The 144,179-nt window shown below is 38.3% G+C and overlaps 5 protein-coding genes across 9 annotated transcripts in view; 3 read left to right on the top strand and 2 right to left on the bottom strand.

Annotated features, from left to right (window-relative positions):
- The window catches only part of PYROXD1 (pyridine nucleotide-disulphide oxidoreductase domain 1), a 23,424-nt gene extending 17,397 nt beyond the window's left edge, over positions 1-6,027 (top strand). For all 3 annotated transcript variants that reach the window (XM_082636073.1, XM_082636075.1, XM_082636074.1), the window contains 5 exons: positions 926-1,061; positions 1,943-2,055; positions 2,696-2,818; positions 4,551-4,688; positions 5,635-6,027. In XM_082636073.1, coding sequence (XP_082492199.1) covers positions 926-1,061; positions 1,943-2,055; positions 2,696-2,818; positions 4,551-4,688; positions 5,635-5,883 — 759 coding nt within the window. In that variant the 3' untranslated portion in view covers positions 5,884-6,027. The remainder of the gene's footprint in view (positions 1-925; positions 1,062-1,942; positions 2,056-2,695; positions 2,819-4,550; positions 4,689-5,634) is intronic.
- A 565-nt stretch (positions 6,028-6,592) lies between these two features.
- On the bottom strand, positions 6,593-41,321 carry RECQL (RecQ like helicase). The gene is made up of 15 exons (XM_082636072.1): positions 41,254-41,321; positions 38,878-38,925; positions 30,758-30,955; positions 29,673-29,852; positions 26,059-26,165; positions 22,570-22,768; positions 16,465-16,631; positions 15,630-15,711; positions 14,421-14,569; positions 14,211-14,328; positions 13,306-13,444; positions 9,467-9,558; positions 7,941-8,160; positions 7,482-7,611; positions 6,593-6,887 (listed from the first exon to the last, which is right to left on the bottom strand). Exons 2-15 carry the CDS (start codon positions 38,891-38,893, stop codon positions 6,735-6,737), a joined length of 1,950 nt encoding a protein of 649 aa, XP_082492198.1. The 5' UTR covers positions 38,894-38,925; positions 41,254-41,321; the 3' UTR covers positions 6,593-6,734.
- Positions 41,322-41,487: 166 nt separating this feature from the next.
- On the top strand, positions 41,488-51,661 carry GOLT1B (golgi transport 1B). Its single transcript, XM_082636076.1, has 5 exons — positions 41,488-41,636; positions 46,705-46,796; positions 48,193-48,371; positions 49,184-49,265; positions 51,468-51,661. The coding sequence occupies exons 1-5, from the start codon at positions 41,612-41,614 to the stop codon at positions 51,504-51,506; spliced, it is 417 nt and encodes a 138-aa protein (XP_082492202.1). The 5' UTR covers positions 41,488-41,611; the 3' UTR covers positions 51,507-51,661.
- An 8,530-nt stretch (positions 51,662-60,191) lies between these two features.
- On the top strand, positions 60,192-68,868 carry SPX (spexin hormone). Its single transcript, XM_082634931.1, has 6 exons — positions 60,192-60,342; positions 60,757-60,837; positions 61,066-61,123; positions 61,617-61,679; positions 62,923-63,006; positions 65,725-68,868. Exons 1-6 carry the CDS (start codon positions 60,337-60,339, stop codon positions 65,781-65,783), a joined length of 351 nt encoding a protein of 116 aa, XP_082491057.1. The 5' UTR covers positions 60,192-60,336; the 3' UTR covers positions 65,784-68,868.
- Positions 68,869-69,097: 229 nt separating this feature from the next.
- Positions 69,098-121,770, bottom strand: GYS2 (glycogen synthase 2). 3 transcript variants are annotated; one of them, XM_082636490.1, is made up of 16 exons: positions 121,333-121,769; positions 110,437-110,618; positions 105,971-106,162; positions 103,349-103,531; positions 98,040-98,184; positions 93,708-93,825; positions 93,405-93,525; positions 90,032-90,138; positions 88,931-88,990; positions 87,415-87,493; positions 86,528-86,641; positions 78,816-78,942; positions 75,624-75,719; positions 74,574-74,737; positions 73,192-73,272; positions 69,100-70,836 (listed from the first exon to the last, which is right to left on the bottom strand). In XM_082636490.1, the coding sequence occupies exons 1-16, from the start codon at positions 121,448-121,450 to the stop codon at positions 70,615-70,617; spliced, it is 2,109 nt and encodes a 702-aa protein (XP_082492616.1). In that variant the 5' UTR covers positions 121,451-121,769; the 3' UTR covers positions 69,100-70,614. The 3 variants fall into 3 exon arrangements, with proteins under 3 accessions (XP_082492618.1, XP_082492616.1, XP_082492617.1); XM_082636492.1 differs by lacking the exon at positions 103,349-103,531 and having other exon boundaries at positions 69,098-70,836; positions 121,333-121,770; XM_082636491.1 differs by lacking the exon at positions 75,624-75,719.
- Positions 121,771-144,179: the final 22,409 nt, after the last annotated feature.

Raw genomic sequence — 144,179 nt, 5'->3', positions numbered from 1 at the left:
GGTTATAAGCATATAGTCAAAGAATTGCTAGGTCACTTTCCTTAAAATCCACGGTTCTAGGAAAGGGCTTCAGTGCCACTTGGCCCCATTGAACTCTCCAGAGACAGAGATCTCCATACAGAGACTTTAGTGAATACACCTGTCCTATTTTAAATTAATCTTTTCTCAAAGGTCACTTTAGATGTAGTATAATATTTTAAAGGTTATTAGATAGATTCTAAATAAAATACACATTTAATATCCTAATTGCATAAGCAGATGACTTGCTTTTACTCATTTTATTTACTAGATATTTTAGTTTTTTTATAGTTGTTAAAAGGCTATGATATTTAAATATTGCAAGAAACATGCAGTCCTTATTACTGTGTATGATACCTTTTCAGCCTTCAGTAGGTTGGAAGGGGGCTGGCTTCATAGTGTATCTAATTTTTGTGATGGAAATTACACAAAATAATTTATTCCTGCACCTTCAGGTCCTAAGATTAATGGTATTCTTAACTTGGGAACTTCAGTTTAGTTCAGTGAACATTTATTGAGTATCTCCTACCTAACTGGCATTTTACTAAGATTCTGGAATATAGCAATCTGGGATATATCAACTTTTTTTTTTAGTCTGTAACAGTTGTAATTTAAAAGAAATATACGTGTAATTATCAGGGAGGCTCACAGTAAAAAGTATGCCCTTGGCGCTACCTGCCAATTCAACTACTAGATATCTTTAAGTACTGACTGAGTTTCTGCTTATTTCTTTCCAACAGAAATTGAGAGGCATGCTTGTGGGCATTCAGTGTGTTTTCTTTTATACTATAAGAATTATTTTTTCTATATGTTTTTATAAGTGTATTATACATTTTTTCTTCATCATCAGTAACCCAGATCATTCTTTCTAGAAGTATTATAGTGACCAGTGCTTCTTTTATTTTAGTTTTCTCATAAAATTCACATTGAAACTACGTGTGAAGTAAAGAAAATCTATCTTCAGGAAGAATTTAGAATTTCTAAGAAAAAGTCCTTGACTTTTCCAAGAGACCATCATAATCAGTTAGTTATAGCTGACAAAGGTAAGTGATGAAATAAGAAAAAATTAAACACTTTTAACTTAATCTTGCTTTATTATTATATTTAGAAAACAGCTTCATATTTCCATATCAAACTTAAATGTGAAAAGTAAAAATAAAACCATAATTTAATAACATAAATCATTTTGTTTTCACTACCTACTCTTTACATTTTCTAATAAATTAAATTGTAGAAAGCGTAACATCTTACGTAGGGCTCATTATGTTTTGACCATCATAACGTGGTGAGTTAATCAGAAGAATCAAGACAAAACATAAAAACTAAAAAAAATCTGATACTCGCAAAGGTGAAGTGACATCCTCAAAATCAAACAGAATGAAATCTATAAATTTGAGGCACAGATCTCTTAAAATTCCTATTCTACACTCCTGTGAGAACTACTCAGAAATACACTCACCCAAACCTACTGTATGGGATATCCCACTGCTCTGAATTCTTTGAATTTTTTCATAGGAAAAGAGAGTGTTAGAGTTTGAATGTGAATAATAAGGGAAAACATTGAAAAGTGAGTAACCTAGTTGGACTAAACTCTCAATGCAGTATAATCTATTAATAAAGATTTTTAAAGAAATAATTTATAAAGTATTATCAATTTAAATTTACTTTGTTAGAATTTCTATGTCTAAATTTGAAGGAAAAATGTTTAGAATGCCTGCCATGGTTTTGCGATTATACCCAAAATAAGAAGATGGCACTGATGACATTAAAAATTGTTTGAGCAGATGTACCTATAAATATTAAGAGGTGTTGTTTTAAAGTCATCTCCTGCCTTTTTCTTTCTTTCTTTCTTCTAGTCGTATTCACATAATGTTATAGACGGTGGTGATTACACTTGAGAATAATTTTTTTTGTTTGTTTTAAGAGATATGGCCTGTATATGTGGAATTGACCAATGAAAAGATATATGGCTGCGATTTCATTGTCAGTGCTACAGGAGTTACACCAAATACAGAACCTTTTCTCTGTGGCAACAATGTAAGGTGAAAATTTTTGTCCCACTGTGAACATTTTTAAAGTATTATTTATGAAGATCTCTAATTCTCAAGCATGAATAATTGTTCATTGTTTTGGCACAGAACTGTAATTTAAGATGACTGAAAACTGTTTAGTTTATATTCATGTCTTGATTTGCAGTATTTTTTTTACTGCTTCAAGTCCTTAAGCAGTTAACATCCCAGCCTAAGTGTCATTATTAAGGGGACATAATGCACAATTTATCTAAATGTTGGTAAGAAACTGATACCTCCTATGAATTCTTAAAAGTGATTCTTTTAGAGAAGCCAGCTTGTATTTTTTGCTTTTTAGCATCTGAAGTTTACAAAAACTAAGGAATATTTTTGTAACTATGGGTGGGGTCATCATATGGTTATTGGCAATTTTTGATGTTCTAAGAATTTTAAGAATTTGAAGTTCTAAGAATTTTATGGGTTCATCTTAGTAGGAATTTGAGTGCCTGGAAATTCAGCTTAGTTGTCTAAACTTTGCAGTTTAGCCAACTTTTCTCATTAAAGATCAGCATATCAACGTGTAGAATTTGACTTGTTCTTTTACTTTAGAATGAAAAAGTCACGTTTCCTTTTTCTTACCCCATATGCTTATGAGGAACATTGTTTAGTTTGATGTAGGAGAAGACGGTGGCCTGAAGGTGGATGATCACATGCACACGTCCCTTCCTGACATCTATGCTGCAGGTGACATCTGCACGGCCTCCTGGCAGCCCAGCCCAGTCTGGCAGCAGGTAAGCTGGCATAGGTCACAGGTTTTTTATCAGAGATTCCATCTGAAAATAAAGGAACTGCTACCAGCATATCCAGCCTTCTGGTTTTCCAACTTTTCTACTTTAAGTGGGAAGCTATCATAGAGTTTTTTTGTCACAAAAACAACAAACAAAAAGAACACTAGAATTTTTCCCTTTTGGTAAGTTATTATATAGTGATGGAATAGACTGGGATGTCTTTTAATTTAAAAAGAATTATGATTGTTACTTTGTTTTTCATGCTCAGACGCTTATCAGCGGTGTCCAGTGGAACTTTCTGTGATGACAGAAATGCTCTCTATTTCAGCAGTGTCCAGTCAGGTAGCCACTAGCGATGTGTGTACTAAGCATTTGAAATGTGGCTAATGTGACTGAGGAACTGAATTTTAATTTTACTTTTAATTAAATAGTCATGTGGCTAGTGACTATGATTTGGGACAGCACAGCTTTGGATTAAAAAGTAGCAAACTGAGATTATAAACCATACATTCTGTTTCTCATGATCTTATTCCCGTGGGAATTATTACTGAAAGAATGTTCCCATAGTAAGCAGAATTCCTTAGCCTAACAACCCCTTCTAACTGGATCTAGACTTCCTCCTGCCCCGATAGTGTCGCCTGCCTTGTAATGGTGGAGCAGAAGTACTGGAGGAAGATACCAGTGGCCAGAGGTGGGGTTGTTTTAGTAGGAGTAGAGACAGAGGTAGATGTTAACAGATGAAAGAACCAGTCAACGCTTATCTTGGTGAAAGACCAGCTCCATAGGTAGGGATATTTATTTAGATTAACTGTGGAGTGTGAAGTCGTGGAAGAACCAGACGTATTCTAAGAAGCAGCTTTATTATTTAGTATGTTTTAACATACATCAGAGATAGCATCAACAAGAGAGTGATTTCAGCCATAATTCTAAAATGCTTCAAACTAGCTTGTTTTTTAGTTTTCTCTACAATGACATCCAATGTTGTTTTTATGGCATATCTGTCCCAAACTCAATTCGGAATTGGAGTTCATAGGATTTTTTTTTTTTTTTAACATCTCAGCCCTCTAAGGGTTGAATCTAGGGAATATGTATATTATTAGATCCTTCATGTGCCTCATACTCTGATACAGGAAAGTCCAAAAATAAACAGGGGTTTCTTACTTTGAGTGAATCTAATAAAACATCATCTCTTAATTTGCAGAAGCAGTAAGTACACTAATTAATTTGTTTTATATACTCCGAGACACAAACTAAAGGGACTCGGAGGCTAGAATACATTAGGTAACAGTGCAGCAGTGTAATATTGCAGGCCACTTCTGTCGGCTATTCTCTAGTTGTCACTGCTCCCTTACCGTAGGCTGCCTCTTACTTTGTCAGACCCTACTTTGTTTAGAGAGGAGACTGAATTTTTTTAAAAAATCTATCACTTCTACCAGAAATACTTAAAGCTCATATCCATGATTATGGTTATTATTTTTTGCACACAAAAAGACATTAGTTACCACACATGAGGTATAAGAATGATCAAACACCAGAATCAGTTGGTTAGTGTGGATTGCTGACTGCTTCTGTGGCAAAGATGCTTCAATCAATTACCTAACTAGCTAGATCTGACTGTTGTCAAGGACTGTCAAGCACTGAACCCCTTTAAGGAATTTTACTAGGTTAAGGTGATAACATTTTTCAAATAATGATAATAAAAAGTTAAATTGCATAACCATTTTTTTAATTTCAGATGAGGCTGTGGACCCAGGCTAGACAGATGGGATGGTATGCAGCAAAGTGCATGGCTGCAGATAGTGTAGGCGAGTCTACTGACATGGATTTCAGCTTTGAACTTTTCGCTCATGTAACAAAATTTTTTAACTACAAGGTAAGATAGATAAGCATGCGGTACGCGGCCCTCTCACTGTTGTGGCCTCTCCCGTTGCGGAGCACAGGCTCCGGACGCGCAGGCTCAGCGGCCATGGCTCACGGGCCCAGCCGCTTCGCGGCATGTGGGATCCTCCTGGACCGGGGCACGAACCCGTGTCCCCTGCATCAGCAGGTGGACTCTCAACCACTGTGCCACCAGGGAAGCCCCTGCTTGTTCGTTTTATAACTAATTATGGTCATCTGATTTTCTCACATGAATAAACTTATATGGCTTTAATCACTTTACAAAAAATGACAAATTTCCTCATTTCTTGCAAATCTATACCTGGTTATTATTGCTGGGCTTAATCACTAATCATCTGATAATCATTACCTACCTTCTCGGGGGGTTGGGGGAGGGATCTCTTCCAGATTTGTTCCCTGTTGGTGCATTTCTGAGCTTTAGTTGCAATTCACATCTCCTTTGTGAAGAGAACTAACAACTGTTCATACTCAAGAGTGAGCAGGTACTTTCCCCTACATATTATCTTATTTAATCCTCTTTACATCACTCTGAGGCAGGATTTTTCCTCCTAATTTACCGATAAGGAGAAACACATACAAATATATACATATGGTTCAGGGAGACTAAACAATGTGCCCATGAAAGATCAAATTCAGCTTCTTACTAAATCTTTAAATTGTGACTCAAGGCTAATGTAGTCTACATCCTACATATTTGTATATTCGCTAGGTATTTTTAATGTTCATACAGGTTGTATGGTAGTGTCATCTGTAGAGTAAATGCATGCCATGCAAGTGTTTTCTTTGGGCTCCTCTGAATGGCACTTTTAGCTGTAAATTTTCGTGACTAGATTTGCCATTCTAGGCAAACACAAAATAACTGCATATTGTGTTTCTTTTTCATACTCACTAAAATAACTGTTTTGTCTTTCTCTCTATAGGTTGTATTGCTGGGAAAATACAATGCACAGGGCTTAGGTTTAGATCATGAATTAATACTGAGGTGTACCAAAGGACAAGAGTACATCAAAGCTGTCCTGCAGAATGGGCGAATGATGGGAGCGGTCTTAATCGGTGAAACTGATTTAGAAGAAACATTTGAAAACTTAATTTTAAACCAGATGAATCTTTCAGCATATGGAGAAGATCTACTAGATCCAAATATTGATATAGAAGATTATTTTGACTAAAAAGGGCATTTCAAGGGCTACATCGAGTTCCAAATAAGACAAAAAAGTCACATGCCAATAAAGTAAATTGACTGCACTGATTTAAAGATGACCATCTGAAGTTAAAAATACAGAAATACGAAGATTTTAAAGATAAATAAAATTCTAAAGATGAAATCAGTTCAAATCATTTATTTATAGATATATTTTTTTCCTAACACAAAACTGACCACTTAAGTCTTAAGTATTCATTTCTGTGTTTTTAAACTTAGACACATTCATTTGTGATTTAGATTTGGAGCAAATTTAACTATGTTGTTATCTACTTAGTCAACAGTGTGGTCTGGTTAATATACCAGAACCATTCTCTGTGAAATGTCAAAGTAGGGCTGTGGTTTCAAGAAGCTTACAGTTTTATTTTACTTAAATAGAGGTGTAGCATACTTGCTAATATTATTTGTATGGATACCTTATTCCTTTTTTATTTAGTAAAATATTCAGTATAATAACATTGTTATCAAAAGACAGTTGTGTCAAAAGAAAAAATACAACTAGTTATGGCAAGGCATAAGGAGCTTAAGATAGTTATATGAACTTATTCTCTTAAGTATTTTACATTTAAAGGGTTTTACATTAAAATGATTTATTTTTCCCTTGTTTCATACTGTAAATTTATACAATTCATGATCTCAAAATTTCAAAAGGTCTCAAATTCTCAAGTCTTCAATACTTAAGAAATAATTTCTGAAAATATAGCTCCATATGAATAAAATATTAATGAAATTGTCTTAAAATTAAACTTTTACTTAACTACAAAACTAATGGTGTATACATGCATAAACTTTTTCTTAGAAAATTTAGAAGCACTCATCTCATGCATTATCAATTTTTCTTTTCTTAGCCCCTGTAATCTTACAATCAGGTTGCTGAAGCATGTTCACCGAATTCTTCTGGAAGTTACTTGGAGATTTTTCTTCCCTTTTTTTATCAGCTCCTTCAGAATGACAACTTTGAGGTGATTCAGCCTATAAAACAACAGCAAGACAAACACTGGTAAAAATTCAGCTATTCCATTTTCTCAGGAGATTAATAATCTCAATCGTCCTGCTATATCACCTCTTTAATTAAGTGTCCAGTGGTCTTGTTTTTTATCTTCAAATTTCTTCCAGTATGCGCCCCATCTTAAATAGAAGGGGCTGTGCTGTCAAGACCGTAAAGAACACCTGACATGTCCTTAGACACACTGGTGCCTGGTGTGCTTTTGCGGGCTTGAGAGCAGTTAGTTTGTGACAGTGCTTTTCAACCTCTGCTGCGCAGGCAGACTTCTCAGCCAATAGTGACCACAAGCAAGGGCAGGGTGCCTCATAACATCAGACATTAAATGGAGTCTTCACATCCCAAAAGGTTGGAAACCCCTAGTCTATATTCTTCTACTCAATACCTCTACAGAACACAAAAGTAGGTTTTCTCTCTTCTATACCCAGATTCCAGGAAGAAAACTGACTTAATCTCTTCTTATGCTCCACTGGACCCAGGAGAGAACTAACTAGTTAAAGAAACGCATCCCATAAGCTTTAATGTCTTTTTCAAATATATAAAAATTAAAAATTAACAGCTACCCTGAAACAGCTCTGCATGGGCTTCTTTACTTGCATGGTAATAACATGTTCCTCATTGTTCAGAAGATTAGCTTTAGGTCCTATTTTCAGATATGAGATGGTAGCATAAGCTGTAAAACTGTAGTCTTCTCTGCAGAAGATAAAGGCCAACAATCAGGTTTTGACAAATCGCAGACAACAAACTGAAATTTATAAAAAAAAATAAGTGCAATAATTCTAAGTAACACTGATATGAAATATAAAACTTTTAGTATAAAAATGCAGTTTATCTTTGTAGAAAGTATTTTAGTTTTGTGCTTTTTTGACATACAGTAATCAAAGTTTGAATTTGTTTACTAGGTAAATTTTGCATAGTGTTTAAAAGTTCTTATGAAACAACCACAAAACCATTCTGCTGCAGTTATAAAAATGAGAATCATAAAGACAACATGAAAGGGCAAGAAATGGGTTTGTATATACTTGAGATACTGCCGTATAAGAAAGTGCGCAATAATTTTCTCCAGGTCTTCACGAGGAAGTGCAGGAGGAGCAACACCTGCTACTCTCAATTTCGCTGCACCCTTTCCCATCCAAGAGTCGATCAGTTTCAGTGGAGTGAGCTTTTCTTTCAGTTCCTCTGCCTGCTCCAGGATCTTGATTAGGTCCCTGCAGTACGCTGTTACATTTTTTCTTTCAAATGCTGTAATGACAGAGGCATGGTTACAGGTGAATGGGATTTCAAAATTAGGGCAAGGATAGGCTGTCCTAAGTGGTTAGACTGGTTTAAAAAGTAAGTCTTCACCCAGTGTGAGCCACCCTAAACACTGATTTGTTTCTATGTTCTGAACTAAGACTACTGCTCAAGTCTCTTATCACTAGATTAAGCTATAGTCTCTGTAAGACACTGTGAGATTTAAGTGATGTAAAGAAAATAATCTGGTTATCAGAAGGCCTTTGGGTATGCTCTAGGAACCAAAGAGTGTCAGCCAAACATGATTATGACAAATACTTAGCGGTGATCACAGGCCAGTCAGTCTGTTCTTCATGTTACCTGATGCGTGCTCATTAAGCAATATTCTGACAACCGGTATGGCTTCCTAGGGACTCTAATTTCATGACAAGAATGTCGTGGACAGTTATTCCCAATTACTGATACTAACACTCCGATGTATGTATCAGGCTTTTGTTAATTTGGGCAGTATAAAATAATCTAATAAACACAGTTTTCTCTAGCTGCAAAGTTAAAATTGTGACCTTCATCGACCCAGGCATCAGAACTCAAAGAGGAATGGGTTAGTCCAGCTCTTCCAATAATACACATACACACAGGATTTTAAAAAGTGAAAAGATAGCACCAACACACTGCTAAATTAGTGTCTTATGAGTGAGTGGTTAGCCATTATCTGGATCAAAAATGATATGCTATAGTCTCTATTTTGCACTATATTTCTCTTTCCAATCAGTAACTATAAAGCATTAGAGATTATCACAAGAGGTTAGCGTTCTCTTACTTAAAATAGTATTTCTATTCAGAAGGTTTTTAAACTTTTCCCTTCATTTCTTAAAAATTTAACATGTCAGGTTTCCCTGGTGGCGCAGTGGTTGAGAGTCCGCCTGCCGATGCAGGGGACACGGGTTCGTGCCCCAGTCCGGGAAGATCCCACATGCCGCAGAGCGGCTGGGCCCGTGAGCCATGGCTGCTGAGCCTGCACGTCCGGAGCCTGTGCTCCGCAATGGGAGAGGCCACAACAGTGAGAGGCCCGTGTACCGCAAAAAAAAAAAAAAAAAAATTTAACATGTCCTCAGTGTAGCAACATAAAATAAATGCATACACATGTGGCTTTTAATTTTGCCTCTGTTTCAAACCTTTGTGTTGTCACTCTTGAATCTGGGGAATTCTATTCACACCTTGCTTATTCTTTTAAATCCATTTTGGGTGTCTAATATTGCCCTCATGTATTCCTACATATAAATATTAGCCTATAAGGATTTAAAAAACAACTCACAAATCTCTTTACAGCAATTATCACACATTTTGTTGCATGTTTCTGGGCTCCATACTTCATCAAAATGTTGAGCTATCAACACACGGCGACAGCTGCAAACACATCAGAAATACAAATTATCAAATAATTAACAGAGTTTTAAGAATCCCTATTTTAAAATACAGTTATATACTGTATTAATTTCCTATTGCTGCCATAACATTACCACAAACTTGGTGGCTTAAAACAACACAAATTTATTATCTTACATTTTGTAGGTTAGAAGGCTGACATGTGTCTCACTGGATTAAAATCAAGGTGTCAGCAGGGTTGGATTTCTCCTGGAGGCTCTTGGGGAGAATCTGTTTCCTTGCCCTTTCCAGACTCTGAAGACTGCCTGCATTCCTGGGCTCATGGCCCCCTTTCCTCTATCTTCAAAGCCAACAACAGTGGGTTAAGTCTTCACATCACTCTGACATCTTATGCCTCCTTCCACATTTAAGAACCCTTGTGATTATAGTGGGTCCACCCAAATAATTCAGGATTACCTCCCTATTTTAAGATCAGCTGACTGCAACCTTAATTCCCTCTTGCCATGTAAAGTAGCACACTCACAGGTTCCAGGGCTTCAGATGTGGACATCTTTGCATGACCATTATTCTGCCCACCATGTATAATAATTTTCTCCATATGTTGTTAATAGACATTGCTTTCAAAAAATTGTCTGAGATGCAGTATTTCACAACTACAGGCATACTTGTTTTACTGCAGTTGCTTTACTGTGCTCTGCAGATACTGTGTTTTTTACAAATTGAAGGTTTGTGGCAACCCTGCATTGAGCAAGTCCATTGGCACCATTTTTCTAACAGCATTTGCTTCATGCCTCTGTGTCACAATTTCATAATACTCGCAATGTTTCAAACTTTTCCAATATTATTCTATTGTTATGGTGAGCTGTGATCAGTAGTCTGAATTACTACTACAATTTGCTGAAGGCACAGATGATGGTTGGCATTTATTAGTAATAATTTTTAAATTAAGGTATGTACCTTATTTTTATAGACATAATCCTATTGCACACTTAACAGATTATAGTATAGTGTAAAAATAACACATATGCACTGGGAAACCAAAAGATTCATGTCACTTGCTTTACTGCAATATTCAGTTTATTGCAGTGGTCTCAAACTGAAACTGCAATATCTCCAAGGTATGCCTGTATTAAGAGACTCTTCCTGATAGCAGTTTCTTATATTTTACAGTATCAGTTTGAGTCTAAACCCCAAAATATGCTTCATGGGGGCTACTGGATATTGGATATTTTAAGGAAGTTTTCGTTTTCTCATTTTTTAAACTAGATTATTGTGGCATCCATAGGAAAGAAATGCCATTTTCTATCATGGTCTAATTGTTGCTTATTTCAAAAATTTTGAGTCATTTTTATATGATAGGCTTATATGATAGGCAATAAGACTACAAAGATGACTGAGACTAAAAATAGTAATTGTGGGGGAGAGGAGTACAAATGCAGGATTGTTAAAATGCATTTGAAATTAAGAGACCAGCAACTTAAAACAATCATGTATATATAGAGAGAAATTGCCACATATAAACCTCATGGTAACCACAAACCAAAAATCTATTATAGATAAACACACAATAAAGAAAAAGGAATTCAAACATAATACTAAAGATAGTCATCAAATCACAAGAGAGCAAAAGAAGGAACAAAAAAGACCTACAAAACCACCCCAAAACAATTAGCAAAATGGCAGTAAGTACATACCTATCAATAATTCCATTAACTGTAAATGGACTAAATGTTCCAATCAAAAGACACAGAGTGGCTGAATGGATACAAAATCAAGACCTGCATATATATGCTACCCACAAGAGATTCACCCCAGCTCTAAAGATACCCATAGAATGAAAGGGGATGGAAAAAGGTATTCCATGCAAATGGAAATCAAAAGAAAGTGGGGGTGACAATACTCATATAAGACAAAACAGACTTTAAAAGGAAGACTGGGGGCTTCCCTGGTGGCACAGTGGTTGAGAGTCCACCTATCGATGCAGGAGACAGGGTTTGTGCCCCAGTCCGGGAAGATCCCACATGCTGCGGAGTGGCTGGGCCCATGAGCCATGGCTGCTGAGCCTGCGCGTCCACAGCCTGTGCTCCACAATGAGAGAGGCCACAACAGTGAGGCCCGGGTACCGCAAAATAAAAAAATAAAAAAATAAAAATAAAATAAATAAATGGAAGACTGTTACAAGACTCAAGAAGAACATTACATAATGATCAAGGAGTCAATCCAAGAAGATATAACAATTGTTAATATATATACACCCAACGTAGGACCACCTAAATACATAAAGCAAATATTAACAGACAAAAAGGGAGAAACTGACAGTGACACAGTAATAGTAAGGGACTGTAATACCCCACTTACATCAATGGACAGATGATCCAGACAGAAAATCAATAAGGAAACACTGGCCTTAAATGACACATTAGATCAGATTGATTCAATAGATATATATAGAGAGAACATTCTATCCAAAAGCAGCAGAATACATATTCTTTTCAAGTGCACATGGAACATTCTCCAGGATAGATCACATGCTAGGCCACAAAACAAGCCTTGGTAAATTTAAGAAAAGTAAATAATCTCAATCATCTTTTCCAACCACAACACTATGAGACTAGAAATCAACTACAAGAAAAAAACTGCAAAAAACAAAACATGCAGGGGCTAAACAATATGCTACTAAACAACCAATGAATCACTGAAGAATCAAAGAAGAAATGCAAAAATACCTGGAGACAAATGAAAACTAAAACACAATGATTCATAATCTATGGAATGGAGCAAAAGCTTTCTAAGAGGGAAATTTATAGTGATATAATCTTACCTCAGGAAACAAGAAAAATCTCAGATAAACAGCCTAACCTTACACTTAAAGGAACTAGAAAAAGAAAGACAAACAAAACCCAAAGATAGTAAAAGGAAAGAAATCATAAAGATCAGAGCAGAAATAAATGAATTAGAGACTAAGAAAACAATGGAAAAGATCAATGAAACTACGAGCTGGTTCTTTGAAAAGATAAACAGAATTGATAAACTTTTAGCCAGACTCATCAAGAAAAAAAGAGCCCAAATCAGTAAAATCAGAAATGAAAAAGAAGTTACAACCAATACTACAGAAATACAAAAGATCAAAGAGACTACTATGAACAACTATTTGCCAATGGACAACCTAGATGAAATGGACAAATTCCTAGACATGTACAATCTCCCAAGACTGAAGGAGGAAGAAATAAAAAATATGGACAGACCAATTACCAGTAATGAAATTGAATCAGTAATTTAAAAACTCCCAAGAAACAAAAGACCAGGACTAGATGGCTTCAGAGGTGAATTCTACCAAACATTTAGAAAAAAGTTAACAGCTATCCTTCCCAAACAGAGAATGACTTCTTTTTTTTAGACTTAAGATACTTTTTTACTTTTATACAACTTTTAAAGGTTACTTTCCATTTACAGTTATTACAAAATATTAGCTATATTCCCCGTGTTGCAGTACCTCCCACACCCCAACCCCTATACTGCTCCTCCCCGACTCTCCCCACTGGTAACCACTACTTTGTTCTCTATATCTGAGAATATATTTTCTTAGATTCAGGCATCCTGCAGGTTCATGTACTGCTTCCCATCCTTCAGACATCTGCTTTTACTGGTTTGCACTTGATGTTTCACTAATGTATTTACTCACTTGAGTAAGGACTCAAAGTAATGTCATGTGCTTTCATACTGTGCTTGTCTTTAATTGACAAAAGTGACAAAAAGGTGTGTGCTTACTTGCTTATGTTTTGGCAGTATGACACCATCTCATAGAGCTTCTGTTGTCCCACATTCTCCATCACCACCATTGAACTTATCCTGAATATATCTCCAAAGCCATAATACAAAATACAGTCTGCTTTCATGTCATCTCGACCTGCAGTGGGAAGAATCTTGAGATTGCATAATTACTTTAAAAAGTCAAACATGCAAAAATAATATATAAAATTTGCTGGCAATATTTCGTAGTCTAAATATATATCTAGAAATTTCAGACAGAGCTGTGAAAGTTAATTTTTAACAGCTGCCCTCAAATTAAAAAAAAAATGACTAAAGAGATCTATCAATAATCAGCCTTACTAGCTTAAAAATGTGTCCATAAGTAATCCAGTTATTTAAATTATAGACTTGAAACCACTAATTAAAAACTCAGGAGGCAAAGATGGACATTTTAGCAAATATGAGAAGAAATAATTCATGACACTCCAATAGAACATAAATAAAATTTCTCCATAAGCAAATATAAAACTATAAAAAAGATTTCATTGTTTGTTATAAAAATACTAGCCAACAAAGAAGATTAAAAATACAGTATTATTAAACATCATTTATAGTGTTTTTAAAGTTCTTTAAAAATTATTTCTAGGGAACTTCCCTGGTGGTCCAGTGGTTAAGAATCCGCCTTCCAACGCAGGGGATGTGGGTTCAATCCCTGGTCAGGTAACTAAGATCCCATATGCTGTGGGGCAACTAAGCCCACGAGCTGCAACTACTGAGCCCGCACACTCTGGAGCCCACGTGCCACAACTAGAGAGAAGCCTGCGCACCACGAAAGAGCCCACACACTGCAACTAAGACCTGACACAGCCAAATAAATAAATAAACATTAAAAAAAATTATTTCTGGATGTGAGTTACACATACCTGCACGTCCACTCTCTTGGTAATAATTTTCCATGGATTTACTCATTGAATGATGAATAACAAACCTCACATCTGGTTTATCAATTCCCATACCAAATGCAACTGTTGCCACTACTACCTAAAATGTGTTAACATTTTATATATTAATTAAGTCAAGTTAAAATATATTCAAAGGTGAATTAGGCTTCTATTGAAGATCTGTTACTTAACCTGAATTTCATTAGCTGACCATCTTCTATGAACCTTGGTCTTATCTTCTGGTTCCATATTGGCATGGTATGCCCCCGCAGGAATCCCCAATTTCTGTAAACTAACTGTAACTTGCTCAGAGTCTTTCTGAGAAAAGCAATATATTATTCCTGTAGTAAAAGAAATGGTTAGATATATATAGTACATTCCTAGAAAATTTTTAACTCACACACTGAAGAGGCTGATAATTACAATGCATGGGGGAAAATAAGAATTATGAAAAATTCCAAGGCCCTGAACACATACTGATTTTTCAGTGTAATTCAAGGTCTGATCACCAACTTGCTCCAGAGCAGTAACAAGCCTGGAGCCACCAGTTTGGGTTCCCATTATCTCAGTTCTCTCTCCAACTTTATCTCCCACTACATAGTCTTTCTCAAACTGATGCCCCGCAGCTCCACAAGATGTTAACAAGCATGCTATGAGAAAAGAGTTTCATGTGCAAATAAGTTTGGGAAGGTTAACAAAGTTAGACAAACACGTGTGTCTCTTTGTTTGCAGGGCTGGTCAGAATTTCTAAGGTGCTGATACACCCTGGGACTCTGCAGGAGGAACAAACAGCTGCAGCCTTTCTTAAACTTATTTGACCCTGGAACTCCTTTTACCCATGGCCCCTATTAATATCTCCTGAAAATCTACAGAATAGTTTTAAACTGCTACTTTTACACCAACTCTTTGCTTTAGTAACACTTGTCTCTACATTAATCCTGGAACACATGTTATACACACTCTGAACTCCATCTATACTTAGCTCATTCAGTATGTACTGTTTATTTCTTCAATGTGTCCTTTACTATAAGGAACTATAGTTTCCATCCCTTTAGAAAGTCACTGCTTAACCTTCAATCTTATACACAGTGGATACTTACTAAATATGTGCTGTTGATAATTAACATTATGTCATTAGGTCCACTCTTTAATGCAATTAAGTGTAAATAAGCAAAAACAAATCAGTTTTATGACTCTAATAATCTGTGTAATTAGCAAATGCCACAGCTGATTTCTAAGATAACCAAGCAAATTAATTTTATCGTGATATTTTCAAGTATCTTCTGCCAAGCATTAATATTTCTAGTGCTAATCTTCTTCTCAGTGTATTAGTATAAATAACATGTGCTACTTTTGGAAAGTTCTCTCTCAGTCTTCAAACTTGGTTTGTGTCTATATTACCTGATTGCCCTTTGTATCTTCCATTAATGAGCTTTACAATATCCTCAATAAAATCTTCAGTGTTTGAGGGCTTCTGCCGAACCTAAAAAAAAAAGTTAACTTATTAAAAAGTAAATTAATGAGTACCATTCATGCAGTCGTTTACTTACAACTTTCAAGGCGCCACTCTTTCTTGGGCATGGTGTTTTTTTCTATTACTCTTTCACTCGCCCATCTGACCCTATCACCTCCCAGACGCTTCTTGATCCTTATTTTTGAATTTACCAGAGATGAGGAGGCACAGAAGCAGTGAATAACTTGTAAAGACAGAGACTTTTTAAATTTTCTGATGCTACTTTTGTAAAAATATAAACCATGGCAGAAACAACTAGTCAGTAAGAGCTCAGAAAAATATTAAGTCTATCCTTAAAAGGATTAGAAAGTAAAAACAGCTGTGAGGTTATTTACCTTTCAAGATTGTAATATCAAATAAAATCTAAATAGGGAGTATTAGCAAATCTTTAATGGTATATTAATTTTTGCATTATTTCGTAGTTAATTTCTATAGAGATGTCATTAGGGTCCTTAGTATCAATACATGCTTTCTCTCCATTCTTGCATAAGAAAGCATGTACGCAAGTTTAATGAGGCAGTGTTTTCTACTTAACCGAGCAAAGAATTAAATAGCACAGGAGATATACAAAGAAAGCATTCTTTAATAAGTCTGCTTATACTCACTTGATTTTTTTAAAACTTTTAAACATAATTAACTGTGACTTATGTAAACAAACATAATGAAAAAGTAACCTTTCTTCTGAAATCCTTCACAAAATAAATTGACATAAAAGTTACATACCTCATAATAGAGATTTGGCCGATTAAAAGAAGCTGTAAAAGTAAAACACTTTTCAACACACAGTATTTTCTGAGCATCCTTCAAAACATGGCTGGTCGCAGTTGCAGTCAGCCCAATTAGCGATGCATTGGGGAACTGCCGCTTCAAAATACCAAGGGCCTTATAATCTGGAAAAAAAAAAAATACAAAGTAGCCCTCTTCCTATACTTTAAGGAGTAAATTACATCTTCTAACATTCTGCAGATCATCAAGATGACTGCAATTTTACTTACACAGCCACCTATATCTAAGCTGTGGTTGCTGCCTAGCCTTGGTGATAGACAGGTTTTACTCTACTTTTAGCTGGTTCTTCAGAAACACTTCTTGGCCATAGGTGTCCTCAACAGGGAATACCACAACATTTCCAATCAGCTGAGCACGGGTCTATACCTGCTGAACAGTGGATTCGAGAGGCAGAGTGGGAGGAGCCATAGTGTTTGAATCTATGGCAACTGACGAGAGATAAAAAGACCATCAGTCAAAACCCTTCTACCACAGGTATCATCCAAGAGTGTCAAACTCAGAACAGGAAACGCTTGGTGAGGGCATTGGTTTTTATATAACTCACTTCAGGAAAGCCGTTCTGGGCTCATATTTATCAGACACATCTAAGTCACTAGATAAGTCGTCTATGAGTACACCCTTAAGTACTTAAACTACTTGGAGAAAAGTGAAAAAGAACTGTGGGAGAAATGGCTCAATGTTAGCATTGGGGCTAGATCACAGGGTGCTGTGCTAGATGGACCTACTGTCAACCCCAGTCGGCTGGGAACTCTATTCTATTTCCTGGATGGTTCCAAGTTACAGCTGGACCAGAAGAGGAACCTGTGTAAGGCCTGGGAGGCAGGAGGGAAGCAGCTGCTACACTCTCTGAAGGGCCTTCCCGGCAGATAGGATGGTGGACAAATGCCCAGCCAGTGCCAGCCTGTCCCAGTTCTTCCCCATTCCTCCTTCAGCTCTTCTTCCCAGCTGTAGGCTTCGCTGATCAACACTGGCCCCCTAGGTGCCTGGCAGCAGACCCACGGAGGTGACAGCTACTCAGAGGAAACTAACCAGAGACCTCGCCTGAGCTCCCCCTATGTGGCCCCTCTGGCAATGGCCATGCCAGTTGCAGATTTCCCTACAAGCTCTGGTTGGTCCTCCCACACCAGTGCTCCAGGACTAGCCAGTGACTTTTCTCTGATCCTCCAACTCCCCCTCCAGACCTTCCCTTCCCCAGCTCCTCCCACAACTGTGCAAGGTCTGCTTCCTAAAATAAATCTCTTATCCCTTAACATTCATAAGAGCTCGGCTTCCCTACCCAAACCCTGACTGATACTGTTACTCCAAAGAGTATAAAAAGGCAGGTTCAAGTAAGACTATGCACTGAACAGTTGGTTGATTCTAAGGAGCTAGAACTTTGTCCTATAGGAAATGAGGAGTCATGTGATTTTTCAAGCAGATAAAGGACACAGTCTATGTTTCAGGAATCGTCTTTTGGTGGAAGTGTGAAGGACGGGCTGGAGTAAAGCAGAAGGCTGAAGAAAGGGAGACGAGTTAAAAGGTGGCAATGACAGACTGGAAAACAAAAAATAGTGAATATGAAATAAGGCATGACACTGAGGATAAATCAGAAAGAAAAGACTGAAATACATGAACTGGAACCCCATAGGTCCTAGTGACTATTGAGATATGGTGGGGGGGGGGAAGAGTCCAAGATTCATCCATTCATCACCTGGCATATGTTGAACACTTTTAACTATGTGCCAACACCTAGAGACCTAGGCACCAGAGATAAAGTGAGAACAAGGCAAAGATGCTATGCAAACGGAACTACAATTCAAGCAAAGAAATCAGACAATGCAAGGAGTAAACCAATAAGTATCTGATTATCAGGGCATGGTAAGTGGTCATCATGATAACCTTATTGTAGCTGAAGTATAACATGTGAGGGGAAATTGGGCAGAGACAAACGGGGGACAGATCACATATGGTCTTAGGGACCCCAGTTAAGAATATAGATTTTATTCTAAGTACAAAGAGAATCTGCTGGGTAGTTTAGGGAGGGAAGTAACATGATGTGATTTGGTTGCTGGGTGGAGGATGAACTGTAAAAGGGTAAGACTGGAACAGAGACCAGCTAGGGAGCTAGTATAGTAGACTGGTGGAAAGGAGCCCAGCTGGACTTAAGAAATAGCAGTACAGACAAAGAGAAGTGGACAAGCTTGAGATTCAACTTAGAGGTGGAGGTGACAGGACTTGGTGCTGGACCGGATCTGCAGAGGTAGGATAAGTCAAGGACAATGTGCCACCATGAAGTTATTCATTCTCAGCTCCAACTCCACCCTTCTAGACTCTGCTTTGTGGTGTTGGAGTGGGGAATCTCTGCTTTGCCAGCTGGCCCTAGAAGCACAAAGTGCAAGGCTGGGGGAGGAAGAAGAGTGCTGCTCCTTCCAGTTTGGCTCCTGTGTGTTTGCTGGTGTCCTTGAGAATGTCGCCCCAGCAAGGTTTATCCACCGCTTAGCAGCAGCTGAATACACTTGGCAGTTTTCTAAGCTTTGGAGAACTGACTTCATCACAGGTCCACCCTATCTCTGCCTCCACAGACACCAGCACCAGGGAGCTGGGCCTCCCATAGGTCTAAGCGTCAGCTCCACAAGGCCCCTCCTCTAGGTTTCTAAATCTCATCAATCCCAAGCTTTTCTTCCTGTTCCCCCAGCCCTAGGGATGGTAGTTGCTTCTTCTAGCTTTTACCTCCATGATACGTTAGAGTTTTCTTTTTCTTTTTTCAGTTAGCTGCTTATAATCACTTTTTACTTAGTTAACAATTCTTTACATAATGTAATGTAAATTCTGTGTTCAAATAACTGGTATGGCTTTTGTCTTCTGACTAGACCCTGACTAAACAGATCTGCTAAAACTTTGGCTTGAGTAAATGTGTGAGTGGTTATTAAGTGATTTTCTAAGATAGGGAAGACTGAAGGGGAAATTGCTTGGGAGAACAGGGAGGAAGAGGGAAAGACATGGAGAAGGGGAGCAAATCAAAAGTTTTTGATCAAGAAAAAAAAAAAGGTTTTTGATCTCACACAGGAACAGGGCAAATAGTGATTCCCAGTTACAAGATAGAAGGAAAAAGAACAGGCCTTTGGGAGGCATTTAGTTGTAGTCACGCTAGTTGAGATACACATGAAGAAAGAGAAATTTTACAATGTCTTGAGACAAGTGAAAGTGGAAATACAACATACCAAAACTTACAAGAAGCAGCAAGAGCAGTTCTAAGAGGGAAGTTCATAGCAAAAAACATCTACATTAAGAAACAAGAAAGATCTCAAGTAAACAACCTAGCTTTACACCTCAAGGAATTAAAATAGGAAGAACAAACTAGGCCCAAAGTTAGCAGAAGGAAGAAAATAACAAAGATCAGAGTGGAAATAAAAGAAATAGAGACTAAAAAGACAACAGAAAAGATCAATGAAACTAAGAGCTGTTTTTCTGAAAAGATAAACAAAATAGACCAACTTGTTAGCCATACTCAACAAGAAAAAAGAGAGGACTCATATAAATAAAATCAGAAATGAAAAAGGAGACATAACAACTGATACTATGAAAATACAATTATAAGACACTATTGTAAACAATTATGTAGCAACAAATTCGAAAACTCAGAAGAAACAGATAAATTCCTACTAAAACCTATCAAAACTAAATAATTAAGAAACAGAAAATCTGAACAGACAAACCACTAGTAAGGAGATTGAATCAGTAATCAAAAACTTCCCAACAAACAAAAGTCCATGACCAGATGGCTACACTGGTGAATTCTACCAAAAATTTAAAGAAGATTTAATACTAGTCTTTCTCAAACTCTTATAAAACATAGAAGAGAAGGGAACACTTCCAAACTCATTCTACAAGGCTAGCATTATCCTGATACCAAAACCAAGAAAGAACACTACAAGAAAAGTTATGGGCCAATATCCATGACAAACACAGATACAAAAATCCTCAACAAAATATTAACAAACTAAATTCAGCAATACACTAAAAGGATCATACACCATGATGAAGTGAGATTTATTCCAGGATTGCAAGGATGGTTCAATATCTGCAAATCAATCAATGTGATATATACCACAGTAACAAAATGAAAGCTAAAAATCACATGATCATCTCAGTAGATGCAGAAAAAGCAAAATTCAACATGCATTCATGATAAAAAACTGTCAACAAAGTAGGTTTAGAGGGAACAAATCTCACCATAATAAAGGCCATATGTGAGAAGCCCACAGCTAACATCATACTCAATGGTGAAAAGCTGAAAACTATTCCTCTAAGATCACAAACAAGACAAGGATGCCTCCTCTCACTTTTATTCAACATAGATTGGAAGTCCTAGTCAATAATTAGGTAAGAAAACAAAATAGAAGGCATCCAAATCAGAATGAAAGAAGTAAAACTCACTATTTGCAGATGACATAATATTATACATAGAAAACCCTAAAGACTCTACCAAGAACCTGTAGAACTTATAAACAAATTCAGCGAAGTTGCAGGATACAAAATCAAAATACAAAAATCAGTTGTGTTTCTATACACTAATAACAACTATCAGAAAGAGAAATTAAACTAGATCAAAAAAGAATAAAATCCCCAGGAATAAATTTAACCAAGAAGGTGAAATACCTATACACTGAAAACTAAAAGGCACTGATGAATGAAACTGAAGAAGACACAAACAAATGGAAAGATGTTCTGCGCTCATAAACTGGGAAAATTAATATTGTTAAAATGTCCAAACTACCCAGCACAATCTACAGATTCAGTGCAATTCCTATCAAAAGTCCAATGGCATTTTTCACAGAAATAGGAAAAACCACCCTAAAGTTTGTATGGACCACAAAGACCCCAAATAGCCAAAGCAATCCTGAGAAAGAACAAAGCCGGAGGTATTACGCTTCCTGATTTCAAACTATATTACAAAGCTACAGCAATAAAAGTATAAGAACATACAAATAAAAGCAATAGCTAAAGTAACAGGACAGAATAGAGAGCCCAGCAATAAACCCACACATATACAGTCAATGAAGTTACTACAAAGGAGCCAAGAACATATAATGGAGAAATGATAGTTTCTTCAATAAATGGTGTTGGGAACACTGGGCAGCCACATGCAAAAGAATAAAACTGGACCCTTATCTTACACCACATACAAAAGTCAACTCAAGATGAATTAAAGACTCGAACGTAATATCTGGAACCATAAAACTCCTAGATGAAAACATATGAGGTAAGCTCCTTGACATCAGTCTTGGCAATGATTTTTTGAATCTGAGGCCAAAAGCAATAGCAACAAAAGCAAAAAAAAACTCACACACAAAAAAACAAGTGGGGTTGCCTCAAATTAAAAAGCTTCTGTATAGCAAAGGAAACCATTAACATAATGAAAGGCAACCTATGGAATGGGAGAAAAGATTTGCACATCATACCTGATAAGAGGTTAGTTAATATACAAAATATATAAAGAACTCATACAACTCAACAGCAAAAAAACCCAAACAATTTACTTAATTTTCAGATTTTCTTGCATAGAACATGTCTGAGTAATCTGATTCAGGCTATGACTGTAGGATTCTGTTGGAGAAGCAAAGAATAAGGTTACTAAAATATACCATAGAACTATAACACTGAGTAGTTAGTTGGGTGTAGATCCTGAAGTGGGTGCTAAAGACACCCAGAATGATGACTAAAAGAGACAAATTTGAAGCAGATGCAAATTCCTCAACAGATGTGAAGGAGAATCTGGAGGTCAGTAAACCTTTATGGCTAAAGATAGCAAGGTATAATATTTGCTAATAAGCACACATTTCAAAAGATAAAGGCAATTAGACTAATAAATACTACCATGGGGGTGAGGGGTAAAGAGATCAAAGATTCTGCCTCTTGACTCCCCTTATATTAAGGCAAGAAAAAATGAGTAATAACGACCTAAGAAGATAATTTTAATGGAAGCAGGGATTTCCATCATGTAAAGCTGAGTAAGAAAAGAGTCCCTAGCATCAAGGGGTTTTCTAGATACAACATACATACCAGGTCTGAAATCATGTCCCCATTGACTACAGCAATGAACTTCGTCCACAGCAATTCGGGTAAATCTCCTTGCTTCATAGGCTTTTTCTAGTCTTGACATAAACATTTTGCTTTTTGCAATTTTCTCTGGAGTCACGTAAATTAGCTTTAGATTGGAGTTTTTATTTACCATTTCAGCATGAACCCATTTCACATGCTCCTATTGAAAGGAAACACAGACACAATGATAGTAGAGCTAAGCTAGCAGACTGCAATACTCAGTGGTAAATGAAGACATTCATTACTCAGAAGCAACAGCCTTGGGGCTGTTTTAGCAACAGATGTTTACTTCATTAAAATCAAAGTAACGTCCCAGTACTAAACTTCATGGCAGCTGTGCAAACAGCATTTCAGTTACTTACTTACATCCAGGCTGCTGATAAAAGAATAATCTCATTTGACAAAAAAGAGAACAAAAAAATGAATGTGAAGACACTCCAATAAGCATTTAATCCATAAAGGCATAATTCTAAATTTTTCACAATAAATGCCAAAATGTAAGCTCAACGCAATAGGTATGGTGATAAAGGTGGGTTTTATTAATTTTTAACATTATATTTGAAATCATTTCATGCATGTGTGAACTAGCTATTTTAATGATGTTATCAAATCTACTCATAATCTATTTAGGTTTTATGAAGTATCTTATTCATTAAATTTTTATAATATGAAATACATATATATTATATATATCAGGGGTCCCCAACCCCCAGGCCACAGAACACTGCCTGTCCGTGGCCTGTTAGGAACCGGGCTGCACAGCAGGAGATGAGCAGCAAGTGAGCAAAGCTTCATCTGTATTTACAGCCACTCCCCATCGCTCACATCACTGCCTGAGCTCACCTCCTGTCAGCACTATGGTGAGCTGTATAATTAGTTCATTATATATTACAGTGTAATAATAATAGAAATAAAGTGCACAATAAATGTAATGCACTTGAGTCATCCTGAAACCACCACCACCCCCAACCCCCGTCTGTGGAAAAACTGTCTTCCACAAAACTGGTCCCTGGTACCAAAAAGGTCAGGGACCGCTGACATATGTAATAAGAATAAATCTTAAGAACTAACAGCTATTAGGTTCGTAATGTTGTTGTTATTTTCTATAATATTTAGAACACTGGATGTTGTATTTTTTCCTTCTAACCTAACTAGGACCAAAAGAAGTGGTGAATGCGATAGAAAGTCAAAATACTTTCAATCATCCCAGAAAAGCAGTTTGTTAACTTGAGATATTCCTAGTTTTGTTAAGAAATGGCCAAAGTGTATTAAATATTTCAGCTGGTCCTAAATGTCCCAGAAATCTTAGAGGAGCAAACATAAGGCTATTTCCTCAGCAACTCTTCAAGCAGTAGTGACATGGCCTGAACTTGTAATTATCACAACTTTCTAACTACAGTAGACCCTGGAACAACTCAAATTTGAATTGCATGGGTCCATTTATATGCAGATTTTTTTCAATAGTAAATACTACAGTACTACGTGATCTGCAGTTGGTTGAATCCCTGAAATGAGGAGAGCTGACTACAAGTCACCCACAGATTTCTGACTGTGTGTATGGTTAGGGGCCCCCAACCCTCACGTTGTTTAAAGGTCAACTGTACTTTCCATTATTATTACTCTCTTTTTCAGTTTTAAAGAAGTGCAATATGAGAAGGCAGTGTTCTCCACAGATTCATTTTGGTGAATGAGAAAGCAGTTTTAATGACACAAGAGTTTAAATAAAACAAAACTATATGGGAAAGACTAGGAGAACCAGGGCTTCCTGAAGACATAGCTGACTTTAGGGCTGGGAGGAAATATACAAAATGAGCACAGAGTATCTTATAAAAGAAAGCAAAGACTCAAAAGCTATGAGCTAGATTTAGGAGCCACCTTAGATAAGACTCTCACTACTCAAAGATAGGACTATTTCACCATAAAAAAAGAATAATAACTATGGATCAAAAGACATCAAACATGTTAAAAATCCATAAGTTTACAATGATACTTAAAAAAAAAAAAAGAACTTATTGACCACCTTCGGAGAATGCTGGAAAACCAACTCTTTCTGAAAATTGGTAAAGAAAGGGAAAGAACTTTCAATCTGCAAAGAGTTAATAAGGAAAAAGTTATTTTTTACAGAAAAAGTCTAGCTAATATAAGAAAAAGTGAGAATTAGAAATCACCACCTTGTAACCCCCTAATTAAATAATGCTCTAAGGTAGGCAATAATCATCGGTGGCTGCTAAAAACCATTAGATGAAAAGGTGACAGAGAACTTAATAATTATAGAGCAGGCAGACATAAGCTGAACCCACTGATCAAGCTAATGTCACAAAAACATAACTGGGTATTATATACCTCCTGAGTGATACCAGGGGAAAGTATATTCTTGCCAAAAAAAAAGAAAAGAAAAGAAAGCCCAAATACAGTCAAGCTTTTAGATCTAACTAAAAGGAACAAGTGAAACAACATCACAAGAATACAATCAGGAAGAGACAAAATATAGGAAAGTATAGGACAAAAAAACAAACAAAAAAAACCAACCTAAACAATAATTTGCACGGGAAACAAACAAGAAATAAGGGAAACCTATGGATATATCAACCAATACAACATAATGCATGAACCTTATCTGGACCATGATTAAAAAAAATAACAACAACATTTGATGAGACAGAAATCTAAATCTTTTTATTTGATGGTTTTAAGGAACTAATACTAAATTCTTTAGATGTGATAATGGCATTGTAGTTACCTTTTTAAAATGTTAGAGATACACACTGAAGAAGAAGCTACAACTGAAATGACATGATGTCTGGGACTTGTCTCAAATAAATAAACCAAGGGTGGGCAGGAAGGGAAATTGGGGGTATATAGATGAAAAATATTGGTCATATGCTGATAACTGTTAAAGGTACTTAACGATACATGGCAGTTTTTATACTATTCTCTCTACTTTTGTATATTTTTAAAATTTTCAATAATATGCTTTTTAAAAAACAAACATCTTGGAAATGCTTTATTCTACAGATAAAGGTAAGAGAGTCCATTCCCAAACAGAAGAAATTCCACAGGGGTTGGGTACCTTGTTACTAATTCATTTTTTGTATTTAATTATATTGCATAATAAGAAATTCTTGCTCACTATTTTAGAATGGACACTATAAAACAGTCAGCAAATATTTCCTGTAAAGTGCCAGAGAGAAAATATTAGGTGTTGTGGTCCATATCACAGCTACTCAACTCTGCCGTTACAGTGTGAAAACAGTCACAGACTACACATAACAGAACCAGCATGATTCTGTTCCATCAGAACATTATTTACGGCCACTGAAATTTGAATTTCATGTAACTTTCACACTTCACAAAATACTATTCTTCTTTTGATTTTTTTTAACCATTTAAAAATATAAAAACTAATCTTACTTCACGGACCACACAAAATAGGCAGTCACAGACGCATACCTTAGAACTAGAAGCATTTAACATGGTAGCTGAAATTCCTAATTGTTTCAAAACCATTAACTGGTCTTCCATAAGGGAGATCAATGGGCAAATCACGAGTGTAAAACCTAAAAGAGAAAGAAATCTACTTTAAATTTTACATCACCACCAGAATGAGTTTACCTTCTTTACTGTAACTTGCGGCCCTGCCCATCAATTCGGACTGATTTTCAATGCAGCCTTAGCAATATACCACCTATTTCTTACCCTCATTAATAAAGGAGGTAGACACGAATAAACAATAAGCCAAATAAGCAGATATAAGATAAACAGAAATCTCTCACCCTATCAGTCTTATAAAAATATAGATAGATGTTATCATTTGGATTTACTATCATTTTTAACATTCAGTATTGGTAATCTAAGTAAAATGACATATAAATCAAGTCAAATACTATCCAGTTAGCTTTCCAAAGAAAACATAGCAACTTGTATCACCTAGAATGATAGTTACATGAGTATCCATTCACTTACTGCACCAGATTAATTTAGTCAGATCAGAAATCAGTGAACGGTTTATTGACTGACTCAAGTTCTCGTAATACATCCCCTTTCTCTGAGAACTGAAATTGTTTGCAGCAGCTACAAAAGCTATTCTACATTGTTAAAATCCTACGTTCTTATGTCTCTGTAGTTTGTTCCTTAAAAGAACCTAGGGCAGAGAGCAGACCAGTTTAAAAAATATACTCAAGATTAAGACCTTAATCAAGGATCTTACCCTCTCAATTAGTCCTCTCTCCTGTATTTTCACTTTCTCTCTCATTACTGGCACCTTCTCATTACTATTTTATCATCTTATCTTATCTTACCTTATTTTTTGGCCACCCTATATGGCAGGTAGGATCTTAGTTCCCCAACCGCGGATCAAACCCGAGCCCCCTGCAGTGGAAGTGCGGAGTCTTAACCACTGGACCACCAGGGAAGTCCCTCATTACGTTTAAACATGGTCAAGTCTCTCTCAAATTTGAAGAAACCCTGAACACCTAATTCAGGGCCCCCTGTCTTTTTCCCTGCATAGCAATTCTTTCCCAGGAGTGTCCCCTTCACTGGTTCCACTTCCTCACTCGTACTCACTCCCAAACAATTGCTCTTTGGTTTCCACCCAACCATTTTACTGAAGCTGCTCTAGCCAAGGTCATATTTGAGTCCCTTGTCACTGAGTCCACTGAACTTCCATGTCCTTATTTTATTTGATCTTTTGCCAACAGTCATCACTATTAACTACTCCCTGCTTGAAATACTCCCTTCTCCAGGCTTCTGATAACACCATACTCTCCCGACTACCCTCCTACACTTTGCTACTCTGTCTTAGCCTTCTCTGCAAGGCCCTCTTTCTCTGTTTACCCCTAAACTCTTGGTGTTCTGCTTTCTGTTCTGGGCGCTCTTCTTTTCTCACGCTGCTCTGGATGATATAACTCGCTTCAATAGCCATCTGCATACTAACAGCCTCCAACCCAGCAACCTCAGATCTCTCGGACCCAAGCTTTCCACTCAAACATCCTCCTACTCAGAGGACAATACTACCTGGATATCTTGCAGGCATCATAAATTCAACAGGCCCCAAATTAAATTCATCACCTTCCCTCTCCATTCCCAAATAAGTTCCTTCTCCAAGGTACCCTGGTTCAGTGAACAACTTCACCATCTGTCCCAGCCTCAAATCTGGGCAGCTAGACTATCTCTTCTCCTAGTCCTGTATCCAATGAATACCAAGTCCTACTGAACCTACCTCCTAAATATTTCTGGAATTCCTCCATCTGCTGGAATTATCCTTCTAAACCACAAATCTGACAGGTCTCTTACCTGTTTAGGACCCTTCAATAGCTTTCCACTTATCTAAGGAAAAGTTTTTAAAATATCTTTAAAGACTCTTTCCACATGTCTTGCCCTTCACTGCCTGCCACACTAAAATGATTCCAGGTTACTGAATACCCCACACCATGCATGTTCTCTCACTTATAGGCACACACACACACACACACAAAAACACACTATGGAATATTACTCAGCCATAAAAAAAGAATGAAATAATGCCATTTGCAGGAACATGGATGGACCTAGAGATTATCATACTAAGTGAAGTTAGCCAGACAGAGAAAGACAAATATCATATATCATTTATATGTGGAATCTTAAAAAAAAAAAAGATACAAATGAACTTATTTACAAAACAGAAACAGACCCACAGACACAGAAAACAAACTTATAGTTACCAAAGGGGAAAGGGTAAGGGAGGGATAAATTAGGAGTTTGGGATTAACATATATATACACACTACTATATATAAAACAGATAACCAACAAGGACCTGCTGTAGAGCACAGGAAACTCTACTGAATATTTTGTAATAACCTATAAGGGAAAGGAATCTGAAAAAATATATATACATATATATGTATAATTGAATCACTTTGCTGTACACCTGAAACACAACACTGTAAATCAACTATACTTCAATGAAAAAAAAATTAAATAATAAAAAAAAAATGCCACTTCCTCAGGCCTTCCCTAACAGCCCCTGGACCAGATCTTTGCACTGACTTAATTCCCTATTAAAACCTTTATCACAAAACCCTTAATGCAATTGCTTGCAATTAAGCTGTATTCTCTAGACCAGGGGTCAACAAACTAAGGGCCGGTTGCTTGTTTTTGTAAATAAGGTTTTCCTGGAACACAGCCACAGCCATCCCTTTACCTATCGTCTGTGGCTGCTTTCCTGCTACACTGGCGGCTGAGCAGTCGGCACAGACCTCACGGACCGCAGAGCCTCTCCCATTTACTGACTGGCTCTTCGAGGAGAAGTCTGCTGACCCTGCTCTATACCCCTGGTAGTCCCCAAACAGCAGCAGCAGTGTAATCTGAGAGCCTGTCAGAAATGCAAGCTCTTGGGTCTCACACTAAATTAGAATCTGCATGTTGATCAGATTACCAGCCGATTTTTATGCACATTAAAGTTTGAGAAAGCACTGCTGGCCACTGAGCTCTGTGAAAACGAGGACCACGTACATTTGCTGACTCCAGTATCTCCAGGGCCTAACACCACAGCAGACACTCCACAAAGACCTGGGGCTCGACTCCAGGCCTACTGACTCCTTTTCTAGTGCTTTTTCTCCTACAACATGTTTTTATTTTATTTTATTTTATTTTTTGGTGGTATGTGGGCCTCTCACTGTTGTGGCCTCTCCCATTGCAGAGCACAGGCTCCGGATGCGCAGGCTCAGCGGCCATGGCTCATGGGCCCAGCTGCTCCACGGCATGTGGGATCTTCCCGGGCCGGGGCATGAACCCGTGTCCCCTGCATCGGCAGGCGGACTCTCAACCACTGCGCCACCAGGGAAGCCCCAACATGTTTTTTAGTGATGTTTCAGGAACCAGATAAAAGAATGAATTACTCTCAGTCTTTAACATTCCCTCTCTAGGTGACTCCTTTAAATGTCTATTAGTGGAGAGATAAATCAAACAAAAATGCACTTGATTTTGGCAAATATAGGGCTAGACATTTTTTTTTAAAGACTTAAAGATATATTCAGAGAAATGATGTTTCTTCACGTTAAATTAATGTTGATTAATACCCACCATCTGAACATAACGCTGGTAACTGGTAGCATAAGCTCTTTCCCCCACCTGTAGGCATAACGAGAAATACCTCCTTTCCAGACATTGTTACATTAATCGTTTCCAGCTGAAGTGACCTGAACTTCTGCAGTTTAAAGACATTTTTCAGAACATCTTTAACTTTACCAGACCATGGAAAATCTAGAAAGTGAAAAACAAACCAGATAGATTAGAACTATTCAGGATTATGAATGAGACACAAATGTGAATGGTCGTTTTTATAATAGAGAAGAATCAGGTCAATATATAAGACTTTTAATACTATGAACAATTTAACTTTTATAATAATAATTTTGAGATCTGTTTAATTCACGATGGTAAGCAAAATCATATTTAATGATATATCATAAGAAAAAGCACATCAGAAAAAAAATGACAACATTTGCCGGTGATAAATAACTTGCAGAGGAGAAAGGTGCTCAGTCAGGTATTTGAAAAACAGTCTGCATGTCCATCAGGAAATTCATAGCATCATAGAAAACTCAACTATCATGAACAAAGTTAACGATTACCTGAAATTTTTGGTGTAAATATCTTGTATAAAAATGAACACTGGAAAAAAAGGCCCACAAAAGCAATTAAATTCTTTCGAGAGTTATAGTATTCCACAATTAATGATAAACAAGATGCTTGGCAAGATCCTGAATCAAGAAAGGTTTGTTCACCAGGGCAGGAGAATGCTGCCTTAACGAGTTAACTACCCTTTAACGAGTTTGAATTTTTTTCTCAACTGTTTAATTTTTTCTAGTTAAAACCTAAAAAACTGAGTTAAATAAATATCTTATTCTTCCAAGCACCGATTAATGTTGCTGAAACCATATTTGGACAAAATAATACATTCTGAATAATAAAGGCTTCATTTAAAAAGAACATGGGTAAAGAATGTCTGTCTCCAAGTTCCCCTGCCACTTAAGGAATGGCTAGTTTCAACTCTTAAGCTACTAGAAAGCACTGACCCAGGCACAATGATTTAATTCCAGTTCATAGAACTGAGAAGAGACAAAACGGGCAAAGATAAAAAGAAAAACAACAAAAAAAGAGCAAACCTTCTTTATTCCAAGAGGCAGGTGAAGAATCACATTCGCTGCTCTCCCCAGCATCAGAATCCTCTAAACACTGCTTTATTCTCTTTGTTAGGACATTTTTTTTCTGAATAAGCTCCTGTTGCCTTTCCAGAAGTTCTTGAATTTGAATGTCTACTGCATGTAGCTCACTGGTTATAGAATCCAGTTCCTCACTTAGAGCTACGAGGGAGGAAAAAAGATATAATGACCAGACAGAGTTAATCACAACTTTAGGTTCCCTTATTATTGATTTTTGGGTATTCCTCACCATCAAAATTATATACTTATCGTAGTATAGGAGAGTAGTTAAGAGCATGTGTTTTGGAGCCACACAGACCCGAGTTAAATCTTAGGTCTTCCTCTTACTGGCTGAGTGACCTCAGGCTAAGTACCTTATACTTAACTGAGCCTCAATTTCCCTATCTGTAAAATAGGGATAATATTAACACCTAGCTTTCATAGAACTGCTATAACAAATTAAATGAGATAGTATATTGAAAGTTCTTAACACAGTACCTGGCACACAGTTAAGCATTTAATCAATAATAATTTTTTTATTATGTTGTAGGGCAGTGGTAAAACCATCTCCTAAGTCATTTCAGTAAAGTGACCAGACTCTGATGCAAGAGCAAGTTATTTAAAAGTCATACCCTAACTACTTAGCTATCATTTTACAAAAACATTCATATTTGGGTTCATACTGTGACATGGTAAGGAGTCGGTGACTATAAACACAATGATGTCACAGTAAAGAGAGAAATCAAGCATGCTACTGGAACTGGCATTACAAGGCCAGCATGCTAACTTATAAAGAAGCCTTAACATATGACTCTAATCAGGCCAAACATTAAAGTCAAAGTGAGATTTCTTTTGACATCACATCAGTGGAAGCTAGAAAAATTTTATAGATTGGTGTTTTCTAAAACATCTGCCTGCATTAATCAGTGTCCAGTTTTTGTTTTATTTTTTGTTTGTTTGTTTGTTTTCTTGGCCATGCTGCATGGCTCATGGGATCTTAGTTCCCTGACTAGGGATTGAACCCTGGCCCTCGGCAGTGAAAGCACAGAGTCCTAACCACCGGACCGCCAGGGAATTCCCAATCAGTGTCCAGTCTTAATGCCTTTTCATGAGATGAAATCTTACAGTTATGATTTAAAATAGGATGCTCCGGTGGCTTTGTATTGTACCAACTGCCTGCATGATTCTTGGTTAGGGCTGGCCACCAGGGAAGTCTGTAGAAATGAAACAGCAGCCAGGTTTACAGTCAGGAGGCTGGCATAAGGTCAGGTGTTGCTGCAGCTCACTCCCGTTGTCGCTGATCCGCTGGCTCACCTTGCTGACAGGGGGCAGAAGCAGAGGCAGGTTTACCCACAGTTTTTGCAGCTTCTTTGAATCCTTGGCTGGGTTCACATGCAACTTTCTGCGGCAAGTGCACCAGCTCTTCCGCAGGGCACCAGCGTCCTGGAGGTCAGAGCCTTGGGGACAGTGACACACCACATGAGTCCCAATGACACACAGGTTCTACTTGGTCCTAGTGTGTTTCAGCTCTTCCTTATCCTCCCACATGCCACATCCATCCTCCTGACCCTGCTGCTGGCTCTTGTGACTTCCAGACCAGCAACGCACTTCTTCACCAGGTCCCATGATCATGTAGAGACTAATCCCTGGCATAAATCCCTTATAACACTCATAATGATTCAGCTTCTCTGATGGAACCCTGACCAATGCCAAATGTTGTCCCAGAGGAACAGAACCTTAATGCGTTCTCTGAATCGCTTCTGGGCCACGTGGAATTGAGTCTCTGATCTGATTAGATTTAAGGGCATTAATGACCCCTCTTTGCAGTGGTAGAAGCGATAATGGTATTGCACAGCATGCAGTAGACGAAGTTAAATTATCATCTATAGACACCAGAAATTAAGTATCTAGAGAAGGCAATGCTCTGGGTGACCAAGTGTTTGCTGTCACAGAACATTTTTGTAAGAATAATGAGGTTGGTTGGTTGCTTCCCAGTATGCTGGAGCACTTGATGAGAGAGATGCAGGGTGTCCATAAAGGGACCTCAAAGTTTCTATGACTGTCCTAAACAAAACCCTTATCTCCTGGAGCTACAGTGCTGAGATTACTGAAGACTAACAAGTTTAAATTCTGCAGGTGGCTGAATTATGATACAAACTGAATTCCCAACCTCGCAGGGACTCTTCTGTTAAAGTTAGGACATTGATTTGGAAGGAGTAAGACCCTGAAATCGGGATGGGAACATATGGGCAGATTCCAACGAAGCAGGGGACCTTGAGCCACTAATTCTGCCAAGTCTTTTTTGCCCCCCCTCCCCTTTCTGAAACAGCCTCCTCCTGCCTGTTACGGTCTTTCCTAAGGTAGATGCCCTGCAAGAGCACGCTAATCACTCGAAGGATCTGCCCCCACCACCTTCCAGTGCTACAAGACCCACGAAGCCCCAGAGGATGAGGTATAAAAATGTGAACTGTGAGAAAACATGAAACACACCAAAAGAGTTGCATTTGCCAATATCTATCACCAGAAACTAGAGAGTATACGTGGGAATAGGTCCTAAGGCTACTAAATCAAGGTGGACAGCATATAATATTGAATGAAGCCAAATTTACTGGTGTGGACTCAATAAGAAATTCTGGATTTAGGGACTTCCCTGTTGGCGCAGTGGTTAAGAATCCACCTGCCAATGCAGGGGACACGGGTTCGAGACCTGGTCCGGGAAGATCCCACAGGCCACAGAGCAACTAAGCCCGTGCTACACAACTACTGAGCCTGCGCTCTAGAGCCCACGAGCCACAACTACTGAGCCCGTGTGCCACAATTACTGAAGCCCGCACGCCTAGAGCTAGAAGCCACTGCAACGAGAAGCCCGCACACCACAATGAAGAGTAGACCCTGCTCGCCGCAACTAGAGAAAGCCCGGGCAGCAACGAAGACCCAACGCAGCCAAAAATAAATAAATAAATTTATTAAAAAAAAAAAAAAAAAAAAAAAAAGACAGGACATAGTCCAACAACAAAATTAAAAAAAAAAAAAGAAAGAAATTCTAGATTTAGTGTGCTAAATATAGTGGCCAGGAGTGGCTCTAATAATTTACTTAGCTAGTCCCAAAGATGAATATCAGAAAGTTGGGGTGGAATGACACAGGTGTAGGTGCCAATGAAGTGGAAAGGCTAGGACTTCCTGGGTATGCTCTAAAGGAGGGAAACCTGAGGCTTAGGGAGATGCGAGTGCTAGAGTGGATTATCAGGTGGGTTGATCGTCCACTCTCCCGTGGTCCGGCCCCCCAGGAGGACCCAGAGGATCCTCCCTTCACCAAGTCTGAAAGAAATGCATTCATGAGGGGAGCCCCAGCATCCGGGAAGAGGGCTGGAGTGGCTGTTCTCTGTAAGCCAGGAATGACCATGGGAAGTACTGCCTTTGAACTAGACTACCTGAATCAACGAGAATGATGGATTCTAAGACATGGGGGCTAAATGCTGGCAATTCAGTTCACGACCAGAGGAAAGGTAGATGCGGCTGCCATACCGGGCAATAGAGTAGAACAGTCTGACTCACAGAGATCTTCGGCAGTAGCTAGCTGATCATGATGTCTGAAATGGAAATAGATGACTTGATCTGTACAGGCAGAATACAAAGGCCTGATTCTGGGAAACACAAGCCTGATTTGAATCACCACAATGGAGTCATAGTCCTTCAACCAGTTCCCAGAAATGGCCAGTTTATAGACCTAGAGTCCCTTGTATAAAGTGGAAGTTGGGGCCCTTTGAAAAAGGACTCTCCTACACAGCTAAAAATTTATGTGCTAAATCTTTCCACTATCCTTCTCCAGAGAAACTTATCAAGGTAATTGTGTATTGGGAAAAGGAAAATAACTTCTCAGAAATTACCAGACATCAACTCTAAACTGATAATTCCTGGAGAACTAAAATGCCATGGTGATCCACCAGTCAGAGTAGGGACTGGACTTAAGCAAAGCCGATGATCAATGCAGTTTTGCTTGGGTGCATCATACAGGGGGTTAGGAGGTCCTCCAACCTACTCTGTGGTTACTCCCCCAGTTCCAGCAGGCATAATTAGAACAGATATATTCAGCACCTGGCTGAGTTCACACACAGGTGTCCTGACCCAAGAGTAAGGACTATTAAGGTAGGAAAGACCAAGTGGAAGGCAGATAAGTGTGCTTACCTATCAGAACAGTGAGTAGTGCTCTTCCCACTGCCAGGATCCACGAGTGAAACGTTTGCTTCCCATCCCTGAAACTTTGGACTCTGCTGGTCTAGAGGTCTGTTAGCAAGGAAGAACTCGTCTACCAGGAGAAAAAGCAACGGTTCCATTTAACTGGAGTTGACTACCACTTGGCCAGTTTGCGTTCCTCATGACAGGAAATCAACAGGCAAAGAAGGGGGTTACTGGACTGGCTGGGGTGAGTGATCCTGACTGTTAAAGGGAATTGGATTGCTATGACACTGCAGAGAAGTGTGTCTGGAATAGAGGGGATCCTCTAGGCTGTCTTTTGGTATTCCCATGTCCTCTGATTAGAGTTAATGGAAAACTACAAAAACTCATTACAAGCAAACTGCTAAGGCAAATCCCACCAGGCAAGGCCCCGTGACCAGGTGAGGTGCTTGCTGAGAACAAAAGGATATGGAATGAGAAGTTGAAAAGGCAGTTATAAAATCATAGCTATGACCACATGATCAGGTGAGAACCAAGAACTGTAATAGCTATAAGCATTTCTCCCTTATTTTGATATTCCTATATAAGCCAAATTTGGGTTTTTCTTGTTGGTGGTTGGTTGGTTGGTTGGTCGGTTGATGGATGGATGGATGGGTTGATTGATGTTCCTGCTCCCATTCACCTAAATTCTAAAATAAAAAGTGTTAATAGTCGCTAACCTCGTATCTCAGGATTTAAGTTAGAAGATTATCAAGAAGGATGTGATTCAGCAAGAAGAGGAATGAGCATCACCCAAAGATGAATACAAAGAATTCCTGTCCTCTTTGGAGGAGAGGATCAGTGTATATTTGGTTGGACCAGGGACAGCTGTATCATGTTGGGGAGCCAGAGATTTAGAAGGTGGAAGTGAAGCTGTCACCATATTTTCCGTATTTAAGAAGGTCAGTGCAAGGTCAGGCCTGGTGACCTCACTGGCGTTGGGGCAGCAACTGGGTCCATGATTCCAGCTGCTGCTAGATATCCTTAGGGAAACAGCAGGGCCTGCAGCTCCTCTAGATCCTGTCGGTTCTCCTCCCTTGGCTTCTCTGAACACGCAGCCAGGTCATATGCAACTCCACGGGGAAGGACGTGAGCATTTTGACAGGTCCTGCATCACCTACACTGGAGGCTTTGAGGCAATAAGGGACTGATCTAGGTTCCGGTAAGATCCATCTTCGTGGGGGGCAGTTCGTTTGGGCATTCCCCACTGCATATGTATCTTCTCTTCCTAACTGCTGGCTCCGCCAGCTTTGGGTCCAGCTCCAGACACGCAGGCAACAGACAGAAAGAAAGAGCTTAACCACTTCCCATATTCACACCAAGCAGAATCCCTACAGTTAGTCCCTTACATCTCTCATAGTGGCTCTGCTTCCTGATCAAATCCTACATAACAGAGATGTTAATGTCAAACTATGCTACAAAGTCAGTATCGTCGTACCTTAGATAAAGTCCTGATTGACTAAGAGTATAAGAAAATAGAGCTAGTTGTAATAAATCAGGGTCTTTTCATGTTTTTGTTCAAAATTATATCACCTCTATTGCCAGCATGGACAACACATGACTTGTATTATTGGAGATGAGATTGAAAAGTGAAAGATTTCAATAATCCGTAACAAAGAGGGCTTATTACTATAATATATCTCAAGAGCACATAGTATTGAGCAGGGATCACACTCCAGAGTTCCTAAGCTTGCAGCTGATGCAAGGGAGGTACCAGTCTTCAGAAACAGCACATTTTCTAGCAATATCCCATACTGAAATGAACAACAAAAGGAAAGTGATTTGCCACAAGGGAAGCCATCAAATCCAAATCAATGAACGGTCTGAAGGCAACTTCAGAGGCATTTCACATATAGTTCGACATGTGGGTAGAACAATAGAAGAGGTGGGTTATTTGAAAGGGGCACAATATTGTAAAGGCAATGATTCAAAATAATCATCTCCTCTTAAATAAAATTTATCTATGTCATTACTCAGTTATTTTAAAATCATAGCCTACTGAGAAAGCTTAAAGTCTTGTTAAGTAGAATAACTCACTTATGCATTCCAAAAATAACTATACCGAACTGAGGCAAGGTTCCGTAACATCTCTGAAACCCTCACCTTTGTCTCTTAGTAAAGAACATTTGGATTAGCATTTAATATAACTTAAATTGTTACCATTTATTATTAACCCTTAAGCTGTGAGAATGAGTCATGAGACAAAGCCAAAATCTGTCACTATTTTTTTTCATATTTATATTTAAATAAATTGTAAAGTTTTTAGTGGTGGATGGGAGGATGCCATACTTAGGAAAACCATTTCTTTAAAGTTTGAAAAGAACCTAATCTTGTTACCCCGCTGTTAGTGCTAGTATGTAGCAAAGGCCATATTCACTATATCCTACAAAGGACAGGAAAATACCATAGAATAAGTTCCTCACTCCTGCCATCCACTTCTTTACTGAATAGGCAGCAAGACCTCACTATTAAGCACAATAGAATCTAGTCAAGTTTATAAAAACAAGCAATGGATGGAAATATACCAAAATACCAAGAGTAGCTGCCTGGAAAAGGTCAAATGGAAGTTTTTCTTTTATACTTTAAAAACGTTTCAAATAGCTCCACTTACAGGAACTTATCTTAAGGAAATAATCAGAGACGCACACAAAGTTTTTGATTCAAAGATGTTCAATGCAACCTTTTTTACAATTTAAAAATGGAGACAGACTAAAAGTTCAACACCAACACTAAAAGTGTTAATTGTTTAATGTCACTTCAAAACAATAAAATACAGAACAGTATTAAAAATAGAATATTTACAACATAGAATTTACTTAACAATGTCTATACTCTATATCTACATTATGTTTTTAAAAATCAAATTATCAAACATTATGTATAAAACGTTAAAAAATTTTGTTGAAAAACAATACATCTAAATGTTACAGTATTTAACCTGACTAGTGAGATTATAAATGATTTATATTGTCTACTTGATAATTTCTTAAGTTCCCAGAATGCTATCAAGAAACATATCATTCCTTGGAACTCTTATGTATTGTTTTTTGGGAACGTAAACTGGTATAGCCACGATGTAAAACAGTACGGTAGTTCCTCAAAGAATTAAACACAGAAATACCATGTTAACCAGCAATTCCACTTGTAGGTATATACCCCCCAAAACTGGAAGCAGGGGCTCAAATGGATATTTGTACACAATGTTTGTAGCAGCATTATTCACAAAAGCCAAAAAGTGAAATAACCCAATGTCCACTGACAGACAAATGGATAAAGAGAAGGTGGTATATACATACAATGGACTATGATGCAGCCTTAAAAAGATACATGTTACAAAACAGATGAACCTCAAAGACATGCTTAAGTGAAATAAGCCAGACACAAAAGGACAAATATTGTATGATTCCACTTAAATGAGGTACCTAGAATGGTCAAATTCACAGAGACAGAAAGCAGAATAGTGTTACCAGGGGCTGCAGGGAAGGGAGGACTGGGTTTAACTGGTACCGAGTTTCAGTTTGGAGTGATGAAAAAGTTCTGGAGATGGATAATGGTGATGACTGCACAACAGTGCAAATGCACGTAATGCCATGCACGTAATGCCACTGAACTGTATGCTTACAAGCAGTTAAAATGGTAAATTTCATTAAGTACATTTTCCCACAATGAAAAGAAAATCTGAAAAAACATCACTTCTATAATCAGAATTTTTAAAACAAGTATTTCTAAAATTTATTTTTATTAATTTCTATTAAAACTTTTTTAGAGCAGTTTAAGGTTCACAGCAAAATTGAGGGGAAGGTACAGAGAAAAACATGCAATTAGAAAGAGAAGAGAATGAACTACAAAATGTAATCATCTCCACTAACCTGAGACGGATGCCATTCTGAAGTTGAATTGGAGAGTCAAATTTCTTTCTAAAAGTGAAAGAAAAATCAGAGCAACAACTTTTTAAAAACAGTACTGCTGATAATGCTCAGTGATAATCTGTCATTACTAAGCACAAAAAATGTTAGAAAGTAAACTATATACTGCAGTGACCTTTCAATAAGGACTACATGCTTTTTCCCACTCTACTTTTTTATGGAAAACTCTCTAGATTTCAGAGAAGTGTCCAAAGTCACATAAACATATAATAACAAGTATGACGTCAAGAACACTGAACAAATATCTGCCAGACACAAAGCGATGTCACAAAAAAAGAGCAAAGCTTTGAGGTTAAACAGCTTTACCACTAAATTACTGTGTGATCTTAGCAAAGCTAAACAACTTGTTCGTCTCAGCCCCTTTCCCTGTCTCTAAAATTGGGATGGTGGAAGCTATTTTACAAATAACAAGTTGGATAGATTCAAATATCCCAGATGAAGCAAAACCCATCAACGTATATTCAAATTAATCATTTAACATTTTACTGAATATTTGCTTTAAAGGGTTACAATTTAGACTCAATCTTAAAAGAGGAATTGGTATTCTACAGAGGGGTGAGATTGCAGAGGGAGAGAACATGAGAAGGTCAGAAGTGGAAAAAAAGCCTGGTTTGTATTAAGGAACTCAAAATATTTCTGAATGATTAAAACTTAAGAGTACACACAAGCAAGTGGAAGGAGGTGAGGTTGGAGGGTAGGAACTTTATTTAGATTGTCCATCATCTCCAGGAACACCTCCCCCAACTCTGATATGGAAAACCAATAGTTTCCAAAACTAACTTAGAATGTTCTCCAAAGCTTCAGCATCACCCTACCGTTACTCAAACTGCTGACCTTATGCCGTTCCTCATGTAGAATTCTGTAGTCACCACTAGGCTGGGAAAATAAGTAGGGTCTTCTTTACCTTGCTAAGAAGTTTGGAAGGGCCACACCACTAAAAGATACTGAAGGTGGGGAGTAAACCAAGGACTTCTAATTCTTTATCGATATGAATATGTCTTCACCATTTTGTGCAAATATAATTCTCCTTCTCTAGACTGTAAGGTTCTCCAAGGGGGCAGGGATTGAGTCCCTTCACATCTGTATCCACATAGCCTAGCACAGTGCCTTGCATATAGTGCAGGCTCAGGTTTGCTGAGATTGAAAGCAGAGGGTTTTTCTATACTTATGAAAGGATGTAATCTACAACCATTTTGCCCCACTATTTTAAACGACTCCTTTGATTATACTGTTAAAAAACTGCTCATAAACTCCTTCCCCAAAGGATGTGATTTAATAGCAAAAGCTATCTGAACATAAAATACGTTCAAAAATTAATGAGCTATCTATAGCATGTGTGTCAGAAGTATACCTAGGCACTGTTAAAATCCAAAACAAACGGAGACCAGTCTTGAAAATTTTCTGGGCAGACAAAACCAGCACAGACATACAAACAAAGCTTAATTTAGCTTATTTTGAAAGACTAACTTGACCTGGGGCATTTTTTGTTTCTGCCTCTGGAAATCAGAAGCAAAACTCCAACTGTTTCCCAAGGTTGCTATGAGGTAACCACTAATCAATTCCCTATCCTTTAAGAAAATGTTAATATTATAACCAATCAGTGTGAAGAATAAACAGTCCTTACTAAACAAGCTGCTTTATAACAATATAGCCCTGAGCCTAATTCCATGTTTCGATTTGAGTGCTCCCGGTTGGCAAACTGTCTTTTTGGTGTGTACACAATGAACTTTTCACTAATTACTACTTCCATGATTCAGTGGTTTTACTTGCTATATCTGAACTTTTGCAAGCATCCTCAGGAAATATTTTACAGGGTCTCAGGCAGTCATGAATGCTTGACACCAAGTACCAAAGGCTAAATCACGCACACACATCCTCCAACTCCTCGCCCCCTGCGTTTAGACGCAACAGCAATTTAATAATACCCTCCCTTACGCTTAGGCGTTCCCAGTGGCGTTTCCCAATAAACAGTGGTTGCAAATAAACAGGCTGTGGTACCCAAGCCTCCTGCACGGAAAAGGCTGGTGATAAAAAAAAAGACCGGTCGGCAGTGGAACGTGCCCCTAAAGGACCGAGTTCCATTAGAGCTGAGCGATGATAGAGAGTTCCATTAGAAGGGCGAGGGCCCCTGTTTCTCCCCCGCCAATGTATTGGTGGAAGGAAGTGAGCCGGCCTCCTCATCAGCCAGGAAAAGGAATATTAGCTCTTTCAAAGCGGTAACGGGAGTTACCCCAGAACGTCTCCCCAGGGGGTTAAGGAACATCCTCCCCTCCTCAGTCTCCGACCCCAAAACGCCCCTGCCTCAGGTCCGCTACTCACCGCTTTCAGACGCGCTCCAACGAAAACTTCCCGCCACCAGGCTTTCCTTTCTTTCCAGCCAGGGGCATCCACCCTTCCGGGTCGGTCCTTTCAACCAATTGCAAGTAATACCCTTCTCTTATTGGTCAAGGGGTGTGGCCACCATTTGCGTCATTGAACAAAGCCACAGGTGATTGGTTGATGTTGGGATCAGGCTTAGCCAATGGAAAACGGCTTTGAATTGTGGTGGGGGCGGCTGCGTGTTTCCGGAAGACGTGGCGGCTTTCCCCTGGGCTGTTTCCCGGCTTCGTTCTCTCGACTTTGCTTCACACCCTGGCCGCCCCGAGGTGCTATCGACGCCGCCCTCACCCCTGCAGCCATGATCTCCTTAACGGACACCCAGAGTAAGTACCTGCTCCGAGGCCCCGCCTCGAGCCCCGGACACCCTTTCCTTGGGCTGGGTCTCGTCCGCCCGCCCCTCCGCCCGCCCGGGTCAATGAATGAAGCTCCGGAATGGGGGCGGCGGCCTGCTAGACACAGCTAGGGCTGTGGGCGTCTGGAGGGCTGCCTGGAGGAACCGAGGGCTGGACTCGCGGTGGCGGACCTGGCCTGGGGGGAGAGTCGGTGGGGTCTGGGGAGACGCCCTAGCTGGGGAGGGGGAGCTTTCGCCTGGCGTCTGTCTCGCACCGGGGTAGCGCAGCTCTCACTCCCAGGGAGATGGGCGCTTTGTTCCCGCGGGTGGCCACGACAGAAAGTTTGATGCGCTGTGCCCGCGGCCCACTCTTGGGGACATTTCTGCACGTGACATGCTTGGGGTCCTCTACAAGTTACTGCTGGTTATTTGGGAGGCCGAGTTTTAAATGTCACCTATGATAGGCTGTTTTTGAAAATGTGCTTACGCTTAAATATTTTGAGTATTTACCTTTTGCCACTACTGGAAGCAACCTTTTAAAAGTTCCTTGAAACAACTTCACTTTTCTACCGGCTACTGTCTCCCCAATAGTAAACTCTGTGTTTAGTTAAACGATTTCTTTCGTTAATATTGTATATTGTGCTTTGGTGGCATGTTTTATTATTTTAGCATCTTTCTGCCTGCCACAGAGTTCTCCAGGTTTATCTTATCTCTAAGATTAACATTGCTGTCTGTTTTCTTTTGCTATCAATATAAAATTTCCACTTTTCTATCCCTTTTTGTCAATCTTAATAATTTTGTATTTACATTTCTGCCAACGCTTCCTATCTTTTGATGGTCGTGATAGACTTTTTATCTCACTTTGTTTTATCTGCCACGCCTTTGTTTTTCTTATTCTAAATAACTTACTTGAATTTTAAAGATTTTAAGAACTAAACAGCCTGTTGAAATAAAAATAGAACTTCTTTTTAAAATGCCCTGTTTTAAAGTAGAGTCGTAAGGTTTGGATTCAAGTCATGGCTAACTTGAACTTCACCGAGCTGCTAATAACTCCTGCATACACTGCCACCCCAATCAGGCTCCCTCCCTTCCTCAAATTGGACTGGGTCTGCACCTTGGATGCCCATTTTGGTCTGCCTGTTTTGATCAGAGAAAATATAAGTATAGTCCTTTTTTGTTTGGGGTTTTTGTTTGTTTTTTGTGGGATGTTTTGGTTTACTGTTATAATAAAAGTAGCCATTGTATATAATTGTATAAAAGCATCTTATTTCAGTTTACCGTGGGCTTTTATATAAATAGTTATCCTTAATTCTTATAAGAGCCCTGTAGAGCAAAGACGAGTATGTCTCTTTTATAAATTAAAGGAGGCTCAAAAGAAATTCAGTGTATAATCATGAGGAAAGTGACAGAAACAAGACTTGATCCCAAATCTGCTGGCTCAAAAACCTTTGTTCTTTTCACGGTACCCTACTAGCATCTAAGAAGATTTGCTGTAAAGCTTATTTGAAATCTATCTTAGAATGATGAAATTGTTCCATAGCAAAAAGAGTTTCAACAGTTGATATTTATCCTTTAGAATTGTGCATTGATTTTTTTTTTGAGAGACTGTGTAGAATATTCAGAGCCTATTTTCTTTATGATGCAGTGTTCTGTTGCTCTCAATTGAAACCTAGAATTCAGCAGAATTGTGTACATAAATTGCTAGGATTTATTTCTAATACTGCTAATTACTCAGAGGAAGTACTTAATCTCTACACAGTTTTCCTATCTAACTTTCCTATCTTAGTCTGTGATTATTACATAAGTAAATATATGAACTACTTATCCTGTGTGTAGAGATTCTTTTCTACTGAAGTCTTATAGGGACAAGTGCCTGATTTACATCCTTCCAAAAACCAGAACAAGGGGGTTGGGTTAGAATGTGGGCAGAATAGGAAGCATTCTCCTCACTTCATTAAATTGATGAGGAGGATGAAATGATACTCTTTGCTGCTCATTTGCCAAGTGTTTTAGATAAGACAGTGGATCAGAACGCATAATGATTAGTGAACCAAAAGCTCTTTGGATTTCAAATGGTGTTTGTGTGTGTGTTTAACTGTAGGAATCAGCCATCATTCAAGTGACTTGCCAAAATTATTCTGGGATCCTGATTCTGGAAGAGAAGTACCAGACCAAGTACTGATCATAGTAAATAGCAATTCATAATTGTTTTAAGGAATTCTATAGTAGCACCCCCTACCTCACCCCACCTCCCCAAAAAACCCACAAGATTTATTGAGGGGTCTGGAGTGGGGCAGTTCCTATGCTGCCTCTAAATCTTTACTTCATTATGTCACATTGCCTGAAATTCCACCATGGTGTTCAATTGAGTTCTTTATTGTGACATTTTTACTTTTTGAAAGGAATGGGCATAGTAAGAAAGACAATGCTGCCTTAAAATGTCTTAAATAAGATATCAAAATGCTAACAGTGATTGTCATTGGATTAAGAATATCTCTCCTTATCAAATTTCTACAATAAGCTTTTGATTTTAGATACATTTGTTTTATTAGACTGATTTTATCAGATTGTGCTTTAAAAACACGCACGTGTGTGTGTGCGCACGCGCGAGCGGGAATGAAGGTTCTGGTGGTTTGAGAGCAGCTCCAAGTAGGACTTTAATAACCAGAGGGCTTGTGAATACATAGGCATAGGCAAGAATGGAATTCTGGAGGGGAGAAAATAACACAGCGAGGTCAGTTTGAGACTTTTGACCCACTCAGATCAGGGACTATTGGGCAATAACATGCTAGTGTCCGTTTTGGCAAAAATGTTACAGGCAACCCTCTCTTTCTGTACGACACTGGATAAAGTAGTGGGAATGTTTTGGTTTCCCCTGTTATAGTTGTAAGATGTGGAGCCTGAAGACTGGATTTGAATTCTAACCAGACTCCACACCACACCCCCGTCCCTCCCTGCACCTGTCCCCCTCCACACGCACATTTGCTGATTCTGTGATCAAGGGTGAATTATTAATCTGAGTCTTCAGTTGCCCACATGAAACATGGGGCTGGTGCTACTTTTTAATCCCCCAGTTTTGCTAAAGGAATTATGACATATTTTTATAAACATCTCATTAAATGTAAAACCATGTAGACATTGTCCTTTTTCACTGCAGTCAATTTCATACTGACATCTCCTTAGTTATGTTAGTAGCAAGCTAATTATATTAAACCTAAAGATGCTTCTCCCAGAAGTTCAGCCTACTCCAGTGCCCTTGAATTTCATTTAATCAAACATATTTAACCTGGCAAAAAAAAAATCTCTAGAATAATGTAATGATGCCTACCTTGCAGTAGTATGGGGGGGATTAAGTTCTGTAAGATACGTAAAGCACCTCGTAATGGGCAATTCATGGTAAATTCTCAATACATAGTAGGCATATTGCCATATAGTTTCCTTTCTGATGAACAAACGTCTGAAAATGTGTACATAATCATTAGGACAATTTGTGAAAACATAGAAATGAGTTGTATTTAAATAACTCAGCTGCCAGTGACTAAGTCCTAACTACTAAATAGTTATTTAATGGAATTGTCCTTGCTCTTTTGTCCATATTTTCCTGTAGGAAATGATGTCTGACACCTAAACAGTTATTTGGTTAAATTCTCCTAAAGCATTTAAGCATGAAGGTATGAGCCTCCAATTTTCATGAGAATTTGTGTCCGTGGAATACACTTACCAGTGTATTTATGGACAGGTACCCGAATTCTTTTAGACTAACTTTTGGAGAACAAGGCAGCTGGAATGGGAGGCAGGAGTTAACTGTATATTGAGGTGAAGGATGTCAAAAAAGCCATAGGATATAAATTTTCAACTCATCATAACATTTTACGTGGCTTAAATTTTTAAGTAGCTGTGACTTAGATTTTAGCTCTCTGGAGCCGAGGCAAAAAAGTTAAGTAACAGATCAGAAATCACTATTGTGTATTTAAAATTGTGTTTCCCAAAATATGGCAGTTTCGGTCTGATTTATTATTTTATGCAGATAGTGCTGCTAGGTAAAATAAGGATTGGTGACTGTTTCCTGAAATCAAAACTGAAATGATCAAGGAACTAATTTCATGGATTGTGCTTTGTAACGTTAACAGAATAGTACAACTGTAACCTTAGAAAGTTAAGACTCTTCAGACATAAAGATAAGTCTAGGGAGTGTAAAGGCAATAAAATATTAGTTTTGTATAAAGAGTAACCATAGACGTAAAAGCTTATACTTTGTCCATCACTCTATACTCAGTACCTAGAACAGTTGCTGGCATTTAGGAGTTGATCAACAATTCTTTGTTTTTGAATGAAAAAGTAAAAACCCAGAATATTAATATTAGGTAAAACAGTGTTCTTTGAAATGTTGGAGAGGTGATTTTAGGACTCTTAGACTAAATATGTGAATGGATGCATAGTTGAGAGAGACTCGTAGAAGATAAATCCATAATAAGCCGTCAAGAAGTTAAAAGTCTGAAAATTAACTTTGGAGGAGATGGCTTCTCGACTCAAAATCTCTCCTGTTGTCATTGTGAGAAGCAGTCTGTGCTGACCTCCCATAGCATTTCCAGTGGGTTAAGGAAGGAATTCATTTTCAGAAGGGAAAGAAGGAACTGCAGATATTGTGCATACCAATACTAGTCATGGAATATGAAAGGAGAAAAGGAGACAAAAGTGAACCCACATACTTATGTCTGATGCCAGAAGGGCTCTTGGGACGGAAAAAATAATATAACCAAAGGTTTAGATTCCTGATTTGTCTTTCTCTATTATGGGTATGTTTGTGAGAAATGCTCTCTCTCATATAAGGATTAGAAATTCCCATTCATATTTTAAATTTTGCGAGTAATTTTCTGTTGTTAATTTAATTTGTTCTGGATCTTAACGAATGTCAGTCATTATGTCAGCCTGCAGTGTTGGGGTCCTATTTCCTTATATCAGTCAAAAGAAAAACTGAAAATTTCTTCTTGCTTAGTTTATGAGGATCTTAATGTAACTTTACTTTTGCTCTACCCTTAACCATATAACTTATATTGCAGAAATTGGAATGGGATTAACAGGATTTGGAGTGTTTTTCCTGTTCTTTGGAATGATTCTCTTTTTTGACAAAGCACTACTGGCTATTGGAAATGTGAGTTTTTCAATATATATTTTAACTAAATTCATAAGGAAGTTTTAACTACTAATGAATTATTGCCTGCTATGAAATTGGGGGGAAATAATTCACTGTTATTCATATGAAGACTCCTGTTACATTCTCTGATTTCATCAGGGGTGGAACCTGACAGCTTTCTGTTTAAATAAAAGATAAATGCTTAATGAAGTTTTCTAATTCCATAACTGCTCTGTTAAGTGTTTGATATGTGATTTACAATAGATAAATCAAGACTGCCTCAAATAGTTCAAAATAGATGACTTGATAGCCCCATGTCTTGGTAAATTTGTTAATGTTTTGACTTTACACATCTGAGATTTAACATTTGCTTAAATAGCATAAAATGAGCAGATTTTTAAAAACCACTTAAACCTTTAAAAAATATATCTATATTAATAATTGACCTAAGAAAAGTGTGTATATTGTTTATTTGGAATGTGTACTCTGTTGTCCATGTGTGAAGGCTGTGCAAGAGTTCTAGAAATAAATAATAACCCTTCTAAGAGGGCAATAAAGTCACTGAATAACGATAAAATATTTTTGAAGTGTATGTTAACATTGGGCTTTTAATTGGACATTGGAAAATATAAAGGGTAACAATTGTTCAAAATTAATGTTTTAATAAACAGTAATATAAACAGCATTGGTATCTCAGAATGTGAAGCTTAACCATTAGGCTTAATAAATATTTTTGTGAAATATTTTTCACTGAAGAATGGTTATGAAGAAAGGCAAGTATTTGGGAATAAAACCTTGGAAAACGCAGGCATTTAGTCAATCACCATCTCTTGTCCATTGTCTGAAAACATACAAACTATAAGTATATTTGAGAATGCATGGCTGTATTTCATTTCTGCTGCTCCCAGATTTCCGGAATTAATAAAACTAGGATCTTCTTGCTGGCTTTGCCTGGTTTCTTCTACTACCAACTGGGCCATGTCAGGTTTTCTCCCATCCATAGGAACTCCTATCACCCCTGATCAAGTTTTCAGAACCAGGAGTACCTTCGGTTGACATATTTACAGACACCTTCGCTCTCTTGACTTGCCGCTCATCTGTTTGACTAAGCCATCGCCATCTAGCTAAAGCCGGGGAAACCACTGCAGATGCAGATGCCGCTGGGTGACACCTAATCTTTCTTTGTTTCTCTTTTCTTCATCTAATCAAGATAGAAGAGGACTGAACACAGTGGGATACAACTGCAGCTTTAACGTGGTTCTGCCTCTTGGTGTGCATTGTAGTTTTCTCTGGCCAGTTGCTCACATTAAAAGCCACATGTCTTTTTTATCATATTTAGCTTTGACCTTACCCCTGCAAACATATGCAGTGCATTTAACTGCTTTTTCTGTGTTACGTTTTCCTCCTCTTCTAGGTTTTATTTGTGGCTGGCTTGGCTTTTGTAATTGGTTTAGAAAGAACATTCAGATTCTTCTTCCAAAAACATAAAATGAAAGCTACAGGATTTTTCCTGGGTGGTGTATTTGTAGTCCTGATTGGTTGGCCTTTGATAGGCATGATCTTCGAAATTTATGGATTCTTTCTCTTGTTCAGGTAAGGCAACCATTTTATTTTATTGTTTCTCTTTCAGTAAACCATAATGTCAAATAATTATTACAGAAACCCAGATGTGTTTATCAGATGCAGATGATTGTTATTTTATAAAGTATTTTCAATGCAATAAAATTTATTTTGTTGGCATTTTACGGCACTCTGTTTATGTTTGGTATCTTCATCAACCAGACAGTGATAGATAGATAGACAGATAGATAGATAGATAGACAGATAGGTAGATCGATAGATAGATAGATCCAGCATTTTAATATGTAGACCTGATGCTGTACAGTTCCTGTCACTTGATGACACTTTCTTTAGTGCATGTAGATATTAGAAAATTTTGGACCAAATACATTATGGGAGGTTTTGATCAGTTAATATTTTACAAATGCCACTTACCCAGTAAATAATAGTATGCAATGTGAGAAAATACTTTCAAGTAAGTTGGTTTATTTATTCAAGAAAGGTGTATCATTTGTCTTCTATCTGCCAAGCACCATATTGCCCACAGGAAACAAACATTATTAAGTGCCAAATCTGCTTTAGAGAATCTCTCATTTCTAATATGGGAAATAGACTGTAAAGATACCAGTAGGATGTAATAATAATGCCATTATAGATGTTTATGCAGACTGTTATGAGCACAACTAAGGAAGGGATCAAATCCAGGGAGAGGTAAGAAATAACTGAATTTGAAGTCTCTTAAAACATTCAAAACTTTAACAGGATCCTTTCTTTTTACATGGCTAACTGTTCATTTTGGTAATAGAGAATGTGTTCATTCTAAGAACTTTTTTCGCCTCTCCCAGGGGCTTCTTTCCTGTGGTTGTTGGATTTATTAGAAGAGTGCCAGTCCTTGGATCACTCTTGAATTTACCTGGAATTAGATCAGTAAGTAATCATATATTTAACAATATGTTTTTTAAACCATTAAAATAAATGCTCTCTGGGGGGAGGGACGGCTTGGGAGTTTGGGGTTAGCAGATGCAAACTATTATATATAGAATGAGGAAACAACAATGTCCTACGGTACAGCACAGGGAATTATATTCAATATCCTGTGATAAACCATAATGGAAAAGAATGTAAAAAAGAATGTGTATGTGTGTGTGTGTGTGTGTATACACACACACACACACACACACACGTATAACTGAATCACTTTGCTATATAGCAGAAATTAATACAACATTGTAAATCAACTATACTTCAATAATTTTTAAAAGTTTTTTAAATAAAATAAAAATTTTAAAGATAAATAAATGCTCTCTGATGCTCTTTGAAGAAATTTGAGGAATTGATACACGATTGATAAGTTTTTTATTATGATATAAATAGTTGCATCGCATAGATCGTGGTTACCATGAATACCAGAGAAAATAATCATTGCTAAACCTATAGAACCTGAAATGTGGTTTCACTGTATCCATTTTTAATGTTGTTCTCTCTTTTTTCATGTAACTTGGATTGATATGCTCTGCTGCCTTTCTCTTTGAGAGTTCAAGGCACTTTTCAATTAACTTTTATATGATCTCTAATTTTAGAAGCGATAATATAAAAGGACACCATTATTTCTTACAAATATTTTCTCTCTTAGACTGTATCACCACATGGAGTGCTTTAAGACAATTAAATAAAGCACTGTGATACTGGGAGTCAGATGACAAAATTCCGTTCCTAGCTCTGTCCACAGTTAGAACAGTCTTGTCAAATCTGTTCCTCCAGGGCAGGCAGTCAGCTTCTTAAAGTTGTTTGCAGACTTTTGTAGATGCTTCTAGAGAGGTAGTTCATAGCATTTATTGAATTCTCAAAGAGCTAAAGGATGGCTTACCCACTAAAATAGGTACCACTATAAGCCTAATCTCATTTCCATCCTCAAATCAGAACCTTGCAGCCCAGATAACCTAGACAGTTTTTGAAGTTACCTTTGGAGAGACAATGTTGTGCTTTCTCTTCATCTAAATTTACCGTAAAATTCTAATGAATCCATGAGTGCTTTGAGAGCAGCTTTTAGTTTCAGTGTGCCAATCACCTATTTGCGATAATATAAAATGCTAGAACCTAGGCTTATAGGGGTATATCCTGATTTCATTTGCATTAATCCCCAAACTCATACAGTAGTCAATGTTGTTTATACTTAGAATGTCTTTTGAATGTACTAAAACTTCTAGTTATAGAGCTGTAATCATTAATCATGTCCTTAATTTAAGGATTCTTCAGTATTTGCATAAATGGACATCCAATACTATAAATTGTGTTTCCTATTATTATTACTTCATTATAATAAATGCTTAAGTAAAAATGTGAATAATGAAAGAAAGGGTTAGATGACTGCTAGATTTTGATAGTGTTATATAGTCACTTGGGTTATGTAACTTTTAATATCTTCACTAATTACTTTGTTTCAACATCTGTTTGCATCACCATCTGGAATGCTGAAGAAAGCCCAATTGCTTTATATTTGGGGTGGAGTAACCAAAGTAAATAACCACTTACATTAATGTGTGTTAAAACTTATGTTCCGTAATTATCGATTTATGCTTGCATCATTAAGTCTCTTTTTAATGTCATTGCCACTTTCAGTCTGAAGTCCAGAATACACATTTAAAGTATTTTTAGTCAGTAGCTATTGTTAATTATTGAACTTAATGGAGCTAAATCTGTTTGTTCAAAGACTACATAGGCCCAGAAGAGATCCACAATAATGGTCAGTTGAAATACCTTATTGGGTTCATTAATGCATGAATGGCTGACATTTCAGCTTTTTATTTTTTTACTTTTTTTTGTTGAGCTAGCAGCATTAACTTCATCTTATCCAATTTTTTTTATTCATTGCATTGTGTTTCTTGTATTGCACCCTTAAAGTCATATGTGTAACATGTCATGCAGAAACAACTTATAGAAAAAAAATTTTTTAATATACATTTATATGTCAGAAGATGGTGGTGAGTAGTACTGGATTAATCGTTGTCAGTCATACCTTAACTTTCCACAAATCTTATAAAGCTGGGTTTTTTAATCAACATTTAAAGTGTTGATGTAATATTTTATAGTGCTCTAGGCTTTCATTTAATTATGTTTTTCTTCTTGCAGTTTGTAGATAAAGTCGGAGAAAGCAACAATATGGTATAACAACAAGTGACTTGAAGACTCATTTAAAATATTGTATTATTTATAAAATCCTTTGAAGAATATTCAGCACAAAATTAAATTACATGAAATAGCTTGTAATGTTCCTTACAGAAGTTTAAAACGTATAGCCTACAGAGTAGCAACAGCAGTTAACAAAGAAGCAGTGAAAACAGACTTCTCACCAAGTCATCTAAGAAGTCAGCAAGCAAACCGAAGGAGATGACATCTATGTTACAATGCATATTGAAACTCTTGAAGGGGATTTTTTACCGTTTTTCCACAATGTGTGAAACACAGCCATCGTTAGAGAACTGTAGTGCCTGTTTCTTTTCTTTTTATTTTGAAGATGCAAGCACACCCATAGGCATTTGCTTTTTAGAACTGTAATGTCCTCTGCAACAGCGAAAATATTTCCAGTTGCACTGTGTCTCTGAAAGTGATGCATGAGTTAGATTGGATTATGTCATCGTGATATATAAAAACCAGGAAAACTCAGTGTCGATGTATGAATCACTTTTTTCTCCCTTTTTTTTTTTTTTGGTAAACGTATGGTTAAAATAAAACTTTTGTCGTTCTTCTGAATCTTAATATTTTAAAGCCAGATGAAAATCTGAACTAGATATTCTTTGTTGGAATATGCAAAGGTCATTCTTTACTAGCTTGTAGTTTCTAAGTTATAGCTGACTCAGCACTTTTTCTTTCAGGAACACATTCTGGAAGTCCTCATACTTCTTGGGACTCTCACGTGAGCATCTGTATCTTTCATGACATGTAAGCATTTAACAAAAAAAGCATTCTTGGTGATGAAGGAGTCTGTTACCTAGCTCATTTCATTGAACAGTTTGTTATTTAAGATACTACATGATGCAACCCAAATGGATATTTCCATGTTGTGATCCAGTTTTTCTTTTTCTTTTATTTTTAAAATTTTAGTGGTGATTTATTATTTTGCTTTTCATAAAATAACTACTGGTAATATTTACTTTAAGATGTACCGTGTTAAAAGGTTAAACTTAAAGGGCTATTTACATAAGCCAAGTTTTCCCTTATTTTCAGCTTTTTCATAACATAAAAATCAATATGCATAATGTGTGTTTCGTATGATCACTCTTGATTTGAGTTCATGGAGAGAATATCTGAGTTCACATACTAAATTATTTTACTGTAATTAAACTGGCTATAGTTCTGAAAAACATGACACTACAAAAATGATGTGTTGTCTTCTCTACTGTTGCTGCTTGACAGGCAGTAGGAAACAGTAGTTGTTTCTTCATTAGTAGTTTTCCAAGGTGGCACCCTTTTGGTAGATGTAGGAAGACATTTCAAGAGTCATAGTACTATTTGTTTTACCACTAATGATTATATTATTTACTCTTTTTTTTAACAGTTGCAAAGCTTTTTAATGTATAAAATCATAATTGAAATTTGTGATTTTTATTGACAAATGTGTCTACAAAGTATATTACAGCCTATGTTATTTTTAGTTAAATCTCTTGATGCACAGAGAGGTTCCAACCTTGCTCATCTAAAGAAGGAAGGACTTGGTAGATAGTCTAATGGTTCAGCCTTGTGGATTACTGTCTTTTTGGTACTGGCATTTGACTTATAATCTGTGAAAACAGATGATATTGACAAAATGAGACTCCTACCTCAATAGTTCATGGAATAATAAGAAACCTAGTGTTGTGTCTAATGTTCTTCAAAAAAGTAATATCCTCACTTGGAGAGTGTCAAATATATACATATTTTGGGGATTGACTTATACAAGTTGCCCTGTAGGACTCTGTTATACATATTTTTGACTGACCCATATTATTTACAGTGGCTAGGTAATTCTACCTTTTTAAAGCAAGAACAGTATCTGTTAATGTATGGAACATCTGTATTATTTAGCTCCTTTGTAGACATGAATTTCTATCAAAATGTTCTTTGCACTGTAACAGAAATCTCTTTTTCAGCAATCTTATTTCAGAAAGCATTATTAGAAATGTGTAAAGGATATGATAATCTCCCAGTCCTTAGTAAGAGTGAGAGGCTTGGAGCAGTTTTCAGTTTTAAATGAGTCCACAGTTTATCTCAAATGTGAGTTTGGGACTGCTTGGCAGCATTGTATGTTTCTTATTCAGAACCATTGATGAGGCTCTATTTTTAAACATACTTGTCTTCTGACAGAAAGGACTGTACATCATATTGTTTGTTCCTTTCCAAAATTAGTCTTCTGTCTTTGTGACAAAAAAACATACTCTGATTATTGCTATAAAGATGGAGGAGAAGGTCTAATACTACTTGGCCTTAAGTGTTTCTGGCATTGTTCAAATGTATTTTCTGTAAACAGAAACCTATTTGGAATGTTTTCCTTTTCCCCTTATAAATTGTAATTCCTGGAATACTGCTGCTTTTAAAAGTCTCACAGATTATATGATCTAACAATTGAATATTGTAAATACACTTGTCTTACTTCTCAATAAAAGGGTACTTTTCTATTAACTGGTGGTTGTCTCAACTTGGGCTGCTATAACAAAATTCCATAGACTGGCTTACACAACAGATGTTTACTTCTCATGGTTCTGCATCCTGGGAAGTCCAAAATGAAGGTGCTGGCAGATTCAGTTTCTGGAGAGGGCCCTCTTCCTGGCTTGCAGACAGCTGCCTTCTCACTGTTTCCTCACATGGCAGAGAGAAAGAGAAGGAACAAGTTCTCATCTCTCTCCTAATAAGGACACTAATCCCTTAATGAGGAGCCCCATCTTGATAACCTCATCTAAACCTAATTGCCTCCCAAAGTCCCACCCCCGAATACCATGATGTTGGGGGTTAGGGTTTCAACATGTGAATTTGGAGGGAACACATTCAATCCATAACAATGGTCAGATGTATTTTTATTAAGAAATTCTAAAACTTTAGCATTGCACAATAACCCACCTCGTGTTTTGTTTTCTTTTAACATCTTTATTGGAGTATAATTGCTTTACAATGGTGTGTTAGTTTCTGCTTTATAACAGAGTGAATCAGCTATACATATACATATATCCCCATATCTCCTCCCTCTTGCATCTGCCTCCCACCCTCCCTATCCCACCCCTCTAGGTGATCACAAAGCACCAAGCTGATCTCCCTGTGCCATGCGGCTGGTTCCCACTAGTTATCTATTTTACATTTGGTAGTGTATATATGTCCATGCTACTCTCTCACTTCGCCCCAGCTTACCCTTCGCCCTCCCCATGTCCTCAAGTCCATTCTCTACGTCTGCATCTTTATTCCTGTCTTGCCCCTAGGTTCTTCAGAACCTTTTTTTTTTTTTTAGATTCCATATATATGTGTTAGCATACGGTATTTGTTTTTATCTTTCTGACTTACTTCACTCTGTTTGACAGCCTCTAAGTCCATCCATCTCACTACAGATGACTCAGTTTCGTTGCTTTGTATGGCTGAGTAATATTCCGTTGTATATATGTGCCACATCTTTATCCATTCATCTGTCGATGGACACTTAGGTTGCTTCCATGTCCTGGCTATTGTAAATAGAGCTGCAATGAACATTGTGGTACGTGACTCTTTGAATTATGGTTTTCTCAGGGTATATGCCCAGTAGTGGGATTGCTGGGTCATAACCTCCTGTTTTTAAATTAGCCTTATATGCAGTTTTCTTTTTTATATAATGGTCACATCTTCCATATCCAAACTGTTTAAATGTAATCATAAATAGAAATAGACTTCAGGTAAAAAAGTGAGCAGTGAATTTAGAAATTAGTGGAGAAATGCTTAATTTTTTTTCTCTACATGGAAGGAATATATAATACTTAAGTATTTGTGACTTAAATAAAATCACTTAACGTCTGCAATGTTTTGATCTTATACTTTAGTAAGGCCGAAAACCACTGGCCAAATCTACCAATTAAGGTACTCAATAAGTATTTGTTGAATCCAGTCATTAAACTGCAAGTCTTGACTATTGTCTGGTGAATCTGTTATTACAGTATCCAGCACATCTTTCTAACAAAGGTTCCAACTTCTGCTCTTCTGCTACTTGTATCCATATAGGAGGTTGGGCATAGAAATGGCATCCCCAAATCCTTCATCGACTGATACTTTTTCATGGTCTTACCTTTACCAGCTCTAAGACCTATCAAAAGGTCACCTCTGTTTGACTGACTAGGCCAAAACAGCTGGCCCTTCCTTGTCCTCTCCTAGAACCTGCCAATTGTTTTGTGGTATTTACATGTTTTGCGAAAAGACATTCTTGAAGTTCAAAGCCTTAAGTAAAGGACGGTAAAGACACTGGCCAATGAGTGGGGAGTTTTATTTTGGATAGCAGGCCTTCTCAGTGTCCCTAAATCTCCTCCTAAAACCGGTAGCCCTTTGGGGAAATTACTTCTTCCACCCCTTTGTGAGACAGCTGGCCTATGGGGCCGACTAGCCTTCAGAGAATAAAGCCAAAGTAGGACTTGAACCCAATGACCTCATCATCCTGTACCAAAACCCTCTATTCTGTTATCAGAGAGTAATTTGGATACTTGAGTATCTCAATAGCCATATTGTCCAGGTAATCTTACCCAAGGTAGGAGCTGTTTGAGAAAGACAAATATCATGTGATAGCACTTATGTGTGATTTCTAAAAAACTGATACAAACAAACTTAAAACAGAAATAGACTCACAGACATTGAAAACAAACTTACTGGTAACCGTAAGCAGAAGGGGGGGTAGGTAAATTAGGAATTTTGGATTAACATATACACAGTACTATGTATAAAATAGATAAACAACAAAGACCTACTGTATAGCACAGGGAATTATAGTCAATATCTTGAAATAACATGTAATGGAAAAGAATCTGAAAAAAAGTTTTATATATATATAACTGAAATACTTTGCTGTGTACCTGAAACTAACACAACATTGTTAATCAACTATACTTTGATTTAAAAATGTATAAATAAAGTTTTTAAATTTTTTTTAAAAAGATAGCTGTTTTCTGTGTGAACACAATAATCACTGACCTTGTAAGAATGCAGTTTAAACTGTGACAGTATTTTTTAAATGGGGCTTGGGCACGCTCCAGTCAACTAGAAGAATTCAGATAACATCAGTGATGCAGGCAAAATGACCTCCATTAAATATGCCTTTTAAAAAGGTTTTGGATCCAATTTATACAGTACCCACTGCCAGGTCATCATATCAGCAGAATAAAATGTACTGGTTTTATGCAACAACTTTTTTTCTCAAATAAGTAACTTTTCTTAGCCCATCTCTAGGTTTAGACCTGTAAAAATCTTAAAATATTGTGAATTTAACAAAAACATTGGATTGGGAGTCAATGCCCTTTTAGAACAAACACATTCTGGCATGTTACTTTTGATAAGACTACAATATTGATAATATGTCAAAGCCATTCTGCTCACTTGTGCATATTATGCTGAAAATGGCAGCTTTGACGTAAAACATCTGTTTGTGAATTCATTAGCGAAACTGTTATAGACAAACCACGTTAATTATATTTTCCTTAAGATTGTAAATGCAAATCACAGTTTGATGGGCAGTTTATTTTCCTGTCCCTCTTTCTAAAACCTTTGTGTGTTTTTGGTATGGAGAGGGGGAAAAGACATTTTAGTTGTTTGTTAGGGTAACCTAATAACTGGGTTTCACTTATGAATTCTTTTAAAATATAAACGCATAATCTTTCTTCTGTTGCTTTTTTTTGGAAGTTGTTACAATCCTTTGAAATTAAATTCTAAAATCCTAAAACCTAATATTTAAGGGAATAATTGAGTTTCTTTAGATATGGTGATAACCTTTTAGTCCTTAGTTTTTATCTTCCTCCTCTTCTAAAACAGTGGAAAACACTACATTCATGGTTCTGACTCCTTCTTGCTATACTTATTCTTTAAAAGGGGTAAATATTCCTCAAGTTTCTACCTACAAACTACTTTCTATATTTCATTCTCATTTACTAACCAGATCTCAGTTTTCTTGGGGGCACATGATCGTCAATTCCAAACATCAAATGCCCAAACCCCAGTCTCTCTTAGACAAGTATTTACTGGTAGATAGCACCACCCCTCAAACTTCAGTCCCAAACTAGACTCATCTAGTCCCTCTCCGTTATCCCTGATGTTTCTATTGTTAACCATTCTCCCAGCCATGTAGACTCTAAGCGTTAGTTTTTTTTTTTATCACTTTTTATATCCTGTAAGCTTTACTGCTCAAAATGTCCAAGGATTAGTAGACTAGCATCCATTAGCATCACTTGGGAGTTTATTACAAATGCAGACTCTCAGGTCCCACCCCAGCTATAATGAATCAGAATGTGCATTTTAACAAGATTCCCAGGCGATTCAAAAGCGCATTAATACCTGAGGACCACTGCTCTAACATTCCGAAGAAAGTGACCATCTCTCTCATCCATGGTACTTTAGCCTATGGCGGCCACTCTGGTCCTTGTTCACTGTCTGCCTGTGTATAGAACTGTTTCAACTGGATGTTGACAAATGTGGGTCCTTTTCTTCTTGCCTTCCACAAACTCCCTTTTTTGCAGTTCTCTTCCACATCATCAATTTCTCCTTCTCTGCTGATCATCCCCATCAGCATACATGTTCTGCAAATGGTCATCAAAAGAAACCAACAGACCTGGTTGATTTAAGCAAAAGAGGACTTTATTAAGAGGACAGTGCAGTTAGTATCACTATTCCTCTAGCACTGGATGCTGATGTCTGTCACTAGCATTGTAGCCAGTATTGCCCCCACAAACTCAAGCATCCTACAACCAGTGCTGCACCAGAAAGTATTTCTCCTACTCCCCACTTTCTTCCCTCCCCAGCTCCAGAGGAGTGGGTACATCTGATTGGTGAAGCCTGCCTCATGCCCACACTCTACCTGATAGGGAGGCTGGTAAAGAGTGTCTAGCATTTTCAGCTTCTACAATACAAGGAAGATGCTGCCTCCCACCAAGAATCATAATTTATAGTTTAGGGAATGTCCGAAGTTCCCTAAAATTGAAAGGATTCAGATTTGCTGAGAGGCTAAAAAAAAAAAAAAAAAAAAATAGCTCACTTCCACCACACTCGCATATCTTTTTTAAAAGTTCATTTTCCTTTCCCCCTTTTGGTGAAATTTCTAAAAGTTGTCCACACTTGTCCTTATTTCCTCATATCCTATTCAACCCACCCCAGTCTAGCTTCTGTCCTCAAAAGCCATCATATTCTCAAATCCAGCAGACACTTCTTAGCTCACATCAGTTTAACCTTTCAGTGTTATTGGATAGTCTCCCAGCTCCCATGGTCTCATTCTCCTGGAATTTTTCTTTCCCACTGCTTCAGTTCAGCTTCCTTTGCTGACTTTCCCTCTGCTCAATCTCCGTAGGTTTGTTCTCAGAGCTCTATCTCTTCCTCTCTTTAACTCCATTCACTCCCTAAGTATTTTTTCAATCCCAATTTTTTCCTGCCTTAAAATTCTCAAGATTCTTAAATCTGATAATTCCTGCCTTTAGAGAAAAAAAAAATCTATAGGCTGCTGACCTGTTTGCTGAGCTCTAGAGTTTTGCATCTGCAACTGCCTACTTCACATTTCTCCTTGGATGTCTAATATACATTTTAATTTTAATATGTCCAAAGACAACTCTTTATTTCCCTCTCTTAACTGCTTCTTTATGAAGTCTCTCCAATTTCAATAAAGAGTTTCATCATGCACCCAGTGATTAAACCAAAAATCTAAGAGTCATCCTTGATTTATTTTTCTTAAACTCTCATATACGGTTTATCCACAAGTCCATGTTTTCTGCCTCCCAAATTCATTACAGCTCTCCATTCCTTGCAAGGACTCCCCTAATCGAAGCCATCATCATCTTTTGCTTATAACCAAGTTGCCATTTCTTACTCTCCAACCTCAATTTACAGTGTCCTCCGCTGACACCCACACAGCTTTGGCTCCATTGGTCTCCTTCCTGTTCTTCAAAGAAGCCAAGCTCCTTGCCATCCCAAGATTTTGTATTTTTCTTCTGTCTGAGAATGTCAGCAATACTGATTCCCACCCCAGTTTATCCCACCTTATCTTTCCAGACCCCCTTTTATTCTTACCTTCCCTAAAGTAGCCCACCACTTACCTTATCACATCGTTTTGCTTACTTTTCCTTTATAAAGCATTTTAAAATTCTGTAATTACCTTATTTACCGGTTTGGAGTGTTTCCCCCCCCCTGACTAGAAGATAAGCATGATCAAAGCAGAGACTTGTCTTTTTAATACGTGGCTGTGTCCCTTGAACTAAAAGGAAGGATGTCTGTTACATAGTAGGCATTCCATAAATACTTGTTAAATAATTGAATGGATAATTAAGTGAATGACTGATGTCCAAATCCATTGAGATTCCCTAACCTTTTCATTTCTACCCAAAGGATTCATCTTTACTCACCGGTGTTAGCTTGATAGCTAGTTAGTTACCCAAGACAAGTTTTCTTACTTTGTTCATTTACTTTTGATTCTGCCTGGGGTTATTAATCATTTTCAATAATAATAATAATAATAATACTGCCTTGGGAAGCTAATAGGAAAATCAAAGGCCATGATGCTGGTACTTTCAGAATATCTCCTGGCTGATGTGGACACTAAATGATATTCACCCATCAATCATTCCTCTACTTCCTGCAACTGAATCTCCCTGGAGGAGTCATCAGATCCTCTCAATCTTGAAGACTGACAGGAAGTCCCTGTGGACACTAGCTCTATGCAAAATCAGGAGGGATCCTTGACACTAAGATTTAAAAGCCCCACCTTCAGAACAAAATTAGAAAACTCAGAGGTTAAGTTATAGTTATTGCAGCTACTGGAAAGGTGTAGAACATGAAGGTAAGTAAAGGTTTTATATACTTGAGATTTTTTAGCTATTTTATTAAAAAGCTGTATAGCTTTTTACCTCTTTTATGTTTAATAAGTGTTTCAGAGGCTAAAGGATAGTTAAACGTTATGCCTTTAAAATATCAGAATCATTTAATTTTACAAAGAAAAAGTTTCACTAATTCACCCAAATCCTCATTTGGGTTCAAGAATAAAAATAATATATTTCTAATTAATTTTTTTAGAAAAAGAACTCTTTGTGGATTAACTAGACGATAAACTGGGGAACCCCCTTCTGCCCACACTCTGAGCGCTAAAACAGAACATAGCAAAAAGTAAGGGATTTGTAGTTGTCCGGGCGCCAGGGAAGGAAGCAGAAGATCCTATAGAGGCACAGAAACGACTTTCTTTGATCTTTTCATACAGGGATTCAAAAGTCTGGTGGTAACAACCTTGACTCTTTTCCTGGTGTTTTCTTTCATGGGAAATTCCAACAGTGCTCCGCAGGTAATCAAACGCAAAAATTGGGACTCCGTGCGCTGTGTGCCTGCCTGCCTGCCTGCCTGCCTTCCTCCCTCTCTCTTTCTTTCTCTCTCTTTCTTCCCTTCTTTTCCTAATATATTCTCCCTCCTTCCATCCCTTTCTTTCTTTCCCTCCCCTCCCTTCTTTTTTTTCCTAATAGTGGGCTGGGCAGCAACGCCTTACTAACTGCTTTCCTCTTCTCCCGGGTTATAGAGACTCTTTGAGAGAAGGAACTGGACTCCTCAAGCTATGCTCTACCTGAAGGGTGCACGTACGTTCCAAATACTTTGCTCTTCCGACAGCAATAGAGGGAGATCCGTAGGGGTGCGTGAATCGGTGGGATAGATGTAGAGCTGTGGGGAGAGAATCCTATCGAGTTTGTTCCCATAAATAATCGAGGTCGTCCTGGTCTCAGTTAATCAAGGAGAAAGGTCGGGAGGCGGGGGGAGGATTATCAGAAATCCTCCACCCTAAACCGGAGGGTTGCTGGCTCTTGCCCAAAGGGAGACTGGGATTTCCGGGGACACACCGCCCCGCCCTGGCTGGTGAGCGAGATCGCCGCCCCCTCCGAAGCGCACTCGGGGGCCCTGGGGCGGGGGGCGTGCGGGCTTCACCCGTGGTCTCCTCCCTCATCCGCGCCGGCGCCCCAACCCCGGCAGTCCCGCGCGCACCGGACCGGGGGCACCCGGCCCCACCCGCTCCCGGCCCCGGAACCCCGATCGATCGGGCCGGGAGGGCGCTGAGCCCGTGTCTCGCCTTGGCAGAGGGACGCCGCTTCATCTCCGACCAGAGCCGGAGGAAGGACCTCGCCGACCGGCCGCCGACCGGTGAGTGCGCGGGGGTGAGGGGGCCGCGGGCTACAGAGGACCGCGCAGGACCGGAGGGGCGCGCTCCGCCTCCGAGAAGGCTGGCCCGTGGGCCTTCCTGGGGGAGAGCCGGCCCCGCCCGGCCCCGCTGGCAGCGGCGGAGCTGGGGATCGCAACGCCCCGCCAGGATGGAGATGGGCGTCGGGGGCCGGGGTTCCGCTCCAGGGCGTCAGGATGGATATGAGAGCTGTGCGCCTGCCCCGCCCGAGAAATGGGCCTCCCGTTTAGGGCATGATCTTTACAAGATTTCTCTTAAACGCTGTTGTTGTTGCCAATGTTGGTATCATCATCATCATCATTATTAAAATAGTGATTTGCCTAAAAACTTCAAACAGCTCTATTATATTACTAAAAAGAACTATCAAAAGGTTCAAAACCAGACATAGTGAAGAAGTGGGGGCCTTTAAGGATGGAGCCAGAGACTATGTTTCGTGATAAACCTTTCCATGCCATTGGATTAAAAAATAACAATACCATTCATTTTGATAAACGTTCAAGATTGTTAAGAATACCAAGTAGACTCATTGTGATAAATACCAAACACTGTGTTGAGCACATAGGTGCTTATCAAATTTTTGTTTACCTTCTTCAAGCCTGCAGTGTAATTAGCCTTTTTTTTACTGTAGGAGGGTAAGTTCTGTTTTCCCACTTCAGCAGCTCCCAAATTAAAAATCATGGTTTGTGTTAAATCAGGACGGTTTGTCTTCTGTCAACTTAGATTTGAAATAGTTTTCAATATTTTGCAGATTCTCCTTCAGTCAAATAATTGACTTACATGTGGCCAAGAATGTAGATTATTTTCTCAAACTGCTTTGGAAGGAACAAGAGAGAAGATAGTCCAGGCTCCAGGCAGGGTCCCATCTAAACCTTTCAGCCCAGACATCCCATTTTAAGCTCTGAGGGGGAAATTTCTCATGGGTTCTTTATCTTAATCCTCCTTGCTTTCATGAAATTCTCTGTAGTATATAGTTTAAATTTTCTTCCATTCCCTGTAATACACAACATAACCAGTTGTAAGCAATGTCTAAGGGAAGTGTGAAATGTTTCAACTTGTAAAAATCATTCTGTGTAAGGGGCTCTTTGCTGAGGGTTCACAGAGGTATTTCACAGAGATTTTCTAGTATTATAGCATACTGGAATAGGATTTATCTATATGAATATTTAAATGCTAATAGAATCTGTATTTATTTTTTCGTTTCTCCAGAAAGACGAAGCCCAAATCCCCAACTACTAACTCTTCCAGAGGCAGCAGCTGTGCTATTGGCTTCCTTGCAGAAACTGCAAGAAGGTATAATTATAATGACCTCTTTTAACTACAGGACAGGGAAGCTTTGAGTGCTTTGGGCATTCTGTGTTGAGTACAACAAAGTTGCTTTTATTTATTCAGATTTTTTAAAATCTGAATGGTTTGCCCACACCACCAGAAATTCACAGAGATGTTTATTATTTTAATACTAGCATGCTGCTCATTAAAGTGTTTCCCAAGAATGTAAAAACATTTCTTTGATGAGACTGGGGGATTTCATGTTAATTCCATAATCCGTAGCCTATTGGAGCTTTTATTTCTGTTAGAGCTCCAGAAAGTCCAACTTCATTATTTTATATTTGAAAAAACTGAGGCCAAAAGAGGTTTAAATAATCGCAAATCCAGTTACTCGCTATTAAAGTTTGAACCAAATGAAAAAGCTGAAAATCACTCATTTTTTACTTACAAACACAGCAGTTTCTTATGGTTCACCCTAAGAGATTGGGCTAGTTCTGATTCTAAGCCTGTGTGATTTGCACTATACTATATAGCTTCTTCCATACCAGGATTAGGTGTGTTCTTCAAATAGAGGCTCTCTGTCCATGTAGCATTAAAACCACTAATTGCATTAAGGCATCTTGTTGCACATTAGCCAGGGCTTTGGAGTATAACAGGACTGGGTTCAAATCTTGGCCTTGTTGCTTTACTAGCTGGGTGACCCTGAGCCTTAGTGTCATTACGGGTAAAATGGAATAATGACATCAATGGGCAGGTTGCTCTAAGAGCCAAATGAAACAAAGTACATACTTTCTATTAGCATTAACAATAGAGATCATCAAAGCATATTCAACAGATCTAGATTTTTCCCTCTCAAAAATTGTAATGATGCCATATTTATGACATAATTTAAGTGTTAAAATGCATTTAACAAAATACAGTGAGTAGTCTGGTGGTCAAAGCATAGGCTGCTGGCCTTGGGCTCTGACACTTGTGCTAGTGGAGAAAGCCTGTGTGCTCCCTGCCTGTTATTGGACAGGCCCCATCAGGGAGGGGAAGAGAGCAGGGGGCTCTTTCTGGCTTCTAGCTTATGGCTTTGTTGTGAAAAAAACAAAAACAAACAAACAAAAAAACCTATGAGAAGCAAATGGAAGAGAGTGGCATAAAGAGGTCTTTTGAAATCAGAGAAAGTCCATGGCTGACTTGGTTGAGTGAAGGGGATTAGAATACTGAATTCAGCAAATCTGCATATATGCCTGCTAGGTGCCAGGCACTGTGGCAGGTGGAGAAGAAAATGGATTAAACAAAAGCAAGAATGAGAGTGGCCTTTGCAGTGAAAAGGCAGGGTGAATAGTCAGCAGGACAGTAGACTGTGAGAGTCATGGCCATACTGTAGCTATGACTACAACTACTGTTACTACTCCCTCTAGCTAATAATTATTGAGGGTTTTACTATAATGCAGTGGGTCAGGCACTGTTCCAAGCACTAGATACGGATTAATACATTTATTAATTCATTAATCCATAACAAATGAACTACTTCCTAGGATTACCCACTGTCATTATCCACGCTTTACAGATGAGGAAATAGAAGCACAGAAAGGTTGAGTAGCTTGCCCACTATCACATTGCAGGTACATACTAGTACTGGGATAAAGAACAGGGGGTAACTTATTCTTTATCTGGGAATCAATCAGATGGTTCATGGATTTTTACCAGAAAGAGGACATGATGAAGGAAGATGAAACTGGTTATTGCTTATAGGGTAACCATAAGAGCAGTTACAGTAGCTACAATATGGGAACATCTACTGTGTGTCAGATATTAGTGCTAATCTTTATAGCTCAGAAAACTGACCCTTCCTGAGCTGTATATACTTTCCTAAGGTCCACATAGAGTGGAAGTGATATGGGGAGTTAAACTCAGGGCTAAAATAAAAATAGAAAAATTAAAAATAGAAAAATAAAAAATTTTTTAAAAAGTAGAGTAGCTGATTATCTGCAGTATTTTGAAGTTTGCTACCAATTCAGGTTAAACTGTAACTCAGATATTCCAACCATATTGTAACTAACTAGGGGAAAGTGGTTTTCTCTAGAGATGACCTTACATAAAATGAGGAGCGGAATTTTGCCTCTGGCAGCTTCCTCTCCCTTCCCCATCCTCAGTTTCAGCCCTTCAACCCATTTTCAGTCCCAGGAATCTGCTGTCATCTCAGTCCGCTGTCCCCACCCCAGAGGTGATTCCTCCTGCTGTGAAGTTGTGCAATCCTGCCCAGCTAACAAGTGTCCCTTCTTTCTGTCTTACTTCCACCCCAGACGTCTAGTTCAACTTGTAAGAGAATATGTGCAAATGTGTTCCTCTGTCATCTTTCACAGCTAAAATGCATTTTAACAGGAAATACAGAAACAATACCTTGATGCAAGTGAATGGTTCTACTGGGGGTTATTTTAGACATGAGGCATATTTAGAGCAAGACATGTGGCCTTTTCAGATTTCTACCAAACACACCATGTAATAATTAAATTCACTGTAGAGATTCACATGTCAGATGTGAATTCCTCAATGCATACCAAGCTGAGGGGGAAATTTTTGAAACAAAATCAATCAAAATCCAATTTGGGGGTAGTTTCCATAGCAGAGTGCCTGAGTTGACATAATGTAGGGGGGCAAATGTTTATCTCCTGAGGTTCTCTTCAACTTATATTTTCTTCTTATAAAACACAGGGTACATGTTCATGTTATGTATTTTTTTTATCCTTACAGCTGGAGAAGAAAACTTTGATCAAACCAGATTCCTAGAAGACAGTCTGCTAAACTGGTGAAAATATACCAGATTCCATTCAATTATAGTTCTATTCTTGTTGAAAACATGAACCATGTGAAGAAAGCCTGTGGACCCTTTTTATGTTCATTTGTAATCTTAGGAACATGTGCAGCCAGTTTTATTCTTTCAGAAGCTAAAGTGATGTTGAGTTCTTAGTGAGAACATCGTTGCTTTCTTCCATTGCTTCAGGTCCTGTTTAGATCGCCTTGTGTCTTACTCTTGAATTTTTTAGCCCATTTATAATTATTAGGTTGAAGACTCTTTAGAGTGTTCTTTCGTTTTGTGACAACAAATACCCATCTTGCTCTAATCATTCTTAGTTGCTTTTTTTCATTCTGTTACCCACTTGCACTGTCTTATCACTCAGCAGAGAATCTCCTCTCCTTTTCCCCCTTTTCTCACCTCCAAGGAGGGTGAGGCAGGGAAGCATGGCAAGATGGGAAAGAGTAGAGTGTGATTCTTTCAGTATCCAGGAGAGGTAAGTTGTCAGGAAGGGAAGAGGGAAGGGATGACTGGGAAGAAGCCCTGTGATCAGACACTGCAGTGTGGTTGCTGACAGAGGGGACCCTTGGTGAGACTGGAGCCAGTGGAAGGTTCTACAGCTGGAAGCTCCCCCTTGTGCTCTCTGGGCATCTCCCCAAATTCAGTTTAGAAACAAGGATCTAAAAGTTACTGGGAAATAAGCAGATGGAAACACATGCTGCTCTTGTACAAAAGAAACAAACCAGTTTTTTAGAGGTAACCCATTTTCCATGGCTACACAGACTCAAACACTACTTACTCTAATTGACTAGACCTCTAGGCTTTATTTGACATAAAAACATAACATAAAGGCACCCTGATACAAAATGCATGGTAATATGCCTAATTTATTCATTTTTTTAACTCAACTAAGGTTCAGTACTATCTGAAAAATAAAATACACACATACCTACAGCAAGCATATAGTATATTTACTTGGAATTACAATACAACCATCATGTTCATTATTTTTGACTTAGTTACTTGAGAGTTGTTATTGATAAATGTCACAAGTAGAAAGTATTGTGCATTCTTATTGTCATCAGTATATAGCTATTAGTCAGTAGCTAAAGAATATCATTATGTGAATGTCTCTGTAACTTGGAATTACAATTTTACTGTGTTAAGTAATCAAAACCCTGCTTATAAGATTTGTCTGTATCTCATTTCATAATTGAATAATGAAACTGTATTCAAGTTAATGTAACATTGATATCTGCCCCAAAAATAATATGCTAGCAATAAAAAAAATCTATGTGGCATTATAATAGGTGCCTGTCATTAATTATTGTTTGATTTTAAAGTGGAATTTCTAGACAGTGTATATGTCCAGTTTATTGAGAATTATGTACTCACCTGACATAGACTTGTACATATGGACTACTTAAATACTATGTCTAGTCCCAGAATACATTTAAGGTCTATCTTACAAAGTAATTCTTCCACAACTAGAACACTAAAACAGTTTGTAAAAGCTATCTAAATGACCAACAACTGTTATAATATCAGCTACAATATTACAATACTTGAATTTCCTGAACATTGTTCTGCCGTACAGATGTGCACATTAACCCAGTAGTTGCATATGCCTGGTTTGCTATAACTTTCTATCTCTCCGGGGGTGTCTTTGCAATTCACTTTATTTCTATCTTGTTCAAAACTGAAATGAATAATGATCAGTGCTCAAAACTTTTCACATTGTATGGCTTGTCTTTTAAAATTGGAAAATATCTGCCTCCTGTGCATTTCCATGTACTAGAATACCCCACCTCCAGATAGGACTTGCAGCCACTTTCACCCCGTTCCAGTTGCTCTTCCACTCTTTGCCTCTATAGCCTTCTTCCCCTGTGGCTATGTGGCCTCCAGGGTGGGCTCTCAATTACTCTCTGTTCCCCTGATTTCCCCAGTGGGTGACTCCTCTCCCCCACCATAATGATCCTAAGCAAGGAGAGAAGGTGAGAGGTTAAAATCAGCCTCCAACTAGCATTTCTTCTTTACCTGCTGATGAGAAATAGAAGTCTATATCCTACCAACCCTGAGTTACATTATTTTACCTTGGCCTCAGGAGAAAGAGGAGTTGGGAATGTAACCTGTTGGTCTCCTCCTACTGGACTATATAAATCCCTTAAGGAAATGTTCACGTCTAATTTGATTTTAGCCTTACAACCACAATGTGAAGTGGGCAGTTGTGTCTCCCACATTACTTCATAGAAATTTAGGATCATCCTAGGAAGTCGCTTTCAATCTCCTCAAGTACACTTAACCACTCCCTCTTCTGAGACCGCCTTGTGTCCTGGAAAGCTACTGGTATAGCACTTGTAATATTTTACATTCCCATCTGTATATGTAAAGCCAGCTCTGTTCATTCTAGCCCTTACCATGGAAGGAAGGGTGGTACAATGCATAAAAAAAGTCTTGCTGTCAGCTGGTCAGGCACACACAATTTTCCATAGTTCCTGTCCTCCAGTTTATGGATACATACATTCTTTATTTATTATTTATTATTTTTTCTTTTTTCATACATACTTTAAGAGCATCAATTTTTTTGTAGCTATGTTTCTCCCAATAAAACCATTCATTTATGCAACTACTGTGTATAAGGTGCTGTGCTAGACACACAGTCACCTAACAATCCTATTGGTTGTTCCTCACCAAGCTTTGTCAATATTGGGGAAACAGCAACTAGACACCAGGCTTAGTCTTGGGGAAAGGACAACTAAGTGACTGGAGCAAGGGGTTGGAGTCAGGTGGCAGCAGCTGTCTGAATAGAGGACCAAGTGCAGGGTAGAAACTGATGCTTACACATGCCACTCGAAGGCAGGTGTTTGCAAATCAGTCATTTCCATGTGTCCTATACCATTTGTACTCATTTCTAATCAAAAAACTATTCTTTCGTTTAAAAAAAAAAACAGGAATTTTAAAGTTTTTTATTAAGAAGTTATAGCTTCTGTATAGCTCATGCTTTCAGTAGCCGTGGATCAACCAGTTACCAATCAAGAGTATCACTTGAATACACACTACACCACTTTATTAGGGATATATTTTCATGGTTATTGCAAAAGTGAAACCCATTTTTTTTTTTCCTTTTTTTTTGCAGTACGCGGGCCTCTCACTGTCGTGGCCTCTCCCGTTGCAGAGCACAGGCTCCGGATGCGCAGGCTCAGCGGCCATGGCTCACGGGCCCAGCCGCACCGCGGCATGTGGGATCTTCCTGGACCGGGGCACGAACCCGCATCCCCTGCATCGGCAGGCGGACTCTCAACCACTGCACCACCAGGGAAGCCCAAAGTGAAACCCATTTTATCATGAGATCTTTCTGGCACTTCAACAAATAAGTATTTGGATTGTAATACAAATCTGTTTCATATTTTTTTCTGATCTCCTCTGCAGAGCTTGGAGAGTTGGGTTAATTGGTATCCACTGGGCAGTTTTGAAGGATTGGGCTTTAGGTAATTTATTTTCCTTCCTTACAAACCTCTAAATTAGGGACGTTTGCAACGATCTTCCATTTTGACCTGAGTTGTTGCTTGTATCTGCCATTCTTCTACTCCCCCCTAACAACGGGGTGATAGAGCTGGAGTGCAGTTTTCCACTGGTCTTGCACCATCTGACACACTGTCATTGTTTTTCTTCCCTTATTGCCATCAACAACCCAGCACTGAGAAGACCTAAATTTTTTTAGAGCCCCTACAGACCTGGGCCAACCAATATGCCAACCAAGGTGTTCACTGTGATCTAACTGTAACAACATTCAGTCGTGAAAAAAATGATCCATGAGTGAATGTGGGGTTTGGGTTTTGTTTTTTGTTTTGTTTTGTTTTTTGCTGATTTACGTTTAACTACATTTAAAGCATTAATATGTTTAACTACAATCATTCAACAATGTCTCAGAGACATTGTCCTTGTTATAATTAAGTAGACTCTCTATTTTCTTCTTGCTACTTTTTTTTAAAAGATAGTTTTAAATGTTATCCTTCATAAGGCACTATTTTATAGTAGGTGTTTTTGCACATATTATCTTATTTAAATGTCTAAAAGAATTTTAAACATTATCAACGCAGTTAAATCTTTAAATATTGATATATTTATTCATATGGATTTAACAATTTATCACCTATGGAAGATTGACCAAGTTTTCAAAAAGGCTTTCGTTTTAAACAATAGAAAAAAACTGTTACAGTCAGATGGTACAGTACAGATGGTAACATCTCCCGATCATTAACTTGAGAAGTGACCTTGTACATATGCATTAATATGTATCAACATCTGGATTTAGGATAGCTACTGTCCTATGGATTTTGATTGTCTGCAAAGCTAGGTATAAATTCATGGTTCTGCCTCATGTGAAAAATAAAAATAATCACTAAAGACCAAATTACTTGAAATATAAAGGTAGAACACATTCATAGCTAAGATCGGGATCCTTTGTGGGGGAAATGGCAGATTGGTTTAGCAGGTATAGAAGCTGTATAAACACTAAACCAAGGATTACGGTGATGATAACTAAAAAATCAGCGTTAGGAAATGAAAATTCTTATTGCTTAAAATAACCATTTTAAAAACACCTCCAGTCTTCCTCCTTTAATTAACACTCTTCCTAGAGCCTGAACTGATGGGGGCAAAAGGAGTTGGATTTTATTATAAATTACAAAATTGCCATTCACTTAATCTCCTCCACTTTTTAGGCAGAGAATAAATCCCATTGTTATACTGAGAAGAAGAGAATGAAACATGTGGCATTTTCATTTCTTTCAATAATCATTCTTACTATGTTCTCACTGAATTAGCCTGTTCGACCAGAGTGGAATTCAGTTCTTGTATTCGCCATGCAGCTTCTTCTTCCCCCGAGGAACGTGATTCAGAGACAGTGGTGACTTGATATTTAACCGATCCCTTTCAGCCTCCTCTTCCTCATCGTATCTTTCATCCTCATTCTCATCCTCCACATCGCTGCTCTGAGGACTAGAGACCTGAGATCCTGAAGGAGAAGGTGGTACTGAGGAAGGCCTGGGATATTTAAACCCTTCTGTCTGCCAAAGACAAAAATAAGACACAAAACATTAGAATGGCTTTTTGATTTTTCAGTGATGTACACACTTGGCATGTGCATTTAATAAAAAACACAGTTGGATTTTTTTGGTCTGTTCAGGGGCTATTAACTTTGATTTATCTTGATTCTGGTCCAACCAAGCTCAAGAGAGACTCCTTAAATAAATAGTTTTCTTTTATCAAGCACTGAAATGTGCCAGGGGCTATATACATGTGATCTTATTTAATCTCTGACCAGTTTGTTCTTTCCGCCGACAGAAGAAAATTGAGGGTCCAAGAGGCCAGTGATTTGCCCAAGGTCAAACGGCATGTAAGTGGTAGAGTAAAGAGTGGTTCCAGGGTTGTGATCATCCCAGAGCCTTTAATATCAACTGCCATGATACACTGTTGAGATTATCAGTTTCTATGTCATCCTTTAGATTTGCTCAATCAAATTCCAGAACATGAGCAGCCTGGATATTCCATGGACAATACCCACTAGAAAGATTCCTGGAAGTCAGGCCACTTCACTGACCTTAAAATTCCACCAGTTCCTTTTATTTCGGTTAATGAGCAAACATCACTAGGTTTTAATCAATTGCCCTTCTACCTAAGATGCTCTGAGATAACTCATTTGATAAACACATACTAAGCACCACTTATGGGGCAGGAGGAAACAAAGATGATCCCTGCTCTCTAGGAGTGTAGATGCTTCATCACTCAGGAAGACAAATGTATAAAATTGTTACAGCACTTATCACTCTGAATTTCAACTATTTTTAGACATTATTATGTCATACATGTACGCTCATTTCAAGGCTCAGATACTTTACCTGAAAGCAATACCAAAAAAAAAAAAAAAAAAAAAGAGCTGAATCCTACACTTAGGGAGCATAGGAGCTCAATACTTATTTTTTGAATTAGTAGAATAAATGAATGAATATAGCTGAATTATCATCAAGGGCAATGACCACCTCTAAATAAGCTAAGCAAGTCACTCTGTTAGAATCATGGACATGGGAAGTGGAATTTGTATACTGAGGGATTTACAAAACTCTTTCACTTTCTTTATGAGCAAATTTTCCCTTGGGTTAATTTTCTAGATCTGGTCCCCAGACACCAAATAGAGGTGGAATATAAGGTATTAGGCAAAATTGTTTATAGTGAAAGTGACTCCTGATTGGAAAATTACGTCTGCTTTTGAAGGATCTATAAATACTTGATGAAGGTCTCTAGTATTTGGAAATCCTTGAATTTGATGACTCTTGTAATTGCTCACATTCCTTGTGGAGACCATAGAAGCTTATCTGTGAGGATTTACATGAGATGTTGGGTCCTGTGGGGTGTGGAACTACTAAGCTAAAATGGATCTCAGAGTCAATGATGTGGGTTTCATCTTTTACACCTAAGTTTTCACCTGGTGGGTAGGGAACAGAGAGGTTTAGCTCTTGGACCGCTGTGTAGACTGCTGTAAGGACTAATTCCACTCAAGAGAAATGCCTGATACTGCCCTACTTCAAGCTGTGTTTCCTTCTAAGTGAATGTGATGACAAGTAATCTGCTCTAGCCTCAAGAATATAAATGTCGGGCTTCCCTGGTGGCGCAGTGGTTGAGAGTCCGCCTGCCAATGCAGGGGACATGGGTTCGTGCCCCGGTCTGGGAAGATCCCACATGCCGCGGAGCGGCTGGGCCCGTGAGCCATGGCCGCTGAGCCTGCGCGTCCGGAACCTGTGCTCTGCAACGGGAGAGGCCACAGCAGTGAGAGGCCCGCGTACCGCAAAAAAAAAAAAAAGTGGCTCTTCACCTCCCAACAACACACCCTTGTTTAAAAAAAAAAAAAAAAAAAAAAAGAATATAAATATCTAAGGGAATATTAGAGGAAGACTCCCTGGTGGTCACTGCTGAATTTCCATGCATAAATGCTCATCTAGTCCAATTTCTCCTGTGGCGCTGGAATTCACTATTACTGTTGCCAAGTTGTCACCCCACATTTAAACATCTCCTTGGATAGCAAATTCGCTTCCAATGAGAGCAGGCCAGTTTATTTTTTGACAATCCTCAAAAGAATGGATGTCTAAGAGAGGTTTCAGGCACTAAGGCAAGGAGGGTTTTCATATGAAAGTGCTTCTCCAGTGACATGAATTAGCTGACTGCTCAGCCTGTGTATAAGCTAACTCTGAACTGAGGGCTTAGAGTTGGTCTGATTTGTCAGTTTCTCTATTTGCTTTGTAGCAACACTATGAAAAAGTACAATAGTTTGTGAATTTAGCTACTTCCAAATAAAAGGTAATGTTAGGACTTACCATATGTAAGACATTTAGCTTTCAAAACAAATAAACAATACATAAAATATTTACCATGGGTGGCGATGTGGTTTCCGTGTGGAATTTATCTGGAAAAGCTCTGCTTAATGTCAGGTGCCTGGCATGCTGGTAATACTATGATAGAAAACCAATCCATGGGTTAAAAAAGATGTATATTTATATATTTATATCTTAATAACCAAGTTGTTATATAAAATCTTATTTTCCTACTTATAAATATATATTTTTTTTAAGTGGCAGATTTTATTCATCCTAAATTTAAGAATCAGGAAAAATATGACAGTTTATAGCTTTATCATTTTTCAGGGAATAAGTAAAGAAATACTATCAAAAATTGGAGGAGAAGGACATACTGGCTTTACTGAACTCTGAACTGAGCACTAAGGCAACTGAAAACACTGGTTTTACTCTATAGAGAAGCAGTATGGCACAGAGAAAAAGATGGGGCCTGAATAATCAGACACACTGGCTTTAAATCTTGCTTCCGACCTTACATAAGAAACATAGCTTCTAAGGGGCTTATCATCCTGCTTTCATTATAAAATGAAGACAGCAAAATTAATCTTTCTGGGTGGAAATGAGCGTGACTACGGCATTAGTGTGTGTAGACACTCAGCTGATGGCCGTATCTGTCATTTGTCAGCCAGAGTTGAGCAGTATCTAAGCAGATACATTATGTGAAGGCAAAGTCAACTTAGTTTTTATTAAATCATCCACTGCTGGGCTTCCCTGGTGGCGCAGTGGTTGAGAGTCCGCCTGCCGATGCAGGGGACGTGGGTTCGTGCCCCGGTCCGGGAGGATCCCACATGCCGCGGAGCAGCTAGGCCCGTGAGCCATGGCCACTGAGCCTGCGCGTCCAGAGCCTGTGCTCCGCAATGGGAGAGGCCACAACAGTGAGAGGCACGCGTACAACAACAACAACAACAAAAAAATCATCCACTGCTAAGATATATGAAAGTCTGAGTATTTATAAACTAATAGCAGATTGAAAGGAGGTATTTCCTGTACCTGTCATTTTGAGAAACAAGATTATTTCCACTCCCCACTGTAGTTGAGGAATGTGATCATATTCTCTCTTAGAGTGAAACAAAATAGGGACTTTTCTCTTGATTTCCTCATCATGAAACCTGTAAAGCATCAAGTTAAGCCCTGGTGATAGAATAATTAGTAAGATCATGGCTAGATGCTGCTGGACTGGCTGTTCTGGTCTCAAACTAAATATGAAAAATTGGGGTTGGGACTTTGCGAATTCATATCAAGCTCAAAGGCACTCATATTAAGTACGTGAAAACATCACTGAGATCTTAACAATGATGATACAGACTTGACCTTGCAGATTACAACTCGAATCAATTCTTTTGTCGTCCAGTGGGATTTTTAAAGGGATCCTCTGTGTGTACCATAAACTTGCTTACTCTGCCTAAGTATCTCCAATCCAGAAGGTCTGAAAGCCTCTCGGTTCGGTTCCTCTGAATAATCCTCTGGCGGCGTGACTGTTTGCAAAATCCATAGAGAAACTGAGTCAGCTGATTGCAAGAATCATCCAGTGAGCGGAATCGCCTGTCAACGATGTAAATACCTGAGGGGCACAAAAGCCAGAGCACAAGTCAAGATAAGGCTAACCTTAAAGCACTTCTACTTTTCCTTAGGGTCTATCACGAACTGCCCCTGGCTCTCCTACTGCCTCTGCTTTATCTTTTCCCTTCTGAGACTGTATTTCTCCTGTGATTTCCTTCTAATGGCTCACAATTATCACCAACACACAGCCAACAAAACAGATCTTGCTAAAGAAAATCTGGCAGTACAGGGATACCTCGGATCAGTGATCGTCCTTGGGGCTGCTCACTAACCAGAATCTCCAGGGTGTGACCTGGGTCTCAGTGCTTTTTAGGTTCCCCAGTGTCCCCACCGTGCAGCCACGGGTGAGGACCAGAGCTGTCAACCAAGGAAAGACAACAGTGACAATGCAATTCTAAAAGACCAGAGAATCGGCAATGTCCAGGCAGAGCATGAAGCCCATTCTAACTTTTCTTGCTGCTAGGCTGCATGGACATATAGATGGTGATACCATCTGCCATCTTAGATGTGAATTTTGATAACTTGGCATGGAACTTATAAAATAATTATGCTGATCAATACATGTACTCTAAAGCCATGGTTATTGTGACTGGCACTTCTAGGTAATAGAGGACCAAATCAGTTCAGAAAAATAAAAAGGTGAAAAGGCAATGTTTGTCCAAGTTTAGCACTCCTTTTTTAGTTTGTCTTTTGAGCAATATGTTCAATATTAATATCATTCTAATCTTTTCTATGGACCATATAATGAAATCTACTTTTAATTAAACAAGAAGTATAAAAAGTTTAATTATCAAGATAGCATTAGAGTCGGGCTCTGTAAAGACCCCGTGCTTTGTTTGGTTAGAGGTCCCTTCTCCCCCAGTTGGGTTCATGATGAAAAGCCTCACCATAGGCAGTGGGATCAGCCACATGCTCCTGCATGAAACAGCCAAAGCCAGAGAGGTTGGTGGTCACACTGGGGATACCCATCACAGTGCATTCGGCTGCCAGGGGAAATAGACAAAGGCTTGGCTTCAAACAAGCAACAATATTCTCTTACACATGCAGAGGAGGAAAAGCCCCAGTCCACCTAGTAACAGCAACATTTATTTTATGCCAGGCACAGTACTAAGCTCCTTACATGCATGAACTAATTTAATCTTCTCAACTACCCTATGAAGTGAGGTTACCATTATCCCCATCTTACAGACGAAGACATTGAGGCACAGAGAGGTTAAATAGCTCCCTTAACTTCACCAAGCCAGGCAATGTGGTAGAGCTGGGATTTGACGCCAGGTGCCCAGCTCCAGAGCCCTTGCTCAGAACTCCTACCCTACACTGCCTCTCTCATTCCAGCTGGCTTTGTTTTTTGCTCTGTTCTAAGCTTGTGTCACTAAGTATTTGGCAAGTTTACAGGGTAAGTAAATATGTTTTGGAAAGAATCAGCTCCTCCAACATATTCACCTCTCTTGCCACCAACCCCTTCCACTTTCTCGGGTGCTCAGCAAACCCATGGTTTCTTTCAATCCTCTACCACCTTTTAGTCAAAATCCTGTTTTTAGACAATATCAGATGTGTCTTAAGACATGTTAACACACTGAAGGATGTTTGAATTGTTAACATGAAATTTATATTTTATTATGGAATTTCTCTTGGTTGGCTAGTGGGGATGGGTGGATAAAAAGAGATTTCCTCATGACCCATGTACTCCTGTTCTGCAAGTATTTCCTCTTGGTTTAGCTCTAGAGAACAGTGGTTTCCGAATTTGGGGGAAGACGGTAGAGGAGAGGAAGGTGGGATGGGGATTATTGACCCATTTGAGAATCAGATGAAAACTCTGGAACTCCTCCCTAGAAAAATTTTGCCCACAATTCTATGGAACTTCACAGATCCTTATTTCTAGTAAATACTCATTGACACCCATATAATAAAATGCCAGGGACCCTTGTAAACTCAGTATATGTTCACTGAGTGAATTTAATGAAGTCAGCGTTTATCTTCACTGGATTTTCTCAAAACACAAAACACAGATTATAACACTTTCTGGAGTGAGAGTTAGTACAGCATAAAACAATTATGTAAAAAAAGTTAGAGAGGTATCTAATATGCTAATGCTAAATGTATACCACCAGAGGTTTTGCTGTTTCTATAAATAAGGAGGGACCAACTTCTTTTGGTTAATTTATTATTTATTTATTTATTTATTTATTTTGGCCACACCATGCGGCTTGTGGGATTTTAGTTCCCCAACCAGGGATCAAACCCAGGCCTTCAGCAGTGAGAGCATGGAGCCCTAACCACTGGACCACCAGGGAATTCCCCTTTGGTTAATTTAAAACAGAGAATGACTCATTCACTATAGGGTACATATTTCTCACTTTTTTTTTCCGTCTACTTATTTTTCACAACACACTTGCTGACCTTTATCTTAACACACTAAATATATTTCCTCTATCATTTCATGTTAACTTTAACTTTGTCCTATAAAATGATATTCTGGCAGAAGGGCTGCTGTAAGTTAGATAACATTCTCTTTACCCAATATAAATGACTTCCCACATTCCCTTGGTCACTCATGCTTTGGTTTTGTACTTCTTTGCTCTCAATATTTCCAATCGTAAATTATGTTACTTCCTAGAAATAATAGGAATAAGAGCCTATAACAAAGTTTTAAGTTCATCAGGTGAATTGTTTTAGTGTATCTCAAAAGATAGATACTCTATTATAAGCAATTTAAGATAACTATGCGGGCATTTCACAGGTAAGAAGACACTGCCTTCACAAAAGTGGAATTTGTGCCGAGAACAATTTTTAGAACTACAAGAGAAGTAGCTGGAGGAGTTAGATCAATAACTTTTCTCTGTCATGTTTCAAGAATGGATAATTCTTTTTCAATCTTCCCCCAAAAGTTCTAATGGTTTTACAGCTGCTGGCAAATTATTCTTGGTGGAGCCTAGAACAGTAGAAAAGGACCTATGTCAAAAGATGAAGAGCCTTCATGTCACTCCTATTGTAAAGATTATAGTACCCAATTTATACAGAATTTTAAATTCTATGCTAAAATTCTTGGATCAAAATGTAAAGATTAGAAAAAAATCTTCTTCATAATTCAGACTATGACCTATCTAACCCTGACTGCCACTGCCCTTTACTTGGCCTATAATGACATTGAGATGCAGAAGGAAAAATGTATTCATTATAAATAAATATGTTTTCTGAGCCTTTTCTTTTACAATTATAAATGGAATTACATCTATACTAGGAGGAAAATTGCTGTTTACCAAGAAGACAGAAAAGCCATCATTGTCTTCTTTGCATTGGCATATATTTAAAGTACTTGTTTCTTTTCTAATTAGGCATTTCAGTACAAATACAAATTGATGGCTCTTGATGCTAATGGCAACCATGCTAGTAGGGACCAGAAAAGAAAAATAGATAGTGGATCTGAGAATCCACCATCCGAACAGAAAGGGGGGCAGGTGGAGGGTCTGAATTGAACTATGTCATTGGGCATAATACCTACTAATGAACCAGCATTCTACGTTAAAAGTACCTCGTTTTTGAAAGACAAGGGTGTGAAGATGACTTCTCACTGTACATCTCTTTATACTATTTGTGTCTAACACCATATGAATGTGTTATCTAATTAAAAGATACATATATCCTTTCAGTTAAAAAAAATTCTGAAATAAATTTTAGAACAATTTTAGAAACAAAAATTGTTTCTCATATTAACCTCCTTGCAGTTAATTTCTCCTTCATATTAATGGGTAGGACTGGTGAAGATATAATATTTATAAAATATTCTTTTTCTTTGGAATGCAATGAGGCAACAATTCAGATACCCCCTAAAATATGCCCAACCACAATTTCCTATACTTACATAAAAGATTATGTATTATGCCCTTACTCTTAGGTCAGGAGCTACAAAACATAAAATGGACCCCTGGGATAGATCCAACCATTTTTACTAAGGTTTTGGTTTTGTAGTTTTAAATGACATATCATTTAGAAATGACATATCAAATAATACATACATATGCATAAAATAATATACTAATAAAATCTAAAACACTTCACAATCTATACATGTCACATACCTGGAGTATAACCCCAGGGTTCATAGTATGATGGAAATACTCCAAGATGACAACCTCGGACAAACTCTTCATAATCCATGGGTAACAAGGGGCTGGTGGAGGATAGGAACTCTGGGTGCAAAATCAACTGAAAAAGAAAAATTCCAATGAGAAAAAAGAGAAAAGAAAGAAGAAATTAAAGCAAAAAATCTCCTACAGTTTTATTATTTCAATATTTCAATACTACAGGATCCTTGTGTTCTAGATTCTGGGGAAAGAAAGAGAGAGATAAGAAAAAAGAAAAAGGGAAATGTCTGGGTGTTTTTTCTCCTCTCTCCATTCTCTGTAAGTATCTATTCTGAGTACTAACTTTCCCTCAGGTTCCCAGGCCTAGATTAGAGGATAGGGAGTTATTGTATCCATTTTTCTTCTCATGCTAAACTCCTCCAACCCAGACTTTACTGACAATAAAGATTTTACTTGGTTCTCTGACTGCTGGCCCTTGTCTTGTTTCTCAATTTATTCCCACCTTGAGCAGGAAAATGGGAAGCTACCCTTATATGCCCCAGGCATAAGTTAGGCAAGTGAAATGGAACTAAGGGCTAATTGCAAGCTACCAATGTGATGTCACTGAACTGGAGATGGGAAGAGCAGCAGTACCTCCTTATAGAATATTTCCACCATGTGAGTACAATAGTCATAAATAACCTCAAGAGCATAGGTAATAGGAAAATGCAGTAAACAACTAGGATGCAATGAGTTTTGAGCATTACCTTTCTTTTTAGCATAATTGATTTTTTTAAGTTTATGTAATTTAATTTTACACAATGGTTTTGTTTAAAACTGGCCTACAACATTTCTGAAAATTCAGCAATTAGCTCTCTTGTACTGGTGTGAGTTCTTTCTTGGACTGCACAGCCTGTAATTTTCTGCAAAGGCGGAGACCAGACACAGCCAGCTATACTTGTAAAGTTGTGAATAGAATAGCTACTTAACTGGTCACCTACATGAATGAGTTCTATTTTTCCTATTTATTAAAATGATTAATTATAAATTATAATATAATTATAATGTATAAATTATATTATTATCCCAGTACTTTAAAATCTGATTTAAAAAATTTATTAGAAATTATTTTTAATAACTTACTTAGCTATGGGGGAGGCTGACAGGTAACAGAAAACTGGTTTGGTGAGAACTTTCATCAAATGGGGAAATAGTAGAATTATATATATGTTTATGTATAAATTATATATATTTTAAATTATATTAAAATTTAATTTTATATGAATTATATATATAATTATATATAAATACATGTATCTATGTATATATATATAAAATTTGAAAAAATCCCCAATTTACAGAAAAGTTGCAAGTACAATGTGAAGAGAATTAATATTTTTTCAAGAACCATTTGTGTATAAATTGCTGACTGGATGTCCATCATCCACAAATACTTAACATGTATTTTCTACAAACAAGAACATTCTCCCTTAAAAAACTAAAAATTGAGTTATTATATAATCATGCAATTCCACTCCTGGGCATATATCTGGAGAAAACTCTCATTTGAAAAGATAATTTGAAAAGCACCCCAATGTTCATAGCAGCACTATTTACAATAGACAAGACATGGAAACAACCTAAATGTTCATCAACAGGTGAATGGATAAAGAAGATATATATATATATATATACCATATATATATTAATATTTATGTACATACACACTCACATATAATGGAATATTACTCAGCCATAAAAAAAGAATGAAATAATGCCATTTGCAGCAACATGAATGGACCTAGAGATTATCATATTAAGTGAAGTAAGTCAGATAAAGACAAACATGATATCACTTATGTGTGGAATCTAAAAAAATGATACAAATGACCTTATTTACAAAATAGAAATAGACTCATAGACATAGAAAGCAAATTTATGGTTACCAAAGGGGACAGTGGTGGGGGGAAGAAAGATAAATTAGGAGTTTGGGATTAATATATACACACTACTATATAGAAAATAGATAAACAACAAGGACCTACTGTATAGCACAGGGAACTAGACTCAATATCTTGTAATAACCTATAATGGAAAAGAATCCAAAAAGAATATATGTGTATATATATATATATATATATATATATATATAAATGAATCACTTTGCTATACAGATGAAACTAACACAACATTGTAAATTAACTATACTTCAATTAAAAAAAGAACATTCTCTTACATAACCACACTATAAGCATCAAAATCAGAAAATTAACATTGATACATCACTACCATCTAATCCTTAAATCCCATTCAACTTTCTCCAGTGGTTCAAACCAAACAACCCAGTTCGCAGTCACATGTCACATTTAGTTGTCACTTCTCTCTAGTCTCCTTTAGTTTGGAAGAGTTTGAGGACTTTCTTGAGCTTTCATGACCTTAACACTTTTGAAGACTACAGTCTAGTTATTTTGAAATTTGATCTTCAGTTTGGGCTTGTCCTATGCTTCCTCATGGTTAGAGTAAGTTATGCATCTTTGGTAGGTATAGCACCGAGGTGATACTCTGTTCTTCTCACTGCATTTCATCAGGTGGCAAGGGATTTACACTTTATTCATTACTTCTGATGTTTACTTTGATCTCTTGATTAAAGTCATGTCTTTTTGGCTTCTCCACTGTAAAATCTTCTTCTGTTTCTCCTTTGTTATTAGTAAGTATTTGGGGGAGAGTTATTTTGAAACTATATAAATATCCCATTCCTCAGTAAACGTATACTTGTATTGGATTCATGGTTCCTTGTGTTATTCAATGTATGCTAATTCATTGCTATCTTTATTTATTTTGATACTTAAATTGTACCTGATTTGGCCAGTGGGAGCCCCTTCAAACTGGTTTCTGTAAACTTTTGACAGATCTCCATCATTCTTTGAGCATTTCTTTGATTTTTTGACACAAGAAGAAGTTCTAGGCTCATCTTTTACTTTTCCTGCCACAGCCCTAGAAGTAACAGTTTCTTCAATGAGTCCTGGTTCCTTTTAGTGTAGAATGATATAAAGACCTGGGTGTTAGATGTGCTCATTGTTATTGGGGTGTTACAGGCCCTCTCAGCAGTCAGAGAGACACAATATACAACACACACACACACACACACACACACACACATCTATACATATTGGGTCAATCCCTGATATGATCTGAATGTTGTGTCCCCTCCAAAGTTCATATACTGAAATCATAAACCCCCAAAGACGGATGGTATTTGGAGGTGGGGCCTTCAAGAGGTACTTAGGTCATGAGGATGGAGCCCTCATGAATGGGATTAGTGCTCTTATGAAAGAGGCTCCAGGAAATTCCCTGGCCCCTTCAACCATGTGAGGACATAGTAAGAAGCTGCCATCTATGAACCAGGAAGAGGGCCCTCACCAGAGCATGACCAGGCTGGCAACTTGATCTTGGACTTCCCAGCCCCTAGAACTGTGAGAAATAAATGTCTGTTGTTTAGAAGACACCCAGTCTGTGGTATTTTGCTACAGCAGCCTGAACAGACTCAGACAATCCCCCTCTACTTAACTAGTCTCTCCACGGCCCCTCTCTCACTCCATTCTGGCTCTGACACCAGCTGTGAGTGTCTCTCCCCACTGCATGGACCTTCCCCACCTTGCTTGGGTTCTGACTCCTTTCTATGGACTACCCCAGCATGATCCCCTTACAGTGTAGACGCCTACCTTGTGCTGACCCACCTAATGGATTTAGAACTGAACTGTTTGGGAAGGAGAAAGAGAAAGAGGGAGAGGAAAAAGAAACTTTTTTTTTTAACAACAACAACAAAAGTATTAGACAACAAGAGTTGTCTAATACCTTATATATTATAAGTCACTTTCACGCATATTACCTGATTTAATCTTAGCAACATTGTGTGATGGGGACTGTAGACATTCTCATTGTCCTAATTTTAGAAATAAGGAAGCTAAGACTTTAGAAGCATTGGTTATATCTCAGCAGATCCATAAATAGCAGACATGTTAAACTCAAGAAGGAATAAAATGGTAAAAATGTCCAAAACCAGTACCTACAAGTGATGGTTTATTCAATCACAAGAATCACAGATTGGCAAAGCAAAAATGGATAAAATACTTTCCTCCACAAAACATAATTTTAATTCCTATTACATATAAAATATTGCACTAGGAAAAGAGACCAAAGACAGAGACAGTTGACTGAGTCTGGGCAACCATCAAGTCAGAAGCCCATTGTAGTCTGTTGGTAAATATCAGCAAAGGGGGATTTAAAAGGCATTGTGCCTACTTTGGCATTTCCAAACTTAGGAAAATTTGTACTCTCCAAAGCCCATTTTGGAATATGAAAACATCATGGCTCATTCGTTTTGCTCCCAGCCAAAGAGAATGACAGCACGACTAAAATAAGAAAACAGCTGCCCTGGGTCCTAGAACAGCCAATGGCAGAAGCTCAGGGCAGAGGAAAGGATGCCAGAGGTCAGCCCAAGGTTACAGGGAGGATTAAATGAGATCCTGTATGCAAAGTCCCCCAGCAGAGCACCTGGTTCACAGCAGTACCTGCATCAGTGGGGATAAAACAAATAAACAAAAACTTGTCGGACTGTATTTATCCTGGGAGGGAAGTAAGGTCCCAGGAAGTTAGTTTACTTTCACAGCATGGCAGCACAGGGTCCAGACCTGAAATCTGCCTTCTAGACTTTTCTCACTATACCTTGCAACTGAGGCAGGATGGATGATAAATTCAAGTTTAAACCTGAATCAAATGGTCACATTCATATAAAAAACTGGTCAATCCAGTCAGAGAGTTAAGAACCACTCTATAGCCATCTATAAATATGCAGATGATCAAATAGGTACTTATATTAACACAGGTCCTGGGTTACTGTCAAGCTTTTAAAGGATGCTATTAATAAAATGAAATACCTAATTGTGAATCGACCAAAGTCTATCTCAGTGCTTTTGAGTGTATATTGTTAGAAAGGTGCTATTCTTTTATTTCTTTTGTGTGTGTTTGCTTCATGATATTAATCATTGAATATCTGAAAATGCTCATGAGTTTAACTGCATAAACACAATTTGTATGAGACCAACTTTTTTCTCCATTCACTCTACATAAGTCATGGACTTTTTTATATTTCTGTGCCTTTTCATCTACTTCTTTGGCCTGGTGAGCCCGCCCCTCTGTTATTTGCTGATGAACTTGTGCTCATCTATCAAGATGTAGCTAACATATCATCTCTTTTATAAAACATTTTATCAAATCCTGCAGGTAAAAATCAATCCTCTGTCTTCTACTCTAATCAAACTCTGTTCACACTTCTAAAAATATATGGAGTATGCTGTGCCAGGGACTGGACTAGTACTAATAAAAGCTAACATCTATTATGCATTTACTCTGTGCCAAGGACTGTGTTAAACATGGTACCTATGGTTTATTTAATCCTCCCAACAATTCTATGAGTGGGACTATATGTTCACCACTTTACAAAGGAGAAGGCTGAGGTATAAGTAGATTAAGTAAACTTACACATTGAATAAGTGGCAGAGATTTAAAACCAGGCAGTGTGAGTACAGTCGTAAAGGATTTCACTTACCTTTATAGATGTGTGTGGCAGCCCTGAACTTGCCACTCGGATTCCCTTCAAGAGATCCTGGCCTGGGGATCTTGACTGACAGCCCTAAGTGCCTCACCTGTGCATCCATCACAGTGGCTGCTCCTAGCCTGTAAGACCAGCAGGGATGGATACTAGCGCCAACCCATTTCTGCCCACTGGGTGATTCCTTTAATGGGCAACTTTTGCTTGGGGAATCCCTATCCCTATTAATGGAAATCCCTGTTAAAACCATTGCATTGAATTGTTCATAGAGTAAGGCACCCATCTGCCTGCCAACCTGAAACTTCTGGTAGGTAGAAAGGACACATGAAGATGAAACACAAAGAAAAGGTTGTTCAATAAAGGAAAATGTATGTAAGAACACTAAGATACTTAAAATAAGTCAACAGTAAACCAAAACACACACACACACAAATAAGAATCTTTAGTATTAAGAAAGGAAGCACTGTGGGGACTTCCCTGGCGGTCCAGTGGTTAAGACTTCACCTTCCAGTGGAGGCGGTGCGGGTTCAAATCCTGGTTGGGGAGCTACGATCCCACATGCCTCATGGCCAAAAGACCAAAACAAAAAAACAGAAGCGATATTGTAACAAATTCAATAAAGACTTTAAAAATGACCCACAGCGGGACTTCCCTGGTGGCGCAGTGGTGGAGAGTCCGCCAGCGGATGCAGGGTACACGGGTTCGTGCCCTGGTCCGGGAAGATCCCACATGCCGCGGAGCCGCTGGGCCCGTGAGCCATGGCCGCTGAGCCTGAGTGTCCATAGCCTGTGCTCCGCAACGGGAGAGGCCACAACGTTGAGAGGCCCACGTACCGCAAAAAAAAAAAAAAAAAAAAAAAAAAATGAACCTCTTTCTCACTCTCAGTGTCCACTGGTCACTGAAGTATGGTCCATTCTGCAGGCAACCATTTCTCCCATCATTCCATTCTCTCCAGAACTTCTGATAAGGCCTTTGGAAGAGGCCCTCAAGCATCCCTCACCTGTACTGTTGCAGTAGGTTCTTAATTTGTCTCCACTATATCCACTCATACCTACATTAACGAGTGAGTGCAGGATGAGAAATACATTTAAGAATAGACTACTTTTTCCCAAGAAACTTTGCAGAGAAGAGTAGAAAAACATTTAGAAACATCAAGAGGAGACAGGGTTAAGGCAAAGTTTGATTTTTTCATGTGGAAAAATTTAAGAAATATTTGTAGACAGCAAGGGAAGGAGCTAGTAAGCCTACAGTATGAAGAAGGGTAAAGAGGGCACATTTCCTCAGAATGTGGGAGGAAATAAGATCCCAGAAAAACCCTTAGAATCTGAAGGAAAAGAAGTAAGAATGGGTCAAAATCTATACTCGAGGCCAGTATGAAGGGACTCATATGATCTGCTAAAGGTGAAAGAAAGAAGTGACAGTGAGACCTTTCCCTTTGAAAAGATTGGTAAAAGCTTGCAACAACTTGATCTTGAATGCTGTTGAATGGAAGTGAGTAAGGATAAGCAATTATCTGTTGCCACGTTCACCCTTGTCTCCCATGCCTAGCACCATGCCTGGAACATGACACTCTCTCAGTAAACATCACAGAGATTAAGCTCCACGGTGGCAGAAACCAAGTCTTATTCATGTACCTAACCCTGTCCCTCGTCATCATAGAAACCCAAGAGTCAAAAGAATGAATTGGCCAGTAGAAAATTACATAAAACCATCATTAGCCATATTCTCTGAAACTGGAAGCTCGTCATAACTCTGCTTTTAAGTTGAACTTTATCAAGAAGAAACAAAGACAGTTCATGTTAATCTCAGAAATTCATTAATTAAAGCAATTCTTAGACTATATATGTTTCATTAAAAATGAGGCCATTTCCTGATGCTTACTGACAGTATTGTACAATGAAAATGAAAGCTAAATTACAACTCAGAGCCATAAATAGTCTTCAGTTTTTAAGAATGATACCAAAATAGTCATTCTTTAATTGTTCAAGACAGGAAACAAAATAATATTTACAATATTTCTGATAGACGTCACAACCAAAAAAGGATGCTTCTAATAAATTCTCAAAAATCTATTCTGTATGATTTTGAAGTGCCCCACGTAAACAATTAGTTGTACCTTGACTCTGTCTGTACGGCTGTTGAAAAGCCCGATCCTTCTAATGGTGCTGAGGATGGGATCGGTGGAGTCATCAATCATGTTATGAGTCGTCACGGGGGGCAAAGATTGCCGCTGAAGGAACAGAGAGAAGGAAATGTCAGTTTGTGAAAAGAATTAACAAGTGTGACTAATTTCAACAATAAGTCATTGGCGACATGATATCCAACCTTTATGCCTTCTGGTCTGAGATGCCACTAAAGTCTTTCATGCCACTAAGAGGAGGAAAACAGGGTAAAGAAATTTCTTCCCATACTGTGAACACACGGTACTTGTGTTTTTCACCTGCAGCCACTCTATGAAAAGCCTAGACTTCTTGAGCTCTCCTGGGACTTATTTGGAGTAAGTGTCCTGGAAGCTTGACTCCAGATGAGCTACTCTGCTTGTTCCCACTAGGGGGCTGTCCTCTGATGCCTCGCTGTTATTGACAAGATTCCCGTACAAGCCTAACACACTTATCTTTCCTTTTTTATAATAGTTCCACTCGACTGAGAAACATTCACCTTTTCTCTATAGTGACTCCGAATTCTATGTTTTTTGAAAACTTTAGGAGGTATTTCTGGTGTCATTGCAATATACATCATTTTTCAATTGGACATATTTGTTCCAAATGAATTTTTTAAATAGATACAAAGACAAGTTCCACGAGATTTTTTTTAAAAGAGCACTGAAAATACACTGAAGAAAGAGAACTTACAAAGGCGTCATTTAGGTAAATACCTAAGAATGACTTTTCTAGCTCTCAGGTTTAAAAATTTCCCAAATCAGCCCACTCCAATGCATTAAGATATTGATGTAAATGGACTTTAACAACTATGGGATGTGATGGGCACTTTTTCCTTTATTACCTGAGTTGAAAAGATGGCTCTTTTCATAATTGTCAGATCGTCTCGATCCAAAATATTGTTCATGTCAGGAATTTCTCCTCTGTGGGGAAAACAGTTTTAATAATAAAAACAAAAACAGCTGGCTCTAGTTGACTGCTTCCTATGTGTTAGACACCGTTTCAAGCAATTTAAAAATAAATGTAAAGCAAACAAAGGTTCCTGATGAAGCTCACAAATTCCTAAAGTTTGAGGAAGTTTGATAAAAGAACACCTTTGCTAGCATAAAAGAAAATTGAAATTAATTTTTAAAGCATTCATGTTGATGATCAGGAGGACATTCTCATTGTATTTTGCCCACCCCTAAGTACTGTGTTCTACAGTGGGCATAACTTGTCCACCTATAAGTTGATATTTTTACCAGTAACAAGAAATGATGCACACCTGCCACCATGCATCAGGAGACAACACAGCTTTCTCTTCATATTGTAACAAAATCCATATATTTTGTACATATTATTATTTTATAATACATTTTAATTTGATTTTTATTTAGATTTTATTTTACTTATACATTTTATATATTTTATTATTTATTTAAATACTATATATTACTTATTAAGTAAATGTGTTAGTTAACATTAATATGTTAATTAATAAATATATGTTAATCTAATATATAAGTGAATATATATTTAATATACATGAAGTCAATATATATTTTGACTTAAAATCTCGTGAAGGACTTCCCTGGTGGCTCTGTGTTTAAGAATCCGCCTGCAAATGCAGGGCACACGGGTTCGAGCCCTGGCCTGGGAAGATCCACATACCGCGGAGCAACTAAGCTCATGTGCCACGACTACTGAAGCGCACGCGCCTAGAGCCTGTGCTCCGCAACAAGAGAAGCCACCGCAACGAGAAGCCCATGCACCACAAAGAAGAGTAGTCCCCACTCACTGCAGCTAGAGAAAGGCCTGGCTCAGGAACGAAGACCCAATGCAGCCAAACAGAAATAAATAAATTATTTTAAAAAACCCTCGGGGCTTCCCTGGTGGCGCAGTGGTTGAGAGTCCACCTGCCAATGCAGGGGACAAGGGTTCATGCCCCGGTCCGGGAAGATCCCACATGCTGTGGAGCGGCTGGGTCCATGAGCCATGGCCGCTGAGCCCGCGCGTCCGGAGCCTGTGCTTCGCAACAGGAGAGGCCACAACAGTGAGAGGCCCGAGTACCGCAAAAACAAACAAACAAACAAAAACCCTCATGAAATCTCCCTCAGCTTCAGACTGACATATTCACCCTTAATCAGATTTCCATTGAACTAAAACCTATCTGTATATATACATAAGTTCTCATTTGTGCAAACTGTTTACAAATATTTGTCAGATGAAGGATTAAACAAAATCTGCGCACATGATGTAAAACATCTTCAAAGGCTATTAATTCCTTTATAGTTGGAACAAAATAAATACAATGTCTAAATGGTTAAGTCTGAATAGTGAAGCCCTAAACGTTTGAAGTGTTCAGCGTTCCAAGTCCCTACCTTAATAATGCATCATACAGTTTCTTTCCAAACTTTTCCTTCACAGAATGTGCAGTGTCCCTGTAGGAGCAGAAAGGTTCACAACTTAAACAACGTCACCATGTTAAGTCTTCCTTTGTCATGACAGTGCTGCTGTTCTGTCAGTGTGGTCTTTGAAATTACAGGTCTCTCTTGTATCACCTCCTCTGTTCTTTTCCTATTTGCCAGTTTAGCCTGAGTTAAAACCTCCAGAGCTGAGGCAGCTGAACACCCTGACCAGTGCAGACAATGTAACATTTGTTTGCTTGATGATAATCAGGAGAGGGTGGGGGGGAGGGAAGGGGAGTGGATGGAGGTATCGATGTAATATCGGGAATACGCTGATAATTGTTGAATCTGGGCTGTGGGCAGGTAGGGGAGCATTATACTAATCTCATTCCTTTGGCATATGTTTTAACATTTCCATAATAAAATTTTGTTTTAAATTCAACCCATCTTGGGGCTTCCCTGGTGGCGCAGTGGTTGAGAGTCCGCCTGCCAATGCAGGACACACGGGTTCGAGCCCTAGTCTGGGAAGATCCCACATGCCGCGGAGCAGCTGGCCCCGTGAGCCACAATTACTAAGCCCGCACGTCTGGAGCCTGTGCTCCGCAACAAGAGAGGCCGTGATAGTGAGAGGCCCGCGCACCGCGATGAGGAGTGGCCCCCGCTTGCCATAACTAGAGGAAGCCCTCGCACAGAAACGAAGACCCAACACAGCCATAAATAAAGAAATTAAAAAAAATTAAAAAAAAAAAAAAGAGTGAGGCCCCGGAGGTAAGTTTCCAACAGAAGCCTTAAAAAAAAAAAAAAAAAAAAAAATTCAACCCATCTTTAAAAATAGCTATAGAGGGCTTATCCTTCCATGGTAGCTCATTCCAATGTTTCTATATTAACACAGTTTTATAGGCATGACATAATTTAACATTTAGTAGCCCAATGAGAAGAGAACCAAGTAGTATGTGTGCTATAATAATCTTAATGAAAAAAAAAAACAGGTTAAGGAAACAGATCAGAAATCATGCACTTAAAAAAATCCCTTTAGGTCTATTGCTTGAGAACATGTACAAGATGTGAGGTTACCATAGCTGTTTTCGCACTGCCTGGCCTTTCAGGGTTTCCACATTGAAATTATTTGTCTTGGCAGGCATAATGAAAAACACCACCACGGTGACGTCACTTTTATGCACCTAATGAAGGAGTAGAAAACACAACAGAGTCAACTATCAAAGATAAAATAAACCATGTGACAGATGGACCTTAAACCGTGAAAAATAGTGCTTTGAATATCTTGAGATAACAAGAATACTTATTTATGATTAACAAAAAAAATTACACCCACTGTCTTGAGCCTTTTTCAGAAGTTTTAATTTAAATATGGCATTCAATCAAGATTTGTCAATTAACAATTTAAAGATCCACACATAGAATATTTTCATGACATCGATCATCTAAAATATAGAGCAATTGCTATTGATATCACTGTGCTTTTCTGTGGTTAAAAAAATAACATAAATGTGAGCTAATATTCTTTAAAATTTCAGGTTGGAAAGTTAATGAGAATTTCGTTTGGGTTTATTCTATTTCGTATAGCTAATTTATATGGATTTGCACAAATAGATTATTTACATTTTTCTGTTAAATGTCTTGATTCTCATGATGTTGCATTTTGGGTTTTTTAGCCCTAAAGTAAGGGAACGAGCATGTGCCCAGAACTTTTGGTGTGGCAGGCACTGTGTTGGGTGCTTTAAATGCATAACTTAACCCAAGCCTGGTAATAACTGCACAATAGCTATCACTATCCTCATTAATTTCAAAGAGAGGCACAAGAGTTTCAAAATTTTGTCTGAGCTCCTATCAGAGGTTATTGGCAAAACTGGGAGTCAACTGGTGTTTTTTTGACTCTACATTCTGCTTACTTTTCCTATTCCAATAAATACCATTGACCTGGAATTTCTCAGAAGGAAATGACATGCCAAACAGCTGTGGGAATGAAAGCATAAACTTAAAACTGTGAACAGATGAATGCTTTTGTATTCTGAAATGACTCACTCCTAAATGTGAGACACTTTACCATCTAATCTGTGATCTCTGCCCTCTAGGACCTGATATTCTATTTGAACATTTACAGGAGCCATAGAATAGGAAACTCACCCCACAAGTAGCCAATGTGCCATTAAAGAATAAATGTACTATATGGAAAGAGAATGCCTTCTTTTAATTTCTCCAAAGACTAATTGTCTTCGATGTCTAGAAAAAGAGAAACTGGCTTTTTCTTGACATCTAAGAATAAAGTGAATAATTAATAAAGGTATGGATAAATTGATTAATAATGTCTCTAAACACAATACATATGTGATAGAGTTGTGAGTCCATCTGTAAAGCTTGTTGAATAGATACGTATCAAGAAATACTGTGGGGCCTCCCTGGTGGCGCAGTGGTTGAGAGTCCGCCTGCCGATGCAGGGGATACGGGTTCGTGCCCCGGTCTGGGAGGATCCCATATGCCGCGGAGCGGCTGGGCCCGTGAGCCATGGCCGCTGAGCCTGCGCATCCGGAGCCTGTGCTCCGCAACGGGAGAGGCCACAACAGTGAGAGGCCCGCGTACGAAAAAAAAAAAAAAAAAAAAAAAAAAGAAATACTGTGAAATAAGGTTACTGCAGTTTATTCTTGAATAATCTTTCTGACCTTCAATCTTATTTTACAGGCTTGCGTTTTTATTAATGTGGTTTTAGTAAATCTTTTAGCATACTTGGTACAATGTCTGCTCTAAGGCAAGGCTAAATCTATGTCCAAGAAATAAAAACTGAACTGGAGAGCAGTATGGAGCTCAGGAAAGTTTAGATTGTCTCAGTATCTCAATAAGATTGGACTTCTACACTAGTCTCCCCTATTTTCCTGTTACTTATTCTATATTTTTATGTGATGGGATTCGAATATAAGCCAATAACTTTCATCAGTAGCTATGACACGGTACTTCTATTTGCACAGGTTTTATTGCTGGATTAGTTTGGAACCTATAAAGCCCCACCCTCCTGAGCAAAAAATGATTCCACCTTGTTGGGATGGGAATCTCCTTTCTCTCCTTCATGTTTTTTTATGATGGGACCTCTCCTAGTTTCACAGTTCAAGACTTTCAATCTCAAGGAAGAGGTATGGCAAGTCAGTTGGGATAGGAATAGATTTTGTGAGTGTCTTGCCCGCTCTACAGAGGAAAACTGCTTGGCTGTCAGCCGTGTTGCACATGTTCTTCTGAAGACATGCTCTGGTTGGGGAGGATGGCAATGGCCAGAGCTGCCTGTGATTGGATGTCTAATACCAAGAAGTTTAATACCAAGGTCCAATATTAGCCTATTGATGCCATACACCCAAGCCATATCTTCCATTATAGTTTTTATTGGTTTTAAAAAAGGTGAGGTTTTGTTCTCTTTGTTCTCTGTTTGCTTGATTTCTCTATATTTATCTTTCAGTTGTTTACAAATTCTTTGGGGACAGGTGGGAAAAGGGATGCTATATGGTCGTCTTAAAAAGAGCACATATAGGGGCTTCCCTGGTGGTGCAGTGGTTGAGAGTCTGCCTGCCAATGCAGGGGACACGGGTTCGTGCCCCGGTCCGGGAAGATCCCACATGCCGCGGAGCAGCTGGGCCCGTGAGCCATGGCCTCTGAGCCTGCGCGTCTGGAGCCTGTGCTCTGCAATGGGAGAGGCCACAGCAGTGAGAAGCCCACGTACGGCAAAAAAACAAACAAAACAAAAAAAAAATTAGCACATATATTACCTATAATAGAAGAGAATGTAAAAAAAGAATATATATATTTATATATGTGTATAACTGAATCACTTTGCTGTATACCTGAAACATTGTAATCAACTATATTTCAATAAAAATTGAAAAAGTTGGGCTTCCCTGGTGGCGCAGTGGTTGAGAGTCCGCCTGCCGATGCAGGGGACACGGGTTCGTGCCCCGGTCCGGGGGGATCCCACGTGCCGCGGAGCGGCTGGGCCTGTGAGCCATGGCCGCTGAGCCTGCGCGTCCGCAACCTGTGCTCCGCAACGGGAGAGGCCACAACAGTGAGAGGCCCGTGTAATGCAAAAAATAAAAAAATAAAAAAAAAAATTGAAAAAGTTAAAATTAACATAAAAATATTCTTTTAGAAGCATTTCCAATAAAATTTTGCTCCTATGATTCTTGAAAAAAAATAGCACATATGTGATAAGCTTGTGGCTCTCTTTAAAAAATACCTGATATCATAGACAAATACACAAGTGAACAGTGTGGCAATCCTAATATGTTAATTGAAAGACCAAAGTCACTTTTAGAATAAGGCTGTCATTTTAAGTCTTCAAAATCGTATATTCTTTTGAAATCTATTTAAGAAGCCAGAAAGTTCTTTACTTCCCACAGAAGAAAGTCCTCCTATAAAAAAAATACTGTACGGCATTCTAGATCATTCTTACCCTCAGCAGGAAATTTAGCCTGGATAAGGATTCTAGGAAGATGTCAGCTCCTTTGTTTGAAAACTCATACCTCCCAGAAATGAAGAGGAACAACGTTTTTTCAAGATCAAAGTCCAGATGACTAAAACAAAACAAAACAGGTTCCAATGAAATAAAGCAACAGCAACAAAATGTACACATGAGTTCTGTTAAAGTACAAAGGAGACTAGGAAAGATAAACATTTACTTTAGTAACCCTGTTTTCTCTATACCCCAGATCCCTAACATCACACTCTAATTTTATTTCAGTGAAGAAAAGCATACCCATAGAAGTGACCTCGAACAAAATCTTGGATCCTGGCCTTGTACATGGCATGGAGATTTTGAAACTCATGCACTGCTGAAAATTTCTTCACATTCAAGCCATTTGGAGTAATTACATCTGGAAAAGCAAAGTAAAATCATCACGAAAAAGCTCTTTTGAGAGAGGGTAGCATTGTAAAAAAACAAAACAAAACAGTAGTTTTAAATCTATCAAGTTAGGTGTCTATTAACATTTCTAGTCACTGACTATCATAGAATTGAAAATTCATAAAAGTTTATAATAAATTGCCGACATAGAAAATCAGGACTATCTGACTGAAATAACATTGAATGATGGGTATTATGAAATACACGAATAGCAAAAATAGTCATTGTTAGAGTTTTCATTTATTGATCACTTGCTGTGTACCAGGCACTGCTCTAAACACCTTGCAAGTAACTCATCTAATCCCTGCAACAACCAATAAAGCCAGGGTGACTATCTGCATTTTCAGAGGCAGAAACTGAGGCACAGAGTTGTCCATAGAATCTGTTCCAGAGCACACATGTCAGGAGGACCAGTAGCGTCCGTGCGGTCTGCTTCCACCTGTTGTAGCTTTAACTGTGCTGTGCACTAAACTACCTCTTGTCATTTTATTTTGGTCAAATGTGTGGGAAGTGTTCTGTCCATATGGAACATTGGAAAAGTAGCCCTTTAGGTCTAATACATAACTGAGTCTTCCTACCTAGAAGATTTTGTTGCTTGGGCAGGGAGACATTTTTGGTTTTCCAGAATATTGGTCTGTGATAAGAAAGAGAGACACTGCTCAGAGTATATGGTGGAAATCACCTACTGAGTTGAATTCATGGGTTATTGTATTTAGTAGCAGTAAAAACAAAAGGAATAAAAAAATTAGCACATAGCGATGAAGATTTTTGCAGTGGAGATTTGAGCTAGAAGTATAAGTATGCTATCACTTTGAAGAATATTTTACAGTTAACAAGTTATTCCCTTGAAATGCTTCCACAAAATCAACCCAGGCTTCTTGGTCATTTGTTGTGAAAAAAAAAATTTTAAAGAACTGCTGTTCTTATGATTTTTTACTAAGTAATTGGACATTTGCTACTGATCAGGATAGCGGACAAACTCCTCTTACAATGTATCTCTTTCTATAGCATTTATCTCAGGTTTACTTTGAGCCAGACTTTATGGTAGACCCTATTAATTTAATTTTCATTAAACCGTATGAAGTAAGTTCTTTTCACTGTCCCCATTTTGCAGATGAAGAAACTGGCCTGCGGAGAGGTCAATTAAGTACAGAGTAACAGAAGTAGGATTTAAAGCCAAGGCAGCCTAGCTCCAGTGTCTACATCCTTATTCTCTATGTCAGGCAGCTGTACTGTTCACAAAGATGGAGAAGGCAAGACTGTATATGAATCCCACATTATTATGACTTTAATTCCTCTGGAATTTTCTCACTGCTTCACAAACAATTAAAAACAAAAGATGTGTCTTGACAAATATTGTGTGATATCACTTATATGTGGAATGTAAAATATGACATAAATGAACTCATCCACGAAAGAGAAACAGACTCACAGAAATAGAGAACAGAATTGTGGCTGCCAAGGGAGTGGAGGGTGGGGGAAGGACGGGTTGGGAGTTTGGGATTAGCAGACACAAACTATTATATATAGAATGAATAAACAACAAGGTCCTACTGTACAGCACAGGGAACTATATTCAATATCTTATAATACACCACAATGGAAAAGACTGTGAAAAAGAAGATATATATATATATATATATATATATATATATATATATATATATATATATATATATATGAATAACTTTGCCATACAGCAGAAACGAACAATAATACTTCAAGAAAATAAGTTTAAAAAAAAGATGTGTCTTGAAATTAATTGTCTCAGTTTATTAGCCTAAAGAATTAGGTCAATGAGGTCTTTTAACATCTGTATTTCTAGTGCAGAATAACCTCCCACATAGAGGCCTACATGCAGTGGTATCCAGCACTCCAGGAAAAAGAGAGAGAGAGAGAGAGAAAGATGTTTTATTAGTAGTATTTGCCCATCTCCATGGCGTAAATACTCCCACCATGACTGATTTCAAGCTAATAATGTGAATTCAGAATTGGAAAGAGATACAAAGTAACACCGTTACATACTATTTCCGACGTACAAATGCAGTAGACATGAACGAGAGTATTGATCACGGTAAAATGTAGTAAAATAATTAGGAATTGATGTCTTTTGAGTACTAATTTTGTTTTTAGTATAACATTTAATTGTAAGTTTACATAACTTAATTTTTTTCTTTTATTTAGTTTTTTATACAGCAGGTTCTTGTTAGTCATCCATTTTATCCACATCAGTGGATACATGTCAATCCCAATCTCCCAATTCATCCCATCACCACCACCACCCCCCTGCCACTTGCCCCCCTTGGTGTCCATACATTTGTTCTCTACATCTGTGCCTCTATTTCTGCCCTGCAAACCTGTTCATCTGTACCATTTTTCTAGGTTCCACATATATGCGTTAATATATGATATTTGTTTTTCTCTTTCTGACTTACTTCATTCTGCATGACACTCTTTGGATCCATCCACATATCTACAAATGACCTAACTTCATTCCTTTTTATGGCTGAGTAATATTCCATTATATATATGTACCACATCTCCTTTATCCATTCGTCTGTTGATGGGCATTTAGGTAGCTTCCATGACCTGGTTATTGTAAATAGTGCTACAGTGAACATTGGGGTGTATGTGTCTTTTTTGTGTGTGTGTGGTACGCGGGCCTCTCATTGCTGTGGCATCTCCCGTTGCGGAGCACAGGCTCCGGAAGCGCAGGCCCAGCTGCCATGGCTCACGGGCCCAGCCACTCCGCGGCATGTGGGATCTTCCCAGACCGGGGCACGAACCCATGTCCCCTGCGTCGGCAGGTGGACTCTCAACCACTGCGCCACCAGGGAAGCCCAGAAATTTGATATTCTTAATTACATATAGCTAATCCAGCTCCTTGGATCCTCTCTTTTTTTCTCTAGGTAGTAAAGCACCTGAGTTAAAAAAAGATTTTGTAAATGAAAAACATTGTAGAAACTGAAGAACAACTGCATTGTGGAAACCAGAACTACTCTAGTCTAAAATCTCTTGCTTGGACTCACAGATGTAGAGAACAAATTAGTGGTTACCAATGGGGAGGTGGGAGGGCAATATAGGGGTGGGGGATTGGGAGGTACAAACTCTTGGGTGTAAGAGAGGCTCAAGGATGTGTTATACAATAAGAGGAATATAGCTAATATTTTGTAATAACTGTAAGTGGAAAGTAACCTTAAAAAATTGTATAAATTTTTTAAAAAATATTAAAAGAATAAAAATAAATAAAATATCTTGTCTCTAATTGTACTTCACTGTAGTTTAACTTCCTTTGCATCTCATGCAACATAATGGGAAAATGGATACTGCTAACAGCTTCCAAGGGGACATTTCTGTTATACAAGAGTGCATTCAAACAGACTCATCTGTTTAGACTCCTTCTTATGAGAGCATTCTGATTGGTCCAGCTTATGTCAGATGTCTACCTCTGAACGAATCAGCTGTGGTCAGGTGACAGTGTCATGTCTTATGAACATGCCTCTTGGCCTAGCAACCTCTGGATGGGTCTGGGGATAGTTCCCAGAAAAACTTACAAGAAAATCTTGGGAGAAGTAAAACAACAGGTTTCTACTAAACAGGACCAATGAGGTGATGTTCTAAGATGCAGGACTAGGGTAGTATCGCTCACATTTCTGATATTTTCTGGACTTTCCTTTTCTTAAAATAGAAAAATCAACTCAGCTTGCTTACACACAGGAAGTCATTATGACAACCCGGTTCAGAACTAGGGCATTTTAAGCATAGACTATTCGACAAGCACAGATTGTACACTACTATGTTCCAGATATAGCTTAGTGTTCAACAAAGCTACTGAAAATGAGAATTAAAATATGTGTAAAGGGGCTTCCCTGGTGGCGCAGTGGTTGAGAGTCCGCCTGCCGATGCAGGGGATACGGGTTCGTGCCCCAGTCCGGGAAAATCCCACATGCCGCGGAGCGGCTGGACCCGTGAGCCATGGCCGCTGGGTCTGCACGTCCGGAGCCTGTGCTCCACAACGGGAGAGGCCACAACAGTGAGAGGCCCGCCTACCGCAAAAAAAAAAAAAATGTGTAAAGATTTGAGTGGTAATAGTGAATGCAATTTTTCCTCTTATTATTATTTTACACATTTTTGTTTCAAACAAAATTCTCATAGATCGGTCACAAACTCAGGGATAATAATTACCAGGCTTTCTCTTCAGCATGTGTTCTGCCTCTATTGCTGTTATTTCAGAAACAGTGGTGAATACATGAGCACAATGGACTGAGGCACGCTCCATGCAATACCGGTGATAAATCTGCCTTTCCCCAGCCTCTTTGTCTATGTTAAACTGTGAACACAAAACAAAACACACACACATACACATTTGCTTACACCGATCTTTCTACACGAGCAAAACAAAATCACATATTTCTCATATTGTTTTTCCTCAAGGCTGTGTGAAATTTTATGATCACAAAAGAAATAATGATAAATTTCTATTAAACCCATTACTAAAGCACATAGCTACTTACGCTTACAAAAAGTGCTATTTACTTCATTTGTGCTTCTAAACTACCATTTAACCCCCTATGTAAATGATATTTCCCCTTTGCTATAATCATAGAGAATTCTTGATTTTTTTGGCATTTTAATTATCCTTTTACTTATTTTATAAATGTTGAGCTAATTCCTTTCCCCAAGGTCTTTATCATATTTTTTCCATAAGCAATGAAACAAAGCTGACATTAAACTTGATACTGAAAGTAAGGATAAGTATTATCCTTCCTATTCACTAAAGGAAACCTGACAAAGAGAAAAGACAAATGCTTTTCCATGCTATATAACTCCCAACACCGTGAAACTTCAAGGAGTGTACAGTTACTTTAATTAGATGGTGTGTTAGATTGTGTAATCATCCATTATTCTGGGTATCTTAACTTTAAAAAAAAAAAAAGCCAAATCCCCAACAGTTACTTAACACAGTTAGCAACCGTTGTGGGCTTTTGCCATTTTGCTTAGTTACTGAATGTTATGTCTCTATAGCTGCATATGAAACTAGCAGTATCTGCATATGAAACTAGCAGTGCCTAAGACAAAAAAGTATATAAAGTTTCTGGCATTGTATTAGTAGGGTGTTTTTTGTAATAAAGATTATTAGAAGCTCAAGTCTATGTATCAGACACTTCTAAGAGCAATATCATATTTAATCCTCATAAACCAGAGACACATTTTTTGTCTTCATCTTACAGAGGGGAAAATGGAAACTTTTAGGGGTTAAGAAACTGGCCCAAGGTCACTTTCTTATTAAGTATCTTAGCAGAGCCTTAAATTGATCCCAAATCAGTCTGACTCCACACCTGGGCTCCTGCCTGCTTTTATATCAAGTAGATTCCAGCTCAATCAACATGGCAATCCCAATAACGACTGCACCATATAGAGGAATGTACTAAAAGAGACACATTAGATGATTCTAGAGATTACAACAGGGACATTCCTAGGGCATTCTTTCTTGACTGTAATATTTGCAACCATCTCTCTGAAAATGTCTGAATCAAGGCTCTATATGGCATGCTTAGATCAGCTCTATATGGCTGGTCTCATTCATTCAACCAAATCTCTCATTCAGACTACATTTGGTTTAGTAATTTACATACTTTTGTTGCTTTCAAAGAGCTTATGAATGAGAAAGCAGGTAAAAATTGGGCAGAAATGAATAAGTGTCTGAGTAAGGTACAGGATCAGAGAGGGTCTGATTCATCCTGGCTGAGGAGAGAGAAAAGTATCTCATATTTATGCAAGTGTTCATATTGTCAATATCACCTCTAGAATGTACGATTTTCAAGGGCAAGGAACATGACTTATTAATCTTTGTATTTCTAAGTTGATTAGATAAATAAAATGACATTTGGACTGAGGCATGAAAGTTTAATTTGGGGAAAGGTTATTTTGGACTGAAAAATTTAGTTGCCCCAAAGAACAAACATATAAAGTCAAACTGTATGTGCAGAAAATAGCAGGACATCTGATATGACTATAGCATTGGGTGTAGAATGTAGGACACATAATAGAGAGACATCCTGGTAATAGGACCAGATCCCAGAAGTCCCTGAAGACAAGGCTAGAAATTCAGCCTTTGTCCTGGATACAATGGCAAGCACTGAAAGGGCTCAGTTAGAGGTATGGTAAAGACATAGTCTATGTTTGAGAAAAATAACTCTGGAATGAAATGTTTCCTAGTTCATTAAGTTTGGGGAAAATTAAATGAGTTAACACATATCAAATGTTTAGAAAAGTGTCTGGCATATGGAAAGGGCTCAATAATTTCAGCTACTGTTATTATTTAGTAGTAGTGTTGTTATGGTAGAGAATAGTGATTTCACATAGGGGTAGCACTTAACATTTGAATACTATTTAGAGGTGAGAAGATAGGATTCCTAAATGAGGAAACCAAGTATGCAAAAATACAGGGAGAGGATAGCAGAGGCCTTGTGATCCCCTATAATTGAAGTTGACCAGCTCAAAACTTGGTCAGAGGAAAGAGTTAAAATCCACCAAACAGGGTTTCCCTGGTGGTGCAGTGGTTGAGAGTCCGCCTGCCGATGCAGGGGACATGGGTTTGTGCCCCGGTCCGGGAGGATCCCACATGCCGCGGAGCGGCTGGGCCCGTGAGCCATGGCTGCTGAGCCTGCGCGTCCAGACCCTGTGCTCCGCAACGGGAGAGGCCACAGCAGTGAGAGGCCCGCGAACCCAGAAAAAAAAAAAAAATCCACCAAACAATTGTCTATGGCTTTCTTCGCCATTTTCTAATCCAAAACAGCCCTGTCCTCACATTCCCATCTATGAAATCCCATTGCTATCAAGAAAAGAGAGGCCTAAACATAAGAAAACTAACGTCCATCCCCCTTTTATTTAAAGCATTAGGTATCTAGTCATTATCATTGAGGAGACGATTGACCAATGGCAGGACCGATAAGAATGAATTTTGAAATATCTTCGTGGAGAGTCTCAGAAAATTCATACGCTGGCTGAAAATAGTTGCAATGCTATTTTAACTAATGCATGTAAGCCAAAACATAAACAAACATCAAGGTCCTTATGAATCGGCTATTAACCAAAAATGTTTTCAGTTAATATCTTTGAGTAAAATAGTTCTAATCTTTCTGCTTTTATCAAAGTTAAATGCTTTCATCCTTGTTCTCATTTTCCCCCGATGTCTACTTGCCTGAGTCCGAGCTCACTGAAACTGACTGTGGATCCTGTACCAAAGACTAATTTATGACTCATTTCTTACATTGAACTTTTAAAAACTTTTCATACATATAATTTGGTGTTTTGCTGTTTCACTGAATTTCTAAACCTACTGTGAGCATTGGAAGGTCTGCTGTAGAAATTGATATGGGGACCTTTCCTGTGAATAATGATTATGAGTTTTTAACTTAAAACCTAGTTCTTAATTACTTGTTATTTATTTACTAGTCACTGCTGAGCAGGACTTCTTACTAGAGAGGTGGGCTGGGGTCTGACTAAGCTTCCATATTTCAACAAGTGAGGGGTTTAAGCTAGGGAGATATATAATCATATTTGAAGATAGTGTGATATAAACACTGACCTTTTACTGAACAGATACAGTTATAATATATAACTATATATTATAATGGTTTTGTTCCTTAAAAAAGATGAATAAAATCTGATGAATATTATTGGTTGTTTTTATTAATTGTTTATACAATGCTCTTAAGTATTCTGCTGTGAAATATTTGATATGCCTCTGTAATATTTTCTCTTTCACAAAAATCAAAGTCCGCTCTTCTCCAGAAAACATGGTGGTTGAGTTTATCACAGATCATGGTTTGCCCTTATTAGTCTACCATTAGGAAATGTCCCTGATCTCCTGAATTTTTGAATTCCTTGGTGACTTTATTTTAAATATACATCTAATGTTTACAATTTGACCTTCAGGTTCAGCTGGCCTTTTTATAGGCAAGCTCTCCTTAGGACCATTCATTGCTTTGCAAAGGTTAAAGTTTGTCTGAAAGAACTTTCCTGAGCTCAAAATATCTCTGAGATGATAGTATACTTTTCTGCTCTCATTATCTGAGTAGTATTATTCATATGTTACAAACACACACAAACATACACACACTCACACAAGCATGCATTCTGTTTCATAGAATTCTAGAACTTTTTTAAACTGGGGGAGTCTTTAGAAATCAACTTTCCAACTTCCTAATGTTCCTGATAGCAGAACAGAACCATAAAATACTAAATTGACTTAATTGGCAACATAGATACCAAATCTGCAAAACTCCTGACTTTATGGTACTCAAATGCTTGATCACTATTACTGACAGGATGATGTGAGAAACATACTTTTATTAATCTGATTGAACTGATGGAAAATAGAAGAAAGAAGTCAAAACTGAATGACTTTGGGTCATAGAATAAGGCAGTCTTCTAAGATAAGCAAACCCAACTGTTTAGTCACCAAGGATCCACATCCCTGTTTTTTCTTTTCTTCAGAGATATATTTCTTACTCGTAGATCTTTTCATTCATCTTTTTTTCATTATCTTGTACTAATTTCATCTTAATACTCTCTGCATTTATTTTGTTTCATTTATTCTTTTATTTTCTTTTTTAAATTTTTTAAAAATTAATTTATTTTTGGCTGTGTTGGGTGTTTGTTGCTGCGCACAGGCTTTCTCTAGTTGCGGCAAGCGGGGGCTACTCTTCGTTGCGGTGTGCGGGCTTCTCATTGTGGTGGCTTCTCTTGTTGTGGAGCACGGGCTCTAGGCCAGCGGGCTTCAGTAGTTGTAGCATGCAGGCTCAGTAGTTGTGGCTCATGGGCTCTAGAGCACAGGCTCAGTAGTTGCGGTGCATGGGCTTAGTTGCTCCGCGGCATGTGGGATCTTCCCAGACCAGGGCTCGAACCCGTGTCCCCTGCATTGGCAGGCGGATTCTTAACCACGGCGCTACCAAGGAAGCCCCACATCCCTGTCTTTGATAACTGTTTTACTAGACCCCCACAAAGCTCCACCTATAACTCACTGCAGAGTCACAGCAGAAATCTGACCTTTGCTCACTTGAAGGGTGGAGGAAGTAAGGCTCATAGAACAAGTTGATGGCTAGATTCCCTGCCATGCACCTGCCACTCAGATCTGTGTGCAGATCCAGGGTCCTCACAGCATTTTCCAAGCTTCAGAGTAGACAGCAGCCTGACCTCACATCCTCAGTGTCTGACTCCCACAAGATCTCTTTGGATCTTGGGTCTATTGCTCCAAAGTGGACAGCCATCTGGCCTCTCCCTGCTACACTCTACTGCACTCTGAACAAAGTTAAACTATATGAGCTCTCAGTCACCTCAGGGGAGGCTTTGTCATGAATATTGATTGGTTAAAAGGGCATTTCTGCCATCTGGATGACAGATGAAAGACGAAGGTCAATATATCCCATCCTTCAGCTTCAAGGATCGGAAAGAAAGGTGGTGAGGGAAGAAGGTGAAGGACTAATTACCTTATCAAGATGGTTGTAGAAATCGATGTTTGCTGCACAGAGATACCTCCCAAGCAGTGTGGCGTGAGTGGTAAAGACTGTAGCAATCGGAAGTTTCCGAGCTCGAGAAAGAATCAGTCCAGTCCCAGCCTGCCATTCATGGAATTGGACAATGATGTGTTTCCCATCGGCATGATCTGTCACCTACACCAGAAAAGAAGCTTTTAGAAAAGTTGGTGGTGTAGTTTGATCTTGCTCATGGCCCATAGCATAAGGAAAGTTATCATGCCTGTAAATTTTAGCACAATTTAAAGGGATCTAAAGATAAAGCAGGCAGATTTAGCAAATATAACGGTTTTATAGAATTTAGCTGCATGTTCATAAAGCCCATATATGTTTATGGCATAATCCTCTCTTTCAATATGGATCAAATTTATTTTTGTATCCACAGAGGGGACTCCTGAATAAATGCACAGTAGGCACTCAATTAATATTCATTAAATGGATGAATGAATAATAACAATATTATCCTTGAAGATTCACTGGGCTGCTGAATTAGTTGGGACCACCCACTTACAAGCTTCTATTTAATAAACAATAAATGACTTCATGTTTTAAGTCAGTCTCATTTGGACTTTCTGTTCCTTGAAGCCAAAAACATTTTAAATGATATACTATTATTTTAAGAATTTGGAACTAGGGAAAGAGATTAATAACTTGCTTAGAATCAAATAGAAATTTAATAACACACTGAGGATCCAGGTCTAATTCCAGGTCTAATTCTAACACTAGTCAGGGCACCAGTTTCTTAACCTAAAAGTTACTTTGTTTCACTAAAAATATAGCTACCATATGATCCAGCAATCCCACTCCTGGGCATATATCCAGAGAAAACCATAATTCGAAAAGATACATGCACCCCAATGTTCATTGCAGCACTATTTACAGTAGCCAGGACATGGAAGCAACCTAAACGTCCATCGACAGAGGAATGGATAAAGAAGATGTGGTATACATATACAATGGAATATTACTCAGCTATAAAAAAAGAATGAAATATTTCCATTTGCAGCAACATGGATGGACCTAGAGAATATCATACTAAGTGAAGTAAGTCAAAGAGAGAAAGACAAATATTATATGATATCACTTATATGTGGAATCTGAAAAATAATACAAATGAATTTATTTACAAAACAGAAACAGACCCACAGACATAGAAAACAAACTTATGGTTACCAAAGGGTTGGAAGGAGGGATAAATTAGGAATATGGAATTAACAGATACACACTACCATATATAAAATAGATAAACAACAAGGATTTACTGTGTAGCACAGGGAACTATATTAGTATCTTATAATAACCTTTAATGGAAAAATATATATATATATAACTCAATCAATTTGCTGTATACCTGAAACTAATGCAATATTTAAATCAACTGCACTTCAATAAAAAATGTTACTTTGTTTCACCCTTACAAAAAATTAATATTTACATTCCACTCCCCTTAATGACTGTTTCCCTAGTGGGGGAGTAGCATTGATAATGAAAAACACCAGTGTTCAAGGAGGCTTCCCAGAGAATTGGGAAGTCTGGAGAGTTAACCTAAGGCAGCGGTTCTCATACCTAGGATGCATCAGAATCACCTGGAAGGCTTGACATGCACTCACGTGTGGGTGCTCTTGGAGGCTGGCCTCAGCCCTGGGGCAGTTGGCAGAGGAAGAGTTGGTTTCAGCAACTGATGTTAAACAAGCCTGCATCTATCTGTCATTAGGCCAGATCCTGTCAGCAGCCTCACTCTTCTTCTCCTACGGTGTCACCAAGACAAAGCAATAGGACCACCCCTTCACTTTCCCTTCACCTCAAAGCAGCCCTTTATGGCTGTTGGACTGACTTCATCAGAAAGATGTTATACTGGTCAAGGGGACACACTCCCAACATACAGTTCTGTGATTTGTCCTTAGACCACAGTCCCACTTTGCTAGGGATGCTCTTCATTCTCCGATTTTTAAGTGAGGCATAATCATCTTGAGGTAATGAAAGGAATATGAAGAAATCCTACTGCCATGCTTTCAGGAATTGAGTACAGGCTTGGCTCATTTAACAAGGACTGATTTCCAATGCTCTTGGTTTTTTTTTACATCTATGGACTATTTCACTGCTGTGGACTCCTTAGCAACTGCTGAGACCATTTCAGCCTTTAGCAAATGATTAAAAGATCTAAGAGCCACTGAAGTCACACAAGCACTCACACATAAACAAAATCAAAGATTTCAGGCCATTTTCTACTCCCATGATGCTAGAACTCAACTACATAGTGCATGATGTATACTGTTTTTTCTTGCATATATGTTGAATATTATCTACGTAACAGGGAATATAATTGGGTGTTTTATCCACATCATTCTAGTTGAACCTGACATGAGGTAAGTATTAATAAGCATTATTATCACCCTGTTCCAAAAGCTGGTATTTAGCTACGGGAAGGCTGAATGTTTTCTCAGATTCCTTTGAAATGTTTTAGGACAATTAATAACGGCATCATCTCAAAATTGGCTTAAAGTTTAGAGGATCATGGCTGGGCACAGAGAGCGACTGTGCTTCTCCTCTGTTGTACGACTCTACAGTAAACAGTACCTCTTTCAAGAACCAGGCAGTTAGTGATCCAAATATCAGCATTTTATTGGCTTCCTGGTCGTGATAAGGGATACCAACATTGCATGCTTCCCAGAGGTCACCTTTCCACTTGTCCAGGTTCCAAGCTGAATAGCCTATGTCAAAGAGCACCACATAAGGACTCCCTTCTATGAGCCATCTTCCAAAGTGCACCTGCCATAAAAGAACACACAGCCATGGAGTAATACTAGGCAAGGGAGAACAATGTATTTGGGTTTAGAAGCTAAAAACTGTATTTAGAACTCAAAAGCAGATCACATAAGCCATATAGGAAACCATAATGAAAACACAGAGCATCTGATGTTTGAGCCCGAAGAGGGAATGGGCTGGCACCCATTCATCTAGAATCTCCAAGCTCCTGCTCTTCATTAAATTTGGTTATTTTAAAATGAAGTATTTAGATCATGTCATCTCTGTTCTTCTGTCCCTCATTATCCTCCTGTGACCTTAAGCCCATGGTTTTAGGATTTAATATTATGGTCTATGTTTTTATGATAGAGTCATAAGGTGAACTGCTCTGTATCTTTAACAACCTGGAGTTGGATATGTCTACCATGTCACTTATTTTCCTTTATGCAACAGAACTTACAATATTTCCTGCCAGAAAAAAAGTTGTTTCTCTAGACAACAGTTGGGTATGTCTACCATGTCACTTATTTTCCTTTATGCAACAGGACTTACAATATTTCCTGCCAGAAAAAAAGTTGTTTCTCTAGACAAATGTGTATAGTTTCCCTTATTCCTCCTATCAAAGAAAATGTGACACCAAGTGTTTCCCAATATGGTTGCTGCCAGAGGTCGCAACTAAATGTATTACCCAAGATGCATTTTCTCTTTAATCTAGCAGCTCAAGACCTAATTCTATTACATTCATCAAATTGATTCTTTTATTCCTAAATGTTTTACCTTGTGCAAGTTTTAATGCAGTAGCTATTTCAAATTTTTTCCAATTGTAATTATTTAGTCACTTGTACATCCAAGTTTTAACTTCCCCTTTGGTCTCTATTTTTCTATAGTAATTTACTCATGCTCTTTATTTTATGTTTATTCTCCTGTTACATGCAAGGCAGTTCCATAAATCACTTCAAACCCTTTTTGAAGTTGACAGAAGCTAAGAGCTTCTCTCATTGGGTATCCAGACCTCTCTAGTAAACTGAATGTGTCTACACTGCTTACATTGACATTATGACTCCACCCAAGGCTGAATTTTACAGAGCGTGAAAGCCCGTTTGATCACCATTCCCTTGCTTGGGACTCAGGAATGTATGGTGATGTCTCTTTCCCATCCATGCCTCAGTCAACATTGAAAGACCCTTATTATGTGTCAGTCGCTTCCACTGTAATTCAGTATTTATCACTCTTTCAGATTGAGTTTTCCTGAGCCCCAAACAACCTTTCAATAGTTTTCCCTTTGGGACACTCATTGATTTATGTATTCAGTTAACAAATAGCTACTGGCTGCCTAATATGTGACATATGATACAGTGAGCTAAGACACAGTGAAGTGCTGAACAGAGAATGTAAGCTAGCTTGTCTTGACTTGCAGTGCACTCTCAGCCCTGACATGGAAACATACTTACATCAGAAATCCATTTAGAATCTTGAAACTAGTCAGTTCCACCATGGCTTTCACCTCCCTCTTCTTTTGCAAGTGCTTCAAATGCGAACCCCTTCTAACATCTCACTCATTTCATCCCAACAGTACAACATGCAACCTTCCCTACTCTCCTAATTCTCGATGTTACTCACACAGTGATATGCTTCCATGGTGCCCTCTGGGACCTCAAGTTCCCCTTTAAACTAAATATTCTGCACCTTAAACCTTGTATATATCTCCTAGACATCACCACTCACATGGACATCTCAGGAAGAACTTCTCATTTTTTCACCCCCAGAATCTATATTCCTGGGGTGAGTAGGAAGGAAAGTTAGGATTTTTTAAATTACACTGAAACTTTTAAAACCTTATTCTTTATTCGTATATAAAGACATCTCTGAAATTTTCATTATGCAAAATGTTACTTTCCTTGTCCTACAAATCTCTTGGTTACTTTTCTACCTTATTCTGGGCAACTTTAAAATCCAGGATTGTATGCTACACACTTACATCATAGCTATTTGATGTTACTGACTTCAAAGAACTTCATGACAATCTTATCCTTTTCAAAATCCAAGCTGTTCCTCCTCTGAAATGTTCAACCTTAGCATTGTATCCCTGGACCACAACGACCATACTTCCACTTCTCTCACTATATTTCTCCCAGTGTATGCCTCCCTTCAAGACCTCCAGTTTCTGGAACCTCCCATTTTCTCCTACATCATCCCCATCTTTCTCCTTTCATCCTTCCTTTCCTATCCATTTCAGACCTAACAATTCATCAACTCAACAATTAATTCAGTCAATCATACAGTTACCTCTAAGACTTGTGCCACCTTGCCCCGTTGCACAAATGCTGAAATTAAACAACACCAAATCTCCAACTATTTTACTTCCTTCACTTTCACTCTAGCTGATGGAGAAAGTCACAGTCGTGTATATTTGTGCCATTAAAAAATCACAACTGGGCTTCCCTGGGGGAGCAGTGGTTGAGAGTCCACCTGCCAATGCAGGGGACACGGGTTTATGCCCCGGTCCGGGAAGATCCCACATGCCATGGAGCAGCTGGGCCTGTGAGCCATGGCCGCTGAGCCTGCGCATCCGGAGCCTGTGCTCCACAACGGGAGAGGCCACAACAGTGAGAGGCCCGCGTACCGCAAAAAAAAAAAAAAGAAAAGAAAAGAAAAAGAAAATGATTAATCTTTATACTCTGAAGAGAGTATTTGCCTGTATAGCTAAAAAAAAAAAAAAAAAAAAGGTCACGACTGAACCTTTAAAATGTCTAGAAATTCTTTTCCCTATTCCTTGAACACTTTCTGAATGTTTTTTGTCATATTCTCTTATTTTAACACTTGCCTCCTGACTCTCAGAAGATGACCTTTAGCTCTTAAGATCATCAGAAACACTGAGTGAGACCATCCCGAATTCTTCATCAGCTTATCTCTGTTTGCATTCATCCTTTGTTTCCAGTTTGAGTGAGAGAGTGAAGAGCGATCCTTTTAGTAGCGCTTTGGATCTCGTTTCCTCTCCTGTCCTCAGTGATCTTACTCTCTTCAATCATCCATTCCTTCTGAACTTTCAGCTTCTCTCTGCCCCCCTAGATATTTCCTTTTGTCATATAAATGTGCTCACTCATATTTAAGAAAATACCAACTCTCAAAACCATGTCACTCTGAAACAACTTAATTATCTTTCCTCTTCATAGAAAAATCTCATAGCCACACTTCTGTATCCTTTATCTCATCACTCATTCACTCCTCAAGCTACTGCAATCTGATTTAACTCTCCTTTTTCCCCTGAAGCTGTAGTTAGCAAGCTGACCACAAATGGCCTGAATATAGCTAAACCAAGCTGACCCCGATTCAATCCTTTGTTGATTCAGTCCCTCCTCTATACTTGAAACTCTCTCCTTCCTTGTCTTGACATCTCTATTCCTGTTGTGATGGCAACAAATTACTGCCTTCCTAGTAGCTTAAAACAACGCAAATCTGTAATCTGACAGATTTGGGAGCAAGTCCTTTGAAACGGGTCTCATGGGTTAAAACCGACATGTCAGCAGAGTTGCATTCCACTTGCAGTCCCTAGGGGAGAATCTGTTCTCTAGCCTTTCCCAGCTTCTAGAGGCCACCTGCATTCCTTGACTTGTGGCCCCTTCCTTCCTCCATCTCAAAGCTCTCATCACTCCAATTTCTGCTTCCATTGTCATATCTCATCTCTGATTCTAATTCTACTGCCTCCTTCTTATAAGGACCCTTGTAATTACATTGGACCCACCCAGATAATCCAGGATAATCTTCTCATCTCAAGAACCTTAACATAGTCACAAATACAAAGTCCTTCTGCTTTATAAGGTAACATATTCACAGGTTCTGAGGATTAACACTTGGACATCCTTGGTTCTAATCACCAGCTGAACTTCTGCTTTTGCAGTCTCTGACTTCTTTTTGTGTAGATATTCTAACATGTTCACATTGCCCAAGATTTGGCTCAAAACCTTTGCTCTTAGTCTATAATCTTCCACTGAATAATGTTATCAACACACATAATGTCAACTACAGTTTAGACACAAATCACTTTTCCCCAAACATCTCTATTCTATACCCTCTGCTGAGTTCCAAACCTAGTATACTTCTAGATGGATATATTATGGTTTTCACAAAGTGCCTCAAATGTAACCTATTTAAAATCAAGTTCATCATCTTTCTCTAAACCAACTCTTTTCCCCTAAGAAGATGAGTGGCCTTTTCTTGTGAGTTCGTGTAAATGGTGGCATTTTCCCACAACAGTTTACTAAGGCTTGCTTAATGAAGTGTCAGACAGTATCCTTTACCTGGCAGCCGTGTTTGTTCATTACGTCCACTGCTCTTCTCACAGCATCATTTACAGGTTCACATTGTTCCACCTGAGTCTTCATATTATGCTCAAAATATGGACCAAGCAGAAAGTAATTGTCTCCCCATTCATCTGCTGTTGTTTTGGCCTTTGTCTGAATCACAGTATAGATGCCACCAACTGTTAAAAAGAAAAGGTCCCATTATCATTCAGGTTAGTAGTTCATTTTAAGTGATGAAGGAATGGACACGAGTCTTCATTGTTTTCTATGTTACTTAAGCCAACATTTTTTTATTGAGGTATAGTTGATATACAATATTGGGTTTGTACTCATTTTTAAGTTAGGATTTGGGATCCATCAAGCGCAAGGGTTTATTTAACTTTCCAAAAGAAATTTTTTTTTTTTTTTTTTTGCATTACGTGGGCCTCTCACTGCTGGGGACTCTCCCGTTGCGGAGCACAGGCTCCGGATGCGCAAGCTCAGCGGCCATGGCTCATGGGCCTGGCCGCTCCACATCATGCCCCAGACTGGGGCACGAACCCATGTCCCCTGCATCGGCAGGCGGACTCTAAACCACTGCGCCACCAGGGAAGCCCTAAAAGAAAAATTTTAAGGGACATTATCAAAAAGTTACTATTTTGTTCAATTTCATGCTGGGTGCTTGTCAGAAAGCAGCAGGTTGGCAGCAGCAGAGAAGTACAAATATTTCAAAGAAACCTGAAAAGACAATTGGAATAAAGCAGTACTTGGCTTAAACCTCTATCCACATGGAAGTGTCAAAAGTGAAACAAACAGCTATTGTCATGACACATGCCCTCAGCAGCAGTAATCACCTTTTACCCCTTCTCCAACAGTGGTCCAAGTAACAGCCACTGCTCAAATTATAAGTCTCCCAGGATAAAGAGCCTCTTCCCTTCAAGCAAGTACCTTTTGACAAGGAGAAGCTGATGGATTTTGAGGGGAGATGCTTGGCCCATTCCTCATGTCAAACCCAATGACACAAATCCAAGTTTTCATATGGTATTTCATTTTGCCTCTCTGGCATTGCTGCTACCACTATTAAAACACAAAGCCAAAAAATATGTATACTCTTGGAAAACATGCATACTGTTATACCCAGCATGTTTACATCTGGAAAACTGTCCTGGGGGAAAAATAAGAAGATGTGTGTATAAGGATATTTATTAAAGAATTATGGTGGTGAAAAATTGTAACCAACTTAAATTGAACTAGTTAACTCATGTAACCTAAGGCTTAGTTAGCTCACCTGTTCAAGGGGGCTAAAACAGTACATCAGTTGGGGAGGAAGGGCAGGTTGGAGCAGCAGTATTAAAAATTAGGCCTAGGGCTTCCCTGGTGGTGCAGTGGTTGAGAGTCTGCCTGCCGATACAGGAGACACGGGTTCGTGCCCCAGTCTGGGTGGATCCCACATGCCGCGGAGTGGCTGGGCCCGTGAACCATGGCCGCTGAGCCTGTGCTCCGCAGCGGGAGAGGCAAAAAAATTAGGCCTCATTGAAAAGATGATATTTGGAGTAAGTACTTAAAAGGGTAAGGAAATCAGGCAAGTGGATATCATGGGGAAGAAATTTTTAGGCAGAGAGAACAGTCAGAGCCAAGGCTCTATTTTGGGAGCAGAGGGTACAAACAGAGAGTCCTAGGTTTTCAAAAGGAGGGGTTCAGTAAACAGGTAGGAGGAACAGAGAGGACCAGGGGGAAAAAGACCTTCAGTAAACTGGACAAGATATTTCCTGTGCCAGCTCAAAGCAATCACCTCGTATGAGAATATGAAAACAATGTGAATCAATTTCTTGAGCGATACTTTGTCCATGAACCACAGGCAAAGGAACGACTCAAGAAATCCTGTATAAAATTCCCAAGCCAGTACAGATTCTGGCACCAATCATCAACCCCACTTCCAAGAATAATTTTGTTACTTATATATTAAGAAGAAAAAGTCTTATTTTTCATCATGGTTTTTCATAAGGTATTTCAGTTCTTCAGGATGTAGGGTTTGATAGCTACTGCATCTCTTAAATTTCTTATTTCAATAAATTAGACCTTAAATAATAAATATTACTGACAGTCATAACTGAGAGTCATAAGGTAGAATTTCCATTTGCATATTTTTTTAAAAGTCTGAATCACTCAAAATACACATTTTGGTAAATTGCCTTTTGAGAGGTTAGACACAAAAGGCAAATGTTAATACTATTACATGATACAACCGGGTTCATTAATTTATAAAAGAAAAGAGCTAATGTAACTCTCAAAATGTAAATATTACATGTAATTTTCATATAAGCCTACATAAATTTATTGTCCTTAGAAACTTGATCTTTAAGAAAAATTATTTATTTATTTATTTATTTATTTTTTTGTGGTATGCGGGCCTCTCACTGTTGTGGCCTCTCCCGTTGCTGAGCACAGGCTCCGGATGTGCAGGCTCAGCAGCCATGGCTCACGGTCCCAGCCGCTCCGTGGCATGTGGGATCCTCCCCGACCGGGGCACAAACCCGCGTCCCCTGCATCGGCAGGCAGACTCTCAACCACTGTACCACAAGGGAAGCCCAGAAAAAACTTTCTGACCATACTTAAAAGAAATTTAAACCGTCACCTGAGCAGAATCTGGTAATAAGGACACTATCAGTCTCAGCTCAGGTGGCTGATGAGGAGAGCGTGGGACCAGGAAGAGGTTCTGCAAACCTGCAAGCAGAGTCTTTCCGACTGCACCAGAACAGATAGGATTCACTTAACCATTCAACCACGAATCTGAGTCTACATAAATTGATGCCAACATCAAGGATGCCTAAATATTTCCCCAAATTCCAGAAAAATTTAGGAACCATTAAGACCACTTGTTGAGGAAAAAAAAATTAGAGAAATAGTTTGCAAGAGCAACTAAAAAGAAGAACTTTTCTCTAAAGTCTTGGAGTCACATCTTAGCAACATATTTAAAAGTATATGTATTTATATAAGCTTTATTCAAGCCCACTGTCAATAAAAATTGAAAATCTCCAAATAATTCCTCCTCTTTGTAGACTATTTTCCTTCATCTTTATATTATCCAGGGGACTATGTTATCGGGTTCTGATGGCATACACTTATTAAATGTCTTATTCACATTTCTAGTCTTGAAAACTCTCTTTTATTTGCAACTGTGTACCTTGCCCAGAGAAACTTCGAACATCCTTGTTTGTTAGATTATGTGTTGCAAATTAAAATACACTCGGGTTAATGCAAACACATTTTTATTTGCTAAAGGATGTAAGGGAGAAGAGAAATTTTTTATTTCAAAACAAATAAATAGTTAGATTTGAGAATTGAAATGCAAAGATAAACACAATTAATTTGCTGCTTCTTTTTCCCATTTGAGGCCTTCAACCTTGAGATAAATATTCCCCAAATAGCCTTAGAGTGTTTACAAATACTATGGCTATGTTCTTTCAGTCTACCAGGAATAAAAACATAAAATTTTAAAGAATTTCATCCCATATTGGTTGAGGCTTGATTGTAAATAAATCTTCCCCCCCACCCCCACCCCCCGCCCCAGGCTTCTCCCCGTACAGTCTTTCTGTGGGGAGGTCCCTCTTACTGCTATTTCACATGTTCAAACTCCATTTCAGGCCCTCTCTGTCCTTCCCAGATTTATATGCCAACGACTTTCCTTAATTTTCACTCTATTTACCACCTTATACCCCAAACTCCTCTCTCGGCATGTTCATTAAAGATGAGTATGATAGTTGAGAAATAGGGTCATTCCTATTTTCAAATCTGGAGTACAAACCAAAGGTTCACCAACACATATTTTTTAATGAATTATTGTTTTACCACAGTGTAGGTCATTGAATTTGGACTTACCCTTCACTTTCAAACATGTACTTTGTCTTTTATTGATCTCTACTTTCCTGAAACAACATGGAAGCTGTCTTTAGTGTGAGAGCAAAGTATCAAGCTTCCCAAGGCAGCATGGAAGGTGGGAAACAGCCAAAAAAAGGAGATATATGCTATAATATATAAATATAAATATAAGTATATATATATAGACTCTTCACTATTTTTAAATGGTTAAAAGTCAGAGAATTTAGAAGTCTATGATTTCAGTGTGCATATCTACTAACCTGACCCTCCTGTCCCAAGACATAGTTACAGAAGCAGGGATAGTCATTACACAGTTAGACATCATTCTCTGAGACAGAAGGTCTTGGTAGGAAAGACATTAACTGCTACTGGTGACGATGGCCACCAAACGTTTGTGTGCCTAGCAGTCAGCTGGGTCTGTGGTTCAAATCAAAGCAGCCGCAGTCCAGGGCAGTGGGAGATGATACACTAAGAGAATGCCCACAAGCACGCCCCACCCTGATTACATCCACAACGACAGCTCTGAATATTTTATACAGGAAGGGCTTAGTCATGGCAATCTGGATGAAAGGGAAGTGGAGAGGCCAGTGCTCATCTTGAAGGTATGTGTGTGATAAGCATGGTTCTGACAGAGACTGTGTTTCATGTGGTGTGGTGCAGGATGCTTTTGACATGACATGGCCACTGCATATCCACACCAGGCAAGGAAATCCCAAACTCTAATTACAGCGTTGCCTATGATTGTAGTAACTTTGATCCATGTATTTTTTTTCTCTTTCTTCTTTTGCATTTAAAAATAGAAGCATGCAATTGCTCGAAGTGACAGCTAGTGTGAAAATGAATGATCCAACGTCCCCATTTTATGAATAAACTTTATAAGAGATAATAATAAGGTAACAGAGTGTTAATAGATGTTAAGCACAGTTCTAAGTGATTTACAGTCGGTGTTTCTTTTAGTTTTCACAACACTATTAAGGAAGATGCTATTATTATCTTTATTTTTAGATGGGGAAACTGAGACACAGAGAGGCTATGAGATGGATCCAATATTACAAAGGTAATGATGGACTTGGGATTACAATCCAGGCAGTCTGACTCCAGAGCCCACAAGCTTTAGATAGCAGGATTGTAAGTATAATTGTCCCTTAGTACCCACAGCAGGTTGGTTGTGGGACACCACTCCCCAACCACCACTGTGGATACCAAAATCCAAGGATGCTCAAGTCCCTTATATAAAATGGCATAGTATTTGCATATAACTTATGCCTATCCTCCTATATACTTTAAATTATCTCCAGGTTACTTATAACACCTAACACAATGTAAATGGGGGTGCAAATAGTTTGCTGGTACGTGGTAAATTCAAGGTTTGCTTTTTGGAGCTTTCTGGAATTTTATTTCGACTATTTTTGATCCAGAGTTGGTTGAATCTGCAGATGTGGAACCGTGGATACGGACGGCCAACTGTAACTCTATTGAACAATATACTGAATCTTTGAAAATGGTGGTGGGCAGGGCAGAGGGAGAAAGTGAGCAGCATCACACAGAGATAAGCATCTTTAAGTCTTGGGGAGGGTGGTAACCCTTCTACTCTGCTCTAGAGAAAGGCCCTTTGGAAAACAGCACTTAGGGGACAGAGCTTTTTTATTTTGGCTCTAAACATCCTGGGTTAATAAAAAGGAACCCAAGGTTAAGGGAACTTTAGAGCAGTGGTTCTCACATCAATCACAGGGGCCTTTGGAAATCTGATGAAATCATTCAGTCCTTTTCTCTGACAAAGCACGTACACGTATGAGCACACAATTTTCACGTACAATTTTGGAAGGTTTGCAAACTCCTGGAAGTTCACTTTCATCAAGGTCTCCACCTTTAGAACTCCTGCCTCAGACTGCAGTACTGGGCTTGATCATAATCAGTTTCTACCACATCTTTCTGACTGTAGTTTTCTGAATTATTCCATGTGCCTTTTGTACCATGTAACCCAGACCTATGGTGTCCAGTTTGAGGAGGGAGCAGGGAGAAATATTATGTCAGGCAATAAGCTGGTGTGGACAAAGAATGTCACCTGCCATTTCAGTAAACAAAGGATGTTTTGTGCATAAAGTCATCAGCCACTGCACCTGCCCCGATGGTACACCCCCTGAGGGGAATTCAGGGTGGAGAAAAACAGGATACTGGCCCTAGATAGTTAAGAAGCATTTCAAAGGAATGATTTCAATGAGCCCAGAGTCTTGCATCTTTCCAAACATAGAAAATACTTAAAGTCATTAACTTGAGATGTCTGTCTTTGTAATTAGCAGTAAGCTTTTGATGTCTATGTGTTCATTTTTTTGTTTGTTTTTCAGCAAAAAATTGCTATATAACCTGGCTCTTGCCTTAACTCTTTGGAACAGTCCCTCAGAGTGAACTGAGAGGCTATAGTCCTCAGAAAGTCTGCTGAATAAAACACAGTTCTCAACTTTTAGGTTGTGCAATCTTTTTTTCAGTTGACACTAGCTTGGTGCTAAAACAAAGTGTTTTTAGTCAACTTTTAGAGGGAAGCATCCATTTAGTGACTAAATTTCAGAAGTGTTCACATTTATTAGATTAGCATACATTATTTTTGACAACACTCATTAAACTCTTTTTAACGACCCTAAATATCCTCAGTGTGGTCATTGGTCCACAATCTACAATGATTTGGGCAAGTTTGTATAGAAGAAATGATTGTAGCAAAGAAGTTGAAAGTGAAGCTTATTTCCAATATTGGGGCAAAACTCTCCATCCTAGACCATGGCACAGTTACTTTCCTGCTAGCCTGTCCCGCAACTAGTAATAGTGCTTTCTGTGGTGTATATATACAATGGAATGCTACTCAACCATGAAAAAAGAATGAAATTTTGCCATTTGCAGCAACATGGTTGGACTTGGAAGGCATTATGTTAAGTGAAATTCGTCAGAGACAGAAAGACAAATCCTGTATGATATCACTTATGTGTGGAATCTAAAAGATACAACAAACTAGTGAATAAAACCCCAAAGAAGCAGACTCACAGACATAGAGAACAAATTAGTGGTTACCAGTGGGGAGATGGAAGTGGGGAGGAGCAATGTAGGGGTGGGGGAAAAGTTATTATGGGATTATATGAAAGCAAGTGTGTGAAAGTCGCAAACTGTAAAGCACTATAGAATTTAAAGAATTTTTCATTCAGTAAAAAAAAATTAAATTAAAAATTAAAAAAAAACACATCTGACTCCTTAACACTTTCCATTGTCTAGAACTTCAATGGCTTCGCATCCTTCATGGATTGGAAATGTAACTCCTTTAGGCTATTAACTCACCATACACTCCACAGTCCAGCCCTTGCTGGTCTCTCTTGTCTCCTCTCATGCTCCACTCCTTTTCCACCTCTGAGCTTCCCTCAGATCACTGAACAGAGTATACTTCCTCACCTCTGCACCTTGGCTTGTACAGTTCCCACGCATACAACTCTGTCCCCTCTTTATCACCGCCTCTTCATCTCCACCCAACAGCTATTCATCCTTCAGGTGTCAGCTCAAATGTCTTTTGGTCAAAGGTTCTTCCCAAGCCTCCAACTAGGTAAAAACCTCCCCCATCCCCACCAAATTACAGGCAGACCTCAGAGATAATCGTAGGCTGTGCTCCAGACCACCCCAATAGAGCGAGTGTTGCAATAAAGAGAATCATGAATTTTTTGGTTTCCCAGTGCCTATAAAAGATATGTTTACACTCTACCACAATCTGTTAAGCGTGCAATAGCATGTGTCTAAAAATATAATGTACATACCTTAATTTAAAAATACCTTATTGCTAAAAAAGGTTGCCCATCATCTGAGCCTTCAGCGAGTTGTAATCTTTTTACAGTAGTAACATCAAAGATCACTGATCACCATAACAAATACATTAATAATGAAAAAGTTTGATATATTGTGAGGATTATGAGACTGTGACACAAAGACACGAAGTTTGATGCAGGGGTGCCACAAACCTTCAATTTGTAAGAAAAAATGCAACATTGGTTAAGTACAATAAAGCGAAACAATAAAATGAGGTCTGCCTTTATAGTCCTAGAGCACCTTGTTCTCATTCTTACACTCATTACATTTGACTACAATTGCATGTTCAATGTCCATCTTCCTACAAGTTCGTAAATTCTGGAAGATTGGGAATCAATTCTGTATTGTTAAATTCTAAGCCCCTTGTTTTCCAGTGTCTGATACCCAGTAGACACTTGATGAATCTTTATTGAATAAGAGCAATAAATTTTAAGGTTAATGTGAACAAGTAGAAAAGGTTATTTTGACGTCTGAGAATTAACACCCAATAATTTAACTATGGCTCTCTTATTTGTCATATTTTACACATTTCCATTGTTCATGGGCAAAATTCTGGTAATAAGGAATTTTTTTCCCCTAAGAAATCTTTTGTCTTCTTGGATATGAATGCATTTTCTTGTTTCCACAAAACATTTTAAGATGACTGGAGCATACTACATTCATTTTATCATGAAGAAACTGATATTCAGACAGTTTAAGGGATTTTTTTCTAAGTCTTAGAAAACCCTGACCTTTTTGACTAAAGTCCTGTGTCCTTTCACCTACAGGGCACTTCCTTAGAAACTGGACATTTTAATTTTTAATGCTTGTGTGGTAATAAAAAAGAGAAGTGGACCTGGAGGAGACCTAAATGCTAGTCCCAACCCTGACATTTGCTTGATCATTTAATGCCTTGTAGGCATCCTTTTCATCTATGAAGTGAAGGAGTTGGAGTCATGATCTCAGAGATGCCTCCTATCACTGCTATGAACTGCAGGGAAGTCAAAGTTCAAAGTAAATTTTTTCAAAGAAACTGTAGGGTCAATGTCTTGTCAGGGATGGACACAATAATTGTCCATTTATAGAAAAATTTCTTAAAAATATGACCATGATAAATATTAAAGGTATGTTGGAAATGATATCAATTTGGGTAAATCACTCTGTGGGTCCCATCTTTACAAGAAAATTCCCTTCCTCTTGCATGGGAAATGAAAGAAAATAAGTATCGAAGGCAACTTAGAGGTTGAAAAATAAATGTATTCATTCCTTCATGCAAAAGAAAAAAACCCATTGAGCATTTTCTATGCGCCAGGCACTGTTCTAGGCCCTGAGAGCTGCATGCATGTAGTCAGCATACAAGATCTGTGGGATAAACAGTTTCACCGGTGTGTGCCCAGCACCGGGAGACAATGCCCCAGCAATGTTTGCTAGAAGGAAGGAGAGGGGCTCTGCTCAGGAGAAACCACACAGAGGTCTTCTGAACTGATTCTTGGTGCAAAAGAGTGCCCCCCAGTTTTTTCCACCAATAAGCTATACCCTTGAGTTCCTGCCTACTCTGCAGAAAACAACCTCTATTTCAAGTCACAGTCTGGGATTTATATGTAGTAGAGATGGCTCTGTTCCCAGGAGCTTTGGGCATATTTAAGAACCTTGGACTGGAAAAAGAACAGTAGGACCAGCTATTGGTATAATACTTCATGCTTCTATATTAAGGTTTCTGCCCCCTTTCCTTCTTCCTCATTAAACTACAAAGACGAAGACTGTGATTTGTTCTCTGACATTCATTCCGTGCATTTCTAAATAGGAAGAATTCAGTTTTAATTTTTATTTTACGATTTTATGGATTTTATGAATGCATACACATGAGAGCTTTGAGCATAAGGTAAAAATCAGATTCTAAATACAATTTCTCTGATTTTGAGGTTTTTGCTGGCTCGGATTAGCTAAAAGGAAGAAGTAATGTATCACATTCATGTTTATTTCAGATCCTTTAGACTACTGTAATAAACATGTCATAAAAAATAAAAACAAAAAATAAAGTTCAAAAAAATGAACGTGTAATAGATCACATCACATGTTACCATTTCAGATCCTTTAAATTCCACAAGTTATCACTGCCTTACCCATTAATCTTTTGGCCTGGTTTTTCATGACCTTGAAGAACTCAACCTTCAGAAAGTTTCCTTTTTCTTTACCAATATTCCTTCAGTATTAGTGGTAATAGTCTTGACACTTTTTTTTTTTTTTTTTTTTTTTTTTGCGGTATGCGGGCCTCTCACTGCTGTGGCCTCTCCCGTTGCAGAGCACAGGCTCCGGACGCGCAGGCTCAGCGGCCATGGCTCCCGGGCCCAGCCGCTCCGCGGCATGTGGGACCCTCCCGGACCAGGGCACGAACCCGTGTCCCCTGCATCGGCAGGAGGACTCTCAACCACTGCACCACCAGGGAAGCCTGACACTTTTAAACTAGACAATATCAATCCACGAGGAATTGTTTTTTAATAATTTTACAGATACCTTTATCATAAAAATCATTTAAGTCACAGTTCTCTGCCTTGCCATCTCCAATCCAGCATAAGTGATACTATACCTTATTAGGAAATTGTTTTAGTTTTAGCAATTTGATTTCCTTTCTTATTTTATAATTTCTATGTTTATACAGTATTGAAGAAAAAAGTTACATGCATTCTTCTTAATAGGAGCTCAGTATTATGCCTTCTGAACTGGTTCTAAGTTAAAACTTTAATCCCAAGCTAATCTTGAATTATTAGAAATGTTGTTTAATATTTCATAAAATCGCTAATGGAGTGTGGGGTTAAAGTTTCTAATTGGTCCTGATCAGGCACAGTTCTTCCTAAAATAAAGTACAAAATTGTGCTTTTCTTTGCTGAGAAAAATCATAAGACCAGAAAGTTAAATATTAACTCTATATTCCTGTTTTGTCGTAACACGGATTTCAAATTTTAATTTAAATGCACATTCTCTGGCCATGACTAATATTTTCAATTTTCTCCTCCTTCAACACATACACCAGTTTAAGTTCTCCTTGCCTTTCATTTCAACCTTGTCAAAATAGACAAGGTTAAATGTAATCTAAACATACTCGGTTTGAATACTTTCCTCACTCACTGGCAATTCATTCTTGCTAGAGAGCATTCTGTGAAATCCTAATCTACATTCTTCAGGAATCTGGTAAATAACCACCTCAGGGGCAGTACAAACCTTTATTGGTCACTTCCCAAGCGACTTCAAAGAGCAGTAAATCCTCCACAGGGAGTCCGGCTTCCCACCGAGGAAGCCCACCCAGGGATGTCACAGATAGGGATCGGCCTCGGAGCATTCTTTCTTCAGTTCTCTGGCACTTTTGAATTCCTCTTCAATGAACTGTAATCCTAGGAGTGGTGCACGTTAGGGACTCAGAGGAGCTGGTAGATCACAGGCTTTGGTAGCTTCTCATAGGAATAAACCAGCAGAAAGAAATCTCATGGCCTTCCCAGAGAATTTCCAATGGAAGGCAGAATTCTCGGCTCCTTTTACAGTCTTTCTGGGAAGGTCCAGTGAGGACACTATCTCCGATCAATATCTACCCAAACAACCCAGAGCAATCACAAGTAAAACCCTCCAGTTTGGGGCTTAAGTAAGCACCCCCCGGGATAATAGAATCTTCACAGGCTGATCATGACGTGAGTCCGGACATTTAGCCCTTGTCCTCTTGACCAAACTCCTAGACTCACACAGTCACCAGTACTTATTTCATCACCTCCAAAGTGATCCGGGGTAGCAGTTCCCCTTATAAATTTTGCAGACCGTTGTACGTTACACGTAGAATTGACTGGGATGTATATCTAAGTTCTAAATCCCTTTAGGTTTCCTAAGTAAGTATGATTTTTTCTCTTGATTTCCATTTCTAGATCACTAAGAAAAATTATTTCTACTTATTTTATTCTACCTTGAGAAATCTAATTTTGATGATAGACATCGATCTTGGTTCCTCCTTTCCTTAATTACTTTTCTGAAAAATTTCCCTATGAAAATGCTAGGATGTCTTTGAGTATAACATAGAAAGAATGTAATTTTGACTGACACATTATCATCAGACTATCATTTTAATGAGGTTGTAGAAATTAATTTTAGTCATATTTGTACAATTACCTCAAATATTATCAAATTGATAAAAAATAATTCAATGGATATAAAAGTGTTCAAATATGGGAAGAAAATTGCAAAAGACATTAGGTTCTGAAATATGATCAGGATCAGCCTGTCAATAAATGCTATAAATATATTTTTTCCCATGTGTTTGTATGTATATAAGCAAGTATGTGCTAATTTATTTACACACACAGCTACACTCCATACTGTTCCTAAAGGGAGTAAAGACATTCACAAAATGAATGTTTTGAAACCTTTTACTTTACAGTTTTAGCCTATAATCAATATGTTTACATTATTATTCCATATAGCAGCAGAATTGAAATTCACGTGAAATATCCTTCACGTTAGAATTATGAGCAGAATTCTCATAGAATAGTTTGTTACTCGTTAGCACTTTTACTATTTTAATTTTTTACTATTTATTATAACTCATCTTATTTGTTACTTCTTAGTACTAAAACCTAATGAAAGATTCTAACATTTTAGAGTTAGAAAGGTTAGAATCTTTAATTAGGTCTTTAGCCATTTGTTGTACAGGTGGCCTTACCTACTTAAGCATATTTTATTTTATTTTATTTTATTTTTTTTTACACATCTTGATTTTATTCAACATATTCAACAGTATATCTTGGGGGAGTTTTACGTTTTAGTGTACATATATCTACTTCATTCTTTTTTTTTTTTTTCCTTTTTGTCATTATCTTTATTTTATTGTCTATTTCCCTCTCCATTTTTCTTTCTTTTAGTTGGCAATAAAATGCACCAAGTTTAAGCTACAGTTTGATGGGTTTTAACGAACGAATACAGCTGCATAACTATTGCCATGACCCTGATGTAGAACATTTCTTTTTTTTTTTTTTTTTTAATTTTTTGCCTTATAACAAATTTAATCAGTTATACATATACATATGTTTCCATATCCCCTCCCTTTTGCGTCTCCCTCCCACCCTCCCTATCCCACCCCTCCAGGCGGTCACAAAGCACCGAGCTGATCTCCCTGTGCTATGCGGCTGCTTCCCACTAGCTATCTACCTTACGTTTGGTAGTGTATATATGTCCATGCCGCTCTTTCACTTTGTCACAGCTTACCCTTCCCCCTCCCCATATCCTCATGTCCATTCTCTAGTAGGTCTGTGTCTTTATTCCTGTCTTACCCCTATGTTCTTCATGACATTTTTTTTCTTAAATTCCATATATATGTGTTAGCATACAGTATTTGTCTTTCTCTTTCTGACTTACTTCACTCTGTATGACAGACTCTAGGTCTATCCACCTCATTACAAATAGCTCAATTTCATTTCTTTTTATGGCTGAGTAATATTCCATTGTATATATGTGCCACATCTTCTTTATCCATTCATCCGATGATGGACACTTAGGTTGCTTCCATCTCCGGGCTATTGTAAATAGGGCTGCTATGAACATTTTGGTACATGTCTCTTTTTGAATTATGGTTTTCTCAGGGTATATGCCCAGTAGTGGGATTGCTGGGTCATATGGTAGTTCTATTTGTAGTTTTTTAAGGAACCTCCATACCGTTCTCCATAGCGGCTGTACCAATTCACATTCCCACCAGCAGTGCAAGAGTGTTCCCTTTTTTCCACACCCTCTCCAGCATTTATTGTTTCTAGATTTTTTGATGATGGCCATTCTGACTGGTGTGAGATGATATCTCATTGTAGTTTTGATTTGCATTTCTCTAATGAGTAAAGATGTTGAGCATCCTTTCATGTGTTTGTTGGCAGTCTGTATATCTTCTGTGGAGAAATGTCTATTTAGGTCTTCTGCCCATTTTTGGATTGGGTTGTTTGTTTTTTTGTTATTGAGCTGCATGAGCTGCTTATAAATTTTGGAGATTAATCCTTTGTCAGTTGCTTCATTTGCAAATATTTTCTCCCATTCTGAGGGTTGTCTTTTGGTCTTGTTTATGGTTTCCTTTGCTGTGCAAAAGCTTTTAAGTTTCATTAGGTCCCATGTGTTTATTTTTGTCTTTATTTCCATTTCTCTAGGAGGTGGGTCAAAAAGGATCTTGCTGTGATTTATGTCATAGAGTGTTCTGCCTATGTTTTCCTCTAAGAGTTTGATAGTGTCTGGCCTTACATTTAGGTCTTTAATCCATTTTGAGCTTATTTTTGTGTATGGTGTTAGGGAGTGATCTAATCTCATACTTTTACATGTCCCTATCCAGTTTTCCCAGCACCACTTATTGAAGAGACTGTCCTTTCTCCACTGTACATTCCTGCCTCCTTTATCAAAGATAAGGTGACCATATGTCCGTGGGTTTAACTCTGGGCTTTCTATCCTGTTCCATTGATCTATCTTTCTGGTTTTGTGCCAGTACCATACTGTCTTGATTACTGTAGCTTTGTAGTATAGTCTGAAGTCAGGGAGCCTGATTCCTCCAGCTCCATTTTTCGTTCTCAAGATTGCTTTGGCTATTCGGGGTCTTTTGTGTTTCCATACAAATTGTGAAATTTTTTGTTCTAGTTCTGTGAAAAATGCCAGTGGTAGTTTGATAGGGATTGCATTGAATCTGTAGATTGCTTTGGGTAGTAGAGTCATTTTCACAATGTTGATTCTTCCAATCCAAGAACATGGTACATCTCTCCATCTATTTGTATCATCTTTAATTTCTTTCATCAGTGTCTTATAATTTTCTGCATACAGGTCTTTTGTCTCCTTAGGTAGGTTTATTCCTAGATATTTTATTCTTTTGGTTGCAATGGTAAATGGGAGTGTTTCCCTGATTTCACTTTCAGATTTTTCATCATTAGTATATAGGAATGCCAGAGATTTCTGTGCATTAATTTTGTATCCTGCAACTTTACCAAATTCATTGATTAGCTCTAGTAGTTTTCTGGTAGCATCTTTAGGATTCTCTATGTATAGTATCATGTCATCTGCAAACAGTGACAGCTTTACTTCTTCTTTTCCGATTTGGATTCCTTTTATTTCCTTTTCTTCTCTGATTGCTGTGGCTAAAACTTCCAAAACTAGGTTGAATAAGAGTGGTGAGAGTGGGCAACCTTGTCTTGTTCCTGATCTTAGTGGAAATGGTTTCAGTTTTTCACCATTGAGGACGATGCTGGCTGTGGGTTTGTCATATATGGCCTTTATTATGTTGAGGAAAGTTCCCTCTATGCCTACTTTCTGCAGGGTTTTTATCATAAATGGGTGTTGAATTTTGTCGAAAGCTTTCTCTGCATCTATTGAGATGATCATATGGTTTTTCTCCTTCAATTTGTTAATATGGTGTATCACGTTGATTGATTTGCGTATATTGAAGAATCCTTGCATTCCTGGAATAAACCCCACTTGATCATGGTGTATGATCCTTTTAATGTGCTGTTGGATTCTGTTTGCTAGTATTTTGTTGAGGATTTTTGCATCTATGTTCATCAGTGATATTGGCCTGTAGTTTTCTTTCTTTGTGACATCCTTGTCTGGTTTGGGTATCAAGGTGATGGTGGCCTCGTAGAATGAGTTTGGGAGTGTTCCTCCCTCTGCTATATTTTGGAAGAGTTTCAGAAGGATAGGTGTTAGCTCTTCTCTAAATGCTTGATAGAATTCGCCTGTGAAGCCATCTGGTCCTGGGCTTTTGTTTGTTGGAAGATTTTTTATCACAGTTTCAATTTCAGTGCTTGTGATTGGTCTGTTCATATTTTCTATTTCTTCCTGATTCAGTCTTGGCAGGTTGTGCATTTCTAAGAATTTGTCCATTTCTTCCAGGTTGTCCATTTTATTGGCATAGAGTTGCTTATAGTAATCTCTCATGATCTTTTGTATTTCTGCAGTGTCAGTTGTTACTTCTCCTTTTTCATTTCTAATTCTATTGATTTGAGTCTTCTCCCTTTTTTTCTTGATGAGTCTGGCTAATGGTTTATCAATTTTGTTTATCTTCTCAAAGAAGCAGCTTTTAGTTTTATTGATCTTTGCTATCGTTTCCTTCATTTCTTTTTCATTTATTTCTGATCTGATTTTTATGATTTCTTTCCTTCTGCTAACTTTGGGATGTTTTTGTTCTTCTTTCTCTAATTGCTTTAGGTGCAAGGTTAGGTTGTTTAATCGAGATGTTTCCTGTTTCTTAAGGTGGGATTGTATTGCTATAAACTTCCCTCTTAGAACTGCTTTTGCTGCATCCCATAGGTTTTGGGTCGTCGTGTCTCCATTGTCATTTGTTTCTAGGTATTTTTTAATTTCCTCTTTGATTTCTTCAGTGATCACTTCGTTATGAAGTAGTGTATTGTTTAGCCTCCATGTGTTTGTATTTTTTACAGCTCTTTTCCTGTAATTGATATCTAGTCTCATAGCATTGTGGTCGGAAAAGATACTTGATACAATTTCAATTTTCTTAAATTTACCAAGGCTTGATTTGTGACCCAAGATATGATCTATCCTGGAGAATGTTCCATGAGCACTTGAGAAAAATGTGTATTCTGTTGTTTTTGGATGGAATGTCCTATAAATATCAATTAAGTCCATCTTGTTTAATGTATCATTTAAAGCTTGTGTTTCCTTATTTATTTTCATTTTGGATGATCTGTCCATTGGTGAAAGTGGGGTGTTAAAGTCCCCTACTATGAGTGTGTTACTGTCGATTTCTCCTTTTATGGCTGTTAGTATTTGCCTTACGTATTGAGGTGCTCCTATGTTTGGTGCATAAATATTTACAATTGTTATATCTTCTTCTTGGATTGATCCCTTGATCATTATGTAGTGTCCTTCTTTGTCTCTTCTAGTAGTCTTTATTTTAAAGTCTATTTTGTCTGATATGAGAATTGCTACTCCAGCTTTCTTTTGGTTTCCATTTGCATGGAATATCTTTTTCCATCCCCTTACTTTCAGTCTGTATGTGTCTCTAGGTCTGAAGTGGGTCTCTTGTAGACAGCATATATATGGGTCTTGTTTTTGTATCCATTCAGCCAATCTGTGTCTTTTGGTGGGAGCATTTAGTCCATTTACATTTAAGGTAATTATCGATATGTATGTTCCTGTTCCCATTTTCTTAATTGTTTTGGGTTTGTTATTGTAGGTCTTTTACTTCTGTTGTGTTTCTTGCCTAAAGAAGTTCCTTTAGCATTTGTTGTAAAGCTGGTTTGGTGGTGCTGAACTCTCTCAGCTTTTGCTTGTCTGTAAACGTTTTAATTTCTCCATCAAATCTGAATGAGATCCTTGCTGGGTAGAGTAATCTTGGTTGCAGGTTTTTCTCCTTCATCACTTTAATTATGTCCTGCCACTCCCTTCTGGCTTGTAGAGTTTCTGCTGAGAGATCAGCTGTTATCCTGATGGGGATTCCCTTGTGTGTTATTTGTTGTTTTTCCCTTGCTGCTTATAATATGATTTCTTTGTGTTTAATTTTTGACAGTTTGATTAATATGTGTCTTGGCGTATTTCTCCTTGGATTTATTCTGTATGGGACTCTCTGTGCCTCCTGGACTTGATTAACTATTTCCTTTCCCATATTAGGGAAGTTTTCAACTATAATCTCTTCAAATATTTTCTCAGTCCCTTTCTTTTTCTCTTCTTCTTCTGGAACCCCTATAATTCGAATGTTGGTGCGTTTAATGTTGTCCCAGATGTCTCTGAGACTGTCCTCTGTTCTTTTCATTCTTTTTTCTTTATTTTGCTCTGCAGCAGTTATTTCCACTATTTTATCTTCCACCTCACTTATCCGTTCTTCTGCCTCAGTTATTCTGCTATTGATCCCATCTAGAGTATTTTTTATTTCATGTATTGTGTTTTTAATCGATGCTTGATTCATCTTTAGTTCTTCTAGGTCCTTGTTAACTGTTTCTTGCATTTTGTCTATTCTATTTCCAAGATTTTGGATCTGGGAAATAGAATCTTGGATCATCTTTACCATCATTATTCTGAATTCTTTTTCAGGTAGACTGCCTATTACCTCTTCATTTGTTAGGTCTGGTGGGTTTTTATCTTGCTCCTTCTCCTGCTGTGTGTTTTTCTGTCTTCTCATTTTGCTTATGTTACTGTGTTTGGGGTCTCCTTTTTGCAGGCTGCAGGTTCGTAGTTCCCGTTGTTTTTGGTGTCTGTCCCCAGTGGCTAAGGTTGGTTTAGTGGGTTGTGTAGGCTTCCTGGTGGAGGGGACTAGTGCCTGTGTTCTGGTGGATGAGGCTGGATCTTGTCTTTCTGGTGGGCAGGTCCACGTCTGGTGGTGTGTTTTGGGGTGTCTGCAGACTTTTTATGAGTTTAGGCCACCTCTCTGCTAATGGGTGGCGTTGTGTTCCTGTCTTGCTAGTTGTTTGGCATAGGGTGTCCAGCACTGTAGCTTGCTGGTCGTTGAGTGAAGCTGGGTGCTGGTGTTGAGATGGAGATCTCTGGAAGATTTTTGCCGTTTGATATTATGTGGAGCTGGGAGGTCTCTTGTGGACCAGTGTCCTGAAGTTGGCTCTCCCACCTCAGAGGCACAGCACTGACTCCTGGCTCCTCAATTTGGGATGATGTGTTGTCTATTCATGTATTCCACAGATGCAGAGTACATCAAGTTGATTGTGGAGCTTTAATCCGCTGCTTTTGAGGCTGCTGGGAGAGGTTTCCCTTTCTCTTCTTTGTTCTCACAGCTCCTGGGTCTCAGCTTTGGATTTGGCCCCGCCTCTGCGTGTAGGTCGCCGGAGGGCGTCTGTTCTTCGCTCAGGCAGGACAGGGTTAAAGGAGCAGCCTCTTCGGGGACTCTGGCTCACTCAGACCGGGCGGGAGGGAGGGGCACGGAGTGCGGGGCGAGCCTGCAGCGGCAAAGGTCGGCGTGACGTTGCACCAGTCCGAGGCGCGCCGTGCGTTCTCCCAGGGAAGCCGCCCCTGGATCCCGGGACCCCGGCAGTGGCGGGCTGCACAGGCTCCCGGAAGGGCGGTGTGGGCAGTGACCTGCGCTCGCACACAGGCTTCTTGGCGGCGGCAGCAGCAGCCCCAGCGTCCCACGCCCGTCTCTGGGCTCCGCGCTTTCAGTCGCGCCTCGCGCCCGTCTGTGGAGCCCCTTTAAGCAGCGCTCTTAATCCCCTCTCCTCGCGCACCAGGAAACCAAGAGGGAAGAAAAAGTCTCTTGCCTCTTCGGCAGCTCCAGAGTCTTCCCGGACTCCCTCCCGGCTAGCTGTGGCACATTAGCCCCCTTCAGGCTGAGTTCTCGCCGCCAGCCCCAGTCCTCTCCCTGCGCTCTGACGGAAGCCCGAGCCTCAGCTTCCAGCGCTGTGTGCCCCGGCGGGCGAGCAGACAAGCCTCTCGGGCTGGTGAGTGCCGCTCGGCACTGATCCTCTGTGTGGGGATCTCTCCGCTTTGCCCTACCCAGGTATGTGGGGGGTTTCTTGCCTTTTGGGAGGTCTGGGGTCTTCTGCCAGCGTTCAGTAGGTGTTCTGTAGGAGTTGTTCCACGTGTAGCTGTATTTCTGGTGTATCCGTGGGGAGGAAGGTGATCTCCACGTCTTACTCTTCCGCCATCTTATCCGGAAGTCAAGCATATTTTAATGATTCAAGATAGGGAAAACCATATTTCATTATCTGATATTAATAAATCAATGTGAATCAAGTAGATTAAAAATCTCTTCCATGATTCAGTGATGTATTTGATTCTTATCTTTGTCTGTAAATTTAAGTATATAGTTTATTAACCATTCATTCAAGTGGTGGGAAAAAAGTTAAATGGCTAATCAAAAAATTCAAGTACTAGAATAATAAAAATAGGAGCCCAAATTATCGAAAATGACTTTCTGCTTCACAAAACGACTTGCTTGTGTTGACATAACCCCTGTGAGCCCTGCAAATAAAAATTCCAATAAAACCAAGCAGAAGGACATGTTGACAAGAAGTGAGAACAGGGTGACAGGGTTGTGATAGAGCTTGAAGTTTGCAGTGTCTAGTCTCAGCAACCCTGAGACTGGTTCTTCCAGGATTGAACAAGCCCAAGAATAGCTGATCCACATTATCCAAATTACACTGTGAGACTTTATTTATTCACAGTATGTGCCAGGTATCACATGCTTGGTTGTAAGTTCATCACTTGTGAGGGCAAGTCCAATCTGCCACTTATCAGCTATGTAACCTCAAGCCAATTGCTTAACTAAATTTTGCTTTTCTTACTAAAGTGAGGATGAGATCATTTGTGTAAGGGACTTAGTATAGTGCCTGGCACTATACTGACCTCTTTAATAACTTCCAGCCTTATTTATAAGACATATAGTGGTCAACTAAAAGCTTCCCCTAAGAGCAGTGGTTACTATTGGAGAGAAGATGAGTAAAAATGAAGTTTACTTTTCTTGAATTTTTATACTCATGAAGTATATATAAACAGAAGACTGGAATAGGTATAAACAAATTTCTTACAATGGTTTTCTTTAGGTTGTAGTGATTATGATTAATATTTATGTGATCTTTCTGTTTATTTGTGTTCTACAAATTTTCTGCTATAAATGTGTACATATAGTCATACCACACACAGGACAAGTAAACAGTTTTTTAAAGTGTCATCAGATCACCTCCTGATTGTTTCACTCATTCCCACTCTCATTACTTTGAATTTCTGAAATTCTTGGCTCTCACCTGGGGTTTTGTCTCAAGGACAAGCACTCTCAACAACACATCATCTCCTAATGACCCCTCAAAGTAGACTAATATAACACTTGAACCTATTATTCCTGACATGAGAACACATTTTGCCAATTCTTTGCTTTTTAGTGGTGAATCACTTTTTCAAAACTGCTCCCTGAGTCAACAGAAGTGAAATAATGGAACCATTTGAAAGATGTCCATGGGATATATGTTTATCAATCTATGTTATCTGGATGAATCTGCTTCCTTCAGATATATGTGCAAAGAAGGACAGTCATTTATGCAATAAGATTTGGAGGGGAATCAGAGAAAGTTCTCTATTTCCTATATCCCTGAATGCTGTCTTTTAAGATTTATGCTAAAAGCACAAACTGATTAGCTGGGAGACAAAACAGAACAGTTATCTAGACAGAAAGGGATGCGGGGTTTCTCCAAGATGGGAGAAAGACTCTCAGAAGGTCCTGAGCTCTAATTTTACACTCACACCAACATTTTATCATTCAATAAAAAGAAGTAACATATACCTTAATATCTAAAAAACAATCAACCCAATCAAAAAATGAGCAGAAGATCTAAATAGACATTTCTCCAAAGAAGATGTACAGATGGCCAACAGGCACATGAAAAGAATGTTCTGCTGCTAATTATTAGAGAAATGTAAATCAAAACTACAGTTAAGTATCACCTCACACAAGTCAGAATGGCCATCATTAAAAAGTCTACAAATAACAAATGCTGGAGAGGGTGTGGAGAAAAAGGAACCCTCCTACACTGTTGATGCAGCCACTGTGGAGAACAGTATGGAGGTTCCTTAAAAAACTAAAAATAGAGTTACCATAAGATTCTGTAATCCCTCTCCTGGGCAGATATCCTGAGAAAACTCTAATTCAAAAAAGGTACATGCACCCCCATGTTCATAGCAACACTATTTACGATAGCCAAGACATGGAAGCAACCTAAGTGTCCATTGATAGATGAATGAATAAAGAAGATATTGGATATATACACAGTGGAATATTACTCAGCCCTAAAAATGAATGAAATAATGCCATTTGCAGCAACATGGGTGGACCTAAAGAATATAATATTAAGTGAAGTAAGTCAGACAAAGACAAATATCATATGATATCACTTATATGTGGGATCTAAAAAATGATATAAATGAACTTATTTACAAAAAAAAAATAGACTCACAGACATCACAGACATGGAAAACAAACTTATGGTTACCGGAGGAGATAGCAGGGTGGAAGGGAGGGGAGATAAATTAGGAGTTTGGGATTAACATATACACACTGCTATCTATAAAATAGATAAGCAACAAGGACCTATTGTATAGCACAGGGAACTATATTCTGTATCTTATAATAACATATAATGGAAAAGAATCTGAAGAAGAATATATATATTCATATATATATGTATATATATAAAACTGAATCACTTTGCCATTCACCTGAAACTAACACAATATTGTAAATTAACTATACTTTGATTTAAAAAATGGTTTAAAAAAAAATAAGAACTCTGAACCACAAGGTTCAATGTAAGACTTTATCCCTTCCATAGATAATCTCCGGTTTTCTTCTCAATGCTATAAGAGCAGCAATGAACATGTTATTAATATTTGATCTTTTTCTTCTTAAGGTAAAGAGAATGCCTTTCCCTATATAGTTCATTTCTATGCTCTCACTTGTCCATTGTCTGTAGTGTATTATGCATGGTTTGTTGTGACAAGATTAAAATGGAGAATTAAATGCAGTAAGTCAGGTACTGTGATCAGAATTCTTGACTTTGTGAAGTTTACATTCTAGCAGGGAAAGTCACTATGAAACAAGTAATTAAAGGACTTTGAGAGTGATGCAATAAATACATGTAATAATAGAATTAACACAACTAGATATAGAGAATGATCTCCCAAGAAAAAGAAATAAGAGGAAATCAGAAAGGAAGAAGTAAAACTGTCACTATTTTCAGATGACATGACATTATATATAGAAAATCCTAAAAACTCCACCAAAAAACTGTTAGAACTAATAAATGAATTCAGTAAAGCTAAAGGATAAAAAAATCAATATAAAGAATAAAATACTAGGAATCAATTTAACCAAGGAGGTAAGAGACATATACACTGAAAACTGTAAGATATTAATGAAAGAAATTGAAGAAGACACAAAGAAATGGAAAGATAGTCTGTGTTCATGGGTTGGAAGAATTAATATTATTAAAATGTCCATACTATCCAAAGCAATCTACAGATTCAATGTAATCCCTATCAAAACTCTAATGGCATTTTCACAGAAATAGAACAAATAATCCTAAAATTTGAATGGAACCACAAAAGACCCCAAACAGCCAAAGAAATCTTGAGAAAGAGCAAAGCAGGAGGCTCACACGTTTTGATTTCAAACTATGTTACAAAGCTATAGTAATCAAAACGTATGGTATTGACATTAAAAACAGACACATAGATCAATGGAACAGAATAGAGAGCCCAGAAATAAATGCACACTGATATGGTCAATTAATTTATGACAAAGGAGCCAAGAATATACAATGGGGATAGGACAGTCTTGTTAATGAATTGTGTTGAGAAAACTGGACAGCCACATGCAAAAGAATGAAACGAAGACACTCTCTCATATCATACACAAAAATTAACTCAAAATGGATTAAAGATTAAACATAAGAACTGAAACCATAAAACTCCTAGAAGAAAACATAGGAAACAAACTTCTTGACATCAGTCTTGGCAACGTTTTTTCTGGATTTAACAACAAAAGCAAAAGCAAAAATAAACAAGCGGGACTACTTCAAACTAAAAAGCTCCTGCACAGAAAAGGAAACCATCAACAAAATAAAAAGGCAATCTATGAATGGGAGAAAATATTTGCAAATCATATATGTGATGATATATAAGAAACATATAACTCCATAGCAAAAAAAAAAAAAAAACAATCTGATTTAAAAATTGGCAGAGGATTGGAATAGACATTTTTCCAAAGAAGACATACAGGTGGCCAACAGGTATATGAAAAGGTGTTTAACAGCACTAATCATCAGGCAAATGCAAATCAAAACCACCACAAGATATCACATCACACCTGTTAGAATGGCTATTATCAAAAAGACTAAAAATAACCAGTGTTGGTGAGGATGTGGAGAAAAGAGAATCTTTGTACACTAAATTGATGTAGTCACTATGGAAAACAATCCAAAAAATTAAAAATAAAACTACCATATGATTCAGCAATTGCACTTCTGTGTATTTATCTGAAGGAAATAGAAATGCTAACTGGAAAAGATAACTGTACCTCCATGTTCATTGGAGCATTATTTACAATAGCCAAGTTGTGGAAACAACCTTAGTATCCACTGATGGATGAATAGATAAAGAAAATGTGGTATACATATGCCCAATGGAATATTACTCAATCATGAGAAAGAAGGGATGAGACTAAAGATGATGTGTTTACAGTTTTTGGATATGCATCATATGAACATTTAAGTTCTGAAAATTAAATTATATCTGCTAGACACAGAAAAGCTAGAACAAGAGAGAAAAATTTAAATAGCTTGAGACGATCCACTCAGTGAGAAGAGAGGATGCCTTAGAATGAGAAGGAACTAGAGGACTGCATTTCCTACAGTTGGTCTTTCCATAGTCTGAGTATCTCACTGTGAATGTGCCTGAGGGTTGGCACATACATTTTGACGAAGATTTTCCACTTATATGCTGGCTATAAAACCCAACCTCAGTTTAAAAAAAAGCGACTCCAATGTAATCTATTCAAGAGATGGTGGCAATTTGCATTAGAGTGATAACAATGGGACTAGAGAGAAGTGGGTAGTGAGATGTGTTTAAGAGTTGACAAAGAAGATGTGGTACATATATACAATGGAGTATTACTCAGCCATAAAAAAGAATGAAATAATGTCATTTACAGCAACATGGATAAACCTGGAGATTATCATACTAAGTGAAGTAAGCCAGAGAGAGAGACAAATATCATGATATGGCTTATATATGGAATCTAAAAAAAAAAAGATACAAATGAACTTATTTACAAAACAGAAACAGACCCACAGACATAGAAAACAAATTTACCGTCACCAAAGGGGAAAGTGGGGGGAGGGATAAATTGGGAGATTGGGATTAACATATACATACTACTATATATAAAATAGATAAACAACAAGGACCTATTGTATTGCATACTTAATATTTTGTAATAATATATAGGGGGAAAGAATCTGGGAAAGAATATATATATATATATAACTGAATCACTGTGTTGTATACCAGAAACTAACACAACATTGCAAATCAACTATACTTCAATAGAAATACATACATACATACATACATACATACATACATACATACAATTGGCAAAAAAAAAAAAAGACTTCACAGGACCTGGAGTTGATCGGGTGTGGAGAGCTTGGAGTTGATTGGGTGTGGAGAAGAGTAGTTTGGTACCTAGTTTGGGCACCTAGGCATACGGTCATGCAGTGTACTAAAATCAGAAACACTGGGTGGAAGAGTAGATTTGCTTGAGAGATTAGGTAATAACTTCAATTTTAGACATGGTGAGTTTGAGATACCAGCCAGATGTCCAGTAGAAGGTTAGATATTCTCCCTACTCAGAGCCTCAGAGGAGAGATCTGGGACACAGCTGGTAACTGAGGCCACAGGATTAGTAAGATCCTGGGAAGAGGGAGTGCAGGGTGCAGAAACAGAACTCCAGAAAATTCAGCTTTTATAGCAGAGGTCACAATATGGTCACCTGCATTTTACTTGGTACATATAGTGCTTAATATTTACAAAATGTGCAATGATTTCTCAAAAAAGGGAGATTTCATATAAAACTTTGGGTTTCTATTTTCTCCTGAAAAATCTAGATCTTATTTGCATACCTTCACAATAACAATCAGCTGGAGCTGGAGAAATCTGTCTTCTTAACAGTCACCATAGTTACCTTAGTCTCTGCAGGGCTATTTTACTCATTTAGGTTAACTGTAAATGACTCCCTAAAAACACAGGAATCTTAAGCTTCTGATTTAATTTTTTACTGTGCACATTTGGAGTTGCTGATCAGGAAATGGCCAAAGAAAGAAGTATTTATTCTAAAATTAACCTTGTAATCTAAGTTGACAATTCCCACCCATGGCATTGATGATAATGAGAAAGATTTTTGGCTTTGACCACTGAGATTATTTTAGTGGCAGCATAAATGGAGTCTTGCTCAGACACCCAGAACTTGTTTTTGGAATAGAGATTTTGTTTTGCTGTGCTCTCTTCCCTGGCTTTATTTTAAAAAGAGTAGCTTTAGCCCCTGTGGGTGAAGAGCTGAAAGAATGGGATTTGGGGGGAGAGAGAAGGCAGAGGGATATCTCTCTGGGGAGAGAGTAAGTCACCCCGAGAAGTTCAATCAAATTTTATGATGCTTTTGTCAATGTATACCCCTCCTCCTTTTTCCCATTAAAACTTCAATAGAGGGCTTCCCTGGTGGCGCAGCGGTTGAGAGTCCGCCTGCCGATGCAGGGGACACGGGTTCGTGCCCTGGTCTGGGAGGATCCCACATGCCACGGAGCAGCTGGGCCCGTGAGCCATGGCCGCTGAACCTGCACATCCGGAGCCTGTGCTCCGCAACGGGAGAGGCCACAACAGTGAGAGGCCTGTGTACCGCAAAACAAACAAACAAACAAAAAAACATACTTCAATAGAATCAATATAACCACTTTTTAAAAACGTTATCAGTTAATAAAATAATCAGAATCCAGAGCAAAGGTGTGTGGAGAACAAAATCTGCCAAGAGCAGAAGCCAAAGCCTGATGATACTGTGTGTTTACCAGACTGCTGGAGAGGTAGCATAGTGAAATTGTTTCAGAAAAGGGCTTTGGAGTCAGGCTAGTCTCAGAACTGAACTACTCACTAGCCTGTGACATGGGGGTGATAGTACTGACCTCATGAGGTTGTTGCGAAGATTAGTTAAGAGAATGAATGCACGTCCCTGGTACAGTGTCTGCCAAATCCTGCTTTGGCTCAGATTCCAGGGATTGCAATCAGGATGCATGAAGTTGACTCATGGCAGGCCAGCTCGAGCTATGAATCCGCCTCTGCTGCCTGTGCCCTGGTCTCTACTCAGGAAACCATTATTTCGTTGCCACTGAGACTCCCTTTTCTCTGAGCTCTACTTGGATGAAGGGACACTGGTGTGGAGGTTAGAAATATCAAGTTACAGGCTTACTTTTCTGATATTCTCCACCAAAATCAGGATGTAAAATGTGGCCAAATTTTTTTACACAGTGATTTTATACCAAATATATATATGTATATTTATATGTATATGCAGACACTTATAAAATACATATATATGACAAGGAGAACAAGTTACATATGTGATGTTAAACTGATTTTCTTCCAAAACAGTGTTATGAAAATAGTCGATGTAGTAATATTTATTTCTTTGTTGAATAAAATGACATTAGTACGGCCGTTGTACTAAAGTGATTTCTGCCAGGGGGAGTGGCTGTCGGTAATTGCCTATTTTACTTTCTAAGTCAATGCTCAGGGTAGTTAGGTGAACCAGGGAATCAGTCCTATCCAACCTTGATGAGACCAGCCACACATGGGACCCCAATTAACTCTAACACCAATAAGTTTCACCAAATGTCCCCTTGAGAACACATATTTTGGGGTTTACCTATTTTTATCAACCTAATAAATCTCCATTTTTGTGTGCAGCAGGCATAAAAACAAGTTCTCATTAAACACAAATCCTGGATGCCATGGTCTCAGATCTTAAGGAAAATTCATCACGGTCATAGACATCACTCAGCCCTATTATAAACAAAATTTTGTAGGAAAATTGGATTTTAAAATTTAATGTTAGATTATATTCATATTGAAAGGTATTTTTTTCATCGTATTTCTCACAAGATCAGTACCAGGCTATGTCTCAATCACTGCACTTGGAGGAGAAGTCGTATTACTTTATGTGACTGGCAATTCCATGTGCACTTTGACTAGAAAATAAGTTGTTCTTGTAACATGGAAATGGCTCCCAAGGAATACTGTGGAATCACTCTCTTGATATGATTATAATACTCTTTAGTGTTGATTTAGATTGGAAGGTTAAGGGGAAAGCAGTATTAGAAGATGCCAAGAGATTTTTTTTCTAAGTCCATGTGCTGGCCAACGCAAGGCAAATATGTCCTGTTATTTGTTTTCAAAGGTCTTTCTAACACAGTGCAATGAAGATAAGTATTGTAGGAGGCAAATATATACTTCAGTATATTGATATGTTAGTGATTAAGAACAAGGGCTTGACTCTTGGTGGTGTTCTTTTCTTGGATGTGTGATCCCAGGCAAGTGTTTTAAATGAAGTCAGTATTTCACCAAACATGTGTAAAGCTGCCTAGTTAAAACCACACATGAATAAATAAATCAAAGATGAATAAGAAAGTGAATGATAAAGATAAGGCTGCTCTCTGTACTATCCATAGGACATGTTAACATTATTATGATTTTTTAAAGAAGTTTTTCTGGGCTTCCCTGGTGGCGCAGTGGTTGAGAGTCCGTCTGCCGATGCAGGGGACACGGGTTCATGCCCCGGTCCGCGAAGATCCCACATGCCATGGAGCGGCTGGGCCCGCGAGCCATGGCCGCTGAGCCTGCACGTCCGGAGCCTGTGCTCCGCAACGGGAGAGGCCACAGCAGTGAGAGGCCCGCGTACCGCAAAAAAAAAAAAAAAAAAAAGTCTTTCTTTCTTTCTTTCTTCTTATCTTTCTTTTACTTTCTTTTTTTTGAGACAATACCTAGAAACTTTAGCTTGGTTTGCAAAACCAAATGTTTATTTCTTGGATAAAAGAAAACTTTAAGAATGCTTACTTTTTAGATTGTGTACCAAACTGGTTTTCCCATTCATCTTGGGTATATGGCCGCCTGGTTGAAACACATTTCCCAGTTTTCTAGAGACCAGGTGTAGACATGGAACTAATTTTCCACCAAAGGAATGTGAACAGAATTAATTTATGCCCCTGACTTCAGAAAATCCCATAATTCATGAAAATATTTATTCTTGGAAATATATCATATAACATCATAATTAGCTAAATAGTACTTCTTTTGTAAGGACAGCATACTTCTGAGGGTGAACCAGTCAGAGAAGATAAACTAACTGCAGTACAAGCAGATACTGCTCAGGTAGGTTCAGAAAATGAATAATCAGAATATAAGCACGCAATGTCTTCTAAAATAACCAAGGAAGAGTTAAAATTAAAAGCAATTTATTATCTCTTTGGCAGTTAGCCTAGCAGTTCTTCCCTTCAGGGTAGAGATGCGTAAATACATGGGGACCCTAGGTTAGAGGCTTGCTATTAAAAACTGATGTTGAGTTCTTCAATCTTAGACCAAATCAACTTCTGGATGGAAGTTCAAAGATACTGTTTGCTCAGAAAGCATTTATTACCTCACCTTTGCATCTCCTTAAATTTAGGCCTTGATTCAGGAATACATCATACAACTTTCACAAGGTCACTTGTGGAAAAATAGAAAAAGACCTTGAAAGTTGCTATTAAAGTTTGTTTTGTCTCAAATCATACAACTCTTAATTAGGAACTGCAAGATATCCAAATACTTCTAGAAGAGAACAAAAACTATGTTTGAAACGGAGTGAATTTTACGAATAACAAAGAATGGCTTTTTAAGTTTGTGTGAACTATTGGTTCATACCTGCCATAGTTCATCACCTCACAGGAGCTTTTGGGACAGGCTGGGGCATGTGTACCAGTCTGTGAGTGTATATATGAAATTAATAATTTTATCTTAATTGTATAGAATTTTAGAAATTCACTTCTACAGAAATACATTGTTTAAAATGAAAATTTTGTCTCTTTCGGTGTGGAGCAGATGAGTTTGTGGAATAACAGGAAGAGAAAGTTATTATCTGTTCTAAGCATCAGTTTCTTTCTCCTTTGATTTTTTTTTTTTTTTGAGAGATTCAGAAGATTGTTACGGGGATTTTACTCTTGTTAGTGATGGTAATTATTTGCCAAAATGATACTTTTGAAAAACATCCTCATGGAGAATCGACCTCCTTGAACCTGCCTAAGAAGTCAGGAGAAAGGGATTGATCCTCCTCTGGGGCAAATAATTCCTTCTCTGGAGTCAATACAGTATTCAGAAATTGGACCTGGTAAAATAAAACTCTATGAGAACTACTGCTCACCTAGTTTCCTTACTCTGGATAGCAGAAGCTTAAGTGCAATTCAGGTAGCATTCACCTGGTTGAGATATTTAATGCATATCAGTTTCTGGAGGATTTCATTATTTAGGATTTTATGAAGACATAGGGTTAGGTAAGCATAACTGAATTCACATTATGCCATGTGTAACAGGAACAGTGTTTAAACATTTAAGTGTAATCTATGCAGCAAAATACAAGTGAAAATTCCGATGCTAACTTCTAGTTTCTTCCCTGCAAGGAGCTGCTGAAAGCTTTTAGCTAGATGTGCATGAGAGCAAAGTCTTTCTTCTCATCATTTCTGAATCTTTTTGAGATGCCCGGGGTTTCTTGAAGCTTTCCCTAATACTTCCTAGCAATCTGTCTGTTTCATGTCACTCCCCACTAGAAATCACTATCTCGTGTCAGGGTCCGTATTAATACTTCCAAATTTTTCATTCTGCATCTGGAAATGTTCATAGTTTAAGCCCTGAGTCCTATCACTTTTTTTTCTCTTATCTATATCTCAAAGGAGTCCATTTCTCTCCTCTGCTTCTGCCACCACCATGGTCCAGGTCGCCCTCAGCTGTAACCCTATAACTACCGTAGCCACCTTACTCCTCCTAACTAGACTCCCCACATTTTCTTAGCTCTCCTTCCTGCCACAGACACAAATAGTCCATTTTCCATGCAGCAGTTAGAGTGAGCATTTAAATATAAAACTATGACCATATTACTATCATACTTTAAATATCTCATCTGATTCCATTGCATTTGGATAAATCCACCACCACCAAAGCAGTCAAAAACAAAAGCATCAATTCCTTCAGATTCTGCTTGGAATTCAAGTAATTTTATATTGGGAAGGATGTATATCTTTATGATATTGTTTTCCCACCCAGAAATTAAAATATCTCTGTATATAAATGTTTCTGTTAGTAAATTTCATAATATATAAAATTATTATTATTATTACTTTTTTTTTTTTTGCGGTACGCGGGCCTCTCACTGTTGTGGCCTCTCCCGTTGCGGAGCACAGGCTCCGGACACGCAGACTCAGCGGCCATGACTCATGGGCTCAGCCACTCCATGGCATGTGAGATCTTCCTGGACCGGGGCATGAACCCGTGTCCCCTGCATCGGCAGGTGGACTCTCAACCACTGTGCCACCAGAGAAGCCCTAAAATTATTTTATTATGATTTATCATTAGTAGTTTTGTAATTTTCTTCATGTAAGATTTTACTTCATTTTAATTTATTCAAGGTATTTTAAATCCTTTATCATTAGCGTGATATGTGAAATGAGATAGGTTTTCCATTTCAAGTTTAAATTTCTTCTAGTATAAAGGAAAATGGTTGATGTTTACAGTTCTCTTGTATCTGCCATATTACATTGTCCATGGATGTGCCTTTGACTCAGTGAGAGACCACGGGATGCAATGAGATCTTTTCTGGAGTTCCTAGGAAAGCAGTAGGTAGTTTCCTACTAGACCTGAGTATGAGAGGCTGTGAGACTGGAGTTTTACCACCACACAGAACCTGAAAATCAAATAAATATACTAAGGAGAGAAAAGTTAGAGAGTTGGAGAAAATCTTGATAATTCTGGTAACATTTTTTTTTGTTCCTGAATACAATCTTGCTTAATGTCAGTTCCACTTCTAGGATTTTCAGTTAGGTGCACCAATAAATCCTCCATCCTTTTTGTTTTGTTTTAGCTAATTTGAAGGACTACTAACCAACAGATCAGCTCCATAAACTAGCTTGGTTGCATTTAGGTAAATCAGAGTAGCACTTAGGTCTTAGTGGCTCTTCTGTAGAATAGCTTGAGCCAAGGTCATTTCCAATGTTAAAATTATATGAGACAAAATTAGCTTTATGGATAAACTATCTATGTCAGTCCCAAACCGTCCATGAATGTTGTATTTTGGATACTGATCTATGGAATATCTGAATCCATGTATTAACTAGTTAGGTGTTACTGGTCATCTCCTCTATTCCTAGGGAATCTTAGCAGTTCCATTTTTCATGTTTCCCCAGAGAACAAAAAGACAACCGAAGTGCTCCAACTGAATATGTGAAGACTCAGTTTTTTTTTTCTAAGGTGATTTTACAGCACCTTAGTTTGCGATTTATCATTCATGTCTGTCTCCTTGATTAGATGAAAAGTTATTTGCTAACAGGTGTTTTGCCTTACGGTTTTCCCAATAAAGTCTTACAGAATATGTTAGTTACTAAATTTGGCTGCTGAGACACATATCCATAACAACAGCAAAAGGCGTTTATTTCCTCCTAATGCAAAAGCAGCTTGAACGTAGGCAGTCTGTAGCTGGTAGAGCAGCTCCATGAAAACCAAGAACCCAGACTTCTTCCAGCTCTTGGCTCTTCCAGAACAAGGGTTTTGCTTTTCTGCTCTTGGTCCAGGACAGCTGATAAATTTGAGATTATGGTGTTCTCCTTCTTTTGGCATTAAAATATCTGTTCTTCTGTATAATGGTAAGAATATGTGTTTTTTCCCTCCATGTCTTTATTTGGCAAAATTAAGAGATGGCAAGGCTATGTTGAGGCCCCCTACCTCTTTCCACACAAGGACTCATTCCCTATCCCTGACAAAGTTTAAAAAATTTTAAACTGGTCTATGAAATTCAAGCTTGGAAATCACTGGCTTATTGTAAATTCAGTATTCGCAAATAAGTTAGAACAATGCATCACAGACATAAATTAAAATCACCTTTCTCCTTACGTCTAGCTAGATGTATGATTACCATCCCAAAAGATTGTCATTTTTTTTAAAATTGCAATATAGTTGAGTTACAATGTTAGTTTCATGTATTGGGTTGGCCAAAAACTTCGTTTGGGTTTTCCATAAGATCTTACGGAAAAACCCGAACAAATGTTTTGGCCAACTCAATATATAGCGCAGTGATTCAGATATATATTTTTTCAGATTCTTTCCCTTATAGGATATTACAAAATATTGAGTATAGTTCTCTGTGCTATGCAGTAGGTTAAGATTGAGTCATTTTGGAAGTGTGACCTGAGAAACGTATTTAGTACCTCTGGTTTAGTCTCCCTTTCTGTAATACAATAATATCCTCATAATATGCTGGAGCATTAAATGAGAGAATGATTTTGATATTATTTTATAAATGCTAAAGATACAGAAATGTAACGATAACTAATATTTACAGCGGTAGTAGCACACTGTGCTTCAGAGCACAGGTTAAGGAGCTACAATGCTTGGGTTGAACCCCAAATCTGCTACTTAGTAGCTGTGTGACCTCTGTGTGTTTGTTTCATCTGTAAAGTGAGGATTCAAATACTTTAGAGCAGTGATTCTCAACCAGGGGTGATTTTGCTCCCCAGGATGCATTTTGGGGTTGACACAACTGGGGAGAGGGGTGTGACTGGCATCTAGTGGGTAGATGCTAGGGATGCTGCCAAACATCCCGTGATGCACCATGCAGTCCCCACAGTACAGAATATCCCAGCCCCAAATAATAGTGCCAAGGTGGAGAAACACTGCCTTATAGTTAGGATGACTTAGATGAGTTAATATATATGTAAATCACTTAGAACAGTAGCACTACTTGCTTACTATTAGAACCAAGCATTGTGCTGAGTTTTACATTTTCTTATTTAATTCCTACACCATATTGAAGAGGTACCATTATTACCACTACTTCAAAGGTTAAGAAAATTGAGGCTTAGGAGTGGTCAAGTACGTAACTTGCCCCAAACTGCAGTTAATCAATGAAATCCAGGTTTATGTAATAACAAAGTCCATGTTTTTAACACTACCTAAAAAACTGACCCTTAGCTATTCCATGTAAAGTAGAAACTCTTTGTTAAAGGAAGTCTGCTATAAGTCCCCCTCTTAACCCCCCAATTATGCTGTCTCCCAGTAGCCTGGATCTGGATAATTCAGTCCAAACTTTCATTTTTCTTCATTATCAAATAGAACCAACTCTAACAAAGTTAATCCCTACTTTAGAAAGCTGTTTTAGAGGTTCTTCCTTTTAGAGAAATAAAATGGATTTCCTTGTAAATGTCATCCATTGGTTCTAGTTCTTTCTTCAGTGGTAACCTTAAAATGATAACCTCAGGATTTTTAGGGCAGTGAAAATACCGTGA

This window comes from Mesoplodon mirus (assembly GCF_964341445.2).
Source record: "Mesoplodon mirus genome assembly, chromosome: 11".
In the NCBI taxonomy this organism is placed as follows: Eukaryota; Metazoa; Chordata; class Mammalia; order Artiodactyla; family Ziphiidae; genus Mesoplodon; species Mesoplodon mirus.
Note: the sequence above shows the minus strand (reverse complement) of the source record. Positions and strands in the feature narration are given on the sequence as shown.

What these genes read in the sequence shown, in the direction of transcription:
- SPX (XM_082634931.1), top strand. An exon ending in ATTCCAACAGTGCTCCGCAG is followed by an intron (nt 60,838 to 61,065) that starts GTAATCAAACGC and finishes CCCGGGTTATAG; the next exon opens with AGACTCTTTGAGAGAAGGAA. An exon ending in GCTCTACCTGAAGGGTGCAC is followed by an intron (nt 61,124 to 61,616) that starts GTACGTTCCAAA and finishes TCGCCTTGGCAG; the next exon opens with AGGGACGCCGCTTCATCTCC.
- RECQL (XM_082636072.1), bottom strand. An exon ending in TGCCTCTTGGAATAAAGAAG is followed by an intron (nt 29,853 to 30,757) that starts GTTTGCTCTTTT and finishes TTCACTTTCTAG; the next exon opens with ATTTTCCATGGTCTGGTAAA. An exon ending in GGGACATGATTTCAGACCTG is followed by an intron (nt 16,632 to 22,569) that starts GTATGTATGTTG and finishes TTTTTTTTCCAG; the next exon opens with ATTATAAGGCCCTTGGTATT.
- GOLT1B (XM_082636076.1), top strand. Translation starts at nt 41,612, where the DNA reads ATGATCTCCTTAACGGACACCCAGA. An exon ending in CTCCTTAACGGACACCCAGA is followed by an intron (nt 41,637 to 46,704) that starts GTAAGTACCTGC and finishes CTTATATTGCAG; the next exon opens with AAATTGGAATGGGATTAACA. An exon ending in ATTTACCTGGAATTAGATCA is followed by an intron (nt 49,266 to 51,467) that starts GTAAGTAATCAT and finishes TTCTTCTTGCAG; the next exon opens with TTTGTAGATAAAGTCGGAGA.
- GYS2 (XM_082636490.1), bottom strand. Translation starts at nt 121,450, where the DNA reads ATGCTCCGAGGCCGATCCCTATCTGTGACATCCCTGGGTGGGCTTCCT. An exon ending in ATTGGAGATACTTAGGCAGA is followed by an intron (nt 73,273 to 74,573) that starts GTAAGCAAGTTT and finishes TTTCTATCATAG; the next exon opens with TATTACCAGCATGCCAGGCA. An exon ending in AAACCACATCGCCACCCATG is followed by an intron (nt 70,837 to 73,191) that starts GTAAATATTTTA and finishes TGTCTTTGGCAG; the next exon opens with ACAGAAGGGTTTAAATATCC.